Below are 136213 nucleotides of genomic sequence, written 5' to 3' on the forward strand. Positions count from 1 at the left end.
TATTAAAAAAATGTTCAAAGAATTGAACAAATAATTTTTAAAACTATATATGTATTTGCAAATTAATATTAATTAGTTAAATTAATATTAATTTACACACTTTTGTTCAGTGTGATGTTTCCGTATGATGAAACAAAATTAAACAACATTTAAAACTTACTTTTTTTATTATTGTTGAAATGAAAAAACTCGAGTTAACAGCTTAAAATACAAAATGTTGGCATAATTTGGGTTAAGGTTAATCAAGAGCATTTATCAGATATTCCAGGTAACTGCAATAAAAACGTTAAAAGAGTGATAATGCTAAATGTTACTTGACTAAAAGGTTTTTTCGACAATAAAAAAAAAAGAATTTTACCAAATGAAACAACCTAATAGCACTTAAACATTAATAAATGTCTGAAATCATTGTGAAGTTTATTAATTTTCGACAGCATATATTTGACAGATTCGATAGAGTTAATTGCTCTTGAAAAACAAGAGGTTATGTAAACATTCTGAATGCAATCATTATATAAATTAGTATCATAGTCCCATTAAAATACTATAAAATTGATTGATATTTATAAGCAGCATTAGGTGTGTTATATAGAAATATATCTTAACATCCTTAGTTTTTTAATGGTACTTTGATATAAATAATTAATTATTATGTTAAGAGCAATACATTAAAGTGTAGCCTAATATTATTATAAAGATAACTGTTTTGACTGTAATTGACAAGGAAGGGTACGTTTGTTGAAGTGTTAAGCTTTGCTATTAGTATTAAAGACTATCTTAAAAAGTATTGTACTTCTCTTGTAACTTAAATTATTACCTAGCGTACTTCTTTTAAAAACAAACCAACATTCTATTCACTGAACAGTTGTTGTCTTCTTTGTTAGACATTCCTGTCTACATTCACGTGTCTATGGAAAACTACTTAATGATAATTTATTATCTTGATCTTCCATTCTATTTATTTCTTTTGTTTAACCGACATCATTTTTTCGTAGTTTCTTTATATAAACAATTTTTTCACTTATTGGAAGCAATACATTTTGCGCTTTTCTTTATACAGTTTCGATGCAAATTGGTTCTCATTCCTTAACAACGAATTGCAAAAATTCTTCTATTTAAATTTGAGAAAATTCAGTTAAAAATCATCACTAAGGATCTGGTGACTTGTGTGGACATTCTTTTTCTAAAGAAAAGAAATTCGTTACTCAAGGCAAACAATTTTAAAGTTTACTTCGTGACTCAAAATTAGAAATTATCAACCTCAGTCTTTTGAAACAGGATATCTGTGGTATAAATTGATATTTATTACCTACTGTTTAAAAAAACATAAAGGTACGGCCGCAACACAGAAAAAGATAATGAGCCTGATATTAATGATCAAGATAATAATACAGAATATCATTAATATGATACTTTTCATTAAAAGTGTGTGTAAAAATTTTAACAATGAAATTCGCATTGGCAATGAAAAAAATGCATTGCATTGATGATAACAGGGTCTTCAATACGACTTATCGTCATTAAATGAAATGTTATATTGACAATGTAGGTACAGATCCATTGAAGCAATAATGTAATGTGTAAAATTATTGATTTATAGCAAATTGATTGATCAGGGGCGTTGTGACAAAGCTTTTAATCATTATACAGGGGGTTAGAAGTTTGACAGCCTTAATCTTAACAGACGATAGAATACATTAAAATAAACAAAAAAACCTTGGACATTGGTCCTAAACTCAACTATTTCCGAGAAAAAAATTATCAAAATCTCCAACTTGATGTACAAAAGTTCGATTAATTAAGGAATATTGACATTACTGCATGCATAGAATATCATAAAATACAATGTTTATCTCTTTTTTGAACTTCTTTATGCTTAATTCTAAAAAATAATAATTAGCGTTGTAATGAATTTAAAATTCGATAAAATTCATATCGAGCAATGTGACAACGGCGCGGCGGATAACACGAGGTACTAAGCTGTCCAGCATTACGGCGTTCGTTGGTATCTGGAATTGGACTGTGTCTGAGTGTTTTTTGCGCACCACTATTTTCTTTTCTTGAGGTGTTTTCTAGCGAGTGCGCGAAAATTGGATTCGAAGGTGTCGTGCGTGCATTGTAGTTTGTTTTGTACTTTGTGTTCGTTTAAAAATTACTTAATTTTGCTTTTTGGTAAGTACCTAAATTATTTTTAATACGTATGATTATTTGGATGACGTGAATCCTTGGGTACTTTAATTACATATTTTTAAGAGACTGATAATTACTAAAATTTGAGCTAAAATTTAAGCACAATACTCTATTCTTACTACAAAATCGATACATTTTATTTTATTTATTTAAAAACTGGAAAACATTTGTTTTGAAGTTTACTAAATGTTTCTCAATAATAGTTGTTTACATTTTTTCCGTAGGACAAGTCTGTCGCGTGCACACATGGTATGCACCAGCTGTGTAGCGTTAGGTTAAGTGCTATTGTCACTCTATCTCATGCTGAAGTAATGGCAGTCAAACTTCTTACAACCTGTATTTTCTTCACGAACCAGATTTCTCATCTAAGCAACCACTGTAAGTGCTGTTTTTGCATCTTAATATCTACTTATTCCAATAAACAAAATATAAAAATTCAAAAAAGATGGTCAGGAAACGATGCTTTTATTTTTTTTTCTAATTGCCATAGGTCACTAAATAGATATAATTTTTTGTTAGAATTAGGTATGAATAATATAAATTTGAGAATTTTAAGTCTTATGTAGATTTTGATTGAAAAGTACTAGAATGGAAACAATTATTATGGCAAAGGAAATGGTTGTCCAGCATTTTAATTTATCCATTTTGAGGTTTACTTATAGCAGTATGTGGCAATTTATATTTAATCTATTACACAGGCCAACAAGGAAAAAATTCCAGAGATCAGACACTACGTTTCCGAAGGCATTTGGCGCGCTGAATCCGAATCTGGCCTCAGAATTGATTCATCACCCTAGGCTTCCCAGATATTCTAACCTAAAAGTGCAAAAAACAGGTATTTTTGCTATTTTCAAGGTTATGTAACTTGGCGAAAAAAATTTTTTCTCAAAACTGAAAATATCATTGGAAACTACTATCTTTCCCCTTCAAAACGCATTTTTTTATTTGTAAAAAGCTTTATTTTTCGCGGAGATATCGTCGATTAAAGATGATCATTATAGCTACCTTATTAAACCATGGCTCGACCTATAACACAATATCACTAAGCGCTACGAGCCTTAGAGGGCTCGCAGCGCTTAGTGTTATTGGGTAATAGGGCTTGAAGTTAACCTTCCTGACGATTAGGGCTCACAGCGCTTAGTGTTGTGGGGTTATAGGGATTGGGATTAACCTTCCAGACATATAGGACTTGGGGTTAACCTTCCTGACGATTAGGGCTCGCAGCGCTTAGTATCATTGGGTTGTAGGGCTTGAAGTTAACCTTCCTGACGATGAGGGCTTGCTCCGCTTAGTGTTGTGGGGTTATAGGGCTTGGGGTTAACGTTCCTAACAATTAGGGCTAGCAGCGCTCAGTGTTATGGGGTTAGCCATGATGTAATAATATAGCCATACTGGTCATCTTAAATTGACGATATCTCCGCGAAAAATAGAGCTTTTTCCAAATACAAAAATGCGTCTTGAAGGGGAAAGATAGTCGTTTCCAATGATGTTTTCAGTTTTGAGAAAAAATTTTTTTCGCCAAGTTACATAACCTTGAATATAGCAAAAGTACGTGTTTTTTGCACTTTTAGGTTAGAATATCTCGGAAACCTAGGGTGAGGGATCAATTCTGAGGCCAGATTCGGATTCAGCGCGCCAAATGCCTTCGGGAGCGTAGTGTCTGATCTCTGGAATTTTTTTTTTTTGAAATTTTGTCGGCCTGTGTTATTCAACGGCTCTTAGGCCATAACAAAATAAAATGAAGAAGCAGTGATGCCACTACAATGCCAAAAGAAAAAGGAACAATGCTGTTTATATTTCTGAGATTACGATTATACAACTTTTTCGAATAAAATGCAATTATGTTATATTTCTTATATCATATTTTAATGTTATAATGTACCTACTATAATAGTTATTATTTACAGTCATCTGTACAAAAATAACAATTTTTTTTCTTTTAATTCCTTACATGATGTGACGAAACGCGTATTGCTACTAGAAAATAAAAACCGATAGATATCATAGTGATTTTTAAAATTACAAAAAAGTTGGACAACGACACGCGGTGTTCCCAAGCGGTCACCCATCCAAGTACTAACCGCGCCCGACGATGCTTGACTTCAGTGATCGGACGAGAACTGGTATTTTACATCGTGGTATGGCCGTTGCCTGTACATCTGTTGTAATTTTTGGAACTTATGATTTAAATCTGTAATAATAAATCAGAATAACATGGTGTAATTATAATAATATGGTGGTAATTGGTGTTTGTAAATAAGTGCGAAATATTTTAGGGGGTGGTTACCGAAGTTATTTTGTGAAAAAAGTTCATATAAACGTAAGTCGAAATATGTCGAGATACAGAGTGTTTAAATTTTTGATTTATTTTTATTAATTATTTCAGAGTTTTAAAGATATTGACTAGAAATTTGAAAAACGCTTTGGAGGGATAAATGTGCATTTTTTGGGGTGATCCGAATATTTTTTAATAAAAAAATGGTACGCCACTGACTTTTTCCCATTTTGATATTTTTTTAGAAATTCCCCATCAATTCTGTAACAAATTGGCCTCTTCAATTTTTTTCGTAGTATGCACCGTTCTTGAAGAAAATAAAACATATTTTATTGCAAGTTGTGTATTTTTAATTTTTATTGATACGTTATCTAGTTATCAAAATAATTAATAAAAATAAATAAAAGATTTAAATTTGAACACTGTATTTCGACCTACGTTTATATGAACTTTTTTTTACAAAATAACTTCGGCAACCACCTAAAATATTTCGCACTTATTTACAGACACCCTGTATAAATATTGTCATTAATCCATGTTTTGTACTTTTGTAGAAGTAAATAACCTACCCTATTCCTGTAATAGTTTTACATATACAGGGTGTTACAAATTACTAGGCCAAGCCGTTAACCACATATTCTGGACTAAAATAGTGGGGCTTTTCATTTCGGAGACCCATTTTCATAATACAGGATGGCAAAATCGAAATTTTAAAAATTGTTTTTATTGATAGCTCCGGAAATTTTTAGAGATATTTGTTTGAAATTTGGCACATTTTTTTAGCTTAAGTAACACTTTCTTTGTAATTTTCGTCTAAAATATCAAAGGGCGAACAGAGGAAAGGGGGGTTTTAGTACCCATGAACCTCCTCAATTTTTTTTTAGTACGCTTATGGTTTATTTTCTTTAGATAGATCGTGTTTTTATTCTTTTTTTTCCACTCTTTTAAGATTTTGATTTGGGAGTCGATTTACGAGATATTGCAAAATTTTTGCATGTGTTAGGTTTGACACAAATTAAATATTAAGTATTTTATTCAGTAATTTGAAATAAAAAAAACGCACAATTAGCAACTAATAGTAAAAAAGATAAAATTGTAGTATAACAACCCCGGGTTCGATCGAAAAAAATATAAACGTAGTTGTGGCCAAAAATATGTGACCGTCATAAGGAATACCTACGTTGTATACATCTATTTTTAATTGACCGGAAGGCGCTGGCTACTAACTTCAAAGAGGGGAGGTATGGTTAAAAAAAGCAACCACTTTATTATTTACGTACAACAGTCTTCAAATTAAACATGTAACAAATAGAAAGAACAACAAAAACATTAACAACCATTTAACATAAAAGAGAGTGCCAGGCTCACCTAGAGCTCCTGTGGGGAAAGAGCATGGCAGAGAAACCCACGATCGTTGCTCTAACTACCCAAATATAAATACAAAACAACCGATAACAAAAGGCATACATTAGGATCCTTTGCTAATGATAAATAAGACCTGACTCATTTAATGTCTCACTAAATATCACTTCACTTGAATTAGACATACACACTTACAAGTAAAACTGAAGAGGTTTGGTGTTAGTTAGCCGGCAGGGCCGGAAGGTAATAATAACAACAATAATAACAACAACAACAACAACAATAATAATAGGTAAGGTACTAGAGTCCCATACGGGAGGCAANTTTTTTGTATTTAATTATTCTTTTTACAGATTCATTCCTCACGGGCGAAAATGTTAGTAAATATAATAATAAGTAAGGTACTGGAGTCCCATATGGGAGGCAATCCAGCTATGAATTGATATTTCGGAAGATCTGTTTTAGCAATTCTTTTTTTTGTATTTAATTATTCTTTTTACAGATTCATTCCTCACGGGCGAAAATGTTAGTAAATTCAACAAGGCTCTTATAGGCGGATGACATAAAGTGAGCACAAGAAACGTTTTATTAGTTGTTTTTCGAACAACGTAATCATGACAAAACAAGTTAAATGTGAAACAAAGGAGTTGTTATTGCAATATCTGCGCAGTCACGACAATATATACATATTTTAACATGTAATAAATAATGAGCAATCTTTAATAATAATTGTAACAATTCTATGTTAGAAACATATACGCCCTTGAGCCTAAGACAATGAAGACTAAACATATACAGAATTATTATCATGAAACGTCTATAATCATCACAAGCATAAGATTACATAGAACAATTAACAACAAAGTACTTAAAGAATAGTTACCTGCTAACTAATACCGGTTAAACACTTTTAATTTTTCACTACTTAGGTATTACACCGATCGTATTACTTTTCACTCTCCACACTGTTCTAACTTCAACTATTTTTACGCTTCCTTCCAGAATTCCCCACCTAAGCGTTTGTTTTTGCGCTGCCTTCTACCAACCGTCAATATTACGTTTTTCATTATTATACAACACCCATGTAACAGGTGACGTTGAAGTTGATACGATAAGTATGGTTTTGTACAAAATCAATTAAATGAAACTAAATTTTCAGTATGTTCACCTGCCAATCCAACGATCAAATTTAATGTTAAGGAAAAATAAATAATAGGAAAATCTTTAAGAAGTTCGCATTCCAGTGGAAAGGCTATTTGATATTCCATCCAAGAATATTTTTTGTTAAAACTTAGTTCTTTTAAAAACAAACTGGATAATTTCATAACGTCGTCTGAACCGATGTCACGTGTCTAAAAAAGTTGCAATATCTCGAAAATCGAGCTCCAAATCAAAATCTTATAAGACTGAAAAAAATAGAATAAAGAAACGCTCCATCTAAAAAAATATCATGAAACCACAGGCGTACTAAAAAAAATGAGGGAGTCCATGGGTATTACAACCTCCCTCTCCTCCGTTCGTACTTTGATATTTTACGCCAAAATTATACAGGAAGTGTGCCTACTAAGACAAAAATATGTGTCAAGTTTTAAACAAATATCTCTAAATTACCGGAGCTATTTTTAAAAATTTTTTTGTGACACCCTGTTTTTTGGATGGGTCTCTAAAATGAAAAATGGCATAAGAAAACTCCCATTATTTTAGTCCAAATTATGGTTAACTGCTTGACCTACTAATTTGTAACACCTTGTATATTAAGGATTAAAACTTAAAGATGCTAGTATTAATGCCTGTACAACGTAGTTATAGCACTCATCAAATAATGTATAAAATACGATGGCAAAAGTTTAATGCTATTATTAGCATTGTATTAATGTTTTCAGTTTCATCAATTTCAATGATTCTATCTAATAAAAACAATGACCGCAGGATATTGATATAACGCAATAAATATCAAACAATCAATTATATTATGGCAATGAAATGAAGCATAATGTTGAAAACTAATATCATTATATTGGTTTTCTTCATTATATCGACCTCACTTTTTAATTCTATTCGTATAATACATTTAGCGTTGACATTGCCAGTAAAATTTCTATGTCAAAGTATATGGGAGGTCTATTCAGAAAATAACCGAACTTTTTAAATATGCCGCCAATGGAGGTATTTACAATTAGTGATATATATGCGGTTGGCAGTATTACGTTACGCATAACCACACGTTCTTGGATTGTTGATATCTCATTTAGTTTTTGTGTTATTATTATTATTTGAGTACAACGTTTTTAAGTGGCGATTTTTGAAATGTGCGATTTTCTGGAACAACAATGCAACGTCAAATTTTGCGTGAAACTACACTGAAAGAAATGCGCTTTATTCTTTATTAGAATTCTATATGCCATTATGAGACCATTGTATACTATATGTGACAGATAAAAAGGTGAATATTGGATATAAAATGCGTACTGCTAACACAGTTGTATAGTGACTATAAATCGTATTCTTCATTAAATTATTGTATAACTAGTATACAACGTTTTTTATACCCTTTACGAAATGATAGTAATAACTGTTATTAAAGTGTTCTATATCGTTATTAGAACATCTAATACTGGTTATAAGTTTCATAATAATAAATGTATAAAACTGGTGTATACTCTGTATGAGTTAAAAACATGACATTAAGTTTTCAGAAATTTTATTGTATAACTGTAATTACAAGCTAAGGTTCTAATGTAAACATATAATAAACATTTAAGTACCTATTGAAAATGATGACAAATCGCTCCTAAAACTGTCCAGTTTATTTTCTTAGTAACGATGCACCCGTATTTTCTTATATTACATGAGAATTTGTACTATAACTCTTCCACCTTAAGAATGAACCATCCCCTGAAAGGTTGAGCTTCTTTTCTTCTAATTCTATTTCCTCCGGTTGATTGACTTTATACCCATGCTCTTCTTTGTTACCGTTAGCCTTCTGTTCCCCCATCTTAACAGCAGCGGTTTCTAATAGGGCATACAAGATTATAATTTTTAAGATTTAGACAAGATTTACATTTGAAAAAACAAAACAATTATGTTTGTATCTGTCTACAACAGACAGATACTTACATAATTTTCCATTTCACATAACGCGATATGATGATGTATCCCACAAAACATATCTACTGCATATTTTCATGAAACAAGACTTGTAATAGTCGATGCACAGCGAATTGTCGGAAATTTTACGATCATAACCGATTATGTACCGATAGGTGACGATAACTTAACCATTATAAGACGCGTTTTACACGTTAAAAACGGAAACATAATCAGTATAAGAACGAATAATTCTGTTAATACAATTGTTATATACAAATTCGGATACTGGTCTTTATGCAACAAATCTTCCCTACTGGAGCATGAAGTCTATAAAACATAATAATGTATAAGTAATTCATTACAACCTTTATTTCATAGATGCATTAGGTGTATTAAGCACCTTCCAGTTAAACTCATTGAATAATGAGTATGGAGATGAGTGATTTTTTTTAATAAAAGTTGTATATTTGTTATAAAAGTTTTAATATGCGCTATACACATTATTCTAGATTAAAAGTTTAATAAGCCCATTTCTTTCAGTGTAGGGAAAACTTTCACGAAAACGTTTCAACATTTGAAACAAGCTTACGGAGATGATGCTCTGGTAATGTTATGAATGATTTATACGATTTATCAGTGGTCGTCAGTCAATTGAAGATGATCCTCGACCAGGAAGGCCTTCGACTTCAACACATTCAGAAAGTTAAACATCTGGTGTGTGCAAATCACCGATTGACTGTCAGAGAAATTGTGGAAGAGGTTAGCATCTCAATTTGATAATGTCATGAAATTTTGAACTGAAAAATTAATAATAAACTTAAAAAAAAATAAAGTTCGGTTATTTTCTTAACATACCTCGTATATTGATTAAATAAAAAACTAACCTGTTGCAGCGCAAGGTGAGAGAAAGGGTAAATAAAAATGAAACAGTTGCTAAAATTATATGCTGTTCCTAAAATTGTCCGTTTTCTGATCCGAACTAACTGCTTATAATACAGACTTACCTTACCATACCTACGTACTGACCACAGATATTATAAGAACTCGTAGGTATTAAGTAATATATTTTATTTGTAGGAAACTTGAAACTAATGACGAGCTTTAATCTATTTAGTATTCATTCCTTATGGTATCTAGTTAATTAACAAAAAGCAATATGAGTATTGTGCATAATTATTATTCAGCCTCAATAAGAGATATCAACGTTGAGTATAGATGCAAACCTTCAATATTATAATCTAGTCAACAAATTATGTTGTGAAATTTTTTAGATTTCGATAGGACGTAATACATATGTTTATTAAAAGTATATGGCGTTAAACATATAAAATATTTACAATTATCTTTAGAATAACATTTACGTAAATAATTGATTTTCTTAATAATACGAGGCTGAAATATACATTAAGCTAAGTCACGTTTATTAGATATATAAAATTCCATATAAATAAATTTGTTTATTTTTAGATCCTGTAAACTAAAATATACCCGTAACAGAAATAAATCTGATGTTTGTGTAAATTAACATATTGTAATTTAAATTCGACGTTTTTGAGAAATTGCACACATATCAGACAAGAAATGGGTATCCCAAAATTCACGCAGGAAATAATTTTAATAGAAAATATAGATTTTTAATTAAAAATTGTAAATATTTTGTTGATTCATAAAGTATGAAATAGCATTTCGGGTAAATGGAATCCACGGCTTTGCTGGTACATAGGTACGCACTATTTTGTCGAATTTTTCCATGACCCTTTTGTATAAATGCAGCCGAATTGCATTGATACAACGTCCAAGGCGTTTAAGCAGTCAAGGCGTGGGTGGTCTGGCTTAAACCTTAGACTTCAAAAAATCTCAAAGAAAAAAGTTCAACGGTGTCAAATCGCATGATCTGGACGGCCAATTATGATCACCAAAACGGGAAATTACACGACCAGAAAATGTCTCATGAAGCTATTGAATTATTTGTTGGGCTTTATGACATGTGGCACCGTCATGTTGAAACCACATGTCTACATCTAGATCTTGGAATTTAGGTACAAAAAACTAGATTATGATGTTGCTGTAACAAGCACCACTAACTGTTATTGCCTGACAAGCCGCATATTCGAAGAGGAATGATGTCTCCAGCCCAAAATCCGCATCAAACAGTGAAACGTTGTGAAACGTTGTGGATGCATTTGTTTCTCAACAAGCACTCGTAGATTTTCTGAGCCCCAAAAGTGACAATTTTGTCGAAAGCATCCACTTGTTGTTCCATAATCCATTCTCTGCGCTCTGCGTGATCAGTAGGATTTACTTCTTGAGTCATTAGAATTTTGTAGCATGAAGATGCAAATCTCTGCTCAGAATACGCTGTAGAGAGCTTCTCGAAATGTCATGACTATATTGCCGGATTTATGTTCTTAGACCCTCAGTAACACTCCCACGAACAGCTCCGACGTTTTGTGTTGAAGGACGGGCAGAGTATTTAAGATCACTAATTGGTCCTGTCTCCTCTAATTTTTCAATTAGTCTCTTCACAGTTGACGAAGTTAAATCACTATTCTGACCATATTTTATACGAAAATTGCATATTGTAGCTGTTAAACCTTCTTTATTTTTAAAATATTGCTCAACAATGTAGCGCTCCACTTTTAATAACCCTGAACTGTCAGCTGTCATGCTGCATTTTTTTCGTTGGCAACACTTTAATGCACAAATGCGCAAAATTCAAATCTTGCGTGAATTTTGGGACACCCCATATTTGAATATCTTTATTAATAAATATAGCTGATATAGTTATTTCTGACTAAAGTATTATGTTCTTGATTAAAAAAATTGGAAATATTTGTCTAAAATTATAAATTAAAATTAAATTTAAATAAAAAAAAAATCAAATCAAATGAAAATACTTGAACTACACTTATGCAAAAAATTAAAGGGCCAAAAGAATTTCCGAAATTTTTCCGTGATATTTGACACACTGTATTTATAGGTGAAAAATGGTCGCATTGGAAATTAAAAAAAAACATTTTGAAGCACTAAGATTCTAGATTTTAGACTTTTCGATCGAAATTTAATTTTCCAGTTTTCGAAACTGCCCTTCAATTCTCTGTACGATCATTTGTCGCGGAGATATCGATGATTGAAGACAAAAGGGTCCTTTTCCATTAAAAGTCCGATATTTCGATGAAAAATGGGCGAATCAAATTTAAAAATAAAAGAAACTGAAGCTGAATAAACAAGCTATCTGATCCATGCAATGGCTTAGCTGAAAAAAAATTTTTTCAAGTCCGTGGAATTTTTTTGTCGCGCTATTTCTTGAAATTGCATGATAACCGTAGCTCCTAAAAAACTAGAATCTTAGAGCTTCAAAATGTTTTTTTAATTCCCGATACGTCCATTTTTCACCTAAATACAGACAGTATTTAGGTGAAAATTTTAGGTTTAGATAAAAAATAACGGAAAAATTTTGGAAACTCTTTTGACCCTTTAATTTTTTGCATTAGTGTAACAGGTTAGAGAAGTATGTTTCATGGACTTACTTTACTTTTCTGTCACTAACAATTTATTTAATAATTACACAATCCAATAACCTAAATTTTAGTTCCAAGTTTAGATAAATAATGAAAGAAAAAATCTATTTTGAAGTACCTTTGCATAAAAAAAAATATAAGGTTGCAATAGCTATTAGAGTAAGTCCGGCGGTGTTGGCCATAGGGGGAGAGATTGCCATGGTTAATATTTAGCACACCAGATAACAGATGACGCTGTTGGACGGTCTGAACCTTAGTTTCTGGCGTGCTATATCTTCGATGCAAACGGTATTGTTGTTATAATAATAGTGTATGTGATTTTACTATAGCGGACTGTATTAAAGTTAAATGTTGTAAATGTGGTTACTACCCATGTATAGCAAAAAGGTGCCCCCTCACTTCTGTCGCACTAGTAAGGATAAGAAGGAAGGAAAAGACAGGTAATAACACTAATACGACGAACTGGTGATGCGGCAATTCTATGAATAAATTATTTCCACGAAAAAGAAACATTAAGTATTACTGTATGAACTATAGAACTTTTACAATATTTTTTTGAATTGGCAACAAACCATCCCAATGAACGCGGTTCTATCTCAGAGTTCTTTTTTGTCACACATACCAAAAAAGAGAAAAATAAAAAAAAGGAACAGTTTTGTTTCAGAAATTGTACATAGTACGCCATCTGTGACAGAGGATAGGAATGCAATTAAAGAAAACATTCAAATTAATTAATGTGGCCTAAACAAATAGTTTTTTAAATATTTACAAAAAAAGATTTTCGAGGTAAGTACCTAAAGTAGATTTAGTGATTATATATACTAGCCAATGTTTCAAATTTTTTTACAAATTTGAGGTAATTACTGGGTATAAACATGATAAATATACATCATCGTGCATTTTAACCTCAAAATCGTTGCTTCTATAGTTGAATTAGTTTAGAAAAAGTCACACATTTTTCTCTCAGTCACAACGAGGTAAGATGGCCATCTCGGCAATGAGGAGAAAAAAATTGATTTTTCCAGTAGCGAAAGTGAAGAAGACGTGCATTTGACTAGTGAATTCGATAATTCCGTGGAGGACTTCAATGAAAACGAATGCGTCGGCTGTGGGGAGTAATATAATAATACTACAAAGAAATATGACTGGATCTTCTGTGTAAGATGTAAATTTTGGTTACATGATTTATGCCAAAAATGTGGAAAATTTTGTTTGAAAGAGAAGCCGTCTATATAAATTTATCTGGTATTTAAAATATTAATAATATTTTTGTAAATTTCTTTTACAAGAATTTGTGTTATTTTATGGTATTTTTATTTTATTTATATGTTTTGATAATAAAAATCTTATTTAAATAAGTTTTTGTAATATGGCTGAATCACCCGAAGTCTTATGGCTATATCTCTCTTACCTTGCCTTGGGGGGAATATGGCCAATCGCAGTAGTTTTTATTTTTTTCAAATTACGTATATACCATCCAAGCAAACAAATTCTCCACCCCACTACTGATATATAAGTAATTACCCAACGTATATACGTATTTGCTTTTTTATTTAGTGCAATATAAATCGTACTATCTAAAAAAATATATTGGGCTGGCTATCATCCCCCGATTTACCCTATATATTATTCATATTGAATTTTTGTTGAAATTCGAAAAGCCCCAACTAAAAGCATTTTTAAAACGACTCCAATTTGTAATTGAAAATTAACGTTTTTGGCAGTTATAATTAGAATTCGTTAAAGTTATGCCTGTCAGTCAGTAAAATGGCCTGAACTGAATCCACTTCTGGATTCTTAGTTGTGTACAAATTATTCATGGGCTTTAAAGCCCAGATGTGTCGTCCAGCGTAAGTGTCCAAAGTCCAATTGTCAAAAATAACATTTGTTACATTACATTTAAGTGTTAATTTCAGTCGCATCGGTGTGAATATAACATATTTTTTTATATTAAGGTCAGGTGGTTCCAACTGTCAAATAAATTTATTTATCTGTCACTTTCTTACGCACAAACTTTTTATGAGACAAATTAAACAGACGTAGCTAATAAAACATAATTATAACTAAAACAACTTGTAATTTTCTAATTATTTTTTTATTTATAGTTAAAAAAAAGCTTGTTTCCACTCCACTTTCTATAATTATTGCTATAATTGTTATCCACATGAACTATTATAATAATGATGCATATAATTCATTAAAAGGTTAAAAGAGGTATCTACGTGCTTTGAGGAAGAACAACATTATAGTTCACTTTTTCACACGGAAACGTTTATCTGTTCCATCGCAGTTGATTAACCTTGTACAGCATAATAAAATAATCCATACAATCCAACGATGACTGCTAAACACATCCGCAAGGATGTCCTCAGATTCTTATTTCAGGGGATAGCTCCTCCACCCCACCTGAAAACCGTACTGGACGACTGCAATAACAAACTAGCATCGCGTTGCGAAATAATGAAGCAGCAGTCCAAAGCCAACCGCGTTTAGTTTATTTGGTAACTTTATGCGATGCACACGCATTTTTAAGACCTAGTGAGCATGTTTTGAATGTGTAACAGACATACCGAATTATTTGCAACATCGTATCGGACTCGATTTGGGGTTTTGTTGCGTTTGGATAATAGTGCCCTGTGAAATTTACTCCGAGAAAATGATTTCTGGTAGAATTTGTATTGTGGTAAGTTTAATCTAATACCACATGCAGTTAAAATATGTCGCAATTACTATCTCTTTTCATTAGATGCATGCTATTTAAATATAGCACTGAATCACTGTTATACAACTATAAATCACAGGTGCAGATATTGGCGGAGGCGCGCGTAATATTTCTTTCCGTAATTAAAAAAATATAGCTGCTTTATAATTTTCTTCTTACGGATAGAGAAAGATATTTATAGCTATTACATAAGTATAAATATGTCTTGATGACCGCTAAAATAAATTGAAAAAAGTTTGGTATTTTAAAATAGTAATTTTCGAAATGTGAATCTTGTTAATTTAATAACATACTTTTCTTGACGAATTATTTAAAATTAATTGTTTTCAGTATTCTATTTTGAAAAGACAAAATTATTCTATAGGTGGTTTTAATATGGAACAGCTTAAATTTTTAAAAATGTAAATATGAAAAAAACGGAAAAATTTCATGACTACTTGGGTATATTTCTAAAAACTTCTCTTATATATTCTCACTTGTAATAACCTTTTTGAAAATTATATTTGTACATATGTATTTAAAACACAATTTTCTAAATTGTAGGTTACTCATATCTCATGTATACTCTTTAAAATTTGTCTTTAACTTTGGTATCTTCAATGAAATATTAGTGATTCGTTTTATTGTCAAATATTCTGCTTAATTTCCTCTATTTTTATATAAAAAATGTTTCATTTTAATTAATATTTTTTAGTAATAAAGACAAGTGTAAGTAGTTTTATTTACTGCAGCAATTTCTATAAAGACGCTATTACAATAGGCAAATCATTTCATTTTAAATGATAAATAAATATTTATACAATCACCATTAACATGCAGATTATTAAACAGTAAAATGGTAAAAATTTAGTGCTTATGTATGGAATAAAATTTCTAAAACTGTCCATATAGACATAGGGACACTTAAAATATTTGTTATAACAACTGTAAAATTAGCAGGTCAATCATTGGTTTTTCCTTTATTCGCAGTTGTCAAATATAAGGAATAGTAGATTTTTTTTCATCAAAATATACTCAGAGAATTGGCAATAAATGTTTTATGAATTTTATTTTTGATCAAATTCTGAGAATGAAAAGTGCCACGAATCGATTCCTTATTTTATCGACATACCAATTAAAACAGAAAACTGTTAGTTACTAAAGAATTTTGTGAAAGGGGGCTTTATTAAAAGCTTTCCGAAACTTGGGAGTTCATGTAAAAAAAAAACATATGATCATTTCTACGAAAGAGTCGGTTCTAGCATGATTCTTTTCTTATTTGAGTTTGAAAGTTTAGAAACACATTCACGGCATTTTTGGTTTTCGGTATAAAATGCTTGAAGTTGTCTACTTTTGTCCTTTTTTGCAGACTGTAATGTATAGTTGTTACGATATCAATTGGAACCTGTCAATCTTAAAGCACAGGACCGTCTGCACTTCTCTTGAAATTGCTTCCTGTGCTTTAGCAATTTTCTGTCTTGTAATTTATACTCGAATCGTCAAAGCAACCCTGTATTGGTCCACTAGGTCGTAAATAATTAGTTTAGTATCGAACGCTGTTCACTTGGTTTTGCCAGTGCAATGGAGAGCAGTGATTAATGTTGTTTGTTGGTATAATACGTTAATTATTAGTTAATATTATTTGTTCATATCGTAACCAGTAAAGGGTAATAGTTATTAAAATAAATATTATATATGTAATTATCTAGTAATTTAGCATGCCTTGGAAACGGAAGATAACGAAATAACCCGGGAAAATACCCAAATAGTCGAGCCGGTTTTTGTCGAAAGCCTCGAAACAAACTCAGAGTTTAAAAACAAAGGTTTACACGTACAAAGTCCACATATTATTTTAATATATATGAATGTTCGACAAGAGAAAATAGTGAACAATGCGATAAAGAAATTAGGAAACGGATTAGCGAATTAACTAAGACATCAAAAACGTCAATTTATCGCGTAATTAAAGAAGGAGACGTTATTAATCACGTTACAAAGAAGAAACGAAAAAATACAAAATTAAAGAATATTGACGATTTTACCAGAATATGGCGCACAATTTATAATATGTATACCTAAAGAAAATAAAGTTCCTACTTTAAACATGACTTGAGTTAAATTAAGCGATTATCCTGATTATAATTGTAAATCTTTAGATACTTTACAACATGTATTACAATGCGGTCTTAAACATAAAAAACTTGACAATCGTATGGTAATTATCATGAATCATGACGTATAGTTGCACTTCGGGAAGATTATTTACAAAAAAAAATTAGAGAATATCGTCAGCTAATTAGAAATCGGGATATAGCTCGAAATATAGAATATCCAGACGAGACAAGGCAAAATTTTTCTGGACGCCTATGAATTCCGTGGAGTTTATGAGTTAAATGTTTCTATACAGTTCCAACTGATATCGTAATGACTATACAAAAATACATTTTGTTTGCCTTTTTAGGTGCTCTTTCAAATAAACATATTATTTATTTTACCGAAATTACGACTTGATTTTTTTTTAAATAATAAATCTCACGTTTCTCAGTCACTGTGCATGAAGCAAAAACTATTTTTCCATTAGATTATTAAAACAGATAATCTGAAGATGTACTCCGAGCTTCATTTGTATCTAATTTTGAAATTAATAAAAAAGTGTTTGAATTGTGTTTTTATTATCATGTAACTTTTTTAATTACTGTCCTGGGATATAGGAAACTTAGAATATTACTTCTTACCTCCAGTTTGGCACTGTATTCTAGAAAAACTAGAAAACTACAATGAAAAATGCTTTCGTATGGAAAATTCACGACTAATTTTTAATTTTTAGTATGTATATCTTTCTCCGAATCTACTTACATTACAAACGAGTAAAACTATATCGTGGTATTTTCTATTGAATACATTCTTACATATATTACCTAATGCACACTGCAAGAAGGTACTATTTCTATAATTTTTAAGAGCCTGTTTTACAGTTTGTCTGTAATAAGAGTAACCAAAATTAAAGTACATCTTGCCAATAAAAAATTATGAAAATACGTAAGTAATAATTTTTATTTATCATATAAACTGCAAAAATATTCTGTTTCAATCAAAATTTGATTAATGGTAGCATTAAAAAACATTATTTGTTTATAAATAGAAATAATATTATGTCAATTTAATATTGTTTACAATTAAATGCACATCTTTGTTCCGCTCAAAACTATTCCTTACATCTTGCAAAAAACGCAATAATAAAGTAGTACCTATATTAATTTGCACCCATTATGCTGCGTCCAGTTGACTGTATATTTATTTAAAACAGATACCAGGAAAATTATGGATACTCTATGAAATCCAGTAATAATAGTACATAGGTGCGCCATTATTAATTTCATTAGCCTAAATTTAATGACAGAGAAATAATAGAATTTACATATTCGACAATGCTTCCACATTCAAATGTGATGAATTATTGATGTGATACGTATTATATGTTAATACTTCTCAATCTATTAATAAAAATCAGAACTAAATAATTAACCGGTATAAAGGACCAGTTACCTACTGATAAAAAGTTACTAAAAAAAGACATTAAGGTCGTCTACTATGGAGATTTTCATGTAAATATCTTCTCTGTCCTTTTCCACAAAAACTGCTAAGGTCGTTGTTTTTGGAGCATGTTGTGATGGATTCAGTTTAATTAAGTTACTGAATCTGCATGAGATTTAACTGTAGATGCAGGGAAAATGATAAAATATGTTGTGCAACAATATCGGGATGAAAGTTTTTTTTAACTATAATTCCTCACAGAAAGCTTGCTGCTAAATGGTTTAACGTATTATTAGTTGCTTACTGCATTAATAAACATTCATTACAAATGACAAATAAGAACATATTTCAAAGTCACACATAATCTTCTTCAAGATATAACTATGGTTAAGTAATAAACAAAATGATCATAAATGTAAAATACTTTTAGGGCCCTAATTCTCGGTTTCTTAACAATACGTATTGCCATACAGATTTTACAACTGAGTAGCCTTGATGAAATGACCTCTTACAACGAGGCACTGAAATTGCTGATTGCGTTTTTCTTCCCTTGATTTTCTTTCTTACCATAAATACTTTATAGTTTCTTCGTCCTTGACAATATAATGAAATAAACAGCTGATTCTGCATTATCATTGTTTCCTCTAAATTTTTAAATACTATTCTCTCTCTATTTTAATTTCACTTTAATAAATTGGCAAAGTAATGCCCCTGCTCATTTTTTGAAAATGTTAATTCCATAGTTATCGTTCAAACATAAGTGAAAAGGAAATAGTGTGAAGCATTGTTGTTATCTATGACTTGAATAGCAGAAGCAGTTAAAACTCGGCACAAAATATTACTAAACTCCGTTTTTGTGTCAAAACTCTAATCAACGTGTCTGAAAAAAATTCACATGTGGCTTTCAGTTAGGCTAATTAGAGTTGTGAGAACTAAAATTGAGAGTTTTCGAAACGCTAACGACTTGTCCTGGTGTGTACTATTTACGATTAAACATTTATTTCAGAGTGGCAGAAATACCCAATTAAAAAAAGTAATAATATGTGGATCTTGAGTTTCGTCAATGTCAGGTTTAACTAGCCTTGTCCATTATTGTTTTATTGGTTATCTATGCTCATTTGTCCACATAGAGTTTAAAAAATATATATACCTCTATACATAACTTATAATATTCTTTCTTTTTTTCTTAGGGGTAAAAAATTTTGAAATTTGGACCATATATAGCCTCACTGTTAATCTGTGTGCTAAAATTTCAGTTCATTTCATTATCGCATTTTTTAGTTATTAATGAAAATGTTGAAAAATCACGGTTTTCTGCATACAAAATTAATACTTCTCACTTTAACTCGTCGTATTTTTTTTGTTAATTCACAAAAAAATTCCAAATTTTTACTGACGATAAGTCGAACTATTGTCTTTAGTACTGTGAAGGTCATTTGTCTCAAAAGCTCTTCTTTTTTTATTTTTAAGCAATACAGAAGGGAGTGTTATCTCCGTAAATATTGCGTTTTTTTAAAAAAGGAAAAAAATGACACAGATAGTAAATAACTGTAAACAACAATCTGAACAAATTTGTTAAAATAATACAGTTATAAAGGCTGTATTGTTTTTGCCCCTACGTTTTCGGTTTCCAAACTCAGGGGTCTATTTCATTTATTTCGGTACTAGTAAAGCTGACTTTAAAAAAATTCAGTTACTCTAAAGTTAATTAGGTGTGAACATTTTTCGTAATTTAATTATTGGTAAAAAAGAAATAGTAACATAATCTCAACTCAAACTTGATCAAAATGGAAATGACAGAAAAGTTCTTATAAACGTTTCCATTGTATATGTTAACAGAAATGTTCCTTGATCATGAGTTTGCAAATATAACTCGTGGAAGATGACTGGTAAACTGAACCGCACTTAATTAAACAGAAAATTAGAGAATATTCAATTAATGCTTGACCTTTCGGTGAAGTGTGACAGCATTACGATTTATAATAGAACAGACTTGTATATCTTCAATCGTGTGTTACAAAATCTCCGAAACTAACCACGAACTGGTCACGAATGATTGAATAATGTGTCTAGGACTATGAGTAAGCACATCTTCTGGTAATTGTTCAGCCTTTAGAAGTACGGTACGATGTATTTTGTGGTCAGGATAATCTCCTAGAGAAAGTGCATATAGGAAGTGCAATTATCTTAACTTAGAGAAACTCATTAACACCCAATTGGTGTAACTAAATTAATTTATGGTAGTTATAACAATAAATCAGTAACATAATGTACACTTCAGTTGAGAATGCAGCCAGCAATGAGCAATAATTTATGGTCTGGACTATTTTCTTTTAAAAGATGGATTTGATAATATATGGTACACATTAATTTAGAAAATTATTGAATTATAAATATTTTATAGGTATACAAACTACATGTTTAACCCAATCATCCCATTCTGATACATACATTTGACGATCTTCGTTGATGATGTAGTTTATGAGAAAATTATAGAATTTGCTACTTCTTTTATCATGGCTTTGTATACAGGGTATTCAATTATTAGAAACATTTCAAATTGACTATGAGGAAAGTAACATCAACATTGTTAGAAAATCCAAGAAGATCTTATGCATACTTGTCAAAACTGTTTAACACATGATAATTAATTCTAATATATGATATTTCAAATCTTAATTTATAGCTTATAAAATTTGACTAAATTTTCTTTTTACATAGAATTTGTGAATTTTGATATTGTAGGTACTTGGTATTATAACGTAGAAGATATTTCCCATAATTGAACATCATATAAGGAATATTAAAAAAATAATAGAATTTTAAGAATTTTGAAACGAGCAGGAAATTTTACAAATAACATTTTCTCGTAAATTTACTAATAACATATCTTTCCCACATTAGTTTTGTACAAAATATTTACCTATTCCTGAAATTAGCAATTGTTAGCTAACAACTAAATAATATCCTTAGACATACCAGCAAGTAGGTATAGTTTTAAAATGTATATATGATTTGACATATCACATTTGTGGCAAGGTCAAAATTTGTGTGTAGTGTTTGTTTAAATTATCATAATTTTCTGGTTTTGGTTGATATGACTTGATTGATACATCCGGGAAGTTTTTAATAGCATACAAAAGAAGATGGATCATGTTGCGATAAAGATAACAATTATTTATATCTGAAAACATGACACTTGATTTCCTATACTTGCAACTTGAAATCTGACAGAGATAAACTATAATTTTAAATTTTAGAATAAATCATGTCCTCAGTGAATTGTTTAGTCGAAGCATAATATGATAATATTCTATTAATGAAGTATATTTACTTTTCTTTTAGATATTAAATTCTCATTAAATTACCTTCAAATCAAATATCTTAGAAGCAACCCCATAGATAATATATAATTACCAAAAATCAAAAATAATACATATTCTCATACCGAAAAATACATAATTGACTATAGTACGATCATTTTCGATGCAAAGTAATAAATCATTGCCTGTCAAGGGAACCAATGAAGTACGCCTTTAAGGGTTTTACAAATTGAATAATTTCTTTATACATTATGAAGGGACGAGGGGATCAGTTCAGGTCTGGCACCCTTGTTGCTACAAAAATTCCTTTATTCTCATAAACTATTTATTTTAAATGTAATTTATTATAAATCCAATTTGTTTCCTAAATTCCACATATGTACTACATTTTACCTCTGTACGCGCCACTGTTGTTTACTTGTTTTTTGGAAGCGCTCTCTAATTGACGGCAAAGCTCGCCAGGTTAGTATTTGACGTATAACCGACCAGTTCGTACACTCGATGCACCTGGGCGACTACAGCTACTACCAGAACACAGTGCGTATGCAGCGGTATTTCAGATTTTACATTGAATTTCATTTTAAATTTGAAATGATTTATCTTACGCCTCCTAAAAATGATGACACGATTTTCCTTTGATAAAAGGCCGACAATTTTTTGCTCTACTTTGCATCGTATACGATCCTACTATAATTAAAATTACCAAATAAAACTATAAGCTTACAAAAAGAAAAAATAAAATTATTCCTAAAAATAATTGGCCACTCTGAAAGATTATTATAATATAAATTTGGGAGGTGGTAATCAGAGAAGAATGAAAGTTGAAGCGATTGTCAGTTTTCTAGTAGTTCGAAAAACAAGATAAAAAATACTGGACACAAATTCTCCTCCCAAGCTTGTCAGTATTTAGTAATAATAAAAGTATTCGTCAAAAGATGATAATATATTTTTTTTGCATTTTAAAAATAACTACCTACTTTTTGTATCTTCTTAGAAAAAATAAATTTTATTTCCATTCCTATAGTAATGAACACCAAACACAAATTATTTGAGATTTTAAAATTTTTAAAGGATATTAATTAATCAATTTCCATATATCTGCCACTTTTGCTTAATTACATTCTTAAAACCTCACATTTTATTACTAGGCATATAACGGTGTGACCCATCTCAAATGATAATACTTTTGTAATACTTATAACCATTTTTTGTTGTCAAAAAAATCAAAAAAATTCGAAAGACCCAGTAATTCTAAATCCATCTACTAAAATTTTAAATTATTGTTTAATTTGATACATTCTGTACTAGGTGAACTTTATTAAAATTACAATTATATTCTAGGCATTTTACCTACTTGCGATTTAAACTTATTATTTTTACAAATCAGTTAATTGTATTTATATAGAAACGTTAACGTTTAGCAACATTATGGCTTGAGTAACCATTATTTACTTTGTTCATCACATACATTTTCAGGATGTGGCAAAACATTACTAATCACCATTCGTGGAAATGCATGGACATCGTTTACATAAAATAACACATTTTAAATAAAGGAGTGTTTTTCCAATAATTACATCTTGTTATTAACTGTTAAATGCGTGGCAGTTACACTAATGACAACATACACCTATCTAATGCGTTGTCACATAAATACATAGATAGTAACATTATTTCACACCAATATTTACATCTAAGTATTAACGAATATTGACAGGAATATATTAACTCTATTTAAAAGTTACATAATTACTAATACTGAATGATATCGATTACATAATATAGTTTATTCATTAGTTTTGGCGTTTACACCAACAACAAAACATAAAGTTAGGTTAAATATACCAAACAATATTTATAATTACCTATGTCTATATGAATATTAAAATAGACACTGGTCGAAATACTAATTATATAATTATACCCTATATACACGAAAATTTCTATAAAAGATAATTTTGTTAATTAAAGTATAATTTGTATTTTCTTAGAAATTACTTAAAGCGTATTTCTTATTTTGGTCTATATATTTATAAAATCTTGAATCCTCTGCATTTGCTTGCAGAATAGTTAGCCTAAAAACAGAAATCTGTCTAGAAAGGATTTTAAAATTGGAAAATTTCAACATTTCATTTCTCTAGTTCTCTACTAATTATGTTATTTTCATTTGTAATGTGTCGAACATCGTTAAATTCTTAATGAAAATTACTAGTTTCTGTTGCTTTCTCCAAAGCTGTATGTTTGTAATTCTTTAAACATCTTGTATGTAACTAGTAGAAAATGTTCAGTATCATCCAGAATACGTTATAAATTAAATTGACAAGGACATTCTATAATGAATTCACTCTTGACTCATATTTTTAGAAGATATATTGAAAGAGAAAGGAAGTACATCTATAAATTGCACATTTTTACAATTATTAGATGTCTCGTAATGCTTTCTATAGAATTGAGGAACTTTACTTTTTGTTAGATAATTGCATAGTTTGTGAATCTTTACCTATTATTCCTTTTAGACTCATTTCAAAATCATATAAGTACTGTGAATACACATCCAATCTCAATTAGAAAACAAGTTATTTAAAGAAAGGGCATCTGTAAATTGAAAAATATCTTCATAACTTCTTAGCTTCATTAATTGAAAAAACTATTCAAGTTACTTAAAATTTGATTTAATTAAATAGAGTCGCTTCTTACATTTTTAATATTTTTTTAAACATTCCTTGATTCGTTTTTAGATTTGCAATCGTTTTGTATAAAAAAGAGTACATATTTCAGTTTGAATTTTGTCCTCTGTGGAAATTTAATTAAAACATTTTTTTTAACAAATTCAAAGACAAATCTGCAGTCGTTCCCATAATTCTCATAGACATAAACAATACCAACTTACGATTCATTCCAGAGTGATACATTTGCATTGGAATTTGAGATTTAATCTTCTCTTGTAGATTTACACTGAAGTGATGGGACATCATAATAATAAGTAAATCACTTCTGAAATTTTTGTTAGAAAATATATTATTTCTGGACATTAATATTATTTCAAGAAATACCAATGAAGCATTATCACCAAATGCCCTTTATTAACTATATACGAGTACAAGTATTTTAAGCTTATATAATTATTATAGAAAAGACCTCATTGTGAAGAATCGGAAAAAATGAAATATCAACGGTGTTCCTTTTTCTCCTTCTGGGATACTTGCTCCCCAGAACATATTGTTTTAATGTCGCAACCTGACCTGGTAATAAATTTCACTTGAAGATGATAATACAAATTTTTCGAAATAAATTACATATTGTGTCAGCTATATATCACCTTGTAAACAAAAGTCCGTATTATAATGAACCGTATCCATATAAGTAATTTACAAGCCAGCAAAGATTTATTGAATATCTTACCAGTGATTCAAGTATGTTGAATACTTCTGTTGACTGATTAATGTTGTGTACCTGGGGCGTACCTTAGGGAAAGAAGTTTCAATGATCCGCTAAACGTTAAATGACAATAAATATGCATAGTCATTCCTCCAGCTCTCACTTTTAAAATTATTGCGGAAGACCCAGAATCTGATACCTTCGAATTGTAGACTGATTCGGGTTGTCTTGTTGAACATCATCTGTTTTTTAAGTGAGATGTGTTTTCTAAATATTATTATTTATAAAGTTGAACTGAAAAAACAAACAAAGTTCAAGACTTTCGAATTATAAAAGTTTTTGGCATAATAGATTTTGAGATGGTTAGATGTAGGAAAATATCAGTAAGTGAAAAGAAAAATTTAATAAAACAAAAAATACTTATATTGCTACATGGGAGACCCCTCAATGAACGTGCCGCCTATGGATATCGTTTGTCTAAAATCATATGACGGTGCATTAGTTATTTAGTGGCCTTACTTAGAAATTTTGTACACAGTTATTTGATTACAACGTTACAATAGTGAAACTGATGAGTAAAATTTCCAATATTTACAGTATTTTCATCAATATTAATAATTAATATTATTATAGTATTCGGCTCTGAACTGAACGAAAGTGTTAAGGACATCTGAAGCGAGGTCCCGTGGTCTACAGCCATATTGTCTAACCGTCATATAAGGCAACGACTATAAAGGCGTAACTAACGAGAATAGGATACAAAAAAAAATAGAAAATGTAGACATGGTAAACTAACGTATTTTTATAATATTGCCTGGTTCGAACCAGTCACTTTGTGTAATATTCCAGTATAAACTTCCTAAAACTTTCTTCGACGAATTAAACTTTGTGTCCAAGGAAACGGGTGTCATTTTGAACATCTACTTTAAATAAATTGAATTAACTAACTTATCCCAGTTCTTCTTTTTCTTCTTACGTTCACAATTTTCTTTTTGTATTTTGTATTGTTCTCGAGTTTATGAAATGAAACCTTTAAATCCAGATATCCAAAAAACGGTAGTTCAAAGCGACATTTATCAGGTATACCTTTTTTAGAAAAAACGTCTGAGAATGACAATGTTTTATTAAACGTTTATGACAATTTAATCGCATGCAAAGTACTGTAGATGATCCCCTCTGATAATTTACAACAAATTTGAGACCAGATTTCAATTTCTAATGTCAGAAAACACCCCTAGGTATACCAAGTTTTATGTATTTACTGCAATTAATAATTAAGTTATTGAAGAAAAACTAACACAAGATTGTAACTTGAATATCCATCGCAGAATCAATCAAATCTTGGATTAAAATAACTTGGATAAGATCATCATATTTTGGCCACAGAAATACGTGGCAGAATTTTGTCAGGAACTTTTAAAGAGACCCTGTATAAGAGAGGTCGTTATTCTTTAAGTCAACGTTTTGACGTAGTATCCTTGCAGGACTGAATAGTTGAAGGTAATTGGTAATTACTGTAGCAAATCAAGTTTTTGTTTATTTCTATTTTACTTGTTCTTAAATTCAACCAGCACTTTACTTAAACGTGTGTGACCTATTCTCATGTTGTTCTAGTACACATCAGCATAAACAATTGATTTTCAACTTTTTAATTGTTGTTTCACAACACAGTTTACGCTACGAATACAATCGTTATACTTTTCAAACACACATTATTACCCAATGAAATCGAGTAATTATGCGTTAATCTATGTAATTGTAGTTCTAGGTGGTATAATTTTATTTTATCAAGAAATCTTTGGTTTCACAAGATATTTATCTCTATCCTGAATTCCTAACAATTTTAACTGAATTTGTATTGTTTTGAATGGGTTTAAAAGAAAATGTATCGCCTAACAGGAAAATGTTGGTTTCAAACATTTTTATCATTCTATAAAATTTTCGTTAATGCTGTCTGTAACTGGCGTAAAAAAGATGTTAATAATTAAAACAATTGCATAAATAGAAATGCAAATAAATTGCTTTATTCACTTAGAGATTACTATACTTAGAATAATTGTTATAGAAGGAACAATTCTTATACAGGGAACGCTTAAGTTGTTTTCCGTTACTTTCAGGATTGACGGTAGTAGTAGTAATTGTCAATACCTACAATAGAATCTACAATACAAAGGGAATGGTAGATATTCTATTTTTAACGTTATCTTAAAGGTTTTTTTGAGATATTTTAGTATATGGAATTTAATTTGTAAATTTATGTTAATATGCTAGTTAAAATATGAATAAGAAAAAATATTTAAATGTCACAAAAACTGCGATATCTGTCATCACTCTATAAAGGGCAATATCTGTCTTGTTGTCCATCCATTTGTCCTCTTCTTAGAAGGTTAAAATGTTTTATTGCAAAATCTTTTCATAAACAAAGCTAGTTTACAATTTATGTGATCCATGTGTGTTGTGGGGTAAATTTTATCTACAAAAAGAAATTTTTAATACTGTTTTGTTCTAAAAAGGATAACTGACTCAAGAAACAAAACAAAGAGTATATAATACAGTAATTATGAGAATGAGTATGAGAACAAAACAGTAAGAGGAACGTTCAAACACAAACTGTCAATGAACAAAACAAGGGAAATTGAATTAGTATGGACACTTGATGACGATGGAACCAAGTAGAATAACAAAGAGAGGACATAAAGTAAGAAGTGTAATGCACTAATACAAACAATTAAAGGGTCAAAAGAATTTCCGAAAATTTTGGGTGATTTTTGACAGACTGTATTTAAGTGAAAAATGGTCGTATCGATAATTAAAAAAAAGCATTTTGAAGCTCTAAGAGTCTAGTTTTTAGATCTTTCGGTCGAAAATTTTTAGGAGCTACGGTTATGTAATGCTAAGAAATAGCGCGACAAAAAAATTTTTATTATTATTTATTTATTTTTTTTCCGAGTTCACGGATTTGGAAAAATTTTTTCAGCTAAGCCATTGCATGGAAAAGATAGCTTGTTTATTCAACTTTAATTTCCTTTTTTTTTTTAAATTTTGATACGACCATTATTCATCGAAATATCGGACTTTCAATGGAAAAGGATCCTTTTGTCTTCCATTATCGATATCTCGGCGACAAATGATCGTACAGAGAATTGAATAAGTTTCGAAAACTGTAATAAATGTCCTATAACATGCTGCCGCAACTTTTCGGATTTTTTTTTCGTCTTTTGCACGAGTTTAAAAAAACAGGAAAAAAGGGTAATTTACGTTTTTTTTAGAAAATTTACGGCTAAATTAGAAATATTCACGAAATGACTAATGTTAACCATGACTTTTACAGTTCGATATACCCAGAAGAACCCTGTGAAATTTCATCTCGGTCTAACGAACCGTCTCTTTGTTTCAAACAGTCAAACATTTGACAAAAATTAAAGGGTCACGATTTTTGAGATTAAACACTTCATAATCATGATTAAAATGGAAAAAATTTTTTTTGAGGTTTTCACATTTTTACCGCAAATATTTAAATTGATGAAAAAAATGTTTTTTTCGAAAAATTTTCGAAATTTTTTTTCAGAAGAAAAAGGGTACCTAGTTTTGAAATAAACTGTTTTTTAAGTGATTACAAACTGCACAAAAATTAATTACAGTCTCAAAAAACGGTATGAATCGGAATCGAAATCTGGTTTGGGTCGTCAACTTTAATTTTAATTTAATTAAAAGCTGATGAACAGAAGACAGAAAAGCCGAATCGTGCTGGAAACAATTTGATTTTGTTTTCTTCAATGTCCGGAAGGTTTTCCAAAAAAAAACTAGAAAATTTTTTGAAAATTTTTCGAAAAAAATATATTTTTTTAACCAATTTAAAAGTCATTTGCGGTAAAACTGTGAAAAAACCTCAAAAAAAGCATTTTTTCCCATTTTAGTCATAATTATGAACTGTTTAAGCTCAAAAAACGTGACCCTTTAATTTTTTTCAAAAGTTCGACTGTTTGAAACAAAGAAACGGTTCGCTAGATCGAGATGAAACTTCACAGGATTCTTCTGGGTACATCGAACTGTAAATGCCATGCTTAACATTAGTCATTCCGTGAATATTTCTAATTTAGCCGTCAATTTTCTAAAGAAACCATAAATACAGTTTTTTCCTGTTTTTTTTTTAAATCATGTAAACGACGAAAAAAAAAATCCGAAAAGTTGCGGCAGCGTGTTATAGAACATTTATACAGTTTTCGAAACTGCTCATCAATTCTCTGTACGACCATTTGTCGCCGAGATATTGATGATTGAAGACAAAAGGATCCCTTTCCATTAAAAATTTTCGACCGAAAGATCTAAAAACTAGAATCTTAGAGCTTCAAAATGCTTTTTTTAATTCTCGATACCATCATTTTTAACTTAAATACAGTCTGCCAAAAATCACGGAAAAATTTCGGAAATTCTTTTGACCCTTTAATTGTTTGGTTTAGTGTTTAGGGGAAAGAAAAATCACGAAAAAATGGATACAACGGATAGCAAGAAGAGAGAAAATATTGCAGAAAATCAAAGCAGTGACGAAAAATCCGAAATCATGAAAAATATGGATGGATGGAGATATTCCAAATGCATAAAGGTACCTACATTGCTAATGAAAACGTAGTGATAGGTAACTTTAGCTGAACAATTGACATAATATTTCCTTGAGTATCTAACACAAATAAAGAAGAGAAAGTGGTTGGAAATAATTTGAGTTCTGTAATAAATTTACTAATCCATCATGTATAAAAAAGTATTTACTATAGCTAATAAATACAAATTCCAAATGAATTTAATGAAGAATTTAATATATGGATCAGATATCAACAAATACAGTAGTACCTACCTATGTTTAAGTAGCAACTTCAGTTAAAAATTCAGTAAATAAATTTCATTCAAGTAAAGAATGTTAACGATTAAGTAATATTTTAAAACTAATAGTACTGCTATATCCTACAACAATGAAGGCGGATCTTGTGGTGGTTTGTGGTTTGCCATATAATTCTACAAAATGAAGCAATGCAGCACCCTAAGAGCCTTGATGTCCTTCGCGTATCCTGGTTTTACAACTTTGCACCTCCCATTATAATTCAAATACTTGATGTTCTAAATACCAACATTGCCGAAACTGCAATTATTAGTGTAATTTTTACAATACAAAAATTAAATGTTATTGTTACAAAACGTGATAAATGTGAAACAACAATGAAACGCATTTTATTATCTCAAAAAACAAGGTACGAGTAATAAATTAAATCGTGTTTAACGCCGAGATGTTCCTTTTTTCGTGATTCGAACAACCTTCATATTTCTAAGAGTAATTTTGTAATATTGGGTAACTTATTTTAATACTGTGTCTTGACTTGCGATTAGAGCTTGCCAAGAATTTAAATTAAGTGTTGAAACCTGAAGAGCGTGTCATAATTATAACATTTGCATACAGAATCGCGGTGAGATACGTTTACTGTTAAAATAAGCAGGTCAACAAGTAGTGTCGGTATCTGTCTTCTCTGCGGCATTAAAAAATTGTCTTAATAATACTTGCAATCTCAATTTTCTCTCGTTGCGCGTCAAGTACAATTAACAAATAGCAGTTCATAGTCCAGTTGGCAGAGGCCGAAAAGTTACTGTTGGTGACATTTTCTTGATAACTCGGAAATAACTACACAGGAATACTTTACATGATGAGTACAATAACAGGCTAATTTGCTGACAAAGTATTTTATCACGAAAAAAAGTTATTAACAATTTAATCGTGAAAAATGTTTTAGTAGTTTTCTTTAAATAACTCAACGGGATGACTTTGTACGAAAAAATGCTTGCGACATGATTTTGTTCGTAATAAAAGTAGCTACAAAATGGCCGTGGTCCGGTTACGAAATTTGCAATAACAAAGCCGTGAGATTGAAAAAACGGTATAAAACGTCAATTTTTTAAAGTTGCTGTAAAAATGTCAATTATCAAGAAATTTTCTTTTGGTCGTTATAACTTTTTTTCTGGTCATTTTACAAAAAAATTACATCAGAGCATTTTGATAGAGGGGTTTTCAAGGAATAATTTCCATTACAAACTTTTTTCAAATTTTATTTATTTATTAGGATTTTACAGCGATGCGAAACTTACACTATTCTCCAGTACTAGTAAGTATACATTAATGTGAATGATTAGGCATAGTTTTCTCTCATCTTTCCATTATTTTTATAAGAAACATTTTAATGATTTATATTGCAATGTTGTTAATTAGTTATTGACACTTTTCCCCACCCCCTACGGAGTAGAGTCTCGTGGCGCGTTTTTTTTTTACGTCGTATCCCTAGTATGTATTTCCCAATCTAATGTGTACTCAGTCTCTTTGATGTGCCAGGCTGCGACTCAGGATCTGGTGGAGCTTCCGATATTGAATTGTCAAGAAAGGATGGAGAATGAAGTCACGTCATTGTTGGCAGTTCATCTTCAAAATCATTTTCCTCGATCAATTTTGATATCTCCATTATGTTGCTGTATGTCTCCCCAGAACAATTCAGGCACACTGCAGAACATTTGAGGCCTGCCTTCCGACATCCACACATTGCTCCACAGTATCTTTTGCATCGGCAGAATATCAACTTTAAAAGCTCAGGGGGTGCTGGAGGTTTTGAACTTTGAATAGGCATCAATATTTGTCCATACTTTTTCCAGCCCCAGTCTTGAGGGTCGTTGTAATTCCAGAGCCACGCCTGGACCTGATGATAGACTCGGAGGCTGTGCAAGCGGGCTGTGTCTTGTGTTGGAGGAAGTGAAGACAAANCACCGCCATTTTGTAGCTATTTTTATTACGAACAAAATCATGTCCCAAGCATTTTTTCGTACAAAGTCATCCCGCTGAGTAGTAAAGAAAACTACTAACAAAATTTTTTTTCACGATTAAATTGTTAATAACTTTTTTTCCTGATAAAATACTTTGTCAGCAAATTAGTCTGTTATTGTACTCATCATTTAAAGTAGGCCTGTGGAGTTATTTCCGGGTTATCAAGGTTTGACACAGGCCGAACCTCTACCAACTGGACTATTCAGATAATTATATGATTACGAGTAGATATTGATCAATCTTGTGCACATTCTCTCTTCAAAATCAGATTGAGAATAGATTTTTCATCCATCACATTCACATATCTGTGAAGAAATTATTTCTGGTTTTCTAAATGCATTTAAGGAATAATTTTCTCATTAGTATGAATAGGTACAGATTGTGGGTAATGAACATCGAAATTTACATATTATGCTATTGAATTTTATTTTACAAATTTCATCATTGTATAAGGTTTTATCTCGTTAAATTCCCTAACCAAGAGCACCAGAAAAAAATAGAAGTGTGCAATTTCGTTTTGAAACTAAAATCAAGTACTAGGAAGTGTCGAATAATATTTGAACAAACGTGACGTAGAGGAAGACAAAAAATATTCTAAAGCAATAGTCAGGGAAAAATAAAAAGACAGGAGTTCTTTTGAAATAGGAAAAAGGTAAATACCTATCTGTGAAAATATCGCCACCACCAGAAAGTTAAACTGGGTGACGATTTTTATCGCGGTGCGGGGGATATAAAACAAAGAAGAGCAGGGTTAAGGAAAATCTGAATCGTATGAAGATGGAACAAGGGCATAATAGAATTAAAAATGCATAAAAAACTATTACCAATAACTCGGACGAGATTTGAGAAAAGAGATCAATCAAATGAAAACGTGATCATGAAAATAAAGAAGTATATGGTTGGTACCTACATGTGAAAAAGATGATGGGTTAAAAGTAGAAACATGAAAAGTTAAAAGAATATACGAAGAAGAAGAAGCATTAAAATATTTAATGTAAGAAATGAAAACATACAATACGTATTAGCAATGGAAGAAACTAGATAAATAGAAAAAAACTACAAAAATTGATGGTTACATATATTTTAATAGTGGACAGAAGAACAGGATGCTGGGAATAGGCCCTCCATTCAAAAAAGAAATTCAAGGCAATGTTAATGGAGTTTAAAGCTATATCAGAAAGGATTTGTTACTTGAGGTTGAAGAGAACATAACAAGAAATATCTTTCATAAATGTACATGTACCAAGGGGGAAGTTGAAACAGAAATAAAGGAAGATTTTTGTTGTTTAGTAGATAGGGAGTACAAAAATAACAAAGTATGATATGAAAACAATTCTAAGTGAGGAAATATGTAGACCAACAATTGGAAAATTTTATTTGAAATTGTAAATGAAAATGGGCATTTATGAATAGATTTTGTAAAAGAGAAGAAAATGATGAGTACCTACATATATTCAAAAGAAGGATTTAGGGAAAGATATGAAGATCATCAAATGTAGCTTATGTAAACTAAATAGATCACGTACGAACAGAAACAAGTGAAGAAAAACTCATAAAAGTCCACACGCAGACTCGGATCATTTTTATTAGGAATGAACATGAAACAAGAAATTGCGATAAGGCAGAATAAAATGCATGGGAAGAAGTACCAGCGGATTATTAAGGTTAGCAAATAATGAGGACAAGAAAGAATATGAAACAGGGCTTAGAAAAGCTGTGGCCTGAAATAAGCGAAAACAAAAGGGAAAGGGAAAAGGGAAGTGAGAAAATATAAAAGTAGAGAATATACAAAAGGGTAAGAATGGTTTGACAGGGAATGTGAAATAGAGTTTAAATAAGAAATACCTACCTTAAGAATGGAAATATTAAAAATAGGAACAAAAAAGACACAAAAGAGTATAAACGAAGTAAGAAAGAAATGTAAGTAACGCATACGCAGAAAAGAGGAAAAACATAATGAACGGCCCATTGATGAAATTGAGAACAATTATCAGCGAAAAGGCTACAAAGAAAAGGGTGACATAACAGAGTGTAAAGTTATAGGACTATAGTGAATGTGGCATATAAACTTCTAGCCATGTACGTAATAAATAAATTGTAAAGAAAATTGAAACAGAAACAGGAGGTAAACCAATTCTACTTTGTGAGATTCAAGCAGAAAGTTACTTATATAAAACGGAAACACAACTTTTCATAGATTTCAAACAAGCTTAGTACCTATGGAATAAGAAGAAAGAAATTATGTAAGGCGTTGAAAGAGTTAGTAGGCAGCAAATTACATTACAGGAAATCAGTATTAAAATAATGGTAGATAATAAATTAACTGAAGAATTTATTATTCAGAAGGGGATAAGACAGTGAGATCAGTACCTATATTCATTACTTTTTAATAGTTGTGTGCTGTAATATCTGAAAAGGAAAAACTTTACTAGAAAAGGTGTCTAGCGTTCGCAGATGATTAGAAAAGATTAAGAAGTTGCAAGAAAAAATTACAACAGTGCATTTCAAAAATAGAAAATGCAGCGCAATAAAATTAATGAAAATAAAACGAAGTACATAGACAGAAAAACAATTGGACAATTAAGAAACACTCAGATCATTTTCGGTAATCATTTACCAGAAGAGGAAAAGTATACAGTTTCGAAAAAATAAAAAATAGAAAACCAGATATGCAAAAAGAAATAAAAAGAAGAATAATGATTGGAACTGGGGTATTAAAGAAAATGATGAATAACTCATTTTCTTATACAATACAGTAGTAATGTATGCGAGTGAAGTGTGAACTTTGGCAATTAGAAGTTATACAGGGTGACCCAATTAAAACAGTCCACCTGAAATAATTTCAATGCAACAGGTTTTTCCGGAAAACCCCGAAACAGGTCGATTTTGCTTTCAAGGGGGACATCTTTTGATAATAAATTCATGGATGTAGGATCATCCCCCTAAACGGGATGGTTCAAGAATCTTAAATGACACGGGGAGTTAAGTGGCACATCATTTTAAAGGTATTTCAATTCTCTTTACAAACATGTTGAAAATTTTTTTGTTCTGCCTTAAAATTAATGTAAAAAACCTATTGGAAGTGTCGGTGAAATAAATCGAAAAAAAAAAGACAAAATAGTAATAAAAAACTCACCGGATAGCGAAACTGTAAAAAATGAGGTTTATAATCAAAGTCTTGATGGGTTACACTGAGTGCAAATTCCCAATGTGTCAAGTTAAAACATATATATGCGAAGGATTACCCTGAATATTAAATAATTTCAATCGATTTTATTTTACTCACATTTTAACAAAAAAAACCGTGTAATAATAATTTGTTGAGAATTCATATGAACAGATTTTCGCATGCAATATACCGCCGCCTTAGTTACATGAAAAATTACATATATAATCTGTTTATCAAGATATTAACTGAAGCTGCTGATAATTATTTTTAAAGCATTATTTATGCCATCAGTATCGTCAAAAGAACAAACCATTGTCGTTTATAGATGTTTTTTAATTCTGTCTGTAAAATTTCCTATAGAAAATGTCAAATATTTTCCTAAGTTAAAGGTATAAGTTTTTTTTTTCAATTTTCAATCGTTAGAAAATGTAAATTCGATTATTGTACTTATAACCCTTTCAACAAGGCTATAACTAATAAAAAATGTAAATTTTACAGTCTCTTTTGTGTTTACATATTTAATAGATACACACCTATTTAATTTAGAATATTAAAAAGATTTCCGACAGCTCTGTCATCTACTTATTTGAAATTGTAATTACAATATATTAAATAACTTTTTTATAATTTTATCTGCCACATTATACGACTCTGCAAACAAATTTTTATCAACAACTGGAATTCGAAATAGATAACAAACGGATATTGATAAAATTGGAACATTAATTAGGTAGATTCATAATTGCCATTTTCTGCTTCTATATTAAAATATCAGTAGCTGTAAGAGGGAAAATATGAGCTGATACCCATTTAAGTCCTTCAATCAATAGCGGATATAAAAGACTTCGTTATGAAATAAACTTAAGTTTCTTGCTATTGTGGTAAAACGTGAATTCATTTAAGTGAATTATACTTAAGAATAATTTAATCAACCTTTACCTTATACGGCAGTATTTAAGTAACTGGTATTATTTTGCAAATTAAAAATTACTTAAATACTATAGCTTCGTGTATTTAACTACCAGTTATTACGTCTTATTATGTCGTATAGGATCATGAATACAAATCATACCTACCTTGTGAAGGTCACTTTCTTTAACGTTCTATAAGTAATTTTTATTTGCTCCATGTACATTTTGACGTTTTCTTTGTACACGAAAGTATGATTGATTACTACACTTTATATAGGTTATTTTTTTAAATGAACACTTGCCAGACCAATGTGGTGGTAGGGTGATATAAATTGCAGAAACTTTTTTCGATGACCCATGTATTGGTTTTACTCCTTTCAAAATGTATAACATCTTATGCTCATTTTTTGGATGAAGGTTAACTACTGAACGTGCAATAACAGATGAAAGGAAAGAAAACAAGAATGCAACTGAAAATCCAAGTTGTATTAAAAGAACTAAAATATTCACAGTGTTATATAATTCCTTAGTTATGGTCTATATTTTTCAAGTACCTACATAATATCTACATATGTGTAATATGGTTATTATAGACAAATAAATAAAATGTATTAAAAATTTCAAATTACGTAAATAAGTTATGTAAAAATGGCGTAAAAGGTCTTGACAACTATATAAAATATAAATTTAAAATTGATTTTTCTGTGGTTCTAACTATTAAAGAAATGCAATAGTTATTGCAATAAAGTTGATATATAATTCAGAAGATAGTTTGGAGGGAATGAGATGTGCTTGATATTTTTATATTTTTCACATCTTTAAATTTCAACCCAAATATTCGAAAAGTGTATTTATGAAAAAGGCAGGAATTCTTGTTATAAATATCAAATATTTGACATTATATCAATGCGGTGAAATTATTTTGTCAGCTTTGTAATTTGTTGTAAAAAAATCTAATTATCCGTGAACTCAAAGTTGGAACATCTAAAGGCAAATCCACATCAATACAAATTTATGTTGTACGTTGTATCTTAAAATGCAACGAAAATCTTTGCGCGCATATTTACATCCGGGGACATGTTCAACCGCGTAAATATTATCTTTTGCGTCGATGTGCGTAAGTTTTATTTTGTATAATAAAAGACAATAAAAATAACTAAAATACAATAAAAAATAGAAGGATACTGGATTTGAAAAGCTTTTTGGCATCTTTTAAAAGAGAAAACGCAAAACGGAAGAAACAGGTAAATTAAACAAAAACAATGACATATAAGTATTTTATTTATTATTTATATATTTATTTATTTATTTATTTATTTATTTACTACTCTGTCCATCCAAAAATCCAATTGCAGGACAAGAAATACAATATTGTATGGTACCTACAAATCACAATATTTAAAGAAAAATTGTACAAGTTAACAGATTAAAAAAAACCATAAAAAACAAGCAAGTATAGAGTTTAAAATAAGAACAACTACAATTATTTACATATAATCAAAATCTAAAACTAAGCAGAAAAAAATGCGTGTCTTATATGTGGGTAGGGTTGCAGAAAAAATAACCTTATTTTGAATAGTAAAATCACATCATCACAAAAATTGGAGAATTAGAATGTGCATTAGTTTTAAAATTAGATAGATGAAAGGCAGATCATAAGCGAGTGGACAAATTTGGCAGTGCTAAGCCAACATGGCTGAGAAGCTCGGGAGAGTCAATTATATTGTGTAACAATTTATACAAATAGGTACAAAACCGAATAATATTTACGACGCGACACCAATTCAGATAATTTAAACCTCGATAACAATACATCTTCAGAAAATCCAAATGTTGGATAGACTCCATCATTCTTAAACCATAAATACTTAGCAAAACGTCTTTAATGCTGTTGGACATTCTTTATACGAGATGCAAACGGTAGAAGCGTATTTAAGCTTCGATCTGACAAAGGCATTATATAAAAGAATGAGAGTATTACACCTCTCAAAATTATTACTATTGCGAATTAAGAAACCCAAACTTTTATTAGCACTGGCTACAATACCCTCAATGTGACTAGAAAATGACAATTTAGGCGAAAACAATACCCCAAAGTCTTAAAATTGTGTAACGGCATTAGGTGCTTGGCCTATAATTGGAACAAACATGTCTGAGCTTCCTAGTAAACGCCATGGAATTGCATTTATTTATATTTAAATACAAATTATTTTTAACACACCAATCATTGACTATATCTAAATTATGCTGGAGCAATGCACATTCATCTACAGAATTTATTACAGTAAACAGTTTCAGATCGTCAGCGTACAACAAACTCCGACAGGTGAGGTCAGATGTGATATCATTTTTAAAGATATTAAATAGTAGAGGTCCGAGTACTGAATCTTGAGGGACTCCTGAAGTTAGCTAACGATCTATTCAGAACTAAAACCACGACACTGAACTGACAAACGTCTACTATTAAAAAGTAAACTAAACGACTACTATTTAAATATGAATTAAACAATTTCAAATATCAAATATCTGAGTCCAAAGTTAGACAATTTTTGCAACAGAATGCCGTAGTCTAGCCTGTCAAATGCCTTCGAGAAATCTGTATAAATGACATCAATCTGACCTTCAGTTTCAAGTTTATCTGAGATGAACTGCGTGATGCAAAATAAATTATTACTTACTGTTGATCTACCCGGCATAAATCCATGTTGGTCAATACATATTTTTTTGTAACTTAACAAAAGTAAATAATATTTCATGAAGAACTCTTTCAAATGTTTTACTAAAATTATTTATTATAACAATAGTCCTATAACTGTCAACACTTTCTCTATCTTCTTTTTTAAAAACCGGAGTACCTACTTAATTCTAGATTTTTTCCACGCAATGCTTGATCTTCCGAAGGCAAAGACAAACAAGGTGGATTTTGAAGAGCATATTCATCATAACTAAATTCAGAAGATAACGTGTAAGCATCGTTAAAAAAATGAGCAAATGCATTCACAATATCCTGAGGTTCATAGAAGATTTCATTATTTACCTCATAGATTGGGGAATATTACTGGTATTTCTATTTTCGTTAATGTATGTCTAGAAATAATTCGGATTAGATTTTAGTTGTCTTCAATTTCCCCTGTATTTTTCCCGCCTCATTCGTATATTTGTTTCATTACAGGTACCAGAAAGGTATACGAGGTCTGTTCAGAAAATAAACGAAATTTATTTTTTAAAATGTTATTATTAATTTTATACATTATTGGTCCTTGTCTTCTTCAAAATACTCCCTCCCCTATTTGATTTTAATTTCGGAAATAAGAAAAAATCGTCAGGTCTGGCGAGTAAAGAGGGTGAGGGATCTGATTTTTGGTACAAACTAAATAATTAGATAGATAGATAGATTGATATTTTATTTGACCACTGTTTACATACATCAGTACAAATGTGGTATGTCAATTTTCAGTTAAAATTTGAACTGTAATATTATAAAAAAAAGTACAATGTATAAATCAATTAAACACAACATTAAAATAATTTAACAAAATTCACACAGAACATAAAATTATTAGATTAATTAATAATTAATTATATTATTAATTATTAGAAGTTAAATAATAGTTGTATTCTCAAAATATTCCCTTACCGAATAGAAGGCTTTATTTGTAATATAACTTTTTATTTTATTTTTAAACGTTATAAATTGTAACGATCTAGTTATTGGGCTTAGTTTATTACACATATTTAAATTTAGAAAATTTTTTTTGGATTTTGTTAATTTAAATTTAGGGGGTCTCAAAAAATTTGCTTTCCTTGTATTGTAGCTATGAATGTCACCCTGTACACTAAAATCTTTCCTATTACTATGTATGTCTAAAAGACTGATAAATAAATAAAGAAGGCAAGGGCATTATACTAAATTTTAAAAAAAGAGGGCGACAGTGATCGCGGTGATTAGCCATGGCTAAAATACGAATTATTTTCTTTTGTTGACGAAAAACTTTTCCGGCCGCACTGGAATTACCCCACAAAACGACAGCGTATGAAATGCGTGAATGAAATAAACTAAAATAGATACTACGTAAGATATCCTATTTACGAGCATACGTAACTATCTAAATAAAAATATTATACTTGACAACTTTACACAGAGGTTATTTACATGATCTTTCCAGGATAAACCTGAATCAATATCCACTCCCAACACATGCAATGAATTACTATTATTATGTTTGGTCATTTTATTAGACAAAAACAATTTCTGAGTTTTTTCTGGATTGATGGTTAAATTATTTGCAGAAAACCAGTTTTTTGCCATCTTATCAGTAACCGACATAGAATCCATCAGGGATTCTAAACTGTCATTTGTATTAAACAGAGTTGTATCATCAGCAAAGAGAATACATTTTTTTGGCGTCATAAAATGTATAAAATCATTGACATAAATTAAAAATAAAAGTGGTCCTAGTACGGAACCCTGAGGTACTCCATATCGAACTAATTGAATGCTAGAATTGCCATGATTAATTGAAACAAATTGTTTACGATTATTTAAATATGATTTCAGTAACAAAGCTGGTAGGCCCCTTACCCCATAATATTCCAATTTTTTAATTATTATATCGTGTGAAACACAGTCAAATGTCTTGGTTAGATCACAAGCTGTAATAGCACAATGTAATCCTTCCTCAAGTCCTTCAACAACAAATTTCGTTAGGTTGGAGAGAGCATGGGTAGTAGAGAGGCCACTTCTAAAACCAAATTGATATGCATTTAACAAAAGATTATTTTCAAAAAAACTAGTAAGTCTTTGCTTTAGAATAATTTCTAAAATTTTTCCAGAAACGGGTATGATAGAGATGGGACGATAATTATCTACTTTATTACTGTCACCTTTCTTAAATAAAGGCACCACTCGTGCAATTTTAAAAATGTCAGGAAAAGTGCCCGTACAAAAACATATATTAATTAATGAAGTAAGTGGTTGCAATAATATATCAGCTGTAGTTTTTACAATCTTACTGTTTATGTCAAATACATCCAGACTGTGAGAATTTTTTAACATATTAATAGCCTCATTTACTTCAAGGGGAATAACGGGATGTAAATAAAAACTATTTTTAGATGCAAGGGTACCCTTAAGAAAAACTTCGGCATCTCATTTACTTACAATAGAGTTAATTATAGATTCGGCAATATCGCAAAAATATTCATTATAATCATCAGGAGATAAACTACTTTTGGGCTTATTTAAATTATAATGCTTATTACTTTCAAAATTTACCAACCTCCATCCGTCTCTATTTATATTAGTCGATGTACTGATAAATTCACTATACGCTTTTTGTTTAGTATTTAAGATAAGCTTTTTATAATTTCTACGAAAATTTTTATAAATTAACCAATCAGCTGGATTTTTTGAAATGTTGCAAACAAGTTTAACAGCCGTAAGAGTGTCTCTCGTACTCCTTAGAGTATCATTAAACCAAGTTACTGCTGACTTGCAGAAATTGTCATTCACTTTACTTAAAGGAAAATGATAATCTATTAGAGTATTGTAAGTATGAACCAAATAATTAGCCAAAAAGTTTACCTGTTTCGAGGGATCTTCAAAGATACTCCAGTCTCTCTTCATCAAAGATATTCTAAAATCTCTCAAACCAGCCTCGGTGATTATCCTTTTTTCCATTGTTGATAAAGTTGAGTTCTGCGTGCGCATTACCATGGTGCAAGAACCATGAATTGTTTTGCTACAAATCTGCTCTTTTTGCGAATTATTTCACGTAGGTAACCGTTGGAAAACGCCTTCACAAGCTTCTCTGTTTCACCTTGAGGCAAAAATTGAAAATGTACAAATTTATCAATTCTTAGAAATCATATTTCACATTATTTTTTTTTTATGTAAATACAGGTAAAAAGGTCGCTGACAATGGGGCTTATTATTATTATCGTTCCATATGTCACGCTTTAATTAAAGTTTACAGTTTCGTTTTCGAATTGATTAGTAATTATTGCAGTGTGTAATTAATTTTTCTGTACAAACGACATGTCACGTCGCTGGTACGTAATTAAAATAATTCCAATCTCGTCGGTTGAACTGAATTCTTAAATCGATGACATGTATATCAGTGGAATTATCAATTCTGTTTTAATAAGACGTTTCGATAGAATAGCGCACGCAAGTCAACTATAAAATTTTAATTAACTTTAAGGTTGTACATGCGAGTTTGATTTGTAAAGGTAAATGATTCTGATAAGTGCATCGAACTATTACTGTGTTGTCCAGATAGCAAATACCATGTAATTCATAAATTTTATACGTTTTCGCATTTCATGTACAAAATGGGTCGTTTCGATAAGTGAAATTATAGGCAAAATATTATATAAAAACAAAGCATTTAATAATACATAATAATATTTATAGACAATAGTCTGACATTTATTTATTCCGTGGCGAGTACAATAGAAATTAAAAATTAACATAAAGGACACTTAAAAGATAAATATATCCACCTATCTTCGAGGTCTGTTCAGAAAATAACCGAATTAGTTTTATTAAATTTTATTATTAATTTTATGCATTATTGGTTCTTGTCTCTTTTGAAGTACTCCCCTCTCCTATTCACACACTTTTCCCAGCGGTGTTTCTGTTTCGCGAAGCAGTCCAGGATAGATTCATTTGAAACAGCCTTTAAAGTATGTGACGAATATTCTTTGATGTCATCAATAGTCTGAAAACGGTATCCTTTAAGCACTGATTTTAATTTCGGAGATATGAAAAAATTGCAAGGAGCCAAGTCTGGAGAGTAAGGAGGGTGAGGGAGAACAGTAATCTGACGAAGTTGAGTGTGTGAGCGTATTGTCATGGTGCAAGAACCATGAGTTTTCTCGTCACAACTCTGGTTTTTCTTTTCGGATTTTCTTCACTTAACCGTTGTAAAATGCCTTGATTGACATGGTTTACTGTTTCACTTAGAGGCATGGATTCAAAATGCACAATTCCATGAAAGTCGAAGAAAACAGTGAGCATAATTTTGACATTGGATCCAGACAGACGTGCTTCCTTTGCCAATCAATTGTGATGATTAAATCTTTTCTCAATGTCGTAGCCGTAAGCTATGCTTTCATCTGCCGTTATGATCCTTTGAATGAATATTTTGTAGTCACTGGATTTAATCAAGGAGTTGTCGACAAACGTCCGTCCATACGATTTTCTTTCTGTTGCTGGGTCACTAAACGAAGAACAAATTGCTGCAACTCGATGACCCGATTGAGATGCTAACCTCTTCTGCAATTTCTCTGACAGTCAATCGGCGATTTGCACGAAGCAGATATTTAACTTTCTGGACGTGGTAGTCGTTAGTTGAAGTCGAAAGCTTTCCTGGTCGAGGATCATCTTCAATTGACTGACGATCATTTTTATATTGTGAAAACCATTCACAATATTGCGTATGACTCAGAACATCATCTCCGTAAGCCTTTTCAAAAACTGAAACGTTTCCGTGAAGGTTTTTCCCAGTTTCACGCAAAATTTTACGTCGCATCGTCACTAACGCTTAAACCCGTTGCATTCAAATAACAATATCACGAAAACTAAATGAGATATCAACAATCCAAGAATAGAGAAGGTTATGCGCAACGTAGTGCTTCCAACCGCATATCACTAAATATTAGTACGTATACGTAATTCAAAGAGTTCGTATATTTTCTGAACAGATCTCGTATGTAAATAAATTATTTAATTTAAATTAAGAATACTGCTTTATGTATAATGTGCATTAGAACAAAAAATGTCAAGGGAATTTTGGTCATGGTAATAATTCACACGCCTAACATTTATTGGTGTTAATTAAAGAACATTTGTGTTTGTCGTATTCAAATAAAATAAAAACTTGGTGAGACTTATTCAAAGTATTAAAATTTACAACAACAACACAATGCAGTTAATTATACCATTTATAAATTTAAATAGAAAGAGAAAAAAAGTATTCTTTAAGCTATTAAGTTGAAACCTAGCTAATAACTACCTTGAAGAGGATAAATTTTATGATATTTGTAACATTATTGCTATAGTATATCACACAGCGGAATTATTTAGTTCTATTGACATTATGGAAACGATTATGCATTTGTCTTTAGATTGCTAAAAATTGTTCTGAAATACTTAAAAATATAGAATTAATTAATTAAATATACATTACGAATATTTAAAAAATATATTTAAATTATATAAGAATAGGAAAAGATAGGGTCTTTTCTATAAGATGAGTTCTGAAGTTAACTGGACTTTTCAAAAACAGGTATTTCTATTGAGGCAATGTGGGGGAAAGGTGGATCCTTCGCGATGTGCTGTCAAAATTTCATGACATTTGGACGAATAGAAGCGGAGTTATTGCGTCTGAAGTGGCAGTATGGTCATCGTATCGGTACAAAAATAAGCATCGAACAAAGAAGACTGTGCGTGAATTCATCAAAGAGCAGCCAAAATTTTTTTTGGAATTCATGGAATTGGTATTGAGCATGTCAAAAACGCCAAAAAATGTGTGTGCGATTTCTTCTGAAAAAGTTGACTAACGACCAAAAATTGCACAGAATTCAATATTCGAAGGAAGCAAAAAGGACAAACTTCCATTACAACATTGTGATTTGTGATGAAATGTGGTGTTTTCAATATGACTCGGAAACCAAACACCAAAGCACCGAGTGGAAGGTTCCAGACGAGCCAAAACCCAAAAAATCTCGTTTGGAGAAGTAAAAGGGAAGACAATGTTGATTTGCTTTTACGATTCCAAGGGCACTGTCCACAATGAGCTCGCGCCACTGGGCCAAACCGTTAAAACACAATTCTATCTTGGCGTTTCGGGCATAACATCGCGTAGAAGGAAGTTGGCGTTTATTGTACAATAATGCGCCATCTTATCGATCGATCGATTTTTTGACTAAAAATCACATTTTGACTGTCAACCACTCCCCGTATTCGCCTGATTTGGCACCGTGCGACTTTTACATTTTCGAAAAAATGCATTTACCAATGAAAGGAAAGCGTTTTGTGGTCGTAGAAGCCATTCAATTGGCTTAATATTGAAGGACATCCCAGCCGACGATTCGACATGCTTTCAGACCGTACAAATCGCTGCATAAAAACTTTTTGTTCTTATTTTTTAAAAGTCCTGTTTTTTGGAATCTACCTTGTATAGGATAATAATGTAGCAATTTAGAACTGAATATTAATGTAGATACTAATCTCGGAAGTAGTTATTTAATTCTGATGTATTACATGAAATTTTTATATAATCACACCAGGAAAATGTAATTAATATCTCATTTAAGACATCTTTATACTCCTCTCTTATTGCGCAAGAATACAAGAATACGACTATACCAACAATGCCTCCCTGTTCTCCTGGTTTGAGGTATCCTAAAATTCCCATGTAGGCAAGTAAGCATTGACAACTAAAAAGTAAATACAGCGAATAAAATTAATTGCCATAAGCTAAAAGTAAATTTACCCAAGTGAAAATTACTCAACCGGCAATATCTGAAACATAATAAAGAAAGGATAAGTGAGATAGTAATTTTTAATTTCTTCCGTATTCTCGCAACCAATTTTTTATGGCTTAAAGAGAAATGTCTTAATCCAAATATCGAAGACAACTGGAAGAATGTTGTAGGCATCTAGTCGGCACTCTAAGAGATTCATCGAAAGAAGAAATATATGCAGTAGTAGCACAATTATGAAAATCCGTTAACTTATTTATTGCACTATTAATGACTGCTCAAGGCAATTCGCGTGCTATTCTAAACATAGTCTATCTATCTAAAACGTAATAGTTCAGACGCTGATTCTGTAGTTTATTGCACGAGCACGTATCTCTTCAAATTCAGAAATTCTAGACTATATAGTTAAATAAAGAAAAATGCAGTTTAAAGAATTAAATAATAAAAGAAAATTTTACTGGTAAATCAAATACATTTTTATACAATTATCATAATAAAACATATTGAGGATAAAATTTAATCTATGTATATAAAATTTATAAAATGAGTATTGTTAAAAATTTATAAGCCTGTTGACAGATTTTCTATTTCGAATTGAAAACGTTAAACTTAGTATGTAATTTATGTGTTTTAAAAAAAACTAATGCTTTATTATTGTAATTAAAAAGTGCGTTATAATATTAAAGAAAATAATTAATTCTGTGCTCATTGACCTTTGAAATATGACCCAACTAGAGCAACTATGAGGTTTATTTTGTGGTTATTGCATTTATATTTAAACATTGTATGTATTATGATATGTGTGTAATGGCTAGAGTCACATGATACATATACAGTTTCATGTTATAAAGATACAATAAGCATATTAAGTGTTTTATCTAAAATTTTTGAAAGAATTGTGGGAAGTCCACTACATGCGTACTCATTTAGATAAATTTCCAATATTTTCACAAACTAATCTGGTTTTAGAAAAAAAAATATAGTTGTATCACTGCCCTTTTAAAAGTATGTCTGCTATAAATTAGGGGAAGGCAACCATATTGGTATTTTTAGACTACACTAAAGCATTTGATATCATTAATCATTATGTTCTTTTAAGTATTTTACATTATATGTGCGGCAACTGGTTAAAATTGATAACTCTTTAGTTGTAAATTGCGGTGTTCTACAAGGATCAGTTCTTGAACCTCTTTCCTATATAGACATCAATTTTGAAAAACAGTCTTAAATTTTGCTCTTCCCATTACTACGCTGACGACACGCAATTATGTTCATTAATTATGCTCAGCGGGATTAACTTTGCTTATCAAAATATTAATTGCGACAAGTTAAGTAACCGCATCGCAAAAGAATTGTTTGAGAATTAACCTTGGACTATTCACTGATCAAAACTTTTACTTTACACATTAGTCAACCGATAATTCATTTAGTAATGTAAGTACTACTGTTATATGGTTCTAGGAGAATTTTAAATGAGAAAGGTAAAACCACAGCTTATAGTAAAACTATATTGTCTGAAGAACTAGTTCTCTCTCATATGAATTTTAGCGACGTAGTTTAAGGTCACTTTTTAACGGAACGAGATACAAAGAATTCAAAATTTCAAAATTCATGTGTAAGATTACCTTGTTATTTACATAGAAGTATATGAGCTGCAGAGCTAGGCTCAAAACTTCGGCTAGTTAAACTTGAAACAACATACACTGTAAGAAATCAGTGTGAGTGAAAGCAATAAAGGTTCGGAGTAAATCCATTTAGTGAAATTATTGAGAACATTTGCACTCAATATTGGACATTTTGATCATTTTACTCATTTATAATTATATTTAAACTAAAACTGAGTACTTTCACTCAAATATAGGTACTCCTTAAATAAATTATTAACAAAAACTCGGATTTGGTGCACTTGTATATAGTATATTAATTTCGAGTAATTTGAATGGCGCCGTGAAGATGGTACTACTTACATGTTACTCCTCTCCTCTCGACCACAGTTGATAGGGGCTCGTTTGATGCTCCAGAAAAGCGTGATCGTCAGGAGAACAGGCCTTAGGCGGCGGTGGGTCTCAGCTCTGCTGGCGGGTCTCAGCCAGGACAGGAGGAGGCCCCGCGAAGTGAATAAATTTCAACACTGTATATCCTAATTAATCATTTATGAGTGATTTATTTTTGCACTCAATATTTAGTTAATTAAAAACCAATTCTGAGTAGTTTTTAAATCATATTAGAGAAAAAGTCAACTCTAAATTGGCTGTATATACTCAGTTAAAAGTCGCTCAATTCATAGTTAGCAGTAACTCGGTTTTGAGTAAAACTCACTCATTTCTGATGCAATAGTTTCATTCAGTTGTACTCATACTAACAGAGTGAAAATTTGACTCAATCTGGTGTGGACAGAAATTGATACATTATTGATTAAAATTGAGTGAAATTTGAGTGAATTTTTTTTTACAGTGTAGATATTTTCACAGTGCCTGTTTGTTCTTTAAAATTATTGCATCTAAATTTCGGTTTATATATGAGAACATTTTTCGTCAGAATATTCACTCTCTGAATACAAGATACAAACACCGTATTGAATTTTCACAGTTGATTCTCTGCCTAAAAATAAAAATTATATAAGACAGAGAAGTTGTATTTTCCAATGTTATTCGTTCAAATATTCGCGAAAAGCAAAGTTTTCGATAATTTAAAATTACATATCTCACCAAACTCTGGCAATACTGTATTTATTACTCAATATTTTAAAAGTGCAGCATTGTTTCCCAACATTAGGTTAGATCTGAGCATTGTGAATATGTAATATTTTAGGATGTCCCACAATTCTTATTTGTAAATCCTTTATGTTCGTTTCAGTTTGATAATACCCTCACATTATGACAAATCATTTCGTGATACACATAAATTAAAAGATTACGTATTTTTCGTGACAGGGTATGGTCGAATAATAACATTTGAATGAAATGCATAACATCATGAGAAAAGATTCCTACGTAATAGGTTATTAGGAAACCAAAAATCGTCAGCTTTACCACTTGACTTGCAATTGAAAAACTGGTATGGAGACTCTTAATTAGTCATGATGCGCTCATAATGGATGTTAAGTGCATTCAATTAGTTTGCGAAACAAAAATATGTTAATAATTTTTATTAAATACCTTATATATTACTACAAGTAATTTATGGATATACACATATGGAAATGATGAAAATTATCACGCCCATAACACTTTTTGCGATTGATATTGTTTTTAAGAGTTTGGTAATAAACGAAATATCTTTCAATAATGATTTTTAAGGAGTATTAATGTCAGAAATTAATTTGGAATTCGGTGGATATTCAACGATAGATTGAAAATTCGCAGTATTGCAGACTTCATTAAGTCTCTGTAAATAATTTCCTTTATTTGTTTAAAGGTAGGTACATCCACAAGTACCCTTTAGTAGAATGGGAACTGCAGATTTTCTAAAATATGATTGACTACATTTTATAGGAATACCTACGACAAAGTTAGGTATTTGCCATAAGATTCGTAATATATTATTTTAAACTTACAGGTATTTTTAAAATATTTATAGGTATAGGTAGTTGATCAAGATTTCACATTAACTATCAACTCTGCAAATTTAATTAACGGGAAAAATATTTCCATCATCCTGGTTTTAGTTTCACTACATACAAAAAAATTAAAATTCAAAATTAAAATTCAAGATTTGAATTAATTTACACTGTAAAAAAAAATCGGTGTGAGTGAAAGCAATAAAGGTACGGAGTGAAATTATTGAGTACATTTTCACTCAATTTTGAGCATTTTTATAACGTTATTCATTTGTGATAATATTTAACTAAAACTGAGTACTTTCACTCAAATAGGTACCCGTCAAATACATTCTGCAGTTAAACTCGTATTTGGTGCACTTGTACCTAAATTGGAGTAAATGTCCTCATTATTGAGTGACCCCACCCCATTCTATGGTTGTCGTGCGTTGCCTTTGTCTATTCCCTTCGTCCCCATTAGGACATCTCGTGGCATGGTGTATGGCGTGTAGTGCTGGACAAGTGTCCGTTAATCCAGTTATTTTGGTGAAAGTTATGTTTAAATGCAGTGATTTGATTACAATAATAATTAAAAACAATAATATATTGAGTCTCGATTAATATTTGGTTAAATAAACGGATAGTTAAATTATTACCTATACTTACTTACGTATCTGTAACGTACAATATAAGTTATGGCAATCTATTCATCCGATCAGTTAACCAATTCCTTTAATGAATACCTAAAATATTGTCTCTAAAACAGGTCTGTGTAGAAAGCGCTTTTCATAGTACAAAATTACTATATAATAGTTAAATTTAAATCATATTAGAGAAAAAGTCAACTCTTAATTGGTTTTACATACTCAAAATAGAGTCAAAAGTCACTCATTTGATAGTTAGCAGAAGCTTGGATTTGAGTAAAATTCATTCTCTTCTGTTGCAACAGTTTCACGCATAAAATTTTAGTTCTACGTGAGTAGTATGAATTAATAAATTGAAAATTTTACTCAATCAGGTGTGGACAGAAACTGATTGATTTAAAATGAGTGAATTTGAGTGAATTTTTTTACTGTGTACTGTCAAAATTTTGTAATTTTATGAGCTCTTTATAACTTACTCATATTGATTGATCATTTTTAAACGCTTTTGAGGATGTGGCTTGCGATGTCTTTTATTCTAAATTATATTCTTTTCCCGATACAAATATTTACAATATCTGAAAAACATAAATATCCTCTGTGGCAATTGAGCAAAAAGAGTATTTTTTCTGTTATTATAACACAAACGTTTGTTACATAACATACTTAAAATCGAACTTAAAGAATCCTATAGGAGTTTTATAAATAGTAAAATGGTATCTAGCGGAATTCTCTGTACAATGGATAAGGACAACAATCTCTTATATAATCCTAAAAATATTGGGAAATAAATATTTGGTTCAGACTTAATTCCCAAGTTTTCGTTCGTGTTATACTTTTTACTTATCCCTGTTTTATCATTTAGGAAGGGAATTTTGTCTTCTCTTAGCACATGGAAGCTGGAATGGATTGGTGTCAATCCTTAAAAATGATAATCCATTCGGCATAAATAACCAAAAAAAAAAATATCATCAACGCAGATTTATAGAAAAAGATAAACTACAACGAACCTTTCCAATATTATTGATCAACATTGGTAGAATAGTACATTATACTATAAGGGAGTGAAATGCGTTATTTTGGCAGAGGTGCAATTTGAAGCCCGAGGGCTACAATGCACCGAGGACAAAATAGCATCTCTCCCGAATGGTATATACTATTTTTTCCACGGTCTCATTAACTTAAAAACACATATTTTGTCATTATGAAGTAAGTAGCACCAGAATTATTGTATTCGGATTTGAGCATTTATTTAGTAGTCGTTGAGTTATTGTCATAACTACAAAATAAACAAACAAAAAGAATTGTCAAATTAAGGTGCTAGTTTGGTTTAGTTTAAAGTTTGTTTAGTGCACAATGAATAATTGTGAGTCGGAAGAGATTGTGGAGGCTGCAAATATTGCAATAAGCAATTTGCTGCCTACGAAGTCAAGATCTTTATACGATATAGCCTACAATCGGTTCAAAAAGTGGTGCGCCGAGAAAAATGTTCAAGTATACAGCGAGAATGTTTTGTTGGCATACTTCAGTGAAAATGCAAAGAATTACAAGTCTTCCACATTATGGGCGCAATATTCTATGGTTAAGTCATGCTTGATAATTTACGACAACATAGATATAAGCAAATTCCCCAAGCTGATCGCATTTTTGAAAAGAACCGGTGACGGATATCAAGCGAAAAAATCGAAAATATTGACAAAGGGTGAAATCGACCGTTTTCTATCAAGTGCAGATGACAAAGAATTCTTAATGATTAAGGTAAGATTACTTTTGTTGTTAGGTATTTCAATTATTAAGTATTTTGATTTTTTATAGGTTGGATTAATTCTGGGGATTGCCGGAGCTTGTCGAACTGATGAACTAGTCAATTTAACTGTAGATGATATTGAGGATGTAGGCTCTTCCTTGATTGTAAAAATTCCAAACACTAAGACAAAGATTCCACGAACCTTTGTGGTTACCGATGTGGGAAATATGCTTGAATTGTTTCGAAAATACCTGTCCCTTCGTCCTCCCCACGTCAAGCATAAGCGCCTTTTTTTGTACTACAAAGCAGGAAAATGTAGTTCGCAGCCAGTTGGCAAGAATACCATGGGAAAAATTCCGAGTGTAGTAGCTTCGTATTTAAAATTACCTGATGCTGCATGTTATACTGGTCACTGCTTACGAAGATCTTCAGCGACATTACTGGCAGATGCTGGTGTGGATATCACGACAATAAAGCGTCATGCTGGTTGGAAATCAACGACAGTCGCTGAGGGTTATGTCGAGAACTCCATTGAAAATAAGACCAAAATTGCTAATCAGGTTTTAGTAGGTACCACTACTAGCGCAATCACAAAAACTGTAAATGTAAGCGAAAGTAATATTCCTTCTAATATTAATTTTGAAAATTGTACAAATGTAACATTTAATTTAAATGTCAATAAATAATTTCAATGTTATCTTTTTTTTTGCATGAAAAATGTTCTCCATAATGTAAACTCCCTTGGGAGCATTATACTCCCTTGGGAGTAATCGACTACTTCTGTTTTAATTTTGAAGTCATGGAAACTGATTTCTGCTCCCGACCGTGGAAAAAGATGTTTATACATGGTCGTCACTTCTAATGGATTTACGTCTAGTCAGTCGTTATCTTAATTGTCATAAATTAACTATTCTAATGAAAATCTTTTCTTCGATTTCTACCTTTGATCTGTGTACCTTGATAGTGAATTAAATAAAGAAGTTCTTTGGTATGCAGCAAATAATATACGTTTAACTTTTCCAAATATTCGCAAAATTATCTCTCATTCATGTAAATTGAAGACCTCCCTGTTCAGATACGAAATCAACTCGGACATTTTGAAAATAATGCATACTTTAATTGATTTGGAAGTTTACTTTGATTGTAATTTGTTTTTTCAGATCACGTTAAATATTTGGTTTCATCGGTACGTAAAACATTGAATTTTGTGATTAAATAAGGTCGTGAATTTCGTGATAATGTTGCTCTGCTTTCATCATTTTATGCACATGTCAATTCTAAGCTAGATTATTGGTCTCCTGTTTGGGTTATCATGTGGAACATTCATAAGACAGGCCGTGCAAAAAAACAATATTTGTAGCTCCAGTGATATATTTAATTGTAGCGTACACATTTATATTTTGCTTTTAGAAATGTTAGCAATTTATGATTAACATGTTAATATTATTTGTGTGCCAATGTAGTTAAATATACTGTTTATTTGTAAAAACAAACAAATACACAAACAAATAAATAAATAATTAAAATAATGGCAAAATTATAAATGCTGTTAAAGAAAACTGAATAAAAAGGCACACTATTTATTTCACGAAAAATATTTTGATTTTCAACCAAGTAAACAATTTTAATTGATATAATTGTTGATGAGTTGAAGGTAGGCAGTTATTATTTATATGCTTACATAAACTGATTACTTTCTACACGTTATTGACGAATAAATAATGTCACGTAATACAAATAATGTTAAGGTTACTGTGATAAAAAGTCGTTCGTTGTTTGTAATGTGAAGAATTATTCTGTCTTTTATCAGCATACAAATTGTTTGTCATATGTGAGAAACTTTACAAATTAACACTGATATGCGGATTCTAAATATTTCACATTTACAGAAAGTTAAAAAAAACTACCGGTTATGCTAATGTTTAGCATATCAAAGGGTGTATAATAATGGAGAGTAAAAAGTGGTTACATTCTCCTGTCGGTAATCATGTAAATATCTACAGTGTGTTTCTAATTCAATTCATTGCTCTAAAGTTATATTGTGTAGTTTGCTTTATCTCCAGTAGATATTTAATTTCTGGTCCACCGTTTTCAAAATAATCGCAAAACTTTAGCAAATATAATGGGGTAGTTTTATTTTAAGTACTATTGAAATATAGGGAAAATGTACGCAACATTATTTGTTTTAGTGAAAGTCCATTCTTTTGCTTTTGTCCGTAGTAAACTTTTCAATTACTTTTTCATTAATGTTTGACATTTCCCGCGCCATTGACATTTCAATAGATAGCATTGCAAGTGCTGCAATCAATTTAAAATTTTACAATTAAAAAAACACATAAAAGACAATGTGCGAGTAACAGAATTTTGTACCATCCCATTTTAGAAGGTCGAAGTTGGAGTTTAACAAAAAGTATGAAGATCCGAAGCTGTGTAATTCTTATAAATAATTAAATTACTAATGCCCGTTAGCACCGTAGTGTTTAATCTAGGATTAAGTCTGAACTTGGATTAAAATATAACATTTTGTTTGCACCCTTTCAAATGTATGTATTAATCTAGGATTATTTTAAACCCTCAAATTTGACCGCTTAAAACCGCTTAAACTTGGATTAATGAGAAAATATAAATTGACACTATTGACAGTACTTAGCTGCTAATTATAATTTTTTTAAATAGGCATTTCTTCCTTTTCCTGTGGACTCGGACTGTGGATGAGTGAGTGGTGTTAAGACATCATTGATAGATGTATTGGATAATTTTGATATTCACGAAATTATAGACTTTGGATTTGCCAGACAAATATATATTAGAAATGATCTATTTCATAATCTAGACAATATGACTTTTTTCCGCAGATTTAGGTTGACAAAAGAGACCACATTACATCTGCTAACTTTAATTGAAGAGGAGTTGGAATATCCAAGTGATATATAAGTTACGAACACGTCGGCATGAACACGATGCAACTGGCAATCAGAATTTTGGAGTTATAAAAAGCTTTTATTCTTAACATGATTTTGTATTTCTGGGTATAATAATGTCTCTCCTATCCAACAATTCTATGCTTGTGCTGGTCATTTGTCTGCTATTGCAGACATTTCAGGGATGGACATATCAACAGTGTCCAGAATAATTGTACGAGTATCAATTGCAATAGCTCGTCTTTATCAGAGATACTTAAAAATGCCATCCCAGAAGAAATAGTTATGCCCGTTTGCACCGTTTAGAATTTAAGCCAAGTTCAACTGAACTTGGTTTAATTTTAAAACTAGGTTTTAATAATCAGTTTTTGCACCATTTACTGCCGATTGTAGATTAAATTAAACTGGGCTTTAGGAATACTGTTTAGGGATTTTATTATGCTGCTAACTTATGTCCAGTTATGTTAGGAAAAAATATGTCAGTCACATTCTCAAACCAAAATCTTAATATGAGTACACTGTCGATATGTCCATCCCTGAAAAGTCTGCAATGGCAGACAAATGACCAGCACAAGCATAGAACCAATTGTTGGACAGGAGATACACTATTATTCCCAGAAATACAAAATCATATTAAGAATAAAAGCTTTTTATAACTCCAACATTCTGCTTGCCAGTTGCATCGTGTTCATGCCGACGTGTTCGTAACTTATATATCACTTGGATATTCCAACTCCTCTTCAATTAAAGTTAGCAGATGTAATGTGGTCTCTTTTGTCAACCTAAATCTGCGGAAAAAAGTCATATTGTCTAGATTATGAAATAGATCATTTCTAATATATATTTGTCTGGCAAATCCAAAGTCTATAATTTCGTGAATATCAAAATTATCCAATACATCTATCAATGATGTCTTAACACCACTCACTCATCCACAGTCCGAGTCCACAGGAAAAGGAAGAAATGCCTATTTAAAAAAATTATAACTAACTGCTAAGTACTGTCAATAGTGTCAATTTTCTCATTAATCCAATAGACCAGGCGGTATCTGTTTTGGCTCGGGTGAATCGTATATCCACGGAAATTTTTGGCTTTTGGGCTTTCAAATATCACTAGAAATAAAAATTTTTCTATGCGCATAAAAAAAAGCGTGGGCTTAACTTTTGATGGCACAATATGTTAAAAAATTGGAAAAATGTCATATTTTTCTTCCTATTTAATTATTTATCTTTTTAAGAGTTGATTTTAGGCAAAATGGAAGAGGAAAAAATGTTTGTAATTAAATTTTTTATAATACATAGCTGGTTACAAATCGAATGAATCATGATTATTATGGTAAAAATCGAAAAAATCACAAAAATGGGGTTAAAAAACAATACTTTTTATGGAATTTTTTTGGTGTATTTAAATTGGGTGTAGGACCTTTATACTTGGCTCAAGAAAACTTCATGTTATGTAGAATCATCACACCAAATTTCATCAAAATCGGTTCGATAGATTTTGCATAATAATTTTGCAATCCAGATTAAAAAAAAATTGCAAATTTTCAAAATTTTGCACAGCAAAAACCAAGGCCCTTAGATACTTGAAAATTTAATCACATATAGAAGGGCTCTCAAGCTTTCAAACTTTTTTTGAAAAATTCGAATCCGTCAATTAGGAGAGCTCTGGCGCTTGTTTAAACATTGGTCGAATTTTTGTACTTATAAACAATTAGAACTTTGTGAATATTCAATCAAATCAAATTTTTTAAAGCAGGTTTTAAAAGTTCTTGGAAAGACGCTTCTTTAAAAAAAAACAGATCGATTGATCAATTAGTTACGTAGTTATAGACGATTCAATTTCGAGCAGGCCGAAGCGGCCGCGCTCTCTGCTTCCCCCACCACCACCACCCGTACGATTTTATTGAATTTCTCGCTTGCATAAATAACTTTAAACACGTTTTAAAGTAGGTTGCCAATGAAGAAAAGTATTGTAATCTTAGACCTGGTAAGTACTCGGAATACCAAAGGTATTTTTCGAAAAATTAGCCCGGATGTCCCAGTACATTTAGTGTAAATGACGGCTATAACTACGTAACTAATTGATCAATCGATCTGTTTTTTTTTAAAAAAGCGTCTTTCCAAGAACTTTTAAAACCTGCTTTAAAAAATTTGATTTGATTGAATATTCACAAAGTTCTAATTGTTTATAAGTACAAAAATTCGACCAATGTTTAAACAAGCGCCAGAGCTCTCCTAATTGACGGATTCGAATTTTTCAAAAAAAGTTTGAAAGCCTGAGAGCCCTTCTATATGTGATTAAATTTTCAAGTATCTAAGGGCCTTGGTTTTTGCTGTGCAAAATTTTGAAAATTTGCAATTTTTTTTTAATCTGGATTGCAAAATTATTATGCAAAATCTATCGAACCGATTTTGATGAAATTTGGTGTGATGATTCTACATAACATGAAGTTTTCTTGAGCCAAGTATAAAGGTCCTACACCCAATTTAAATACACCAAAAAAATTCCCTAAAAAGTATTGTTTTTTAACCCCATTTTTGTGATTTTTTCGATTTTTACCATAATAATCATGATTCATTCGATTTGTAACCAGTCATGTATTGTAAAAAATTTAATTACAAACATTTTTTTCCTCTTCCATTTTCGCCTAAAATCAACTCTTAAAAAGATACATAATTAAATAGGAAGAAAAATATGACATTTTTCCAATTTTTTTAACATATTGTGCCGCCAAAAGTTAAGCCCACGTTTTTTTTATGCGCATAGAAAAATGTTCATTTCTAGTGATATTTGAAAGCCAAAAAGTCAAAAATCTCCGTGGATATACGATTCACCCAAATATGGCTTTTTGAAACAGATACCGTCTGGACTACAAGTTTAAGCGGTCAAATTTTAGGGTTTAAATTAATCCTAGATTAATACATAGATTTGAAACGGTGCAAACAAAATGTTATATTTTAATCCAAGTTCAGACTTAATACTGGATTAAACACTACGGTGCAAACGGGCATTAGTGTGCAACATGAGTTCTATACAATTGCATCATTTCCTAGGGTGTTAGGTGCCTTTGATGGTACTCATATTAAAATTTTGGTTTGAAAATTTGACTTTGACATATTTTTTTCCGAACATAACTGGACATAAGTTAGCGGCATAATAAAATCCCTAAACAGTATTCCTAAAGCCCAGTTTAATTTAATCTACAATCGGCAGTAAGTGGTTCTAAAGCTGATTATTAAAACCTAGTTTTAAAATTAAACCAAATTCAGTTGAACTTGGCTTAAATTCTAAACGGTGCAAACGGGCATAAGAAATATCTGTTATATTGAAAATATAAGAATTGACCTAAAATTCTGATATATAAATTTTCTTTGCTAATTAATTTAATGACAATTGAGTGAAAAACTTCAAATATATCAGATTAGTATGACATTAATTCATGTTCACATAGGGTGTGTCTTTATATTATATATGAATCAATTCATTCTTACATATTACATCAGGGATTAGAGTCAATAATTACGTTCCCACTAATAAATAATACAGTAGATCCCTGGAAAAATATTAGCGTACTTGCCTACCCATGTAAGTATAAAAGTATTATGTAAAAAAACATTTCTTTAATATCTATGTGAGAAATGACCTTTATATATTAGTCTGAAGCTATTAATGATAATATGGCTACCGCATAAGTCTTTTGAGTGTCGTGAAAAGATTATTATTTTGTAAGGAAGTTTATCGGGTACGGAGGTACGTCTAAAAGTCTAACGAGAGTTTCTGTACATTCGCTAGTGACTAAAGTAGTAAGCCTTTAGATTTGGCAACACTGCACTTGGCTGGCTTTGTTTGGATGCCTAATCTTGAAATATACACCATATGTCACACCTGCGAATTTCAAATAATACGCTACGTCGAGAACCGCGGCGTTGCCGCTATCACGCATATGGGCGTTAAGTTAATCAACAACAGCAGATTGAAGAAGAATTATTATAAATTATGTATCTTACAAGTACCTAATCGATTTTTACGAGCTGTCATACTTAGATATCGGTTTCCTATTTTCTACAAGTTGCTGTAAAAACTGTTTGTCAATTGCTGCGCATTCTAAAGTGGAAAGACCAAAGAAATCTGCATTCTCATAAGACTCTGTACTAAATCGTGAAAAATTATTTTATTAATATCTCGTCTCTTAGGTACCCAAACTAGTCATAATTTATTTGAGGATTTTCTTCATGTTAATAAGTTTATATTAATTTTTTTTATGAATATTTGTTCATCAATTCCAAATCAGATAAACCCCCTTAAGGGGTAATACGAAGAGTCACACTACGCATTAAGGGGCGCTTCTTAAGAGGGCTTTACAGCAAATAGACAATCAGCAATACATTTTTATAGATTTTATTACACTGTTTGGCTAAAATATGAATTAATGCACAAATAACTGACTTTCATCCATTTCAACGCATATTTTCTATAAAATGGACTTAGTTTGAACCTAAAATTACTTTTTAATTTAAAGACATATGTAATTTACTATGCCACTTGTTCAAAAGCAGCAAACTACAAATTTCTTTACAACAAAAAGTAATTTGAGTTTCAAACTAATTCCATTTTATAGAAAATCTGCGTTAGAATGGAGGAAAGTCTGTTATTTGTGCATTAATTCATATTTATTCAAACTATGTAATAAAATCTATAAAAATGTATTGCTGGTTGCCTATTTGCTATATAGTCCTCTTACTGGTTACAACTTTCATCCCATCTAAACTAACTTAAGTTGATAACTAATAGTTATTATTATTATATAGTTATTCCTTTTACTGATATTAACAATTCTGATGACTGGAAGATAACAGCACTTTTACATGACAATAAAATTAAGGAAATAGTATTTTATATTCAATTTTCTACATAATTACAATTAAAGTACCAATACCTAAAGATGCTATAAATTCAGTCAGTAAATTGAAAACATTCTAATTACTTGAAAGACACAAAATTTCTTATTCAATTTAAATTATTATATTAATTAATAAATAATTATACCAAATTATAATTATAGAAATATCTAAGACGGCCCTGCCTTTGAATTATCAAGTAGCTGTTACGTGGATAAAGCATAACATCTCGAATTCAAGGTTAACCGACATTCCTAGGTCAGGTAAAAGTGTTTCATAGCTTCCACGATAGACCGGAGAAAGAAACTGAAAGTGACTTGGACTAATATAGCTTTACTATATTAATTTCGCTCTGGCTTCACATGGTCATTAAGTTGTATAACAGTATTGTTTTGTTTTGCAAAAAGTTCGTCTTTAATAATTATTATTGTGTTGAAACAGGGAAGCAATTTTTTTACGATGGATTATAAGTGTTACATCCGCTATTCATATTTTGTTTATATTTTGCATGATGTAGCTGCAGAGTTAATAATTAACAATGTAGACGTTGTCAAGAAAAATTTGAGTTTTAACTGTGTAAAAACGTATTATCACAACAACTTCCTTATTTTTTTTTGTGGTATAATTTGCGTCATTGCTAATTACTGGTCTTGGTGTTGATGGACATCTTTAAGTGAGGCAATTATGGTATGCATTTACTTGAATACATTAAATTATAAAGGCCATATATCATGCATCCCAGAAAATTGCCAACAGATATAGCTTTGTCAGTAACTAGGTAAAGTATGACGAGAGATCCTTGCAAATTCTTTAAACCACTTACTGAAGGCGAAAAGTGGACGTACATATATTATGAAATTTGTTTTTATTAATAAATAAATACTGAATATTAATGAGATAAAGAAAGCAAAAACTTCTAAAAAATCACGTCATACCATGATCGTTCAATAACTTGAAGTTGAAAGTTTGTTGAATATACAAGATGTTACAGAAATTATGCGACAAACTATGAGGAGTAGTTTCTAGTCTCTTGACTAAGAGAACATAAAAATAAATAATTGTACACAGTACAAAGTAAGATATGATACAGAATGGTCAATTATCTGCTGAAAAACATATACTTTCTAAACTTGGTAGAGTGCGGTCATCGCAAATAATTAAAAATCTACAAATAAAATTTGAACTCTTGAAGCGATTTGAAATGTTTAAAATGCCAAAACCTGAATTAAAGGCAGACATTCGGAGAGTTATCAACGAAATTCAACCGCAATTTGCGAAAGCGTGATACAGAATTTTCTTAAAAGAAGTCGTGGATGCCAAATGAGTCGTGGGAGACAACTGTCCGATATCAATTATCAATTTTTGCAGTAGAACATCATACTCTCGTATACCTATACTATAGTTTAAAATTTTGCATGTATATATTACACTTACATTTCGTTGGAGATGATTTTTCGAACATCGTCTTGATTTTTTGTCTTTTGCTAATGAACCATGACGAAGAAACTCTAAACTCTTCAACGACAAATAAATACGATCTACGAAAAAAAAGTTCAATACAAAATTTTTGGTTTTTGGGTTACAAGCCTTCAAAGTTGTCAAAAGTAAAACTAATTTAATTAATAACTTCATAACCTTTTTACAAATCGTCTTAAAATTTGGCACATTTATTTGGACTATCATGGCGCATTATTTCTTAAAGCTTTAGTCAAATCGATATACTGGGTGATATTTTTCTCCGGTTACATCTCCCTTTTAGCGGTCAAAACTTTTACAGTGGTCTTCTTTTCTTAAAACGGAGAGCAACATTGAAAAAAATGTGCATTGAGAAAATCGCCTACAGAAAGTCATTCTTGAGAAAAATGCCATTATTTGCAGATCTGTACGTTTCGGTTTGCGTAGCAGTGTCACAGATTTAAAACTTTGAGTTTAGTAGGCGATGGAAACAAGATGTTGATTGCTGTGGCTATCAGGTAATGTCATTATTGTCGTGTTTCTTTAGGATTCTCACCACTCCACAATAGTAAGCGAGTAATAAAAATTATTAAATACATATGTGGATACTACCTTCCAAGCAATTTATTCAACAAAGGTTAATTATTTAATGCTAGGTAGATAGAGTTTGTTAAAAATTTCCAAATAAATTTTCGTCACTTTTACGTTGACTAACTATCTCACACTATTTTCATTCATTTTACCAAGCTGCTATGTGACCATCTTCTCTCATCCCGTATGCAAATAATGCTCACGTGATATTGTATTAAAATGGAGGAAAGATTATTGTGAATTAAATAATTCTCTGCAATATCCCATCGATATTTACGTGTTGTTGTTATGCAACAATGATACATGCTTATTATTTAATAGAAAATGATCCGGTTTCAAAATTCAGTTGTAGTAATATTTAATTACTAAGCTGTCAATATAAAGCTCATGAAAGCGACTGGTATTTTATTTAATATTTATTTAATAAATATATCTTATATTGCCTAACTCATTATGATTTGTGTCATTTATTATAATCCATCTAAAAAATTCCTAAGTTTGAAATATTTTCAATTATTTCAAGGAGTATCATAATAATTAATATTTTGCTAATTTTAAATAGTTACAGATACTTCGGTTTTTCTGTTCCACATCACTGATTTTAATTTCGTAAATGTTATGAAAAATGTATTTGAATAACTTGGTTTTTTATTTGAGGCCATTTAGTAAATAGGTGCCTATAATTTATGACGGAACGTGACAACTGATTCGAAAATGTTCTTCATGTTAAATCACGAATGTAATTAATTCATCCTTCAAGTTGGCTCTTAAACTGCTAACGAAATGTGAGTACTTTTATATACTTACTGCTATTGCCAATAAGTAAAACCAAATCAGTCAAGGCTGCGCAAGAAAAAATATGTAAAAGGTTTATAAGAACCGAAGTTTTTTGCTCTTTCGATCCAAATGAAAATTAATTTCTTCACGATAAAAAGCAGTTTTTTTTAACATTATTCGCCTCTATTACGAAAAAGATATAGACAAGTATTGAGTATATAATTATACTGGCCATGACAGACTAAATAGTGATGCTTTCTAACTGTATACGTTGGTATAACGTTGGACCTTTTACATAAAATTGATGAGTATGATCAGCCGTTATAATAAATAATCAAGCGTGTAGAAGATGCTGAATGAGCCAAAACCCATAAAATCTTGTTTGGAGAAGTCAAAAGTACACTGAAAGAAATGGGCTTATTAAACTATTTCTCTAGAATAATGTGTATGGCGCATATTAAAACTTTTATAACAAATATACAACTTTTATTAAAAAAATCACTCATGTCCATACTCATTATTCTATGAGTTTAACTGGAAGGTACTTAATACACCTTATGCATCTATGAAATAAAGGTTATAATGAATTACTTATACTTTGTTATGTGTTATAGATTTTATGTTCCAATTGTGTAGTAGGGAAGATTTGTTGTATAAAGACCAGTATCCGAATTTGTATATAACAATAGTATTAACAGAATTATTCGTTCTTATACTGAATATGTTTCCGTTTTTAACGTGTGAAACGCGTCTTATAATGGTTAAGTGATCGTCACCTCTCGGTGAATAATCTGTTATGATCGTAAAATTTCCGACAGTCCGCTGTGCAGTAAAGAAACATATTTTGTGGGATACATGATCATATCGCGTTGTGTGAAATAGAAAATTATGTAAGTATCTAACTGTTTTATGGCTTGTAATTGTTTTGATTTTTCAAATGTAAATCTTGATTAAATCTTAAAAATTATTATCTTGTATGCCTTATTAGAATCCGCTGATGTTAAGTTTTACATAAGATGGAGGAACAGAAGGCTAACAGTGACAAAGAAGAGCATGGGTATAAAGTCGATCAACCAGAGGAAATAGAATTAGAAGAAAAGAAGCTCAACCTTTCAGGGGATGCTTCATTCTTAAGGTGGAAGAGTTATTGTGCAAATTCTCATGTAACACAAGAAAATACGGGTGCATCGTTACTAAGAAAATAAACTAGAGAGTTCTGGGAGCGATTTGTCATCATTTTTAATACTTAAATGTATGTTTTATGTTTACATTAGTACCTTAGCTTGTAATTATTACAGTTATCCAATAAAATTTGTAAAAACTTAATGTCATATGTTTTTAACTCATACACAGTATACAACAGTGTAATACATTTATTATTATAAAACTTATAACCAGTACTAGATATTCTAATAACCATATGGAACACTTTAATAACAGTTATTGCTATCATTTCGTAAAGGGTATAAAAAACGTTGTATACTAGTTATACAATAATTTAATAAAGAATACGGTTTATAGACACTATACAACTGTGTTAGCAATACGCGTTTTATAGCCAATATTTACCTGTTTATCTGTCACATATAGTATACAATGGTCTTATAATGGCATATAGAATTCTAATAAAGAATAAAGCGCATTTCTTTCAGTGTAAAGACAATTAGACTACAAGCCAATCGGAAATTTTCAAGGGGTCATTTGATCCATCATTAATTACTTATAAATCAATACTACCACATATAACAACAACTTTAGAAACTATGCTCGAAATTTTGGCCCTGGTTTTGATGATTTAGTGCAGTACGGCATTTAATTTGAACCAACATCACATTCATAAATTTTAATTCTATTTTATAAAAAATGCCATTTTTGGCCATGCCATACATTTTTCATGAAACATGTGCTTACTATAGGAAAATTAATTTCCCTCTGAAAAGTAGGATTTCACTGTGAAAAGTTTTTGTACGGCATTAATATCTTTTGTTAATACTGATAACAATAATCAACAAAAACAAAATGCCGTACAAAAAAATGATTCTAAATGGCTTGAAATATATTTTTACAAATAGGTATTACTTGCAAGAATTGATTTTATTTTAACTACTATTTTCTCCTTAATACAAATTATTTACTACTGTACGGCCTTTCTATAATAAGACTTACAAAATCATATAGAAATATTTTTCAGACATATTTGTCTATACAGGAGTGAGTGCTTTGTGTAATTATGTATTTAACAATAAATCAAAATTTTATACCAACATGGAAATTCATGAAATCAATACACGACAAAAAAATGAATACCATATACCATTTATGAGACTGCAGCTCACCATGAAATCACCATACTGTCTGGGCCTTAAGGTATTTAATAAATTACCTAATAATGTAAAGACCTGTTGTACTGTTGAACTTTTTTAAAAAGAAACTAAAATCGTACCTAATTGATATGTGTCCGTATTCTTTAGATGAGTACTTTAGATTTTAATAGACTGCGATTTTGTTTTTTTTTTATGTGAACTATATGTGATCTAATGTGTTGTTAATTTATTTAATTTAGGTTATAAGTTATGTGTGACAAATTCTCATACAGTGTAAAACTGTCTATTAGAAAATATATTATTATTATTATTAGAAACTCCGGATGCAAACCCATATATTCTGACCCTTATGGTTTCCGATCATTGAAAAATGGTCGGCATTGTTGCTACGACATTATTTTTAAGTAATATGCCGTTAAAAGATCATAGGTCGATATAATAATTATTAATTTTATAAATTTGAAATGTTTATATAGGTATTAATTTTTTTTTCACAAGTACATGAGTAAACTTTTTTAAAAATCCAAAAAAATATTATTAAAAAATCAATAAAAAATCTGCATTCGAATATTTAAAAAAAAATTTGGAATTATTTTTATTTTAAAATTACAATTACCGCTTCGAGATTCTAGCTGGTCATCGAAACATCTTCTTTCTCTGTCTCTTTTTTCTTTTCGGCGTGTAGATTTTTGTGTGGTTTTATTCATGTTTATAACCGACAATCTTAAAGTTGTTTTTGTAACAAATGCACTTTTAAATTACCTATTTTTACTAATTTTAAACATACATATATTGTATGTCAATGGCTTCATCACAATTTTTGCACAAATAAATTGTTCAAACAATTGTAACAGAAATTACAAATATGCAAATGCGAGGGTACTGGTACTTCAAAACATATATTATATCGCTGTTTTAAATGTAAGTATTTATAGAGGAATTCTCATGAATATTAAGTAAAAATTAATTGTTTATTATTATATTTATTTAAAAATAATACATTCGTGTACGTCATTAAATTTCTAAATTTCTCAAAATATTTTCTCGATTTTCTATATACAATTTTCTTTTTAAAGACAATGCTATCATAATTTCTATGGTATAAATTAAATTTCTCTTGAAATTAGGATAAAACTCATTTTGGACTTACACAGTTTCGGAGAATTGTTCCAACAAATATGTACGGCATTGCAATTTTCATTCTTTATGTTATATATCTGATGAAAATTTGTAAATGCCGTATAGTTGTTAATGACCTAAAAATGTAGCAAAAATTTAATAAAAAATATATCATCTATGTAAAATCCACTAGTTAAAAATGTACGGCATCGGTATTATTTTATTTTTTTTACTTATGAAAAGTCAATTGCAGCCATAATATTTTTAATATAACATATTTAGTTTATAACAAGGAATTTTCAAAATATTGTAAATATACACAATATATTTATTTGTTTTTTAATTCGAATTTTTAATTTGTACCATTAATTATATTATAATCGGCCATGATTAAATTTTCACAATATATTTATTTGTTTTTTTAATTCGAATTTTTAATTTGTACCATTAATTATATTATAACCGGCCATGATTTAGTACGATAGTTTTTGGTTATATTTTATCAAAAAAGTGGTTACCGTACAGGAATTAATTATCTTATCGAAAAAAAAAAAAATAAAACTTAATTCCGGTATTGCTATTTTTGTACGGCATTAGGTCGAAGTTCATTTTTTTTTGTATAACCTATATACTTTCGAATGCCGTACAAAAATATTTTGCCGAAAACCACCCCCCCCCTCCACTGAGCCAAATCGTTAATGCACAATTGCCGTTTTGAAGTGTTTGGTGCATCGTCTTCGTCATATCCGGGCAGAATATCGCGCAGAAGGAAGTTTGTTGCACGATAATGCGCCATCTACCGATCGACACTTGTGACCGATTTTTTGACCATTTTAAATGCAAGTCACTCCCCGTATTCGCCGTGTGACTTTTACCTTTTCGGAAAAATGCCGATGAAAGGAAATCGTTTTGTAGACGTAGGAACCATCCAAAAGGCTTGTATCGACATCCTGAATGATATCCCTGCCAATGATCTAAAACACTCATTCGACATACTTTTAGACCGTGCAAGATACTGTATTGAGGAAAGGGACTAATTTGAATAAAATTAATCGGTTTTGTCAAAAAAACTTTTTGTTGTTCTTATTTTTGAAGTTTTGTTTACTTTGGAATGCACTTTGTAGTTTGAATGTGCAATACATAGAACCATCTATCAAGTGGTACATGATTTCATAGAACAAAAGGTTAAAGGATAAACAATAGATATACCTACTCCATCTGTCTTTCTCAGATTGGAGACTACATTATTAACCTTAACATTAAATCTATCTGTACCTCAACAACACTAGTTTTTTGCTCCCATCTAAATGATTTAATGCACTACTGAGAAACTGAAGACGACTTATATAGCTACAGTTACTATTTTTCTTATATTTGTGCTAGATTATTTAGAACTAAACAATCATCAAACAGTTTCAAATTACTCCCAAAGCAGTACCAATAGGACAATATATTCGTACTAAAATAATCTTCTTTCTCTATAATTTTGTAAAAAGGACAGTAATAAATATCCATTTTGTAAATAAATTACACAGTCCACGATGCTGAAAACCTTTCCCTGATGTAAGAAAGGTAATTGTTTTCTTGATTTCTGTGCAACTTACTTTAATTATAGGGGAGAGATCGATTATACCGAACATTCACCAAACTGAAATTATCTAACGTCAACTAAATGCAACGGCATTATTTATCTCTTCCTACATTCTACTCTTAAAAAACTGAATGTTTTATACTGTACAGGAGTAACTATGCTTCAGTATTACACTTTTATACGTAACTTTTTTACCAGTAATCAGGAAATAATGTTCTTGAGGGTTTGGCATATGAAAGATTTAAATTGAGCGTGAAATGTTTTGTCTGGTGTTTCCATGAAAAACTGCAATAATAAATTTGCATCAAAATCTTTGAAAAATGTACAGTGGAAAGTTTCATTTTTTTGATAAGAATATTATTTTTATTTAGAAAATTCTGTACATTTAGATATCAAAATATTTGTTTTGCATATCACTGAAGATCAAATCTGCGAAAACATTATTTTTGACCTTTCTTTACACCAAGCCACTTAAGTTTTGAATTTTTAATGGCGTGCCTACTTACATATGATTTACATAGGTAAATCTGCAAGGTTCAATTGCTGCCGGATACGTTTAATTCTAATATAAACTCTTTTAATTACAGCATCAGGTATGCACGACTGAGATAATGAAATAACTTTAATTGATACAATTTTCATATTAAGTAGGTATATATTTCAAATATATAACATAATGAATGGACATACATATACAGGGTGATTCAGAACTTATCCAAAAAAAAAAAATTCTGAATGTACAGGGGACTCTTTCAAATACAATTTTGTAAAGAAAAAATCAAAAATGGCATTTCGAAAATGATTTAAAAATACTCTTCTGCAGGGCACTGGAAACTGGTCCACTGTAAAACCTAACCTCGCACAATGCGACCGTTACGGCGGCAGTGATAAAAACGGACAAAAACTTGAAAGAATTTCGCAAGGAAAGAGTAGGTACCAAATTGTTATCTCTTCAAGGTTAAGTTTTAGCCTGTGTGTGAAAGACCACCATTATCTAACTTTTGTAAACACTTCTTTATATGGTCATGTTTGGTAAGAAGTAAACTGATAGGGTAAAGGAATACACTAGGTAACGCCCCTGTGAACGGAACAAAACTGAATGCCCGGGAAGCAACTGCATCATTCAATTGATGAAACAACCACAGCCCGTGTGGTTTTTCTATTATTATTATTATTGTTATTATTGTTTTGATAGAAAAGGAGTGAACAGATTGCTAGGGTTGACAGTGTAGGACCGTTAGTCCCTATTTTATAACTTGTAGAACAGCTCCTGTATTTGTAATAAATTGTGCCACGTCACCCGTGTATTATTTCGATGGAATGGAGCAAATTAATTCCCATTTCCACCAAGCGTTTCCGACATATATGATGGCCTAAATGCTTTTTCTGTGAATGTCACATTTTTTTGCTTTTTAATATAGTTTGAAAGGTTCATTTTAAATTAATTTTACTGAATTAACAAATAAAATGTTACTATAAATCCAAAATATGTAAATAATACTAAATTATAATCTTTATATCCAGAATTCTTAATAAACGGACAGACAGAAAATGATTAATTGAAAGTAAGGCTTGATTTTAGTACTCTTAAATAAAAGTATATAATAAAACTAAATCCTTTACTAAATTTACATATTTTAAATAGTTTTTTTTTTTAAATGATACAAGTTGCAAAAATATCTATTATAGCAAACATATTAATATAATACCAACTAGTCTATAGATATATAACCTTTTCTTAAAAATATGCAATAAGGAACATCCATTTAAAAGGGGATGGTAAATATCATTTGTTTCTGCGACATTTAAAAAATTTTTCGAGATATCTTATATACAGGATGTCCCAGACCGCACGTCTACCCCTTCTAAAATCCAAAGTATGAATGTGAAAAATGGTTCAGATGAAAGTTATTGGTCTCCAAGGGGCACATATTATCGTGACCTTGCCTATGACCTTGAAAGTAATTTTCAAGGTCATTTTAAGGTCATTTCAAGGTCATTTCAAGGTTACTTAACTTAGTTTTTATTAATGGAAACCCTTATTTTCAACCCTAGATTCGAAAAGAGCGGAAAATTCTACATTCAGATAATGTATCAAGTGCGGGGTCCATTTGACCCCCAAGGTCACGTGAAGGTAATTTTTTTACTGTATATGGATTCTTTTTGTTTCTAGGTATTTTTTCAACGGTACTACATAAAGACCGCTTTATCATATTTTTTATGTTATTATGTCATTATCTTATTTTACACATTAATTGTAATAGAAAAAAAAAATTGACCTTCACGTGACCTTGGGGGTCAAATGGACCTCGCACGTGATATATCATCGGAACGTAGAATTTTCCGCTCTTTCCGAATCCGGGGTTGAAAATAAGGGTTTCCATTAAAAAAAACTAAGTCGACCTTGAAATGACGTTGTAAATGACCTTCAAGGTCACAGACAAGGTCACGACCCCCCATATACCCCTTGGAGACCAGTAACTTTCATTTGAACCATTTTTCACATAACCATGTACTTTGGATTTTAGAAGAGGTGGACGAGTAGTCTGGGACACCCTGGATAAATATTATTTTGAATTTAGTTTTGCAGTATTATTCGATTCCCACATGTTGCGTAAGGAGTAGGTAGTTTTAGGGAGAGATTATCGCTATTTCACTTCCAACTTTTATTTTTCCCTTATTCTAAAAATTTGTAAAAATGTGTGAACATGTGATTGATGGTGAAAAATTTATTAATTCGGTATAAATGCAGTTCCGTATATAATTACGAATTTCTGAAAAATTAAACAGAATTAAATATATCTATATTAGCCTTGGGATCAACATTTCTAAAATTCTTGTAGAAAGGGATAAAAATAATCAGTCAATATGAGTCAAGATGTCAATAAGATATCTTTAAAGATTTTTAAGATATAGCAACGGATATTATACATTTAATTGCTTTCCTTTTTTATTTTTAATGTATCATGTATAATATCCTGACAATATCGGAAGGGAAATTGTAGACCTGTGTAATTAAGTGCATATTCAGCATAAAATACTAGAATGTAAAAAATTTGTTTGTTTTCTTTTAATAAAGTGATATTAAACAAAACTCTTATTTTGAAAGAACTTTTGAGAGCTCTGCGTATCATTTGAAACACATTGTTGCGCCCATACAAACTTTATTTTCTATCAGAAATAGTTTTGAATTTGAAACACACACATTTTTAAAATAAGTGCATTAATAACATCAATTTTGCCATCTTACTTGGCTACATACTTGTGATTGTTTATTATCTTTAAAACTCGATTATATTAAGTTTCTTCATATCAGAGAAATCTGTTCAATTAGGTTAAATAAGAGACTACTATAGCTTTTATTGTGGCTGTAAAATATATTCAAGGCTAAACAGATCGTTTTATTTTATGATCTGAAGGTACACGCATAAGTGATGTTCTTGTTTTGAATTACAACACTTTACGTACTATTACTATTCAAGGCTGACTAAATAAATTTGCAGTTTGAGTATTATTTTTAATATCCAGTTGTCGGCAATGTGACACTAAAAATACATCATTTTAAAACTGATTGCAACTGTACTCCTGGATTAAAAGTACTGTTTTATCCCTGATTCCAGAGAGCAAGTGACATTTTTAGTCTCTCCTATGACAAAACCAAAAAACATTTACCACAATATCATTAATTAAAAATAAGATAAATTTTTAATTATTGTTACTGGAAAGTTTTCTTATTTGTTATAATTTTTCGAGAGCAATGATTTTTTCAGACTGGCTGTCTTTCATGCAAAACATTTTCCAAAAAAGTTCGGCGTTTTCTTTATATAAACAAGATTAATAGTTAATATATCCCAAAACGTGTATCAATTTTGATAAATATTTTTAAACTGGTTTAGAAGGTATTTAAAAACAAAATCATTGAAATTTGTGATTTTTTGTACCCGAGGTTAATGAACGAACATTATACTCAAGATTAAGAGATGCATTTTTAGTTCCTTGATAAATTTATAACATTCGCTTTGTTGAATATCAAGAGAAATATATACTTATAAAAATTAAAACTTATAGGATCGATTTAAATATGGTATTTATTTGTTATATAGCTGATATATTTGAAATCAATACTGTACAATATAGTATTAAAAGACTAAAGTTCCATTTTTTCGTATCTACTCCCTGATATTAGGTAAAACTGTAATAAAAATGCTTCACGTAATTCAGAACTAAAATGTTTTTATGGATCTTCTAAAACACCAAGTATTAAGGGCTGTAATAGTTATAAATAACTGGCATTATGTACAATACTGTGTTATTATGTTATTATATTTGCGATTATTTGTTTGAAATCGGAATTAGTTATGTTAGTTATGGTATGTCGTAAATTATAGCACAATTCTACAATCGAACGTAAATACTTAAACTCTAATTGTACCCTTAAATTGCCTTACAACCATTTACGCACACATATCTTAGCTGACTGTATAATTATCAATTTGGTTTTAACGACCAAGTAGGAAATCAGTTGCCGGTATTTAGCAACGGATTAATTGAAACTAATTAAATGTCAGCTGTTGGCATGCTCGACAAAAGTTAACTACCTACCATTTTACAGTAAGCGATCAACAATGTCAAGTTCAACTTTAAAATAAAGCGAGTAAACAAATTGTCCTTTATGCAATCAAAGCATCATTAAACGCTGAAATTACTTACATCTTACATACTTGACATGCATATTAGGTAATGCTTCATGTTCTTCTAAAAAGGAACGTATGCGAATTAAAGACCATGTGGATGTGAAACGCAGGCATTTGATATTGCCCAATAGTTTTACTATCTCGCTTGCCGCAATTTTTGCTGGATTGATTTTCAGAAAACAATGTGTAATAAATACTAATAAAGGATGTGTTCTCAAGTAGACATAATTAAAAAAGTTTCTTTAGTTGTTATTGTTAAGATCATACTGGAGAATGAATTAACATAAGTAATACTTTTTTTCCCTTTTGACTATCTGCTTAGTTCCTAAAATAAACCAGTCATCAGCTTGCGTAACTAGGACTAGGCATATAGTGTCTCAGGGACGTTTCAATTTTATTTTTCAGTTTTTTATTTTCAAAACTTTATTTTCAAATTTTTCAAAGTTACATTGACATATGTTGTAAAACCCAGGTACTATATTGTGGAGTTAAATATACGATGAAGGGTAAAACCAATACGGTACACCTTTGCCCATATTTCACTTTGTGCTGTAACCGTGAGTTATATTCATTGTTACCAGAAGAAATAATATACGAGTATTGACGACAAAATGTTTTTATTACTTGGGAACTTTCACATTATAATTAATGTGCCGCATTCTGTTATCTGTTAATAAACCTGTTATGTAGGACACGCATCACTTACACATCTTTAACCTTATTTAAAATAATGTTTCTTTAGATATTATGAAATAATCCATAAACATATTGATTGATAACTATACACTGAATGTTTCTTAAATGCCACCGTCAAATAATGATTGAATGGCTTCGGTTAGAAACATTTGTTTATTTAAATTTTAACGTGCATCCATGTCTCACGCAGCTTTCTAAATGCTTAATAACGCAGATAAAAATCATTGACTGACGAAAATTGAAAAATAACACCATTTGACATTAGCATTTAGGAAATTAATTTGAGTGAAGACCTTAAGAGGGCGCCACTTGCATCTCACGAGTTATGGGCAACACATATCTTACAAAGTCTGTGTGAAACGCTCGAGTCATCAGCTTTGCGCAGTGGCGATATCGTAACCGATGAGGTCAATCCGAGGTGCGATTATTGCTAGTTGAAAACTTTAACCAATACCCCGCCAAGTGCACGTGAAATACCGTGCGCTACGGCAATTTTTGGAAACCCCCGAGGGGGTTGAAAAGGTAACAAAACAAAAATTCATGAAGGACCTAATTTTTTATGTCTGCCCTTGATCCATCATTAATAGCTGGGTTGGGTTGGATTTTGTATGTTGTGAGTGATGATTAACCAGCCCTTTTATATAAACAATATAGAGGGGCTGGTTAATCATCGCACATTAAAATTTATCAAATATTTATGAATATATCACATTAATTCATTAATCATCGCACATTAAAATTTATCAAATATTTATGAATATATCACATTGAAAATTTATTGAATTTTAAGTGAAGTATGGGGTTAAATCACTTGCTTAAGATATATTTTGTCTTTAGAAGAAATAGTTGTTCGATATCGAAATATAGGAAAATAAAGTAAAGTGGTAATGAATGATGATGATTTATCTAATAATGATATTAAGATGTAACTACAGCGTTAACCAATGATTGAGAATGGGATATGCGTGTTACAATTTATATCTTGTCTTTAGGATTTGGTAACTGAAGAAGTGTTTTTCTTGAATTAATGCTATAAAATAAACAATATAACATTTATGAGTTCATTTAAACTTTTAAAATATTCTTAAATGTATCGTTTTAAATGTGAACTGATAGATTAGATTTTGGAATAGATCCAGACGTTAAGTAACATTTTTTTTCATTTGAATTTAACAAGACGAAAATCAATGTGGCAGGAACTATAACCCATGGATGAAAAAAATATGATGGTGCAGAGGTTATTTATATGAGGTATTATCTTCTTTTTAGACTGAAACTTGTTGCGGGTAGTAGGGGGAGAGAAGGAATGTGGCACTGTCGCGCATGATGTAAAAGAATAGTTTTCAAATTGCTTTAATACGGGTTATAAAGGACACACGGCGTATCGTATCTGAATTCGTTCAATCATTTGATGGCTTATTTTACAGAACTTATTGAACTGTTATTAGTAAGACATTTAAAAAGCAGCATTGTCCCCAGTTTTATTATTTGGCACAGACATATCTGATTACATTAATTTAACGAAAATAATGTAAATGGAATGGAAATAAACTACCATTGACGCCGAACTGGTTTCGAAATGTTCCTTAATTGGTTGGTAAATATAATATTTATTGAAGATATATTAAGCCGATAAAATGTGAGTGATGACAGCGGAGAAAATTGACAATAGCAGAGAAATAATTAAAATTAATTAAGTGTACGTTTGTCTTTTTCAAAATGAAATAATTACTTGACAGATAGTTAAGGTTAATAAATTTTAGTTCATATAATTAGGTGTAAATTTTTTCTGTATTTTGTTCAGAAAGTTCAGAAAGTCAAAAAAATCGTGTTCGTAATTTTATATACATATATTCGTAATCATATCAAGCTTATATATGTAATATACAAAAATATACAAGAATTATTGTTCTTTTTTTACAGAGGTTTTAATAATATTTGCTTAGCATCCTGCTTAATAATCTATTTGATTTTAGTTATTTTTCGCACTCATAATTATTGGTAATTGCGCATAGATGTGCATTTTTACACTTAGGTATCTCTACTCAGGAAATGATTTGGATTGGCTTTTTTAACTTTAACAGAAACTGATACAAATGGATTTAGCATGGCACTGTTATGTTTGGTACATCCATATAAGGATTGAAGAAGCCATCATAATTTATAATTTAATTTCTTATGTAAGAAGTTATACAACAGAATACGCTAAGCTAAGCTTAAAAGACAAATAACTAACCGGATGTATCAAATCTGAGAATCATTGCAATGGATCATCAGCAACCAAGATGATTATAACGATTAATGCGCAAATCCAGTTTTTCAATTACCACTTCATAAACTTTTTATTTTTTTTATTAAGATTGTATCATTATGTTGTAAATAAGGTAATAAATAAAAGTCGGATTCGTATTTCTTTTTTTGTATTCCCGTTTCTTTTAACTTAACTATGAGATATTCATAAGAGAGTATTTTCACATGTTTAGTAGAAAATTCCACTGACATAAGGAAAATGATAGACTCGTCTTCAATAGTAAGGAAAATAGAAAGCACATATTAATTTTAAAAGGACAACAAATGGGGAAATGAAAAATGTATTAGACCTTCCAAATTTGCGAGTAGTTACGTTATTTTTTAACATCAAGTTACTATTTCATTTCTAAAACCTTTGACATCGTAAAACAACTTTTTGAAACTGTTCGTATAAAATACTGTAACTTTTGTTAATTTTGACTAGTTTTCAACTCTTTAGTTGACGTACGTCAGTTCTTGTGAGATATAGGCTGTCCACACAATTCACAAATTTCAATGGCATATTTTTGGCAATCCACTTTATAGTACTGGACTATTACTACTATTTTTTTCTACACCTCGATGACTGAGTTGTACCAAGCACTAATAAAAACATCTTTCGTTTTATATAACAACGCATCGAATATACCAAAAGTGAAATATGTTGGAAGAAAACGATTGTTTAGTTTGTCGACTACCGAGCCTTTGTCCGACACTTCTTATGACCACATCTTTTCTATTAAAACAGATAAATTTGTGAATCGATAGACTCAATATCGCTGTAATACAAATTGTGCTATCTAAATATGTGAATATGTGGGATATTCAATTTAAAAACTAAAAATCTAAACGTATGAATATGATGAAAAGGTGCCAAAACTTGTATTTTTCTTTCGAGTATATTACTTCCTCTTATTTGAAGCCTTGTTGCATGTTAGTGAACTAGAACATATCATTAGACATAAGATACAATAAATTTAGTCATATACTTTTTTATTCTGAAATTTGAAAATTACTTTTAATTGGTTTGTTGGAAATATTTCCCGAGGATTGGGTATCATTAAATAACTTTGGGTATTATTAAATAACTTTCACATTCTACTGGAGCGAATTAGGCAATACATTGCGCATATTTCTGAAATTTATTATTTTATTATGGAAATTCATTTACAGAACATATTTTTGAAAAGTTGCTGTAATTAACTTTAACAACCATATATTTATAATGCTTCAGCTAAATCATTATAAAAGTTCAATACAATTATGAAAATAACCGATTTGTGATAGGCACATAAATCAACCTTGGACCAAATTTTTATTCAGGCTATAAATAAACATTGTTTGGTTTAAAATCATCGATATAATTGATATTTAGAGGTATTTTATTAATTTATATTAAGTAGTTGATGTAAATTATGTAAATTATCAAATGAACAAATTGGCTGAGACTACACTATATTTGGGATCCGTATTAGAAACAAGTTAAGAAATATATAATGTTAATTTATAAGTTTACAATTTTTCTAATCTAGTATACTTTCTACAGATAGACTAAACCTGCGTTTCTTTTCATACGTCCAGGATATATAAATTTTTCAAGGTTTTATTAATTTTTGAGAAATATTCTAAAAAACTCAAACTTTTGTTTTTGAAATATCATTTTCCTCCCTTTTCATCCATGACGCATATCTCCTAAAAAATTGTAATTATAATTATAGTCACCTGATGTCTCATTGTAAAGAGATTTTCATTCTCTAGTTGGCAATACAATTTTTTAATTTAACCAATTGATTACCGAGTAAATTAGTTTTTGGGTCCTAGTTATATTAAGTGGATTTTGGAATGGAATCTGGATCCGGAGTTCTAATGAAGAGTTTAATCAATTTTTTTTCATAAAAATGCCGCACGCAATAAAGCAAAAAAGTCAAAAGTTCTTTTTCACATATCCACGTGACATCTTTTTGATATAAACATTTTTGCGTCATGGACATATGGACAGGTTTGGGAGAACGAACTGAGGGGAAATTTATTAAACAAAAATTAAAAACAAGTCGAAGTGTTTCAGATTTTTCTCCAACTATCGCAATAACTTGGAAAATTAATGTATGTTCTATGTATACAGGGTATTTCAGAAAAAGCTCCCGTAAATACAGGGGGTGATTGTTAGTGACTGTAGTTAGTAATGACTAATTACAGTCACTGAAATTTTGATATGAAGTTAATTAGAGTTTAAAATATTACTAAGAATTGTATGCGTTGTTTATGAGACATGCATCATTTTGACATAAGCCTACTTTGAGAAAAGTCACTTATTTGATACACCGTAATATGGTAAGAGTTTAATTAAAAGCCTTTTTCCTCGAAAACCGTCCACATTAGCACGTTCTAACAAGAGTACATTATTTTTAGACAATACAATTGTACATTAAAAATTGGAGCCCGAATGGTAAAAAACCTAACCTTAAAAAAAATAGAACTTAAAATGTAATAGGAGTGTAGCATAACTAGGGCCCTCTATGAAATATCCAAAAAATAATAAGACAAGCGTATTTGGCATCCTTAAAAACCCCGGAATACCAAATTTCATAAAAATAATTCGTACTGTTTAGCAACTTTCGTAAAAATTCTATTTAAAAAATTTTATTTTGTCGCTCTTTATTTCGAAAACAAGAGAAGATAGTCATATAGTTCATGAGACAAAAAATTCTTATTTTTTTTTGTACTATCACCCCATGTATTTACGGGACGTCTTTCTGAAGCACTCTGTATATTATGTATGTGCCAGGGAGTAAAATTGGGAACATATTGCTATGGATCGTACCATATACTGAGACGTATGGAAATGTGATGTATTTAATAACACAAATATTGGTTTGGAAATTAGAAAAATAAAACAAAATTAATGTATTGAACTGGCAGTAATTAGTGTTGCATAAAATGTATTATAAATTGCATATGAGAAAGGGGTAAAAATGAAAGAAGGAAATATCTGACAGAAATTGCTTGTCAAGAATAAAAAGTAATGATAAAATTAAATTGATTTTTTTATATAAATTTGAAATTATTGTAAAATAATATTAAGTAAATTAAGTAGTGATCAATGAAAAATTTAAATGTGAAAACAGGAGTGCGGTTACTTAGAGACGAAAAAGAAAAAAAAGTGAGTTAGTTGATTTTCGAAAAATTGAAGGAAGGAGAATTAATCAGAAAGTTGAGAGAAATACTAAGAAAAGATAATTTAAATAATTAAAAGGTTCAGAAATAAATAAAGAAGACATAAATTGAGTATATAATACATTAACAGGAATTGAAAAAGGTAAATCATTAACCAATATTAACATATCAACATTTCCCAGAGGATAGTCTCCTGTGGAAGACCAGATACCCAATATCAAACCGAATACTAATATAGAGGAGCAGATAGATGGTAGCAGATTTATTCTTGGAGCATAGCAGTTCAGTACGAGAATTGAAGTAGAAATTGTGTAATTAATTATCGCCCAATAACGGTACAAAGTGTTTTATGCAAAATAATTGAAAAATGTATTTATAAGCATATGTTATCTTTCATTCACAAATATAAGATTATAACTGAACATCAGCATGGTTTCCTGCCTGGGAGGTCGACTGACAGTGCATCTATTGCACTCTTCAACTATATCCACAGAGCGCTGGATGGACGGAGGTGTGTGGGTGCACTCTTTTTCGATCTTTCAAAGGCTTTTGATTCAGTGAACACTGATGTTACGATAAATAAATTAAGGGATTTGGGTTTTAGAGGAACATTTCTCACATGGCTTGCCTCCTATCTTCAGGTCAGAGAAATAATGGTGAAAGTTGATGGGCAGCGATCTCTTCCCCACTATGTGGATACAGGAGTACCTCANGCAGGAACTATTTCCGTTAGATTTTGGGAAACGTGCAATACTGTAAATGGTTTAACGAAAATCTGAATGACAATGATATTCTAAATCAAACATTTTTTTTTTCTGATGAAGCATTGTTTTATTTAAGTGGGTACGTAAACTCACAAAATTATTGCTCTTGGAACACAGAAAATAATAATATTTTGTGTGAAACAAGTCTGCGTCGCATTAAACTTGTTGTTTTTTGGGTAGCTATGTCACGTAGAAGAATAATAGAATCATATTTTTTTTCCATGAGAATGTAACTGGACAGGCACCTATATCGTCTGCAAATATTGTTACCATTTTTTTTTTTTGAGGAAACCTTGTATTTTCTTTAAAATTACTGTTAATCAAAAATTGTAAGTATTTCTTCTTGGTATATATAAAATGTTGTTTTTCCTTAAATAGTATTTAGTGATGCATAAAATGTATTATAAATTGCATATGAGAAAGGGGTAAAAATGAAAGAAGGAAATATCTGACAGAAATTGCTTGTCAAGAATAAAAAGTAATGATAAAATTAAATTGATTTTTTTATATAAATTTGAAATTATTGTAAAATAATATTAAGTAAATTAAGTAGTGATCAATGAAAAATTTAAATGTGAAAACAGGAGTGCGGTTACTTATAGATGAAAAAGAAAAAAAAGTGAGTTAGTTGATTTTCGAAAAATTGAAGGAAGGAGAATTAATCAGAAAGTTGAGAGAAATACTAAGAAAAGACAATTTAAATAATTAAAAGGTTCAGAAATAAATAAAGAATACATATATTGAGTAAGTATATAATACATTAACAGGAATTGAAAAAGTTAAATCATTGACAAGTATTAACATATCATTTCCCAGTGGATAGTCTCCCGTGGAAGACCAGATACCCTATAGCAAATCGAATACCAGCTGTAATATAGAGGAGCAGATAGATGGTAGCAGATTTATTCTTGGAGCATAGCAGTTCAGTACGAGAATTGAAGTAGAAATATAGAAAAACGAAACAGGAGCACAAAAAGTGAACGGAAAGATAGAAACTGTGTCCAAAAATTGGAAAATAATTGTAAGAGATTTGATAGATAATTGTAATTAGAAATAAGTAAATTAGTAAATAGTATTGGCGTAGGTTGCGTAGGAAAAATATAATTTTATCTAAATTGTGTCAGACTAAAAAAAAAAATCAATTTAATTTAGGTAATTTCATATAAAATTTTTTTGAAAAGTAGAATTTCATTCAGTTTTTTGTAAAGAACCACCCCTAGAGATAATAGAATTTTTTTTTACATTCTATAGAAAAATATTTTTTTCAAGTTTATTTTGTTTTGAAGAATTTTAATTTCAAAATTAATAAATATTCATATTAACCAAAATTGTATTTAAAAATAATTTATCGTGATAAAGAGAAATATAAATTTCACTGAGACTGGTGTCTACTTTCTTAAACAATTGAAGGTAAGTAGATTTTCCCATTTGACAATTTGAGATATCCAAGGTACATAAACATAAATTATATAAACAAATTAAATTACACGACTAATAAAAAAATAACATTACAATACATAATATATAAAAAAACATTTATATAATGTAGTTTGTTTACTCATATATTCGTATATTATATCTCATTCCTAAGCACGTTTAGAAATACCCAAAATATTTTATAAATAATAACATGAACTACCTACGATAGTATCAGCTTGTTGTTGAATAGTAAATATATTTAATTTGTCTCAAAACCATGCACAACATAAGAGTTCGCAGTACCTCTCTTCAAATTACAATTGTCTTAAAAATACGTGGAACTGCCTCTATGCAGCAAAACGTGATCCTAGTTGTGGCATGCCCTAGCGCAGACTTATATAAGAGTTCAAAGAAACCTAGATTCTGCAACATTCATCTAAGTACGCCAGAGCTTTTACGTTATTTGCAAAATTTTATAATGATAACATCGCTTTCATGACTAGGAAGTAAATGTTCTACAAGAACTGCAATGTGCACATCCACGAGTGTAACAATGTGGGAAATTCTGCCTCGGTATTTCAAGTATTTGGAAAGGATACCGATGTGTTGTGTTACTTAACTATAATGATGTGCATATGATATTAAAATTAGTTCCACTAGCTTTATCGGGTGCCATTATTTCTTTTATTTTATTGATGGTGTACTGCAATATTTTTCAGGCGTTCACCAATGAATATGCATTAACGAGGCTGGCTATGCTTACTAAAATATTTACAGGGTGTTCCCGAAAATTTGGAACACCATTTAACCATATCAACATTTATTAGTATTACCCTAAAACTACTTTCGCTCGCGGCATCTTATTTGAATATGTATTTATTTGTTTATTTGAGGTTACTTCTTTCTTTCATATGTAAGAACATATTATTCACATTATAGCTTCTTGTAAAATTTGAATATCTGAGATTTGAATTTCTCTCTGCTCCTCACTATAATCCCCTAAATTTTCTAGGAAATAATGCACATGAGAATGTAGAAACTGCAATTTTAGATTCATTAAACAGCCAACGTTTTTAAAGCTTTCTACCAAATTCGGCACTATTTCTTTACAGTTTGGACTTCTACAAAATTTTCGATTAATTCCCTAAAACATCAAGATTTCAGCAAAATATTAAGGAAATGGAGCGTCATTACCAAGGCAGATGAGATATAAATATGTTAGTCGATTACTGTTGGTCGTTAAGACGAGATTTACCATTGATATCGAGAAAACGTAAACAACAACATAGTTCGATACCACAAAAGTGAGTAGTAGTTTCTGTACCATAATAGTGTGATATAGTGATTCCATGTGATTAATGGACACGTTGGTTTAAAGCTTAATTAGGCTCATTGATACTAAAATTTTGTCATGTTAAAACAGTTGAATTGACAACCGTCGACTCAGTTAAAGTTTTCTTTCTTTAATATTACTTGTTATACTCTGGAAATGAAAGAGAGTAATGAAACCCCGAGATAAGAACCGGCCATGGGCGTGCTAATATTTCGTTTATTATCGGGTAACACTAATGCTAACAGGTAATGGGTGTACATTAGTATATTTTACTGGATACATCATAGAGCAGGAGCCAGTGTATTGTGACAGATCAATTCAGTCTTAGAGCTGAATATACGAAGACGTGCTAGTGCAGCAGAGTAAAATTCGACTCGTGTTTAGTGACTAAAGTACACTCATTTTATTATAAAAAAGAAATACCAACGCTAAACAAAATTTTAAGTGAACTTTCAGAGGACAACGATTTGCCAAAAATCAGTAGAAGCAAATTATGGGCCGTCTTACGAGAGTTGAATTTTTGCTGGGAAAAGCAGAACAGGAAGTCAGTTCTTATCGATAAAGATGAAATTATTTGTTGGCGAAGATCCTACTTAAGATCAATTAGAAAATTCCGTGACGAAGGGAGGAATATTTATTATCTAGACGAAACTTGGGTCAACGAGGGATATACTGTAACAAAAGTATGGCAAGATAAAAATGTAAAAAGTTTTCGACAAGCATTTTTGGATGGACTTTCAACAGGGTTCAAGGCACCTTCAGGTAAAGGGCGAAGATTAATAGTGACACATATAGGTAGTGCCAGTGGTTTTGTAGATGGCGGTTTACTTTTATTTGAATCTAAAAATACAGGTGACTATCACGAAGACATGAACGCAGATGTTTTCGAAGAGTATTTTACACAGATGTTGGATCTTATTCCTCCGGGGTCTGTAATTGTCATGGATAATGCCAGTTACCATTCACGGCAGACCGAGCGGACGCCTACGACTGCTTGGAGGAAAGCCGATATAATTCAATGGTTATCCGGAAAAAACATTTCTTTTGAAACAAATATGGTGAAAAAGGAACTTTTGACACTTGTCAATCTTAATAAAGATCAGAAAAAATATGTTATCGATGAAATGGCAACAAATCGCCAAATAACGGTACTACGGTTACCACCTTATCACTGTGAACTTAACCCAATCGAATTAGTCTGGGCGCAGGTAAAAGGAGATGTAGCGCGAAATAATACGACGTTTAAATTAAGTGACGTGAAAATTTTGTTAAAAAATTCCTTGGAACGAGTAACTGCAGATAACTGGCAAAGATGTATACATCATGTACAAAAAGAAGAGGAGAAAATGTGGGAACTCGATAATTTAATTGACGTTACTGTGGAACCTATCGTTATCAATCTAGGAGACGAAGATAATTCATCAGAATATTCAGAGGATGAATTTTAATATACCTACTTTTTTATTTTCTTTATTGTACATTTATACAACACTACATTTACTCACCATAATTTGAATTTTCAAAATACATATATTTTTGTGTGGAATAAAAGTCTATTCATTAAATTTAAATAAATATTTTGATAATAATATTGAATAATTTTATTTGAATTACTAAAAACCCTCTTAACCCGGTTATGATGCTTAAAGTAGCCTCATGTTTTGAAATGCTGTTTTTATATTGTTTACTTATAAGAGAAATGGACCGAGAAATTGAAGCGGCATAGACAAAGACGGATTGTCGGGGATTAAATTTTAGCTACCTGCTACAATTTAGTACAGTCCGATCGCACAAAGTTTTGTTAAAAGTAGACCTCATCTATACGGAAAATACATAATATAAAAATATTGAATATAAGCACCAGTACTACATTTATTTACGATTTGCATACATAATGAGCTTTTATTACTCTCTTTCATTTCTAAACAGACTATAGTCAAATTTTAATACGTATTGATTTTTTGGGAGTATTTAACAAACCTGATTGGGTCAAGGATATTGGTTTATATTGTTGACAATTGATTTTGTACATTTGATCTTGAACTGACCTTAACCCAATCGGGACAAAGGCACACCGGATTCGGATTCAGCGACCCCAAAAATATATAGATGCCATGATCTTGTCCTTTGGACCTCCCATTTTTTTTGTAGAGCTGTGTTTTTAGGGACAGCTATTAGAATTTCGCGAAAATTCTTTTGTGTTATGTTTTTAGCAATAGTAACTTATGAAAAATTGAGGTCCACTGTTTGTCTTCGACAAAAAAGTTTTTGCTAGTCACCTTGCTTGTATTTCATTACAAAATAAGTATTTCAATTTGAATCACTCTATATAGTTTTTAATTATTCCTATTATCTATTAAATCCTGCTCTACTGTTAACATACTCGAGCTTTAATGATATTCACATTTTGATTAGCGATTCATATAAGAAGTAGAAGGTCACATTCTTGAAGATGGAAACAATGTCGGACACGTTCATCACCGTGAATACGTCTTCATTACTCGTTATTACTACTTCTTGTAAAAAAAATAGTCTCTTTCAGTAAATAAGGTGTGGAAATACCCTTTCCCCGAAGTGATTTCATCGTAGCAAATAAAGACTTGGTTTTATGCAGGGTTTCCAGTTACTAGCTGGCCAAACGACACCAAGTGATTCTGCTATTGAAATTAATGGAGATAGTTTAAACAAATTTTTGTCGAGGAAGGCTTTGCGATATAGAGCGCTGGAGTTGAAATAATTAAAACCGTTTTCACAAAAATTAGGGCGTGCAAACTATGTAAAGCAGAAATAATTACATATTTAAAATATTTTGATTTTAGACAGTAAATTTTAAAGTTAAAAAAACTTTCTAATTAATGAAAATGTGGAAAACTATATACAGGCTGTTACAAATTCGCTTCTTACTACAGGGATCTCGGAAACGGTAAGAGCTACGATGTAGCTTAAATTGGTGCAAAGTTGCGTAATCAGGGGACCAACATTATGCCTCTAAAAAATCGAAGCTAACATTTCTTGTTTTCGAAATATTTGAAAAAAAAAACGAAATTTCTGAAATCCGTTTCTGTTTCATTTTAGCCTTGCTTGAGGTGACACTGAAAAAAAAAAGATCATGGCAACTTTTTACCAAGAGAGATCGAATGGCATAATTAATTTTTATACGCAACGTTTCGTCTCTCCGGGACCATCATCAGCGTTTTTTTTTAAATACGATCCTTGAAATTTTATTTCATTTTTAGCAAGCCTTCATGGCCCCCTATACTGTACTGTCTCAGCCCAAACCAGATTCAAACGTTTTGTCTTCATCATCTTCAATGTATTAGATTCAAATTTATCTATTTTTTTTTTAGATTTCTATGTTTATTGAATTATTGTACACTCTAAGTGCCATTAGACGCAGTATACTCCACCTAGTTATTTGAACTATTACCATCACACATTGCAATAAGACATTATTAGAGTTTTAATCTCCATCACCTGGTCATACATAATTCTATAAGTTGTTGAGTCAAAATTACCATGTCGGATGTATTTGTATGAATATACTGAAAAAAATTAGATCGAAATTTGTTTGAATTTTGAGCATTCGAGAAACTATAAATAACTATGAGCACGGGATTAAAACTCTAATAATGTTTTATTGTAACGTGTGACGGCAATAGTTTAAATAACTAGGAGGATTTCACAGGGCCTAACGACACTTCGAGTGTACGATATTCAATTCAATAAACATACAAATCTAAATAAAAAATTGAGATTGGAATTGGAACATTGAAGATGAATTTTTCGAGACAAAACGTCTGAATCTGGTTCAGACTGAGGCAGCACAGTATTGGGTGTCATGAGTGATTGCAAAAAAATGTAATAAAATTTGCAGGGTCGTATTTAAAAAATGGCTTTGTAAGAGCCTGTATATAAGGGTGTATTCTAAGTACATTAAAATATTTAAGTAGGGTATTCCTGAGTTAATTCTAAGAAGAAAAGTTTATATAAACCTTTGTTCGGAAATGTTTCGTGTCTGAGATACAGTCTGTTGAAATTAAAATTAAACAAAATTCAAATTGCCACCCATTAAGTTTGACATAACAAATATTTATTTGGATATATAGGAAACAAGCGCATAGTCTACTTTTGAACATAAAATTCTCAACAACTTTATTTAACGCCTGAGGGACACAGCAAATTACATCTTTGCAGAAATTTGCAAATTCCTCGGAAACGGTGGTTTCAAACGTTAAAGAAGTATCAAAAAACGTAGAGGAATAGGGTTTATTCATAAAAAATGGCAGAAGTCATCTGTCAAAAAAGTTATGGAAAATTAAAATTAATTATGACAGCGTACGTAGCGCCCTCTAAGTACTGCACAAAAATTAATATCAAATTATGATTTCTCACCTTAAAAAATATCCGGTTACCAAATTTTATGCGAAAAAATTATCTTTCGTAAAAGTTATTTAAGAAAATCGAAAATAAAATTTTATTTTCAACACCCTGTATCTCAGAAACGAAGCATTTCCGGACAAAGGTATACATAAACTTTTTTTCTTAGAATTAACTCAGGAATACCCCACTTAAATATTTTAAAGTAAACAGGACTTTTTAACTTGTGCGGAACAAATCGTGCGTACACTTTTCGGTACCCCAAATATTCGGCCAAAATGCCATAAATTGATGTTTTTGAGAAACTCAATTCCAATTCCTTGAATTTCCATCACGTATTTCGATTGGTCGTGTTGCTCGTCATCAACGACTGTTTTTAAATCGCATATACTACGCATGAACTCTGCCACGGGATAAACAATGGTCTCCATAAATTTTGAGTAAGATTTATTTAAAGATGTATGTTTTTATTTCTGTATATTGAATTACTCTACGATCACACTCTTTAAATTTGCAGATAAGAAATTTATAGTACCAAATTACATGCCTGTGGAGAAAATTGAATGGAAAATATCGATTTTCCAGCATTAAAATACGCCAGTAATTCAGTCTATTTGTATATGGTTAAATAGAAGTATGCTGTCTTGTAGTCAAACACTTTAACAGCAAATAGGAAATATTTTTCAGACATGTTTTTTGTATTGAAACCTACGCAGTCATAATATGCAAGATAATTATAGTCTATAAATAGGAAATGATTGCACAATAAACAATCATCAACGCTTCCATCCCAGACTGGCAGCAACTCATTGTATAATTCCATCATGAAGATGAGCAAATAACCTTCCGGGAAAAATATTCGCCGTCTCGAATGACATGCACATATATTTCCAAGTGAGTGGTTAAGATAATAACTTCTGTTAGATTAATGGGAAATATTTATCCTGCATATACATATATTATTTTTATTCACTCTCTCATTCCCTCTCCTCTATTCATTCTCTTCTTAACAAAGAGCAGCTTATGTGACACAAAAAAGATTTTAACGGTCAATTTCAGTAACCAATTTTCAAGATAATTGGCAATAAACATTTTTACCTACGACCACTACTGTAAATACTTAAAAACACACCGTCTGCGATCAATGTAAGATTCCTATTACGTACGGTAAAAAAATCGCACAGTTTTCCTAGCAACCGCCTAGCAACGGTCAATACAATACTGTTTGTATTGACCGTTGCTAGGCGGTTGCTAGGAAAACTGTACGATTTTTTTACCAAGCTGTGCGATTTTTTTACCGTACGACGTAATAGGAATTGATCGCAGATGGTGTGTTTTTAAGAATTTAAAGTAGTGGTCGTAGGTAAAGTATAGTACGTAATACGTGGTGTAATGCAATTACGCACTCATAGAATTACGCACTCGCCGCTACGCGGGTCGTGCGTAACTTTTCCATTCGTGCGTAAAATGCTTTTTACAACACTTATTACGTAATATCTTATATATAAAATTCTCGTGTCACAATGTTCGTTCTCGTACTCCTCCGAAACAGCTTGACCAATTCTCATGAAATTTTGTGAGCATATTGAGTAGGTCTGAGAATGGGCCAACATCTATTTTTCATACCGCTAAATGTTAAGGGTGGTCCACCCCAAAATTTTTTTTTTATTTTTTGGACATAATTTTCTGTTTTTATTTTTTCATGATTCAGCATTGAAAAATACATACAGTTCTAAATTTTCACCCTTATACGATCAACCCCTGATTTTTAATCGCGATTTTTATATTATTTTGTTCCATCCACAGTTCCACAAGATGGCAACACAACGTTTGCCGGGTCAGCTAGTACTATTATATACTTACCTTAGGCCCGGTACTTTGAGTATCGGTTAAGGCTTGATTAACTAATCAGACGATTAGACTGTGATTATACTTTATAAATAAATCAGTATATGTACAGTCTAATAGCCTGATCAGTTAATCAAGCTTTAACCGAGACTCAAAGTACCGGGCATAATACATATTATCTGAAAAATCGAAAGTGCCGTGGAATGTTATCAATTATCACCGGTATATTACATCAATTAAAATAAGGAAAAGTTATTAAGAAAATTAGTGATGCAGTCTTTAATGTTTTATTTAATGTATATTGAAACTTGCAAAGATAATGGTAAAAACATGCTTTCCATTTAGGAAAGAAAATGTTTTAACATGAATGTTCTTATCAGACTTTTTAATAGGTATTTTCATAATTTGAACTACTGAGTTTCTAAATGACTAAAATGCATAGAAATGATTATTGCACGGCACTGGCAACTGAAATGTAGAATTGCTGGTAGGTATCTGTAAGCTTACCTACCTTATAAATTTAGTGAATATTCCTTAAAGTTTGCACATTTCCTCGTGGTACACATTATACATATAGGGCGTATCAAAATTAGATAAACTGCATTCTTCTAAGGCAAAACTTTCTTATTAGAAAACTATTCGACACCTTTGCGTAACAAAGTAATAATAGTAATAGTAATACAAGGATAATGAAACATTGCAAATGAACTTTCGTGGAGTTTAAACGCATCCAATATTTAATATCAATTTTTTAAATTAATTTCCATTGCAATATGCTTTTATAATGTACTAATACTGATTCCATTTGTAATGAATGAATTATTTTAATTTCAGCCAATAAGAAAATAAAGAAAAGCTGTTTATTAAATTATTCAAAAAATGCAATGTCGTTAAAGACACTTGTACCGATAACTATACTTTTATAGAACCGTAGGAATAAACGTTATTAACAATATTTAAGCACTGCTACTGGAAAGTCAGCTTGCAAATTAGAAAATAACCATAACTTTGGCATAATTAAATTAGATTTTATGCACCGATACACATATGACAAAAGGGATTAATGAAGGCTATTAAGCACAATATTAAACCAAACTAAGTATGGGCATTATCCATTTTACTACTGCTTAGTTGGTAAAAGCAGTTGTAAATCGGATGACTTAAATCTATTTTATATTCACATCCAGCCACATATCATTCGGAAATTGCTGTTAAAATCTGAAATGAGCTATAGAAATAGTTTTCCTATAAAATTAGTTACCTCGATAAGTGAAACCATTGATGAAAGCTTTATGTAACTTTGCATGATAAATTTGCAATCGGAAATTAGTTTCCATTAGAAGCAATTTAAAGTTTAAAAATAAGTCTAAGAGAAATCTACTTTTCTTCCTATAATTTGTCAAAGATATTACAGTCTTAAAAAGCTTTACCTAGAATTTACAGGTATGGTACCCAGAAATGAGAGTTACTAAATGAGTAACAAATATTTTTATTATCTATTTGTTACATCTGAAATTTGATAGTATAATTTTACTCACAACATGCCAACATTTATTTTGCTATTAATGATGGAAGGTAAAATCAAAATTATTACTTTACAAGTTTGTTTTTAACTAGTATAATTATAATAGTACACCTGTTATACAAGTAAATTGAGTATAATTATATATTAGAAAGCAATATTGTATTGGTCTTAAAAAAACTAACACCACTGTTAGAGGAAAGTTTATTTTTTGGCAATTATAATAATTACTTGACAACCCGCCACTTACTGCGTTATTTACTGAAAGTACTTGATATTCTTTCAACTTGTATTCTACAAATAGTCAATATTTGGGCAAATTGACTCATTACTGGATAAAAACGTCGTGGTCATGGCAACCAACTGTCAGATAATTAAAATAATTTATCACGTAATACATTGAGTCAGATTTAAAGAAAATATATTCGTTTTATTTAATAACATTTTAAATAAAGATACTTTAATATGTTTTCTCATGATCACTTACGCAAATAATAATTTTTTCAGATGTATATATATAATGAGATATAGTTGTAGCAAATATTAGTACAACTACAACTATTGTTTTTGGTTTGTACTAGCAGAAATAGGCCAAATCTGTGGTCAAGTCGTGTGCCGCTCTATGCTTACAATACATAATGTTACTGATTGCCTTAAAAACATGTGTCATGTACTCGACCAAGCAAAACATCAAACTCATACACACACACACAAACGACAATGAAATAGACGGCCAGTGTCTCCCACCAAAAAAAAATTAATTGTTCACCGACACGCCAGGCAGAAAGGATAGACATTAGGGAGCCGCTAGATACTTATCGAATAAATTGATCGATGTGAACCTTCAGATCAGAGGCAGACATGTACATATTATTGTACAATGACGCTGATAGTGGGATTACTAAAATGGGAAATAGTTGACAATTAGTAAAAAGCATTTGTTAAAAGAGACTATTTTAAATATCCGCCTGTGACCTCGGTTATACTATTATACAAATACTTTACAACAATTTGCATAACACTTGTGAACAATGACATCTTTGTATTTTAATTAAGTGTATTTCCTTCAGATCGCGCCAAATTCGATTTTGTATATATACAAAAGTAATTGTATCCAGCATAAACAATATTTAGTCAGATTTTAACTATTAATTTCGCATCGTCTTTTTTAATTACTTCGTTTTTTATGAGGAACAAAAAATAGCTTTTCGAATGTTGAATAAACAATAGTTTGTATTCAATAAGTTCTGAGCTATTATATGTCAAATAAGTACAATCTGTAGGTTGTAAAGGTTACATGTGAATAATATAATTTATATTTCCTTTTCATTCATTTATAAATATACTATTTGTATTCACATTATGTAGGTACTCAGGTGTAAAGCAAGTGATTTTAATGTAAGAACTTACTTGTAAGAACTTAATATAAAAAATGTACAGGGACATTACAAAAAAATTCTCATAATTAATATTAAACCAATTTAAAAATAACCACATTGCGTGCACTGAAAAAATACTCTCAAAAAGGGTATCATATACTGTAATATAACAATAATTTTATTATTTGTACCTATATTAGAACAATAATAATAATAATTTACAGTAAGATTTTCTTAGAATCGTTTACCGCATTCAACTCTTAGTATAAGGAATTCTTAGGTTTGTAGATCTTTGCATGTTTAGAACATTTAAGCCTCTAAGGCCTTACTTGAGAGAAATGTAAATGTAATTAGGTGTATCTGCATATGCAGTTGAAGGTATTTCATTGTTCAATAGGATAATTGCTGCTAAATCTTCTGAGATTTGTTCGTAACTATCAATTGACAACACGCAAACAACATTTCAAGCTTAGATTGTAAAGAAAAATAATTGTATGCCTTAATAATTTCTCTTATAGGTGTTTTATTTCCAAAACGAATTATATTTCTCATGTAGATAAAATATATAAATTAACTAAAGTCTAAATATTTAGTTATCAAAATTATATATTAAGCTTATTTATTGAGTTAAGGATTTTAACTTATTTATACAGTTGAAAGATGTACCTAGTTGAAAAAAAGGGAAATCTTTTTTATTTTTCATTTTTTGAAAAGCAAAATAATAATTCTAGCTAAAAAATAATGTAATTTTAAGTGGCCAACATGTAGGGGGATCCCCTGAAAATAATTACAAATACCTATAGTATTTGATTTTATCCTTAGAACACAATAATGCAATCCTAATTAAGAAACGCATAAACAGTTCATTCCTTTTCAACAATTAACATGTCCCAAGATTATTAGCGTTAATAATGTTGCTCAGAATGCTCTGTACAATTTTTCATATCACAGATTCGTATAAACATAAGTTAATTTTACTTGTTAAAGAAAATGGGCTCACAAAAACAATGAGTTTGCCATACCTATACCTAAGTAACATAAATTTAGTACCAATCTCCATTCTTCTATTTGTTTATTCCACTGAATTCCATGAAAAATACTGCTGAGCAAAGTCGAATCTTTCTCTGAAAATTTTAAGTGGGTTTACAACAAATTATTTTATTAAATTGATTATACTACCTAAAAAATAACGTTTGTGCAATTGAATAGAATAGAAAATAATTCCTGTTCAATATTTATTTAAAACTTAATTGATTATTAACTAATGTCTATATTTATTTGAAGCCCGGTATGTGTTGGCATTCCCATTTAATAACTGTGTAAGGCATGCTATTTGCACATTAAATTCCAGTAACTACGCTTAATAATACTAGTTGTGTTCTAATTCTTCAGAAGTATAGATACTTAAGATCTGAAATTAAAAGAATTTAACATTAAAATAGAGTGGAATTTATTCCTCACTTTCTAAATTTTGTTACTCGGTATTCCTTCCAAGTTTTTTCAATACAATGATAAATAAATTTGAAATTAATACATCTAATACTGTTCCAGTCTTATTTTTTTTAATCTAATGTTTATATTTATTAAATAGTAATGTAGTGTGTGGTATTCTAGGTGAAACACCACGAATACAGGGTGTATTTTTTATTCTAAAACTTTCAAATATCTCGAGAAAAATAAACACTATTTCGTGTTTTGCAGTCGCAAAAAATATAAACGTTAAATAAGGAGGTAATAAAACATTTTTACAAAAATTATTTGAACAAGGGAAATGGTATCTTTAAAATAAAATACAAAAAATGCGTTTATTTGAAAGCAGATTTAATCAAGCACTCCGATAAGTCCTAAACGAAGAAAATCGCATTGACCAACTAGTAGTTATCCCAAAAAGGACGCCTGAACCTGGGTTACGATAATGGACAATTTTTTAGTAATTAAAAATTTGAAAAAAAATATAGTTTTAAGACTAATTTTTGATTATTTACAGTAAAACGTGGTATTTTTTTTATTGAAAATGTACTGCAGAATCGTATGCATACGTTTTCAATAGAAGAAATTGAAAAAATCTAATTTTGTCGATCATAGCACCATTTATCATTAATCTAAAACGTTTCAGACAAATCCTACGTACTTTAAGCCCTAGAATTCGAATCTCCAATAAAAAATGGGGGTCCCCACTAACAAGGATTTGGGGAGAGAGATTAATTTTAGCAGTAATGTAACTTCCCTCGCGGAATTTTGATTACTGCCATTTTTTTTGTAAGGCACTTATTTCTCGAGATATTTGAAAGCATCGGGTTAAAAAATACACCCGGTATATGCCTAAAGAACTATAGACGCCTTATATAAACGTAAGAAAAATGGCAAATCGATATAAATTCGATAGATAAACTTATCACTCATACCGGACAATGGTAAAAGGTGCGTACAGGATCTTTTACATTAAAAAATAGACACCTGTAACATTTCGCCTTTTAAAATGGTGAGCAATTACCGTGGCATGAGCATGCATTTTAAAAAAAATGTTACATTAACACATTCATTCACCATATAGAGATCTTTTGAAATAACTAATTGCAGTAGCAGATTTCTAGGTGAGGTAGTCTTTAAATTTATTATTGTTCGAATGTTGCGGCGTGTAATTATACTTTCCCAGCAGATCTGTTTAGATAGTCTTCCATAGACTCACAGTACGAGGCGATTTATGTAATTCAACCAACTTGGGTAAGTGGGTTGGTGTAAAACGTTGAATTTTGTTTTTGATCTATTTTCTAATCTAATTTAACACGTGATTATTCTGGCAGTGACACAGGAGCTAATCTAGAACAATTTTTACAAATCAAGTGAATTATATCATTATAATCAATTTTTCATTTTTAATTTAAAATCGCTGAAATACTAAATAAGAGTTTATTCCATGAGAAAATTTATATGAAATATCTAACAAAAATGTAGTTAAAACAGCTGTACCTTAATAGGCCAGGAAAATAAGCTGGGAATTACCATTTCGTGACTTTTTGTTTCGGCAAGCTGAATTTATCACTATAGATGCTAAATATTATGTACAATAACATATTAGTTTGCAGTCATAAAATGGGGGGAAGATTGTTTACAGGGTGGTTAATTGTATAATTTTTACGTAAATTCACGTTTTTCGCTTATAACCTTTTTTTCGTCCATTTCCACGAGAAAACAGTAACGTACTTTTTTTTTGGTTTTCAAAAGACCTACAAAACTAGCCTCAAGCGTCAAAAAATATTGATTAGTTCAAAAGTGATAAACAGAAGAAGTTTATTTATGACATTTGAATTAAACATTTATAAACTGGGTTATTATTACCAGAACGTTTTGGCATCGCATCCTCTCATTTCTTCTCACTATCTAATAACTCACACGAAATCTGGAATCGATAAGTTGAATAGTTTACATGTTATGGGCTTATAAACAAATTAACTAATTATTAGTCTGGACAATCCCGAGGATCTTCAACAATCGCACTGATTTTCGACGAGCCGTGGCGCGGCGGAAGGGTGGGGGATCCGAACGACAGCGAATCCAAAGAAAATGATGATAATATTCATAGTCTTGCCGTTAAATAAGCGAAATTTGCTTGAAAATTATATATTTGACAGTCTGTAACTCCGTTGTTTTTCAATGGAACTTGACGATTTTTTTTTAACTTAAAGCTCTATTCATAGGGTTTCCGAATATGTAATAATATATAACTATGTCACGCTCGTGCGTCGTATATTTCATTTTACAACTAAGGCCAAAAAATAAAAAAAATCCAGGTTGCAAATTTGAAAGTAAAAAAAAATTATAGATTTGAATTAATTATTATGAAATTTACCATGAAAAAAAATCAGTGCGATTATTGAAGATCCTCGGGATTGTCCAGACTAATAATTAGTTAATTTGTTTATAAGGCCATAACTTGTAAACTATGTAACTTACCGATTCCAGATTTCGTGTGAGTTATTAAACAGTGATAAGGAATGAGAGGATTCGATGCCACAACGTTCTGATAATAATAACTCAGTTTATAAATGTTTAATTCAAAAGTCATAAATAAACTTATTCTGTTTATAACTTTTGATCTAATCAATATTTTTTGACGCTCGAGGTGACGCTAGTTTTGTAGGTCTTTTGAAAACGAAAAAAAGTACAGAACTGTTTTCTCGTGAAAATGAACGGAAAAAAGTTATAAGCGAAAAACGTTAATTTACGTAAAAATTATACAATTAACCACCCTGTAAACAATCTTCCCCCCATTTTTATGACTGTGGAAACTAATATGTTATTGTACATAATATTTAGCATCTATAGTGATAAATTCAGCTTGCCGAAACAAAAAGTCGCGTCCAACTCTATATTTCCTGGACTAAATATGAATAAATTTTGGAAAAAGTAATTTTTGAAAAAAAATTTTTAATTTTTTAGAATTATGAACGTTTTTTTTTTGTTGAAGAAAATATAGATTATTGCTAAAAAGCATTTTTAACTTAAAAAAAAAACGAATAAAAAGTGAAAAATTACTTATTGCATTGATTTTCAGTAAAACGATAATTTTTNTTTCACAGCAGAATTCAAAGTGCGCGTTGGTATCAGTTTGTTCTCAACTTTGAATCGGAAATGCGTAATATTAACAACGAACGGAGTGAATTTTACCTTGTTCTCATTCTCACATATTTTGGGTTTTTCTAAGTAAAAATTGTTTTGATAAGCTTATTTCTTTGTTAAAATCTTAAATTCATTGAAAATTCTACGCCAAAATAACTTCTCTTATAAATACCTCTGAATTCACCTTATGATATTTTCAACAAGACCTCAGTTTAGAGAAAAAAATGGATTTTCAATATTTTAATATATTGAATATTTTTTTGAATAACTCAACAAAGAAAAACAATGCGCAAATTTTCCACTCTTGATTTTCAATTCGTTTTTGTCTCCTTAATCAAATCCACGAAGAACGGATGTCACTTTTGGGACACCCTGTTATTATTTAATTAAAACATTAAGCTAACTACTTAATCTAATTAAAACACTAAATAAATGGGCATGAACTTTCTTATTTATTAACTCAAATTTAGCGAAATATATTTTACATACTTTTTATACCTTAAAAATTAAAAGAAAAACGTGATAATATTTTACTCGAAAAATGTTATCTTCTATATGACATCGGCAGTTTTGAATGCATATGTTTTTATGTAAAAGCAACAAAATTAGATCAATAATTTGCCGTATTGCAGATTATTTTGAATTAAATTGAAACTAAAATGAGTAAAAAATATATCATCTTTAACATCTACTTATTCCACACATTTCTAACATGGCTTCTGAACGATTTAATTACTAATGAAATTAATCTCAATTATAATTTCACATAAAATTTTCCTAAATTGTTTTAAGAATATACAACATCTACGAGAAAATAACCGAACTTTATTTTTTTAACTTTATTATTAGTTTTACAAATTATTGATTCTTGTCTCCTTCAAAGTACTCCCCTCCCCTATTCACACACATTTTTCCCAGCTGTGTTTCCATTTCGCAAATCAGTCATGGATATCTTAATTTGAAATCGCGTTTAAAGTCTGTGACGAATTTGCTTTGATGTTATTAACAATCCAAGAACATGTGGTTACAGATGAGGTTATGCGCAACACAATGCTGCCAACCGCATATCACTAAATACCTCTATTAGCGCGTAATTAAAAATGTACGGTTATTTTCTGAACAGACCTCTTATAAGTCAATTAATATTGCTCGTGGGGAGATTCTCCCATAAATAAGACCGAAAGGTCTTATGAATATGTGTTTATTCTTACTTCGATCTTGAAAAACAAAATGTTAGTTTTTTTAATTTTTGGGCAGGCAAAATGCTGGTGCTGAAGTATTGTTATAAAAAAATATGTAAGCCGCTGACTTTTTTGTTGTTTACCATAAAAAAATATGTACGTTTTCGATTTTAACTTCAATATATAAACCTAAAGTACCGTACCTACAGTATATTATGTAGGGCATTACTGGAATGTTTTCTTAATAGATTTAAAGCGACTTTGAAATTACTTCTGAACTAATTAATATTTTGATGTATTTAAATATTTTTCTTGCGTTATATTTTTTCTATCTAAATTGAACGAGGCATTTGAATTGCAACCAAACGTAAATAATTTATTCACATAAATTAATATATTAAGTAATTACTGTAATATATTAAAAGCAATCCGGTTCCTACTAGATCGCCACTTTATCACTGTAACAGATCTATATTAGCTAAATAAATCAACTGAAAACCTGAATTATTATTCATTACTCAAACAAAGCTACTTATAAGTTCATTGTCGAACTCTTGTTTATTTGTGTTCGTTTTTTTCCAGGTACCACTTCTCTGTCTGGTGACCTTGGCATCAACGAAGCCGATCATGGTCACATTCGGTACGAATCAAGGACCCATTATACCGAGACAACCGAAGACATCAAGTACTCAACACAAAACTGTCGTTACCAGAAGCCCAGCGCCGGTGTCGGAGGAAAGAGAGGACGTACCCAACCCAAACGCCTACAAAGCTCCAGTACCTCATCAATATAGAACGGAGCTTTATTCATTTAAGCCTCCAGCGGATCTAGCCCTGGGGACAGCTCTAGACCAGAAATACACCCCCAGCATAGACAAAATAAATCAGCAGAGGAAGCAGTTCGTTAGAAATATCCTCGGCGTCGATTACAGAGGTCCACATACGTTTGAAAAACAAGACTACGAGATTTTAGAAGCGAAAAAGAACCGCCTTGCTTGGAAATACAACAAGCCCCACTACTATCAAGAAATCGAGAAGAGGGTCGATGAGCAAACGGCGTTGCCTCAGAATAACGATTCGAAATACGTTCCCCAGATTGGAGTTGTGTATTCAGCCGGTGTGAGGTATTACGTCCCACAACTCGTTTATTACGATCAACCAGTCGCAGGTGACAATCCCGATCTAGAAAATTCTGTTTATGACGAGAGGGATACAAAATACCAACACTAAGTTTTATAAATTTGCTAAACGGACTTTAAAAATTCATTGAAATTTTACATAGTGCCAATGCTTTGTACAAATTACTTTGTTTTACAACCTGTCGAGTATTTGTTCATTAATTAAATGTTTCTAGAAATTTCTATTGATTTCGAGTTACGCTGTTACAAAATATTTAAGAAAATGTATTTAGAAAATATATTTATATATTTTTATACTGTTATTTTTTTTTAGATTAAATCAAGAAAAGGTATATAAATATTTCAGATTTCATATACGTTATACCGGGTGATTCAGTTTAATATTTGCGGCCTCGTATGTCTTTTATTTTAAAAAATAGCTATAACAAACCCTATATATTTTAAAATCGCCGCTCAAACTCTATTAAATGAGATTATTAGATCGTCTCTATGGTAACATATGGCAAAATTGCTATAGTCAACTGTTTTTGTTCAAATGGCACACTATATATTTTTTTATTAATTTTGGAAGATATTTTTTTCTGCGTTCAGCTTTGTAAGGAAGTCTATAGTTTCATTAGAAATACTGCTAGAAAAACAGCAAAAAAATGAACTCTACTTTTCGTAGGTTTATTCTGAAAAATGATTGCCAGCTGCGGAAACAACTGAATTTTGACGTTTCTAAAAAATAACGGCTTGTCAAAATAATTGACATTTTGTACCTACCTATTCTATCTATAACTAATTAATAACATGAATACCTACAGTAACCAAGAAAAAACTAGATATGATTTTAATTTATGGAGAGGGCCGAAAGAACGCTAAAGCTGCCAGGTATTTATACCAACATCATTTTCCGCAGAGACAACTTCCATCAGATAAAATTTTCGGAAAGTTAGCCAGGAATTTGGAGGCAGATGGAAGTTTTCAAAAGAAAGGACGAGTTTTTAAACCCAGAAGGGTAAGAGATGAAGAACATTCGATAAAGATGTTAAATGGCCTGCTAGATCTACGGATCTCACTCCTATAGATTTCTTTTTTTGGCCTTACCTAAATGATATTGGCGACCATAAAAACAGAATAAAAGTAGAAAGTGGGAGATTAAATGAAGAAACATTGGGAATGTGTTTGTAGTGAGACAGAGAGTAGTGATAAACAGAGCTAGTCTGTGTTTGGAAGCGAATGGAGGTCATTTTGAACATTTGAAATAAGTATTATTTTAAATTGTTATATTATTATCGTATTAAAAATAAAATAAATAAAATAAAATAAAATGTGTTACTTTAAAAAACATAGTAGCTTGTTTCCGCAGCTAGCTATCGTTTTTCAGAATAAAGCTACTGAAAGTAGTTTTTTGCTGTTTTTCTAGCAATATAGACTTCGTTAGATAGCAGAAACGCAGAAAAAAATATTTTCCAGAATTGATAAAAAATATATACTGTGCCATTTGAACAAAAACAGTTAATTACAGCTATTTTGAGATATGTTACCATGGAGACGATCTAATAATGTCATTTGATAGAGTTTGAGTGGCGATTTAAAAATATATAGTGTTTGTTATAGCATAGCTATTTGTTAAAATAAAAGAGATACAAGGCCGCGAATATCAAACTGAATCACCCGGTATTATTATTTTCACTTAGCTACTTTGCACTGAAAGAATTTTGATATTTGTAATTGTGTCATATTTTTATGATACCAAATATGTATATAATTATTTTATAATAAAATTAGTTTTAATATGTTAAAAGTTTATTTATTCCATTCAAAAAACTCTCTTCTTTATTTTGAATTATATTAATGTGTCCGGATTAAACGATTCAAAAGTAATATTGAATAAAGTAACATATGTTGTTCATTAAAAAACCAGTTTAACTAAATCGCTATTAAATTCATTTAGTGTTTATTTCTTCATGACCATCTTTACAAATTTTAGCAATTTTTTTCCTGTTTCTACGTAAAGAGTGAGCTATAAAGTATATTTTACTAAGTAATAAAATTTAATTTATTTTAATACAAGTTGAAATAACGTATTTCAAACTGCCTAAGGAGATGTTTATTTCTACTGCAGTAGCAAATTACTTAAATATCTAACCTACTTAAACCTAATATCATATTAGGGATTAGAAATTATAAATTTAATTAACTGTGTATGGTCAGTTAACCATTGGGAGTACAGTAATAAGAAATGGACAATGCGTGGAGTCCAATATTTTAGTCGATATCAAAAATTATTCCAAATTGAAGTAAAAACGGCTCATTAATTTTTGTTTTAATCAAATCTCTTTCCATTAATAAATGTCATTGACATTTAGTTCCCTCTCATAAAATTTTAAGCCAATTATAGTTGAATTAACATTAAAATTCAATCTCGGAACGGGTAATGGACCAATTTATTCCTTTTTATCACTACCTGTTTTTATAGGATTAAATCTTACTCGATTAGTCTTCAGTAAAGTGAATATGTAGGTGATGCCTCTGACATTTCGGATTAAAAGTTAACAATCTCATATATTTAGATATACGTTATATATTATAATTTTACAATGTCTGTTATTATTGTAAATTAGGCTGCTAGTATTCTTTGTCTGAACTTGCATGTGTTATTTTGTTTTCATTAAATACCGATATAGAATTGCTACACGTTTTTATTTTTCCTCCTTTTATATGTACGTACATTAGATGACAAGATAATGTCAGGAAACACAATTAAAAAAGTCGCAATCCTTTTAGCATCATAAATATTAATATTTCACTAAAAAAGTTGGTGACCTTGCTTTAGTTTATTGTTAGATAATATCAGTTTATGAGAAGCTTCAACGTCCTGTCATATTTGTTGCATACGCATGAAACTAGATTATCTGACGGAACTAAGGGTCTTTGTTCAACGAATCCATCCGCTTGAATATTCTTTTAACTTTTTGGAAGTGTTTTGGTGCAGAGTTTGTCGAGGCAATTTACAGAATAACTGTAATTGAATAATAAATTACATAGAGTGAATTTAGAACAGTACTTGCAACTGAGAACTTGTATGTGGAATATTTTAACCTACTATAATATAATTCAAATAAAAAATAATCAATTGTTTTATATCAATATAAGTATGATTATTTTTAAAAACTTTGTTAAATTCATTAGTATCTGCAGTGTAGTCTTTAGATAGACTGAAAATATTAATTTTGTTTTTCACTTTGACAAATTTAGTATATCTGATTGTACCATTTTACAAAGCACTGAACAAATATAACCCCTGCTGTGATTGTAGGCTCTAGTGCACTGCCAGTCTCGCCGTTTCATTGTAATCAGGTGTTAATTAAACAAGTTAAGCAACAGTGATTTGTTAGTAGACAGCAAAGTTATTGTACTGACCAGCGCAATATTTTCTCGTAGATTGCGGACAGACTACTAATAAGGAGAAAGCTTTATCAATTTGGAGAAATTTTATTACGTAATTGAGATGACCTCTGAGTTACGCATCTGGATTTTACATAATTGAACGGTATGCTTGACGGTTATTTATTTGTTAAGCATTACATCCGTTACCTTGATAGGAACATATTGAATGAACATTTATAATTAAAAAATTGTAAACGTAGAAATTTCGGCAGGTGTTTTCTGTGAGTACATAAATTATTAAAATTCTAAATACAGGTCAGGAAATTGATGTTTATGGCATTATTCTGGAGATATGAACATATTTTAATAATACAGTGTCCCCATAAAGTCGTGCACAAATTCATTATTAGGTAAACAAAAGAAATTATTAAAAATTCCCGAAACAGGTCGATTTTTGAATTTAATTTACTATTTTTTCAAATAATAATTTAATATACAGGGTGACCTATGTTCGAGTAATGACGTCATCACAATTTTTTTTAAATGGAACACCCCACTTTTTTTCCAATTTTCGGATTGCCCTAACTGAGCTGATTCCAAAAATATACCACAAGTTGCTTCTAATTGTTACAGGGAGGACAACAATACCCAAATTATTTACAAATACTAAATTTATTTACAAATAAATAAACGTACTAAAAATTGAATCAAATCACCACATATCATTTTAAAATGTCATTATTTTTTGCTATAATTTCTTTGATGCTTTTTTAATTTTATCTGCCTGATAGAACGTGCTCGTGTATTTCTTGCAGGCAATCATTTTTAAATAGTTTGTTAAGATTGTACAAGTAAATCCATTTTGAATGATTCTTCCTTAAAATATTGAGTATTTTTGAATTAATTAAAAAACATGATTCTAAGTGAAACCGAACGGATTGAAATTCTTATGATGATCGGATATGGTGATAGAATTCGAACTCATGAGGAAGTTTGTGTTTTGTTTAATGAAATTCATCCCAATCGTCCACCAATAAATCGATCCACGGTTAGCCGAACTGAAGCAAAGTTTCGAAATCATGGTCATGTTAAAGATATGCCCAGATCTGGCCGACCGACTGTAGATGAAGAAGTGCAGTTACAAGCCCTTTTGACCATTCATGAAAACCCGCAATCCAGTCTGAGAGTCGTAGCAGATAATTTAGGAATGAGTGAAAGTACATTGAGTAGACTTCTTCACAGAAACAAGTATCATCCCTACAAAGTCCACTTAGTACAAGAATTATGTGACGATGATTTCGACAGACGCACAGAATTTTGCGAAATGATGATGGAAGAATGTCAGGCAGATCCGGATTTTGTGAAACGCATAATTTTCTCCGACGAGGCGTCTTTTTATTTGAATGGCACCGTCAATAAACAGAATTGTCGGTACTGGTCAGATCGCAATCCACATTGGATGATGGAAGCACACACTCAGCATCCCCAAAAGGTCAATGTTTGGGCCGGAATTGTTGGTAATCGAATTTTGGGGCCGTATTTCTTTGAAGGAAATTTAGATGGTGCAAGATATTTGGAATTTCTTCAGTTCCATTTAGTTCCTTCCTTGAGTGTTCTATTTCCAAATGAAGAAGATCCAGATTTGCCCAATGAAACCATTTGGTTTCAGCAAGATGGTGCACCACCGCACTATGCCAGCGCTGTTCGCCGCTATTTAGATGACGTGTTTCCTCATCGGTGGATTGGCAGAAGAGGACCTAAGGAATGGCCCGCCAGATCACCAGATTTAACACCGCTCGACTTTTTTCTTTGGGGTTATGTAAAAAGCAAAATATACGTCAATAAACCAAACAGTATTAACGATCTGAAGGAACGAATTCGGCAAGAAGTTCGAGCGATCCCGCCTGAAGTCATTGGGAATGTACAGCAAGAATTTACTTCCCGTCTGGCCCATTGTTTGGCAGTAAATGGTCAACAATTTGAACATTTAATTTAGGTGTTTCTGGTGATTTGATTCAATTTTTAGTACGTTTATTTATTTGTAAATAAATTTAGTATTTGTAAATAATTTGGGTATTGTTGTCCTCCCTGTAACAATTAGAAGCAACTTGTGGTATATTTTTGGAATCAACTCAGTTAGGGCAATCCGAAAATTGGAAAAAAGTGGGGTGTTTCATTTAAAAAAAATTGTGATGACGTCATTACTCGAACATAGGTCACACTGTATATTAAATTATTATTTGAAAAAATAGTAAATTAAATTAAAAAATCGACCTATTTCGGGAATTTTTAATAATTTCTATTGTTTACCTAATAATGAATTTGTGCACGACTTTAGGGGGACACTGTAGAATAAAATAGAATAGAACAGAATAGAATAGAATATAATTTTATTGACTTTTTTATATACATGAAGTACATTTATAGTCTAGTCTGAGGTAAATAGGTGTTAGTAGTACAGTATTCAACAAATTCAACAATACTGTAAAAACAATGCAGCAATAGAAAGGATGTGATAAATCTACGAAAAGCTTAATTTGATCAATGAGTAATACGTTTTACTTTACAGTAGTTGTCAAATTTATTGTACAGGTTTATATCTAGCTTATTAGTTTCAGTGACATTAATACGAGAAAAAGGTAATATAAGATTTCCAGCATATATGGTATTGTAGCTATATACAGGGTGTATCTTAAGTGATGACACTTTTGCTCAGCGACGGATAGGTCGGGGAGGACCTCAGCCGTGGCCAGCATGATTTCCAGACCTAAATCCTCTGGACTATTTCTTTTGGGGACATCTGAAGTCGCATGTTTATGCAACGCCAGTTGTAGATGAAAATGATTTAAGAAACAGAATTGTAAATTCTTGTAATGTCATACGCAACACTCCAGGAATTTTGGAACGTGTGCGACAGTCAATGAGCAGAAGATTACATGCTTGTATTGACAGTGGCGGTTCTCATTTTGAGCATTTGATTTAATTCAATTTTTATGATATTTCCAGCTCAAGTAAGTTTAAATGCGTTTTTCATGGAAACGGTTGCTCCTAGCTACTTCATTATTGGCGCCCTCAAAAATATACACCTAAATTGACCACAGCTTTGAATTTGTCATTCCAAAAAACCCTCGTGTATGAAATTTCATTAAATTATTTCGAATCAGTCGAAAGATATTTAAGAAAATGCGATTTATTTTCCCAACATTGACACCCTGTAACGAAGCACTTGCGGACCGATGTTCATATGCACTTTTTTGCTTGAAATATGACGAGGAATCACCCCTTGAAATTAAAGTCATCACTTAAGATACACCCTGTATATGTACATCAGAATGGGTTTGCAGTTGAGTTGCACTGTTATGGACTAACGATAATGCTTCATACACATATAAACAAGGTAAGGGTAAAATATTATATTTAATGAATAATTCTCGACAATGGACTCTACCAGTGGCATTACCGATAAGGCGAATAGCTGCCTTCTGAATGACGAATGCTCTATGAGCGCTAGTAGCATTGCCCCAAAGAGCTACACCATACGCTAGATGGCCGTGAAACAAAGAGAAGTACAACATCTTCAGTATGGAATTATCAACGTGTGGTCGGAGCCGCTTCAGAAAGAAAACCTTTTGTGCCAGTTTAGAGCAGAGGCGATCTATGTGAGTAGCCAAGTTAATCGTGTATCCAAATAAATCCCCAACAATTTCACACAGTCCACATTGCCAGAGACTGTACTAGCAGTGAAAGTAATATCACGAGTCTTATCCTTGTTCAGCTTAAGTTTATTAGCGGAAAACCACATACTGGCATTGTCTAGATCGCTTCTGCTCGCATCAACGCCACCACGTGTTAACAAGGTGGTGTCGTCCCCAAATAAAATGCATGTAGACTTTTGAATGTTAACAGGCAAGTTATTGATATAAATTAAAAATAGAATCGGTCCAAGAACCGATCCCTGAGGTACACCGGCAATTGTAGGCAGAATTTCAGAATCAGAGTCACCAATGGAAACGTACTGTTTACTTTCGGATAGATAAGAGCGGAAATGGTTCAGCTCTTTAGAACAATGCCATAATATTCTAACTTATATAACAAAATGTTAACATCTACACAATCGATGGCCTTAGATAGATCGCATAAAGTGGCATGGGTATTCATCCCATGATCCAGACCTTCGACTATCTCCTCCAAGAACTCCAGTAATAAGTTCATTAAAAAATGTTATAGAATACCTACGCCACGAAGCAAACTTCTGACACATTGGAATTTATTTATCTACATATTTATATGAACACATCTATTTAAAAATGTGCTTGTAGAATATTTAAACTATTTTATGGTATCTAGTGTAAACAGAAAGATATAGTATCGTTAATTTTGTTGAAAATTAAGAATCGTTTTGTATTTCGACAACTATAACAGATATCATATACAAATAGCAAACACATTAAAATAGTCCTCATTAGTATAATTTAAACGAACCCCAGGCTATTTTATTTAAATTTTCGACAAAAACTATTCAGACACAACAATAATTCGACAACTATCTTAACAAATGTCAAGTTAATAGTAATGGCAACCCTAACAATGCTTATATGGATTGAAAGGAAATTTTAATCTGCATACGCCAGAGTAAAAAAATACAGGGTGTTCCATTTAAGTTAACAAAGTTATAGCTATTTGAAGTTAGCAAAATGTAACAGCAAAAATTAAACACCTAGTATTAAATGTTTTAATTTATTGTTATACCATAATTTAGTGTTGCCTATGCCCTTTACAGGTATCAAAAATCCACTTGATATCACGCTTCTGAAAAGAGTTACTAGCGTCTCCGCGGACCCTTAAATATTAATATCTTACAGTCTATAACTCCTAGGAATATGAAATATTTAANTTTTTCATGGAAACGGTTGCTCCTAGCTACTTCATTATTGGCGCCCTCAAAAATATACACCTAAATTGACCACAGCTTTGAATTTGTCATTCCAAAAAACCCTCGTGTATGAAATTTCATTAAATTATTTCGAATCAGTCGAAAGATATTTAAGAAAATGCGATTTATTTTCCCAACATTGACACCCTGTAACGAAGCACTTGCGGACCGATGTTCATATGCACTTTTTTGCTTGAAATATGACGAGGAATCACCCCTTGAAATTAAAGTCATCACTTAAGATACACCCTGTATATGTACATCAGAATGGGTTTGCAGTTGAGTTGCACTGTTATGGACTAACGATAATGCTTCATACACATATAAACAAGGTAAGGGTAAAATATTATATTTAATGAATAATTCTCGACAATGGACTCTACCAGTGGCATTACCGATAAGGCGAATAGCTGCCTTCTGAATGACGAATGCTCTATGAGCGCTAGTAGCATTGCCCCAAAGAGCTACACCATACGCTAGATGGCCGTGAAACAAAGAGAAGTACAACATCTTCAGTATGGAATTATCAACGTGTGGTCGGAGCCGCTTCAGAAAGAAAACCTTTTGTGCCAGTTTAGAGCAGAGGCGATCTATGTGAGTAGCCAAGTTAATCGTGTATCCAAATAAATCCCCAACAATTTCACACAGTCCACATTGCCAGAGACTGTACTAGCAGTGAAAGTAATATCACGAGTCTTATCCTTGTTCAGCTTAAGTTTATTAGCGGAAAACCACATACTGGCATTGTCTAGATCGCTTCTGCTCGCATCAACGCCACCACGTGTTAACAAGGTGGTGTCGTCCCCAAATAAAATGCATGTAGACTTTTGAATGTTAACAGGCAAGTTATTGATATAAATTAAAAATAGAATCGGTCCAAGAACCGATCCCTGAGGTACACCGGCAATTGTAGGCAGAATTTCAGAATCAGAGTCACCAATGGAAACGTACTGTTTACTTTCGGATAGATAAGAGCGGAAATGGTTCAGCTCTTTAGAACAATGCCATAATATTCTAACTTATATAACAAAATGTTAACATCTACACAATCGATGGCCTTAGATAGATCGCATAAAGTGGCATGGGTATTCATCCCATGATCCAGACCTTCGACTATCTCCTCCAAGAACTCCAGTAATAAGTTCATTAAAAAATGTTATAGAATACCTACGCCACGAAGCAAACTTCTGACACATTGGAATTTATTTATCTACATATTTATATGAACACATCTATTTAAAAATGTGCTTGTAGAATATTTAAACTATTTTATGGTATCTAGTGTAAACAGAAAGATATAGTATCGTTAATTTTGTTGAAAATTAAGAATCGTTTTGTATTTCGACAACTATAACAGATATCATATACAAATAGCAAACACATTAAAATAGTCCTCATTAGTATAATTTAAACGAACCCCAGGCTATTTTATTTAAATTTTCGACAAAAACTATTCAGACACAACAATAATTCGACAACTATCTTAACAAATGTCAAGTTAATAGTAATGGCAACCCTAACAATGCTTATATGGATTGAAAGGAAATTTTAATCTGCATACGCCAGAGTAAAAAAATACAGGGTGTTCCATTTAAGTTAACAAAGTTATAGCTATTTGAAGTTAGCAAAATGTAACAGCAAAAATTAAACACCTAGTATTAAATGTTTTAATTTATTGTTATACCATAATTTAGTGTTGCCTATGCCCTTTACAGGTACCAAAAATCCACTTGATATCACGCTTCTGAAAAGAGTTACTAGCGTCTCCGCGGACCCTTAAATATTAATATCTTACAGTCTATAACTCCTAGGAATATGAAATATTTAATAAAGTGACCCTCAAATTTCACGTAGAATCCGAAAGTGCATTAATATATAGGGTGTCCCATTTAAAATAACGAAGTTGGTGTCGACTTCCGATATAACCGGAAGTGCTGGAGAGTTCTAGATATTTTAGTTGTGTTAGCGTTAGGGACATTGCCATGCTGCCAAATTTTCAAATTTTTTGGAGCACTACTTTCCTAGATATTTCCAACACCTATCCTCAGCATCTTAAAACAACTCTGGAAACCTCCGAAATCGCTACCTCTGCTTTATCTCTTATGGATATATCAACAACGCTTCAAGTCACTGTTAACAATTTTTCCTTTTTTCCCTTTAAAAACCATTGTTTGCCGCTGCTACAATCAAATTCCTCTCCCATCCTATGAGCCTTGGAAAATTAAGAAACTTTCATGCTAAGTTCACTCATAGTGCATGTAAACATCGACTCTTATAAAAATAACCAAAATGTAGATTCCTCCAGTAATCCAGGAATGTTCCGAACATTTTTGACACAGTCTACAAACGATAAAATCACTCCGATCGACCACTCCTGTGCTCAGCAATCGTAACCGAACATTTAATACACTGAAAGTTTATGCACTGTTAGATTTTACATATTTCTCTAGCGCCTAGTTCTACACTACTGATTTCTTAAGCATTTCCAATGTTAAAATTGTTCAAGAAGTGTTCAGTGTGATAAATGTTAATCTTTGTAATATCAGCGAAATTTTTTCTCGGAAAGAATGGAATGACTGCAAATACAACGCCCATGCATCAGAATGTTTTGAGAACTTGGTCCACTTATTCTCGAGTTATTTGTGTTGTATTGATGGATAATCTAGAAGTAACTGAATGACAAATGAACATTGCAATGTAACAGCATGTAATGTTTTTCAAGAATACATAAAGAAACCTGATTTCTTAGAAAAAGATCAGGCTTGAAAAATTCGATCAAGTAAAGCGATAGGTTAAATAATATGGAGTGCCAAACAACTTTCCAATTTCTATTAGCTGATAAAACACAAATGTTTATTTACTTATTTCCAAATAGGTGTCAGCCTACTTATAGGGAAATAGTTAACGTGTTTGCCATAAATAAGTGGATCCTGATACGTAAAACTTAAGACATAAACATTTTACGTTTAGGTATGGTATGAAGCAGTGGCGGCTCGTGACATTGAGAATAGGTGAAGCATATTCATTGATTGACTAAAAAGAAACAAAAAGCGCCGCTGGCGAAAATTTTCAAATTTTCAGTCAAACGGCTTTAAATGAATCTGGAAATTTTTAGTTGCGTTTACAATATTACCGAAAAACTGACATTCGTGAGAAGGATTTTTATTTCGATTTTATAAAAAATATAAATATTAGTTCGGCTTCCAAAGAAGCTTGTGGTTACGACAGCCTCGTGTGACGTTCCCAAAATTGTTAAATCTCTTTTTATTCCACACGCCCGACTTTACACCCACAATTAAACACGGCATAGAGAAAAGTTTTTTTAAATGAACACTTCCACACAACCACTTATACTCCGAATACCATTCATGTCATTACTTAATCTCGTTTTTTTAAATGGGATATCCAGTTGTTTCATGAAATCTAAATAAAAAAAAAAATAAAAATTCCTGAAAATTGCAATATGAAACACTATGACCTTAAAGTTGATTAATTTCGAATGAACAGAAAACTAGTCAAATAAATATTTTTGATTACGACAAAATGACATAATAAACACAATACAAACTAATTAAATAAGGTGCTCAAACTGTAATCCTTCTGCTTCTTGACATTGGGCAAGCCTCTGTTGGAATTCTCGCAATACTTTTACCATGGTGTCTGGCTGTATACTTGGCTTTAATTTAATCTCAAATTCTTGTTTTTAACTCATCAATGATCCTGTGGTGTATTACTGTACACTTTCGACTTAGATAACCTCACAAAAAGAAATAAAGGGGTATAAGGTTGGGCGACCGAGCTGGCCATTCATCCAACGATTTGGAAATATTTCATTTAAGTAGTTACGTCTATTTGCGGAATAATGTGGAGTTGTCTCGTCTTGTTGATATCACAGAAGCTCATTAGGAACGTTCTCATCTGGGAATTGTTTGTTGTCGTAACATTTGTAAATATTTCTCGCCTGTTAAATTCCCATCAATTAAACTAGGACCAATAATATTCTTTTTTACAATTCCTTCCCATACATTTATTTTCTGAGCTAACTGGGAGTGTGCTTCTATCATCCAGTGAGGATTATTAGGGGCTCAGTAGCGACTGTTCTGTCTGTTAACAGTGCCATTTAAACAAAATTTAGATTCATCGGAGAAAATAATAGTATTAATGAACTGTGGATTTCTGTTGCAGTGGTTCATAATTTTTTCGCAAAATTCTATTCTGCGGTCAGGGTCATCATCATTTAATTCTTGAATTAGCTGAATTTTATATGGACGCCATTTATTTTATTTTTCATGTACCACAGAACTTTGACTAACCTCATTATTAGATGCCATTTTTCTCGTAGAAACATGTGGATCACTAATTTTACATCCTCTGTAATTGCTGGCCGACCTCTGTACTGATCGCGAACATGTCCAAACTGGATAAATTTGTGTCCAATCTTATTCACTGTCGATTTTCTAATGCGTGGTTCATTCGGATAGTTCTGAAAATGTTGCATACTGCATCAAGTGATCTTTTCATTTTGTCACAAACTCTCAGAATCAAGATCTCAATTCTTTATTTTTCCGTTAACTTTCATGCCATTTTTAATATCACCAAAAATGTTAAAATATATCTTAATTTAACAACTACTTACTACTACTACAATTTACGGAATTGTCAACATACATGAAGATGATTAGATAAATAAGATCAAGGAATTGAAAAATTTGCATTTCCAAACTTTGAAGTCATTTATCTCAAAAACTATCAATTTTAAGGTCATATTGTTAGTGTCATAGTGTCATATGCATATTGTCATTTTCATGACAATATGCATATGTAGAAAAAACATTGATTTTCATCAATGTTTTTTCTACTTAGATTTTATGAAACAACTTGATGTCTCATTTAAAAAAATGTCATGATGACGTCACAGGGATTACCTAATGACGTCATAACCGAAATAATAGTGCCAAAAGAGACACAAATGAATTTTAAAATTGATATGTCCGAGTTTTCTTGTGTAAATTATACAGGGCGTATTTTATTTACGGTTTCCATTCTAAATGTTCACACTGTATATAAATATTGTAACAATAGTACCAGAACCAATTAATTAATGCAGTAATAGCAGGCAGAATGAGAAGTATCAGTGCATACGAATTTACAATTAAAATACATCTTTTGTGGAAAATATGTGTTGAATAGTTTTATTAAATGATGTAATAAAGAAAAATATATCTATTTCATCATTTGAGAAAACACGAAACAATTTTAATTGGAGAATGCGATGTCGTGCAAACAGGTTAATGCAAAAGTTACCTTAATTATTTATTTCCAGAAGGGATATTAAAATAAGTATGCAACTATATAGACCAGAAAATATAGCGATCTGCATGCATAATTCTTCGGTCAAACTGATTGTTTGTGAGCAGATAGTAAAAATAGTGTAAAAAAATATGTACCGTATCAGTACGCTGAAAAAGGCAGGCGGCATTGTTTAAAAGTTGATTAAACAATAAAAATTTGTAGATCTTTTAAAGACGAACAAAAAAAGTATTTTTACCATTTCTCTGTAGAACCGTCAGAAAAAAGTTACAGTCGAAAAACGCGAATTTCTATTGTTTAATCAACTTTTAAACAATGTCACTCACCTGTTTCAGCGTGCGGATACGGTACATATTTTTACTATTTGCACACAAAAAATCAGCCTGTCCGAAGAATTATGTATGAAATGGTAATTTTCGGGCTAGATTTCTCGGTCTATATAAATAGGGATCAGATATGTAAAAGCACAAGAACGTATGAAAATGACTGTCTTTCACGTGATTTCGGTAAACAAGAAATATAATATAATCCTCATTCTAATCGCAAGAATTAGCCGCCCAGAAACCAGAGAGGGAGTGACATATTATTATTAGATAGTTCGCATTTGCATCCTTACGTTGGTAAGCTGCAGGAATGAGGAAAACCTGGAGATCCTCAGAGGAACAGTGGAATGCCGAATGGTATCAATCTTCCTCATTCACCCAAGCCTAGGTTCTTCCATTATACCATATTCTCAGAGAGGGTGACTACGTCCCCTCTACAAGTACAGTTGATCTACGGTCTTTCGTCGTATCAGTGGCAACAGCAACAGCTATTCAAGTGCTGACTGCTTAAAGTGCCCTGACCTCTGCCACCCACTGCCCTAAAAACGCTGCTTTACATTGAAATTCTTTTAGTTTGTTTTGTCAATTTGTTAATCTTACAAAATAAATTAGCACTACCATTTTAAGAACATGTATTAATACACCAATGGAACGCTTTATCAGTATTTCTAAGAACAAATAGGTGGCTAAGGAGTTATTTCCGTCAAAACAACATGTAATGTTGAAGGACAAAATGAGCTAAAACACATTTTCAATTGCTTAATTATGTAATTTGAAATTCCAGCTAACAAACTAAGAAAAATTACTTGCTATCTCCAATAATTTGTGGTTTTGCCTTAGTATTTTTTATTGTCATACATAGTAAACAATAATTTGATTTCTATATCTATTCATTTGTTTTTATCCATTATAAATCAAATTGTGAAAAACATGAATAATTTCGGTCAATTTTAAGCATTGTGTATTTCTTATTCAAGTTAATGTGCATGTATGTTATTTTATACCAATTAAGAAACAAGTCATACGTATATTTGTTATTATTATTATTATTCAAATAATACCTTTTTTTAAGTAGTGATTTCGCCTACATTAATACTTTTGCTGGTACGGAAATACTGGAATGACTAGGTTAAACAGATCTAGATAGCCTTATACTTCAGTAGTAGATAGCTACACACAAATTTTTATGAAGGCTGAGCTGTCTGTTTTAAGCAGACTAAAATTCCTTCAGTGCTTAAAATTTTACTGTATTTTAATCGATGTGATGTTTAGTACTCATATCGTACCTATACGGTTCATTAAAATAGGTGTATCCCATAAGGGTAATTGGCACTCATTACACTTACTTTAGCAACCTTCATCAAACATCCAATTGAAGTTGTACTAATAAATAAGCGAATACAGCATCTCTTAGAGTCATTATCTTGAATGCTTTATCACGGTTGATTAAAATTGCAACATTTAGTTGTTCTGCTTACTTTCAAAGGTTGCTACCATTAAATTACTAGACTGGTACGAACAAAAGATGTATTAAGGTTAATTCACCTAAATGATAATGTTAATTAAACTTAAATTACTAGTTACTGAAATACTAAAACCTTGAATCGATTTTTATATTTGGAAAATGAAAAGGATTTGTTTTTAAATATCTCTACTTATTAGTGCGACTAAAAAAGAAGTACCCACATATAAACACGTTCTCATTACCAAATCTCGTCTCGGTATCCGGAAAAGAGTATTGCACACTTCAGTGACAGGTTCTGGGAAACAAATAGGAGGGATATAGCCACTTTTATTTAGATAAGGATTTTTGAGTTCAAAATTAAATTTTCGATTTTAATAACCCCATTATTATTTGACCGGTTGTAACGAAATTCGATGTAGTTAGGTTATTATTGCCGTAACATTAAATGATTGAGCCAGTTCTGAGTTATAATATAAGGGTAGCCACATTAATCCACAATGTACAGAACCTTTTTGTCTTATTACTTTAATGTGTCATTTTACAATTTTTTTACAATGAACAAATGCATACATTTAAATTACACAAAAAAGGTCAAATTTTAGAAAAAATGATAATGTGTTTATCAGGCTATGATTTAGTAAAAACTTGTCACATCATATATATCGACGAACCTGAGCAAAAGAAAAAATAAGTACAAAACAATGGTATATATACAAATTTGTTGAAAGAAGCATTTTAGCAGTAAATTAGTTAATTTATAACTAAGAAAATTAAAATTTAACTAAACAATAATGTAAATTTGAATAGGTAATTACATTATTTAACAAATTCAATATACAGGGGATTTGATAATAATTTCCTCAGTGTACAATAGTTGAAAATTATTATCTTAATAATTTTTATATTACATAAATATATGTACTGCTACAATTTATGTAACAAATTGTTTGTAAGCTTGTAAACATTTGTGTAAAAAATACTGCCTCTTGGTTAGGTTTTACAGCTTTATTATTACATTATTTCTTTAGGAATCCACTCCATACAAATTCAAATTAACAAACAATCTTCGCGGCACTTTTTATAATATATGAATGCATGTTGCCTCTAAAACAACGCTTAACATACATCGACGTCTGCATTTCACTCGGAAATGTGTTTGAATAAATTAAAATGCGCAACGAATGCAGCTATCTACAATGATATAAAATTTTTTCGATCGTTACGTAATGGCAAATATCTTCCAGTCTAAATTAATTAAGTATTAGCTAATATCATTTGCAGTGTTACGGATGTGAAAGCACTTAACGTGGAAGAAATTGCAGAAGAATGTTTCCATTGAATTAAACGAAGGTTATTCCGTGCGATGAATTGCTTGGGAATTATTTAATAACGATTCACAAAGTGACTTTCTTTGGGTTAACATATTACAAGTGCGATTGAACGACTCAGTAAATAAATGTATCGTGATGACAAGCAATTTTATGATGCAATTTAACACTACAAAGTTCGGTAAAACGCAGCAATTACGGTTTTCTTAGAATGATTAAATTGTGTAATTTGTTGTATTTAAAAAGAAAGAAAGTACACTCTTGGGAGAGAATAATCAACTAGCTTAGAATTTGTAGCAAATTATGTACTTGGTGCCTAATATTTCAACTACCGATTAGTCGCGTATATGGATTGAAATTTGTAGGTATTTTTCTGTTTTTCTTATCTATTAACAATAACATTTGAGGAATAGATCCGCAAAATACTGATTGCAGAGAAGTAAAAGTATATTGCTTTTTGCATAAATGCTAAAAATAGGAGAAACAATAATCAAAATTAGATATTATGTTCATATTGTTCATATTAAAAAGCCACATAAACTAATAGTCTAAGAGCTGGCTACATAAAAATGCATGTTATAATTAAGGCACATTCAATTTTATTGCCTAGATAGGTTGCATCATTGCTTCCGAACACAGAGCCATCAGTCTGTCTGCGCGCTCAGGAAGATTAAAGCAGGGACGGGCGGTCAAAAATGCTAAATTTTACAGAAAAAAAATTATCGAACTCATCGAAAAAAATTACGGGAATGTAAAGTATTTATTGTTGGAAACTATGGAAAATTATTGCCAGGCGGTTTATTGGAAGAGAAAGTACTGCCAGACGGCTACAAAACCGGATAAAATTTAGTGAAAAAAAAAATTATAAGACTAATTCTTAAAAATTATTGGCAAGAACTAACGAACAACCCATGTGCCAAATAGCACACTAAAATTCGGAAGATAACATGTGTGAAAGAGCGCGGTCTCGACACTATTTCATGAGATGCACTATTACGATAGATTATTTTGTTAATTATCTTATGCAGTCTAGCATAAAAATTTCTATGTGCAGTATATACAGGGTTCATAATAACCAATTTCGAAAAAAATTAATATCTGCAACACTTTACCGTAGAAGAACCAAGTTTGGTACATGATTTAGGTTTATTACTGGTCTTCTTTGACTATGATTTAAAATTAATTGAAGCACTACAAGGTGTTCATTGGGGATGACTCGCTCCTAAAATTGTACCGAACTTTTTTTTCATTGACCGAATTGAAAAATAGTACCTAATATTAATTATTCACAACAGAATTTAATTTTAAAAATTTGTTTACTCTTGTTAAATTTTAAATAACTTAGTTTTCAATAAAAACCGTATTAACTGAAACAAGATTTTAACAGTGTTTATTTGAAAATAATCGAAAAGTCAGTAGGAGGCAATGAATTTATCTTTCAAACTTGTCAGTTAGTAATAAAATTATTGTATTTCAACAATTGCCTCTGATTGTTGTTGAAAAAATTTTTATTATTTATTTGTGTTTTTTATTTAATACAATTTTCGCTTATTTAAAAACTACCAAGGTGCTTGTTTTCTTTTTGTAGAATTAGGAGAGAAGTGAAGTAAAAATTTGGCCAATTGTCAAATTTGAAAGATAAAACGTCAGTAGACTTTTTGATTATTTTCTAATGAACACTGTTAAAATCTTGTGTCAGTTAATACGGTTTTTCTTGAAAACCATAAAGTTTTTTATAATTTAACAAGATTTAAAAATAAATTAAAATTAAATTCTGCTAAATTAATATTACTATTTTTCAATTCGGTCAATGAAAAAAAAGTTCGGTAAAATTTTAGGGTGAGTCTCCCCAATGAACACATTGTAGTGTTGCAATAACTTTAAATCATAGTCAAATGAGACCAGCAATAAACCTAAATCATGTACCAAACTTGGTTCTTCTACGGTAAAGTGTTTCAGAGATTATTAATTTTTTTTCGAAATTTGGGGCCCCACTTTGGGGGCTAATAACTCCTCAGAGGTGCAACTTTGTATATAGGTAAGTTTGGTTAAATTACAATAATATGGACACCCCTACATGCACGTGCCTTGTGACGGTTCTTATGCGGGACACCCTGTATATTTAGATGCACGTATAATTAAATTTGCCAAAATATATATTTAAAATTGTAATAATTACTTTATTCACAAGAAAACGCTGAAAATGTAGGCGCTGTTTATATCGGATTGTGATCGAGAGCATGTCTTTTGATGCGTTCAGAAATTTTTTTGTAGATACGTTGTTTAGTTGTAAGTTACTTGATTCCGTAAATAATGCTCGTTTTTGCTATTTTTAAAAAAAATATAAAGTTAAGGACGTGAAAGAGCCATTTCAAAAAAAATCTACGAAATTTCTACGCTTCATCGATACCTCCTTGTGCAGCTGAATTCAGATCCCATTTTTTAAAATCTATGTAAATCGCAAGATTATGAAGCCACTCTTACAAAAAAATTCCAACCTCTTTACCACCATCTTTACCTACCAGAAGACTGCGGATGGATAGAAATTGATTCCAACTATCAATTTCAGTGGTTTGATGGACCTCAAATTCCATCTACTGTTGAAGTGTTCAATTTTGAACAGACTTTTAATCTAATTCTTTAAATAATAATTTTTAATTCTTAATGTCGTTTTCCAGAAGATATCAATGACATTGAATCTGAGGAAGAAAGCAGTTGGGATAGCGACGGAGAAATGCATCACGTACAATTGAATATAAACAGCGACTAGAATAAGTCTACATTTTTCATCGTTTTTTTTGTTAATAAAATAATTATTTCAATTTTAAATATATATTTTGGCAAATTTGATTATACATGCATCTTTTTGACACATTACGCGTCATTTATCGCATTGATGTGGCTACACTAGCATTGTCTATTGCTACGCATTAGAGCTTCGAGCATGGTTTAATACGGTTGCGTAAAAATGGAGTGGTCTAACGAAAAAATAATAAAGTTTTTAGAAGTGTTTCAATCGGATCCTAGATAAAAAGCATAAAATAATAATTGACGAATATAATACAACTGTAAAACGGCCTCAATCTCCATGTGGAATTATTTTATCAAATAACGCGTTATTTGTGTAGCTATTTACTTTATCACGTAATTTAATCTATTATTTTTAACGATATAATCATCGCGATAATGGACGTTACACATTAACGTTCCTATATTTGTTTAAAACTGAATTAAAAATGTGATCTATCATTATGATTCTAATTTGTAGATTAATTTTTCACCAACAACATGATTTAGTATTGGCAATAATTTAAATTAAAACAACCTGTTTGGCATGATATTGAGAATTATTGTTCTTTAACATTTTGTTGTTCTCATAATGACGCTCTCAACCTATTACGGTAGACAATATAAAAAATATTACATTGAAATCAATACTACTCTTGTATTATTATTCAATAAGATGTACTTTAAGAATCCAATATTTATCCGTTTAACCTTTATTTTAGCCTTGTCGTTAATGGATCGCTCCTTTGAAGAATTTATAGGATGAGTGAAGTTTGGAGTGCCAGAGTGACTTTACTTTCATTTACCTTGGAACATGCGACGATATTCAATATTTTTAATGAACTGTTAAAGGAAATATATTGTGCAAACTATAGGAACCTTCATTACAAAAGCTTTACATGTTAGGAAAAAGATATACTTAGTTAAAGTTTATCGAGAATAAACAGTCAATGTCAAGTGACTGTTTCTTTGAAATGAGTTTTGTTTGCCACAATAATAGGGGGGTGACAATTATTTTTCTACTCCTTGACGTATTAAAAAATATGTAAAGGAAGCAGACGAATTTATTTAGATTTCCTTTCTTTGATAATTTTTCTAAATATGTATATGTATAAGAAGCATTAACATTATGATAAACGTGCTGTTAACACTACGCTGTAGTTTTACAAAAACCAACCACAACTTCCTAATAATTTATATTGTATAGTAAAAAATAAATAGTAAGTCGAACAGAAACTTCAACGTTAGGTACATTTTGAGAATCTGGATTATATGATTGTACAATAGAATAGATCTTATTTTAAGTTTCATGGAAATTCTATTCTGAAAATCTGCACTATATTTTTTTACTGTACTATGACTAATGATCTAATATTTAACTGAATTAAATTCTACAGGCTTTACTTCAATATTAAGCTGAGCTTAAGTTACAAATTATCACAACATTATTTTGTAATCAAGGTAAACCTGTGAAAAGCAATAATGAATTTAATCTCGACTTAAAATTTAAGTAACATGGGTGCAATTAGTCATTATTATTTACGTGGATCATATGTGTTTAGTGAAGTTATGAGACCTTTATAAACATGAATTCTGACAAATATAACGACACTGAAACTAGACAAAATCTCACGTCATTATCTCTTTCCGTTTTAAAACCACGAAGGGTGAATTGTCATAAGTGGCCTGCAATAGCGGAACTGCGCATTATAATATTTAACAAAAGAGCTATTATGCCATGGGAGAATACTTTCTTTATATTATTTATCAGCGATTATCCTCATGTATTGACAGCGATTAACTGGAAATAATTAACAATATATCTAATATGTTTTTTTATTATTACAAAATGGGTGTCATCTTTTACAATAGGTAATGATGCAAATCGGATATTTTATCAATTACAAATAATGAATAATAAAGCGGATGTTTTTTATAAATAATGTTAGAAAGAAGCTTGTTTTGAATCAATAATGGTTGTGATTAATTACAAGGCATATACAAAAATCCATCTTCTCTTTTGAATAAATTTAAATAATAAGCCCACGAATTTTCTGTAACTAATTCACGCAATCAGAAAATCTACACAGTTTTGAATTATAATGAAAACAGTAGTTGCCGGCTATCTATATACACATATATGTTAATTCTTGTGAAATAAACACTAACAATATAATTAATTGCTGCCAACAGTTAAATCCAAACTTAAGAAAGTTAAACCTATTTTAGTATGATTTGCAGACAGATGACCATTCTCAATTTTATTAACAATCAGAAGTTTCTTTATTAAAACAGTAAAATTAATCTTCGATCATAATATCAAACGTCATTTTATCAAATTTATTTTTCATTTCCTATCATTCATTTCACATTTTGAAATTACAAAAATGAATTTCTTATTGAAAACTAAGTATTTTACTCTTATGTACTTTTTAAATTTTTGTCTCAATAGACTCAGTTTTCAAAATATAAAGACGTTATGAAAATAATGGATATCCTTTGTTATATCTCATCTATCCATGAATGAATTGCCTTTTAATTGGTAGAATTTTAGATACATCATTTTAGTCGAGACTTTTTTTATAAATTTAGAAGATACTACCAAAGACATCCTTTGGGAATACCTACGTACTGTTTCAAGCTACCTCATTCTTTTGCGAAGATGATGGAGGTGCTCTTCGCAGCTGGAGGAGAATTATGCACAGTATTGGATAAGTCGATTACCATCAATAAATGGAGTATAAGTTAACCAAATCATTACCAAGGTAAAAAATCCAATGGATCATTTTGTTTGGATAGCTCTGAAAGTTTAGGTTTACAGTAGCAGTACAAACGGAATAAATTAAAAAATCATCAAATTTACTGAGCTGCATAGGTATTGAATTCGTTAGTTTGTATTAGAACAGAAAAAAAATCTAGTTTTTCGTTTCTATATTAAAAATCTAAAGCTTCACATCGAAATTTAATGGATTCTATCCTTGGTACATATCGTGCCATTTAATATTTTAATTATACGTACATTATACATACTTATAAATGGAAGTGCAAGAAAGAAAAAGAAGATAATTAGATTTTGGTAAATGCCTACCACTTTTTATTTTAATTTCCTCAAAATAATCACTGCCATGTGGCACACCACGTTTGCAAGCTATTGACTTCTAAATCGAAGGAACTAAAATTCTACAAATTAAAAGACCTCTCCTAATTTCTAAGTTGTTTCAAATTTTATTTTAATTCATTTCCAAATTCCCGAGATAAGTATAACAAAAAATATTTGTTCTTTCAAAATTTTAACGTCATTTTCTTGAAAACTAAGCTTTCTGAGACATGGTTAGTTACTGATATGGTTTTGAGGATTTGACAATAACAGGGATGAACAAATCTCTTGAAATTAAATGATAAAATGTGATATTTAAAAATTAATATACTGCTAATATATTTATTTAATTTTTTTCTCAGTTTTCATTCAACTTCTCAATATATGTAAATGACGTTGAAATAAAAGATCTGAATATTAGTTTCACTTTAAATTCGTGCACCGAATAAATTTCACTTTTTAATTATCATTATGTTATTAGAATGACAAGACTCTTACAAATTACATGAACAATAGGCACGATAAATAACTCATTAAACGCAATTAATAGGTAATTAAAAATAATTTATGTCCTGTTGTTGCGTGCAGAATATTGCATTATTATTAAGAAAAATATTCTTGATGGAATTCTAAATGGATTAAACACTCAGTCGTCTAATAATAGTGACATTATGCATTTCAAGGTACCGCACTGTCTGATGAGTACGGTTAACCTTGAAACGGTGTGGAAGCGATTAAATATATTTATTTACGGTACATCCGTGTGCTAGTTTATAATATTTTCTATGAAACATATTAATATATTATGTACATTAACAACATAATAACATTTTTTTATAAAGAAGTAGATTAATATTTATTAGAAAGTATACAGGGTGTTTTCAAACTTGGCGGAAGTTTTATTGATAAGTAGAATGCATTAATAACACAGCCACACACAAAAAAAACGTAGTCTGTACTTTTCATGCGACATATGTTATCAGTAGTATTTTTGCCTTCTGATCACTGGTGTCAGAATTGAACTATCACATCACAGGAATTTCCTAACCTCAAAAAACAGGTCAAAAATAGCAAAACTTCACGAAAAATACGTCATCAGCGACCTCGAAAACCCCCGTATACCAAATTTGCTGCGATTCTGTTATTATTTGAAAATTTGGTAGCCATTTTCGATCCGTCACTTTGAATTTTGCAAAATTGATCTCGGATCAATTTCAATTTCTTTTTTGGGGTCAGCGACCCCAAAAACCCCCGTATACCAAATTTTCTGCGATTCTGTTATTTTTTGAAAATTTGGTCGGCCATCTTGGATTTTGCAAAATTGACTTCGGATCCGTGATCAGCGATCCAGAAAAACCCCGTATACCAAATTTGGCGTGAATCTGTTATTGTTTGAAAATTCTTCATATCTGACTTTGATTGACCCGTTTTTTTTGAGGTTAGAAAAAGAACCATTAATGCTGACCGCGGATTCACATTGGGCGGGGTCTTAACTATATAAATGAACATTTGAATATAGAAAAAAAAAATTTTGTATTTTTCCTAGCACTTGTTCATGAATTTTTCTATTTTTTATCTGTTTTTTTGAGGTTAGGAAATTCCTGTGATGTGATAGCTCAATTCTGACACCGGATTCGTGATCAGGAGGCAAAAATACTTCAGATAACATATGTCGCATGAGAAGTACAGACTACTTTTCTTTTTTTTGTGTGGCTGTGTAATTTTCAATAATCAGAATAGTTCAAATTGCAGAACGATGCGATGCTTAAATTTAGTAATAGAATTATTTAAAATTATTGAAAACCTCAATATAATAATAATAATTCCCTACAAAAATAAAAGAATTTAAGAAAGATAATACATAATATTGTCTGCTTAAAATAATCGTATATAAGAAAAAATTAATTTTGTACAATCATTCAAAATTCAAATTGAAAAGGAGGAAATAAACTTATATTTCGTTATAAACAATAATAAACTGCATATCTTAATGTTGTTTCTGACCACAGAACGATATTTTTTGAGTTTATTAACCCTCGCAATATTGAAAAGTCTGCTACTTCCTGTTTAGGGCGCTGTTACAATGATGATTCGGTATGCAATTTTTATTTTGCTCTTTTGTCGGAGAATTGGTCTGGATTGTATGAATTACTGGATGTAAATGAGGCATATGATTACTTTCAAAATATATTTTTGTATTACTTTGACATATACTTTCCATTACGTAGGTGTTACAAACATAACAGAACCAAAAGTAACTGGATTAATGTAGATGTTAAAAAGTCTAGTAGAAAACTAAAAAATTTGTATTATTTGAAGTGTAGATACCCTGTTTTGGATCCTGCGTACAAGCATTTTAAAAAAATTCATAACACATTAGTCGAAACAACAAAGAAACAATATTATAAAAATAAAATCTCAAACTCTGACAACCCCTCAAGAATGGCTTGGAATGTGGTATCAGAGCTGTCAGGGAAATCAAAATATAATAAAAAAAATATTACTTTACAGAATGATAGTGGAGCATTGTGTGACGATCCAAAGCATGTTGTTTCGTTATTTGATGATTTCTTTATAAAAGCCCCTTTAGAAATTGTTGATAATATACCTGCAAATAAATACCCTGTACCGGAGGTACGTGATTGCAACTGGGAACATGAGATGTTCTCTGAGCCACAACTATTAACTGTGTTAAATTCTAAATTAAAAAATAAACATTCATTTGGTCCCGATGGCATTCCATCGTTCATTATAAAACAGGTTATTAATGCAATTATAGCACCTATTACATATTTGGTAAACTTATCTTTTGCTACTGTAAAATTTCCTAACCATTTGAAGCGGGGAAAAGTTATTCCTATATATAAAAAAGAAAATGCCCTTAAAGTAGAAAACTATAGACCAGTTACCATGACATCTGGATTCTCTAAAATTTTTGAGTACGCTTTCTTACATCGTCTGATAAGTTTTATTGAAAAAAATAATACATAATATCCGATAATCAACATGGCTTTCGTGCTAATAGATCTGTACATGCTGCTCTACATGCTTTTTATGATAAACTTATTGAATGTGTCGAGGCTGGCGAATGCCCTGTTGGGATTTTTTGTGATCTCAGCAGGGCGTTTGACTGTGTTATCCATGACAAATTACTACAAAAACTTCATGCTTATGGAATCCAAAATACAGCCTTAAGTTGGGTATCCTCTTTTCTTAAAGAAAGAAAACAGTATGTTAGCCTTTCGAGTATACAGAATGGAATTGTGACTAGGGTTTATTCTAAAAATTCTATAGTTAGCATGGGTGTGCCTCAGGGATCAGTTCTGGGTCCCATACTGTTTATATTATACACTAATGAAATTTGCAGTTTAATACCTGATGGCTTTGTAACATTATATGCAGATGATCAATCCCTAATTTTTTCTAATAAATTTGATCTTTTACTGGAGCGAAATTGTAATGGCGCTTTGAACATTTTGAATAACTGGTACTGTTTCTATAAACAACATTTAAATCAAGGAAAAACTAATTTTGTGAGGTTTCATAATCGACAAAGATCATGTAGAAATTTAGATATCCAAATTGCAGATAGGAACTGTCGAGTTCTGATAGGGTAAAATTTTTAGGAGTTACAATGGATGAGTGCCTCACCTGGAAACCACACTGTGTACAATTAATCTCAAAACTAAATTCACTCTGTTACTTCATGAGAAGTCTGAAACCAGTTATGTCGAATACTCAACTTCTGCAAATATATCATGCGCAAGTAGGGTCCAGACTACGATATGGCATATGCTTATGGGGTAATTCTGCCTTAACATTGGATGTTTTTATCGCACAAAAAAGAATTTTGAGAAGCATGTTAGGTATTAACAGTACTTCGTCATATAGGTGTATTTTTAAAGATTTAAAAATTTTGACTGTTGTTTCTGTGTTGATATATGAATTGTGTGTGTATATTTTTAATAATAAGACTAAGTTCTCTACGAATTTTGACAAGCATGGTAAAAATACGCGACAAAATGGTAGATATAACGTACCATATTGCAAATATCTAATTTCAATAAATTCACCTAATTGTCTGGGACTTAAGGTATATAATTATTTACCAGATAGTATTAAGAATATCTGTAACTTTGTCAAATTTAAATATGAACTGAAGTCTTATTTGACCGAGAAATGTTTTTATACGTTGGATGAATTTTTTATATCCTAAATTTATATTTGTGACTATTCCTATACAGTATGGTACTGTCTCTGAGGAAAATAAATGTAATAAAAATCTCTTAAGCAGATGCTACTACCCGTTGTTACGTTATATTACATTTACTGCACTATTTGTTGTTTTTATGTTTAGATAAAAGAGCGAGTTGAATTATTGATTTATGTCATTTATAAATTTTGTTTATGCAACACAATAAAAATAATACTTTGTTTGCTTGTACCCCAAAAATTTATATAGGTATATGTACTTCTTTCTTCATTCAACAATATAAAACGGTATATTGCAAAACATACCCGGAAAACATATAGTACATAAACGATTACCTACCTATTATCTAAGATATATCTATTGCGTCTACCTGAACGAATATATGCATTAAATTCTTACCAGCGGGAAAATTTATCGACTCATAAATTTTATATTTATAGGGTCTGATAAATAATATTTACAAAAACATTATAAAAAATACAGAGTGTAACAGCTAAGTTGCGAGCAATGGAACAAATGAGTTGCTACTATTGTCGAAATAAACAAAAAACAAAAGTAACAGAGTATGAGGAGGCGCCGTGATTCAGGTGTGGAGGGTTGAAGAATTAACTACTTAGGAAGACTTAGTCAGGTGTTTGTGTTGACCAGAACGTACCTTGGGAGTGTCAAACTTCTCAGTACGAAACCAGACAAGGGAATGGGTCAACAACCAGCATAAGAGATACTTTGCTCAGGCACCAGCGTGGGAAAACCATCAAGAATAAAAGATTGAAGAACTGCTGTCATTAAGTTGGCTTCTAGTAGGAAAAGGTACCTACCTGGACAGAATCGGTTTGTTTGATCTGGGAAGCAGGCATTGGGGAAAGAAACATCTTCGTGCGAAGACGAAGCGTTGGACTACATACAAATTCTTTATGAACAACCAAAATTGAGTCCAGATAAGTATGTCACTTAGCCTTTAACAGCAAGTGCTGAGGTATTGGTACGAGCTTGTTTTTAATGAGAGAATCTGAATAATAAGCCACATGACTGACGTACTTCCGGAAGCATTGCAAAATCACTTTACTACAAACAAAAAAAAAACGTTAAACGAGTGGTTCTCAAGGGCTCTTAGCTGCTTCAAACTTTGTTGTAAAATACAATTTTTAATCTGTTGTAAGTGTAAAATTTCAATGAAACCTAACCAATGACATGGAACCTGTAGGTTTGACAAGCTTCAAGTTTCGAGCAAATACCACTAAATATTCCAAGTTACTAGTTGAATTTATATGTATAGTCTGTCTACCATCCGTTATATCCAGAACACTAATGTTGGTAATTTATTTTTATATGATGAAAATGGGATATAGAACATTTTATCAAAATAGTCATATTGTTAAACAATTTTTTATGTTTGAGAAATCTTTTTTTAAAATATAACCGTATCATCAGCACAAATGCAATTATTTGACTTGGGTTTTCTATGTAAAGGCCCCAGGACAGTCCCTTGGGGAACACCATATTTAATTGTACTTGGATTACTATATGTATCATTTAAACGTACATATTGAATTCTTTCCTGTAAATAGGTACGAAATAATTTCAAATTAACTCCACGTATGCCTAGATCTTCTAAAGAGGTAAAAGAGAAGTCGATTGGATCAAAAGCCTTTGCTAGATCTAAGAAAATAGCCAGCGAAGGATTTTGTTTATCTAATGAGTTACCTATACATGCTTCATGTTAGACGAACAATTGCATCCTGGGTGGATATGCCTTCTTGAAAGCCGTACTGATTTTTAGAAATAATGTTGAATTTTTTTAAATAAGGAGTTACTATGGATTTTATGACCTTTTCAAATATTTTTGCGAAATTGGTTATAACCGATATCGGCCTATAATTATATTGCCCTTTTTATATATAGGTTTGACAACAGATTTCTTGAAAGTTGGAAGAACATCACCCGTATCAAGAATAGTAGTACTAATTAAATGAACTAATGGATCGCAAATATACTGGACAATATGTTTTAGTGTTTCTGTTCGTATTTGGTCTATTCCTGGAGACTTTTTGTTTTGCATGCTATTTATATGTGACTTACTTCTAATTTATCTGTATGGCCAATATAAATTGAATTTTGTAGAACTTTTCTTTTTGGATAGTAGTTATTATCGGGAATAATTTTATTTGCCAGATTTCCCTCCACCTCTATAAAAGTTTCGTTAAATATATTTGCCATTTCAAATGTATTCACTATTATTTTATTTTTTTATTATTTAATAACTGTATATTATCCATGTTATTAAATTTGTTATTAACTCTATTTATTGTTTTCCACATATTTATCATTTTTATTTTCTTTAATTATTATATTTTGTAAAACTCAGTTTTTCTTAGTTTTATTAAATTACAAAGACTTTTTTGGTATTCTAACTGTAATTCCAAGTTTCTTGGTTCTTGTTTAGTTTTAAAATATAAAAGATTTTTTTTTATTTACAAATTTTATTAGTGAAAGCGTTATCCATTCTTTCCTTTTGATATCTTCATCAGGTATTTTTTTATTATATGTTATTACATGCAAGTATGACAAATAGCTACCTGACATCACAAAAAGTCTTTTTGTTTGAGACAAACTACATATTTCCGGTCGAAAGTTTTGTACCTCTTCAGTTTGTTTTTCGTAAAATGCACCCTTTGTTTGTGTAAGTTTAAAGATCATAAAGTGTTACAAGAATTAGGAAAATAAATTTTAAAAATTTTAGGGTTTATTTAAATGAATTATTGTGAGTTAGACGGATTGCAAGGACGTGTATATAATTACGCGTGGAATTGTTGAAAAACTAAATTCATTCTTTGATTAAAGTTCTTTTGATGATCTCTTCATTTTTTACTTTCACTCTCAAAAACTGGGGATTTCTGATTGGAAATGTCTTCCCTAGCTGGACAAAACTTTTCTCAGGATTGCGGTGATATAACGTCTGTTAGATCCATTTCTAATAGTAACGAATATATTGTCAAATGAGTAAAAGAAAAGTAGTAAAAGAAGATAGATTTATTAAACTTTATATCACTGTGATTATGAGAAGACGTTTTATCCAAAATTACAAGAAATTCTCAAAAAATTTTGTTCATACCATTCTTTTCTGAACATGCTATTAAAAAGGATAAAGAGGGAAATCAACATTCTGTTACGTAAATATCTCTGTACATTGTAGATTTATCTGTAGTCTCCATACCCGGAGACGATTTGCATTGTGTCTGTATACAATTTGCGATGTGGAGATTATTCGAATGTTTATTGCCAGCCTGTATAGTTTAATTTAATGATAACGCGAAAGGAATTATTGTTACCGTAAAAGATTACAACTTATATCATTGTTGGAAAGGAACTTTGCCTTGCTTCAATGAAGATATCATAAGATGGAGAGATTCCGATGAATTATAGCTATTGTTTAGTGTGAACTTGAAGGTTTCATCTCAGTTATATAAACTATGAGAAAGTAAATGTGATGTAACAGTTGTTAAATTTTTTAAACACTGTAGTGAACTGACGATCAAAATCATCAACATTGGTTCATTTTTAATGAAACCTTTTTCTTTGAGTTGCAAGATTAAAAAAAAGGATATATATGTTTTTTCATTATTCATTTAACTTAGGAACACCTAAAGTTATCGTTTTGCAAAAACTTTTTTCCAAAAGTGGATAATAAAACGAGATACCTAATTCTCCTCAAAGGAAGAAGGTAGATATCACACCTTTTTTCAATATCTTAAATGTATTTAGAGATAGCTTATTCATAATTTAAATTGAAACCTGGCGCATCTGGATTCTAATTAGTGCTGTCTATTGCTTGAGGGATAATTTTAGGAAGGTGATGGTTATTTCATCCAATTTTTTGGATCATTAAAACAAAAAATACATTCTTATTTAATTTTTATAAAGCAAATCGATTTCGAGACATTCACGTTTAAGTTTTACAGTGTATTTGAAAAATTTCGTAACAGTGACTAGGTACATGCTTTGAAATATTAAAAATTTCAAACAACTTCCGTAAAACAATTAATTCAAATTGTTTCTAATTAAGAAAATAATGTAGTAGAAATGTTCAAGAAAGTATTAAAGTGGAAAAATATTGTGCTTACTTTAAAAATTTTTAACACAATTTGTACTTGTTTCATTGTTTGAAATGTGTGGCATTTTAATGAATTTATGTTCAATTCAAATTAGTTCCGTTTATTAAAATTAAGACATGTTTCTTCTGTAATAATATAGACAATAATTTTTATTTCTTTTTACATGAAGTAAAACTTAAAAAGATATTTTTTTTTAATTAATAATATTTCGGAAATATGGGGAGACAATTTAATAAAGAATGGTTATACAGATAGTATAGCCTTTCTCATGTCAATTAGTAGGTGTAACATCAACAAACGTCATGATGAAATCTGAACAAGAATGCATAATTGTTTTTAGTGAAATGTGTAATGGAATATCCAGTCGTTAATTAGTGGTTTCCAAAACTACGAATCAACAAACAATCGATGGAGTCTGCAAAATGTGAAGGTAACTGATTTGAGAACTGTTATTCTAATCAAAAACTCATATTTAATTGTTATGTATAAAGAACTTAATTATATGAAGTAATACATTCATCTTTTTCATTTTTCAAGCATCACATAACAAAGACAATGTCCTCATTGCTATGTGGGTGTTGCCTTTAATATAATAATAATAACAATAACGTATTATAAAAAATATAAAAGTACCTTTCGACTGTTAGTTAAGTAGACATAAAAATTTGGTCATTGTAAAATCCCCTCAAGCTCCAAATGATTAAATATTTTCAGTCAGATATTCTGTTTTAGGAATATTCCATTTCCATTCAAAATCACGGACTTCTGATGTTAATCCATATACAAGGTGTCTGGTAAGTATATGGCATACTCTCGAGAGTATATAAGAGAGGTCAAAATAACCCTAGCTTTTGATAAAAAAATTCCTAATGTGCCCCTTAAAAGAGATACAGAGCCCCTATGGGGTACCCAGCTATTTACCTTTTCGGCTCTTACTTTTAAACCGACGTGTATGAAAATTTAATATTTTATGTAGGCTATAGACCAGGCAATAAAGAGAAAAATATCTAGATTTTCGCGGCCCAGTCCGATTTTAATGCGGTTTTTTGCATTTTATTCAGAAAGACCGTCGGAAAAAAGTCCCGCCTTTTTTATTATCCGGAAGTGGCGGAAATGCATCGCGGGTGCATAAAGTGCATCTAGAAGAGCATCGCATCCGAGAAACTTGCCAAAGTGCACGAAATACAGCAAAAATTGGTACTCGGGGGTTTTGGGGGGCGCAGAATTCGAATATGCATATATCCAGTCGTTAATTCGTTATAATATTCATGAACTGGTAACATGGAATAATGAGTATTTTGGGGATAGAAAATTATAACGTGTGATGTTAGTGATATATTAGGACAATCAGGCAAAGCAGACGCGGATGTGGATATAGTGCTTCAGGCCAAAAAGACTGCTGAGCCCCATCCGGGCAATGTCGTTGTGGTTTCAGAAGACACAGACGTGCTGGCTCTACTTGCAGCTCTCTCTTCAGACGAACCCGAAATTTTCCTTTTAAATCCCCCTTCCTCGAAGAAGCCTGGGGTCGTGTACTCTTTAAAGAGTTTATCATCAATGCATGAAAGCATAAAATCAAACATTCTGGTCCTGCATGCATTCAGTGGATGCGACACCACGTCAGCCTCATACTATCGAGGCAAAGTGGCATTTTGCAGGTTGTTCGAGAAGTCTTGCGAACTCCACCAATATGCAGAGAAATTCAAGGAGGAAGGTACAACAGTGGATGATCTCTTGGAAGCAGGGATTTATCTCGCTCTGGCACTGTACGGTGCGCCCGCCAACTTCCGCAAACAGAAATGTACGGCCATTGAGTTGGCTGAAAAATATCGTTTGCGTATGTACACGGTGGCTGCTACTAAATCTAAAGGAAAAAAAAAGACGTTGATTTAGCCAAAATATTTCCCACCGTCGATGCATGGAACCAACATTTCAAAACAATATAATATTATAATATAATATTTTAAAACAATAAATATACTTTTAATACTTTAGAACAATAAATATATTTAAAAAAATTATCAGGCTTATCCATTCTTTTTCCAACCGAACTTTTTAGATTGAGTTTCGTCCCATGATTTTCCATTAATTTATATTCATCCTTCTCAGAAGATGCATTTGGCAGGGTCAGATTCTGAATCAGCACCGGCAAAAACACCCGAGATCCATTTTTCTAGTCATTTCGGGAACTTTAGATTTCATAAACCCCCCTACCCCCCACCGCCCTCTCCACGAGCACAGGGGATATTTTTCACTCTCGAATTCGGAATCAGCAACCGCGAAAACCCCCCGGAATCCATTTTTCCAGTCATTCGAAGAACCTTGCAATCCACGTCCCCCCCGCGCCCCCAGGCGGCCGGAAGTCGCCCCCCGGGGGGTCGGGTGGACTGGATATATGCATATTCGAATTTTGCGCCCCCCAAAACCCCCCGAGTACCAATTTTTGCGGTATTTCGTGCACTTTGGCAAGTTTCTCGGATGCGATGCACTTCTAGATGCACTTTATGCACCCGCGATGCATTTCCGCCACTTCCGGATAATAAAAAAGGCGGGACNTATTTTAAAACAATAAATATGTACTATACTTTAGAACAATAAATATATTTTAAAAAATGATCAGGCTTATCCTTTCTTTTTCCAACCGAACTTTTTAGATTAAGTTTCGTCCCATGATTTTCCATTAATTTATATTCATCCTTCTCAGAAGATGCATTTGGCAGAGTTAGATTCTGAATCAGCACCGGCAAAAAACCCCCGAGATCCATTTTTTCCAGTCATTTCGGGAACTTTAGATTTCATAAACCCCCCTACCAACACCTCCCTCTCTACGAGCACAGGGGATATTTTTCACTCTCGAATTCGGAATCAGCACCCGCGAAAACCCCCCGGAATCCATTTTTCCAGTCATTCGGAGAACCTTGCAATCCACGTCCCCCCCGCGCCCCCCAGGCGGCCGGAAGTCCCCCCTAGGGGGGTCGGGTGGACTGGATATATGCATATTCGAATTTTGCGCCCCCCAAAACCCCCCGAGTACCAATTTTTGCGGTATTTCGTGCACTATGGCAAGTTTCTCGGATGCGATGCACTTCTAGATGCACTTTATGCACCCGTGATGCATTTCCCCCACTTCCGGATAATAAAAAAGGCGGGACTTTTTTCCGACAGTCTTTCTGAACAAAATGCAAAAAACCGCATTAAAATCGGACCGGGCCGCGAAAATCTAGTTATTTTGGGGTAAATCGTTCTTTATTGCCTGGTCTACTATAAAGGCTCATAAAACCATGCTACAGTAGATGTTTTACACTATCAGGGAAGTCAGTAATAGACTTGTCACCACACTCGTTAGGATAAAACCTTGACAGGTGTCATTTTATAAAGCTGAAAACTGCATTCTTAAATACTTTCGTCATTCCTCTTTAGAAAAAATACTCTACGTTTGTATCGATAAAATTAGCCGTTTTCGAATAAATTAAGATTTTGTATAACGTTTTTGTATCACATTTAAACATTGACTTTCGAAATTTATTTAATTATCAAGTTTATTAACACAACCTATTTAAACACAACATCGAATAACATCATAATTAGTAATTCGTATTAAAATAATAAAATTTATCATTATTATTACATCTCACTACTCACTGCTGGCATGCATCTAACTTATGGACAAGCACTCGGCAATTGTGTGGAGGTAAGAGAATTTATTCTGATACATTTCCAAATCACTTAAACGCGGAGATGTTAAAAATTCAAAAGCTTTGCTTCTTCTTGTTTATTTGAACAGCTTTTCGAAATGGGCGCCCTGTACCTCTATACATTTCCTTATCCGACGAAAGGTTTCTGTTTGTACTTGAAACAACTTTCCAAGATTGTATCGAATTTCGTTACAATTTTGTATTATTCTTTCTATCAGGTCTTCCCTAGTCAGAACTGGAGTCGAATACACAAGTCTCTTTAAATTTCCGCAAAAAAAGAAATCCAATGGACTCATGTCGGGCGACCTCGGTGGCCCATCTCGACCTATCCATTGATAATCAAAAGTATTTGATAAGTGCTGACGAACTAAATTGCTAAATGGGGCGATGCCCCATCATGCATAAACCACATCTGATATTCAAATTTCTAAGGGTAGGTACGTTTTCTAATAATCCGTTTAAGCTTTGTTGCAAGAATTGCAAATACATGGCACCATTTAATCTGTCTTTAAAAAAGAACGGTCCAATGAAATGATTCCCAATAATCCCCGCCCAAATGTTAACCATGAACGTTTGTTGGTGCTTTGTCTGTACTATTGCATGGGGATTTTCATCATGCCAAATATGCAAATTATGGCAATTTATTACTACGTCTCGGGTGAAACGGTTTGGATTTTACCTAAATCGTTACAAAAACCAATTTATGTAATTGACTGTTGCAAGATAACACAGGTCAACAAGGGTCAAGAAGCAGACACACTAATATGCATTCCCGAAGGATTTTGGTGCGCTGAATCCGAATCTGGCCACACCAGGTTTTTGAGATATCCTAACCTAAAAGTGCAAAAAACACTGTTTTTCGTCATATTTCAGGTTATGTAGTAATGCCATCTATTCTTAAAAAAAAGACATATAATTTAAAAGTACAAGGCTCCCTCTTTCGAATGCCGTTGAATTTGCTCAAATATCTTTTTTTTTTCGTTGAGATATCACATGTTGAAACTTCTAAGTTTATCAGTTTCTTAATATGCGAAAATCTACTAAGGATCCCTTAGACGTCAAACAGTTGATTGCAGTTCAGAAACTTCATACTCAGAAACCTTCAATACATACGAACTCAAACTCACAAACTCCAAATCCACAAACGCACAAATCCCAAATCCACAATCCCTAAACCCACAAACCCCAATCCCACAAAACCCGAACCTACAAAATCCAAGCTTATAAACCCCAAGCCCACCAACTCCAAACCCACAAACCGTATGGGTATGAAGTTTCTGAATTGCAATCGACTGCTTGATGTCTAAGGGATCCTTAGTAGATTTTCGCATATTAAGAAACTGAGAAACTTAAAAATTTCAACATGTGATATCTCAACGAAAAAAAAAAAAAGATATTTGAGCAAATTCAACGGCATTCGAAGGAGGGAGCCTTGCACTTTTAGATTCAATGTATTAGTTTTTTGGAAAAGAATATATGGCATTACTACATAATGAAATATGACGAAAAACAGTGTTTTTGCACTTTTAGGTTAGGATATCTCAAAAACCTGACGTGATACAGCAATTCTGCTGCCAGATTCAAGTTTCTGCATCCCAAAAAAAGTTAAATTTTCTTGGTCTGTGTAATCAGCGGGAGACATGACATGTACCTTTTGGACGTGATAAGGATGTAGCAGTTGTTCTCGAAAAGTCTCATGAACAGCTCACTTTGTCGCATAAACTTGGACCGACAGCTTTCTTACACTATTAGAAGGATTTTCAGCAATCTCATCTAGAATTTCCTCCTCTAACTGAGGGTTCCTTGGAGGTCCTTCTCCACCACGATGCGGCAAAAAACTTCCTAAAATGCCTACTAAAAGATTAGCTACTTTTAGCAATTTTTTATTTCACTTGACTTTTTACCTTTCTCGTAAGCTACGATCAACCCTTTCAAAAGTTCTTCGGTACGGTAAACGTCGATTTGGAAATGTATCAAAATAAATTCTTCTTGCTTCAACACAATTGCCATGTCAGCATATTCGCTATATGAATAATGAGCCATTATTTAGTCTTATGTTCCTCAATCAGTCAGGCAATTTTAACAAGTGTTGTCAATAACACAATATTCACGACATACAAACGACTGGTGTTTTATTGCAGTATTCTGATTTCTGTTTCAATTTCTTCGAAAACGACTAATTTTATCGAAACAGATGTAGAGTACTTTCTTAAAGAGGAATGACGAAAGGATTTAAAAAGCAGTTTTCAGCTTCATAAGATGACACCTGTCAAAATTTTGGCCCAACGAGTGTGGTGGCAAGTCCGTTAATGACTTCCCTGATAGTGTAATACATCTACTGCAGCATGGTTTTGTGAGTCTTTATGCCTACATAAAATATTAAAATTTCATTAAATTATCCTGTATTTTCTTATTACTTAATTTTAATTTAATTCAATTAAATTAAATGTTACTGCAGACCTGTAGGTAACTATTAAAACATAACTTTTCTCTTTGACTAAAAGACACTTTATTTTTAGATATTCATAATTGGTAATTTTTAAAACATATTTTCACATAGAATAGTGAGAAGAAATAGATATCCATGTACATTTGTTTACTAAAAATATGTTTTGATATATACGAATAGTATTACATTCTGATGTGAATATGTTTGAGACTTTATAGTTTTATGCTATACTATTTCAGTCTAGATACATTTTATTTTAATATCATAAAAAATGCCCATCTGTGAACACAATGTTCATTTCATCTTTTTAACTTATCTGATTAGATAATTTCTAATCGCCGTTTACAAGAAAACAATAAGCGGAACACAGATGTATGTAGAAACTGACGGAAGGATAGTTTTCTATACAGTATCCAATGAGAATCAATACTTCGGAATAAATGATGAATAATAAAATATCAACAGTTGTCTTCAAACAGATAACATGGGTGAGAAATTTATAACATTATGTAGGAATAATTCCAGACGTATGGCACAGAAGTGAATGGCGACTGGCGGTTTTATTATAAACAAATTTAACTTTCAACAATCATCTAATTCTCGTATGTTTAATTACAATGCATGTAATTATAGGTAAGCTTCGATGATTTTCCGGGGTTCTTTCACAGAAGCAGACAGTTACTATTTACTATAATAAATGTTATGTTCATGCCAATACCAAGCTGACAGTAACTCTCCTACAGGTTGTAAAATCCGGTGGTTGTGTGGGTAGGTACTATATATATATGTTATGTTAAGTCGATGACATAAAATATGATCCTCTAAAATTTAGTTAATTCTAAGGTAGGATTGTAATATTTCTGGTTTTAGTATAGTATCTCCCAAGAAACACACAATCTAAAATCACGTTTACTAGACATTTAAAACTACCTGAAACCGTATATCAAAGAAATTTAATTAAAGTTCAATTTCACTGGGAAAAAACTTACAAAAATACAAAAATGTAAATTATTTACTGCTGTACTTAATATACTTAATTTATGCAAATAACTATACAATTTACATCATTTATTGGGAAAAACTATTTTTACAGCGAATTAACATCTGAAATAAGTCTTTCTGACGATGCACATTGGGCAATCGACCAATACAAGTTGCATTTCAAAATAAATTGGACTTTTCAAAAATAAGTATTTCTAGTGAGGACATCTATTGGCAATTACATGCGTCGAAAAGGTTGATCCTTCTTTGATATACTTTCAAAATTTCATGACATTTGGACGAACAGAA

General features: G+C 31.0%; 1 protein-coding gene and 2 non-coding genes across 3 annotated transcripts; 2 read left to right on the top strand and 1 right to left on the bottom strand.

Moving 5' to 3' along the window:
* Positions 1–4222: 4222 nt before the first annotated feature.
* On the bottom strand, positions 4223–4342 carry LOC111693124. The gene has a single exon (XR_002763332.1). It is a non-coding gene; the product is annotated as a 5S ribosomal RNA (ribosomal RNA).
* Positions 4343–14893: 10551 nt separating this feature from the next.
* On the top strand, positions 14894–98310 carry LOC108903370. Its single transcript, XM_018705521.2, has 2 exons — positions 14894–15121; positions 97280–98310. The coding sequence occupies exons 1-2, from the start codon at positions 15095–15097 to the stop codon at positions 97925–97927; spliced, it is 675 nt and encodes a 224-aa protein (XP_018561037.1). The 5' UTR covers positions 14894–15094; the 3' UTR covers positions 97928–98310.
* LOC111693125 lies at positions 73165–73305 on the top strand. The gene has a single exon (XR_002763333.1). It is a non-coding gene; the product is annotated as a U4 spliceosomal RNA (small nuclear RNA).
* Positions 98311–136213: the final 37903 nt, after the last annotated feature.

The sequence above is a fragment of the Anoplophora glabripennis genome, unplaced genomic scaffold (assembly GCF_000390285.2).
Source record: "Anoplophora glabripennis isolate ALB-LARVAE unplaced genomic scaffold, Agla_2.0 scaffold75, whole genome shotgun sequence".
Classification (NCBI taxonomy): Eukaryota; Metazoa; Arthropoda; class Insecta; order Coleoptera; family Cerambycidae; genus Anoplophora; species Anoplophora glabripennis.

Bases quoted from the DNA above. Each gene is read 5' to 3' on its own strand.
- LOC108903370 (XM_018705521.2), top strand. From the start codon at position 15,095: ATGATTTCTGGTAGAATTTGTATTGTG. The intron at 15,122-97,279 runs GTAAGTTTAATC...GTTTTTTTCCAG, and splicing joins CTGGTAGAATTTGTATTGTG to GTACCACTTCTCTGTCTGGT.